The 108,956-nt window shown below is 45.0% G+C and overlaps 14 protein-coding genes, 1 long non-coding RNA gene and 2 pseudogenes across 23 annotated transcripts; 6 read left to right on the forward strand and 11 right to left on the reverse strand.

Moving 5' to 3' along the window:
* Positions 1-434: 434 nt before the first annotated feature.
* On the forward strand, positions 435-4,245 carry LOC112877963 (protein INVOLVED IN DE NOVO 2-like). The gene is made up of 5 exons (XM_025942336.1): positions 435-617; positions 1,434-2,338; positions 2,643-2,828; positions 2,953-3,640; positions 4,104-4,245. The coding sequence occupies exons 1-2, from the start codon at positions 449-451 to the stop codon at positions 2,204-2,206; spliced, it is 942 nt and encodes a 313-aa protein (XP_025798121.1). The 5' UTR covers positions 435-448; the 3' UTR covers positions 2,207-2,338; positions 2,643-2,828; positions 2,953-3,640; positions 4,104-4,245.
* Positions 4,246-5,669: 1,424 nt separating this feature from the next.
* On the forward strand, positions 5,670-23,734 carry LOC112875480 (acyl carrier protein 3, mitochondrial). 2 transcript variants are annotated; one of them, XM_025939349.1, is made up of 3 exons: positions 5,670-6,048; positions 8,205-8,403; positions 23,600-23,734. In XM_025939349.1, exons 1-2 carry the CDS (start codon positions 5,818-5,820, stop codon positions 8,400-8,402), a joined length of 429 nt encoding a protein of 142 aa, XP_025795134.1. In that variant the 5' UTR covers positions 5,670-5,817; the 3' UTR covers position 8,403; positions 23,600-23,734. The 2 variants fall into 2 exon arrangements, with proteins under 2 accessions (XP_025795134.1, XP_025795133.1); XM_025939348.1 differs by lacking the exon at positions 23,600-23,734 and having other exon boundaries at positions 8,205-8,520.
* LOC112875481 lies at positions 23,706-24,677 on the forward strand. Its single transcript, XM_025939350.1, has 3 exons — positions 23,706-23,947; positions 24,026-24,092; positions 24,198-24,677. The coding sequence occupies exons 1-3, from the start codon at positions 23,812-23,814 to the stop codon at positions 24,340-24,342; spliced, it is 348 nt and encodes a 115-aa protein (XP_025795135.1). The 5' UTR covers positions 23,706-23,811; the 3' UTR covers positions 24,343-24,677.
* Positions 24,678-24,879: 202 nt separating this feature from the next.
* On the reverse strand, positions 24,880-27,148 carry LOC112875479. The gene is made up of 3 exons (XM_025939347.1): positions 26,926-27,148; positions 25,859-25,953; positions 24,880-25,334 (listed from the first exon to the last, which is right to left on the reverse strand). The coding sequence occupies exons 1-3, from the start codon at positions 27,002-27,004 to the stop codon at positions 25,056-25,058; spliced, it is 453 nt and encodes a 150-aa protein (XP_025795132.1). The 5' UTR covers positions 27,005-27,148; the 3' UTR covers positions 24,880-25,055.
* Positions 27,149-31,639: 4,491 nt separating this feature from the next.
* Positions 31,640-34,046, reverse strand: LOC112877245 (ent-isokaurene C2/C3-hydroxylase-like). The gene is made up of 2 exons (XM_025941483.1): positions 32,956-34,046; positions 31,640-32,453 (listed from the first exon to the last, which is right to left on the reverse strand). The coding sequence occupies exons 1-2, from the start codon at positions 33,922-33,924 to the stop codon at positions 31,833-31,835; spliced, it is 1,590 nt and encodes a 529-aa protein (XP_025797268.1). The 5' UTR covers positions 33,925-34,046; the 3' UTR covers positions 31,640-31,832.
* Positions 34,047-45,252: 11,206 nt separating this feature from the next.
* LOC112876176 (alpha-terpineol synthase, chloroplastic-like) lies at positions 45,253-48,803 on the reverse strand. 2 transcript variants are annotated; one of them, XM_025940226.1, is made up of 7 exons: positions 48,481-48,803; positions 48,145-48,403; positions 47,056-47,422; positions 46,706-46,924; positions 46,245-46,383; positions 45,900-46,148; positions 45,253-45,799 (listed from the first exon to the last, which is right to left on the reverse strand). In XM_025940226.1, the coding sequence occupies exons 1-7, from the start codon at positions 48,697-48,699 to the stop codon at positions 45,503-45,505; spliced, it is 1,749 nt and encodes a 582-aa protein (XP_025796011.1). In that variant the 5' UTR covers positions 48,700-48,803; the 3' UTR covers positions 45,253-45,502. The 2 variants fall into 2 exon arrangements, with proteins under 2 accessions (XP_025796011.1, XP_025796012.1); XM_025940227.1 differs by lacking the exon at positions 46,706-46,924.
* Positions 48,804-49,333: 530 nt separating this feature from the next.
* LOC112872754 (uncharacterized oxidoreductase At4g09670-like) lies at positions 49,334-50,356 on the forward strand. The gene is made up of 3 exons (XM_025935815.1): positions 49,334-49,373; positions 49,489-49,550; positions 50,012-50,356. The coding sequence occupies exons 1-3, from the start codon at positions 49,334-49,336 to the stop codon at positions 50,354-50,356; spliced, it is 447 nt and encodes a 148-aa protein (XP_025791600.1).
* A 6,633-nt stretch (positions 50,357-56,989) lies between these two features.
* On the reverse strand, positions 56,990-58,624 carry LOC112872755 (annotated as a pseudogene).
* A 4,677-nt stretch (positions 58,625-63,301) lies between these two features.
* On the reverse strand, positions 63,302-65,366 carry LOC112872851 (ent-cassadiene hydroxylase-like). The gene is made up of 2 exons (XM_025935888.1): positions 64,315-65,366; positions 63,302-64,154 (listed from the first exon to the last, which is right to left on the reverse strand). The coding sequence occupies exons 1-2, from the start codon at positions 65,215-65,217 to the stop codon at positions 63,531-63,533; spliced, it is 1,527 nt and encodes a 508-aa protein (XP_025791673.1). The 5' UTR covers positions 65,218-65,366; the 3' UTR covers positions 63,302-63,530.
* Positions 65,367-66,141: 775 nt separating this feature from the next.
* LOC112876866 lies at positions 66,142-69,196 on the reverse strand. 4 transcript variants are annotated; one of them, XR_003225382.1, is made up of 3 exons: positions 68,481-69,196; positions 68,221-68,314; positions 66,142-67,530 (listed from the first exon to the last, which is right to left on the reverse strand). It is a non-coding gene; the product is annotated as an uncharacterized LOC112876866 (long non-coding RNA). The 4 variants fall into 4 exon arrangements; XR_003225384.1 differs by having other exon boundaries at positions 66,142-68,082; XR_003225381.1 differs by having other exon boundaries at positions 68,221-69,196.
* A 2,949-nt stretch (positions 69,197-72,145) lies between these two features.
* On the reverse strand, positions 72,146-74,282 carry LOC112872756 (annotated as a pseudogene).
* Positions 74,283-75,084: 802 nt separating this feature from the next.
* LOC112876864 (DUF21 domain-containing protein At1g55930, chloroplastic-like) lies at positions 75,085-85,374 on the forward strand. 3 transcript variants are annotated; one of them, XM_025941047.1, is made up of 15 exons: positions 75,085-75,683; positions 76,805-76,902; positions 77,006-77,099; positions 77,246-77,328; positions 77,414-77,512; positions 77,697-77,778; positions 79,175-79,314; positions 79,390-79,468; positions 79,577-79,640; positions 79,841-79,932; positions 81,525-81,590; positions 82,755-82,871; positions 83,235-83,414; positions 84,277-84,576; positions 84,726-85,374. In XM_025941047.1, exons 1-14 carry the CDS (start codon positions 75,147-75,149, stop codon positions 84,544-84,546), a joined length of 2,001 nt encoding a protein of 666 aa, XP_025796832.1. In that variant the 5' UTR covers positions 75,085-75,146; the 3' UTR covers positions 84,547-84,576; positions 84,726-85,374. The 3 variants fall into 3 exon arrangements, with proteins under 3 accessions (XP_025796832.1, XP_025796831.1, XP_025796830.1); XM_025941046.1 differs by having other exon boundaries at positions 84,732-85,374; XM_025941045.1 differs by having other exon boundaries at positions 84,277-85,371.
* Positions 84,544-85,164, reverse strand: LOC112876865. The gene has a single exon (XM_025941048.1). It carries the CDS (start codon positions 85,123-85,125, stop codon positions 84,748-84,750), a length of 378 nt encoding a protein of 125 aa, XP_025796833.1. The 5' UTR covers positions 85,126-85,164; the 3' UTR covers positions 84,544-84,747.
* Positions 85,375-91,276: 5,902 nt separating the features above from the next.
* Positions 91,277-92,503, reverse strand: LOC112875317 (chlorophyll a-b binding protein 5, chloroplastic). Its single transcript, XM_025939122.1, has 2 exons — positions 92,285-92,503; positions 91,277-92,161 (listed from the first exon to the last, which is right to left on the reverse strand). Exons 1-2 carry the CDS (start codon positions 92,416-92,418, stop codon positions 91,510-91,512), a joined length of 786 nt encoding a protein of 261 aa, XP_025794907.1. The 5' UTR covers positions 92,419-92,503; the 3' UTR covers positions 91,277-91,509.
* Positions 92,504-93,464: 961 nt separating this feature from the next.
* LOC112877884 (guanine nucleotide-binding protein-like NSN1) lies at positions 93,465-98,423 on the forward strand. Of its 2 annotated transcripts, none has more exons than XM_025942258.1 (8): positions 93,465-93,822; positions 94,603-94,741; positions 94,822-94,995; positions 95,085-95,299; positions 95,797-96,061; positions 96,243-96,422; positions 96,503-96,714; positions 97,904-98,423. In XM_025942258.1, exons 1-8 carry the CDS (start codon positions 93,556-93,558, stop codon positions 98,246-98,248), a joined length of 1,797 nt encoding a protein of 598 aa, XP_025798043.1. In that variant the 5' UTR covers positions 93,465-93,555; the 3' UTR covers positions 98,249-98,423. The 2 variants fall into 2 exon arrangements, with proteins under 2 accessions (XP_025798043.1, XP_025798044.1); XM_025942259.1 differs by having other exon boundaries at positions 94,675-94,741.
* A 1,024-nt stretch (positions 98,424-99,447) lies between these two features.
* Positions 99,448-103,182, reverse strand: LOC112874202. The gene is made up of 3 exons (XM_025937401.1): positions 101,647-103,182; positions 100,578-100,753; positions 99,448-100,067 (listed from the first exon to the last, which is right to left on the reverse strand). The coding sequence occupies exons 1-3, from the start codon at positions 103,013-103,015 to the stop codon at positions 99,507-99,509; spliced, it is 2,106 nt and encodes a 701-aa protein (XP_025793186.1). The 5' UTR covers positions 103,016-103,182; the 3' UTR covers positions 99,448-99,506.
* Positions 103,183-103,289: 107 nt separating this feature from the next.
* Positions 103,290-107,410, reverse strand: LOC112874203 (FRIGIDA-like protein 3). The gene is made up of 3 exons (XM_025937402.1): positions 106,103-107,410; positions 104,564-104,700; positions 103,290-104,147 (listed from the first exon to the last, which is right to left on the reverse strand). The coding sequence occupies exons 1-3, from the start codon at positions 107,235-107,237 to the stop codon at positions 103,611-103,613; spliced, it is 1,809 nt and encodes a 602-aa protein (XP_025793187.1). The 5' UTR covers positions 107,238-107,410; the 3' UTR covers positions 103,290-103,610.
* Positions 107,411-108,956: the final 1,546 nt, after the last annotated feature.

The raw sequence follows: 108,956 nt of genomic DNA on the forward strand, positions 1-108,956 counted from the left end.
GAATGAGAGTTTATATATATGAGATTAAAATTGTCTTATTTGTTTTACAGGAGGGGAGCTCATTTTTGATGGGGTAATTAGGAAGAAATTCTGCTTTAAATGAAAACAAATGATCTTAAATATTCATCATAACTTATGATATGATTTCCTAAGTCAAAATCTACGTACCAAATAGAGAATATAAATTTTCTCTTCAACTCTATCTCTTAATTTCCTTCATAAAACTAAAAATCAAACTTCCAAATAAATTCCCTCCATCAAGCTGATTCCTGTACCTCATCCTCTTGTTCAGTTGGCAAACGCACCCTCAATCTTCGTACACGAAGCATACGCCGATACGCGGCGGCAGCGCAAAGCCATCAACGCGGAGGCGCGGCACTCGCTGGGCCTTTTTCTCTCCCTCCCGCAACGGGCTAGGCGATTGGTTTTTCCGCCGCTGCGAGTCCCAATGGAAGACGGAGCGACCGCCGCTGTGCCTGGTAACTCGCGTCGCATTTCCTCCTCCCAGCAGCTTCTCATCACGGTAGAAAATAGAAATACAAAGACTCTCCTCCCACCTCCCGCTCCGTTCCCAGTCCCCGGAACAGAGCACAGGGAGACGGTCGCTGCTGCCAAAGGTGAGAGGATCTCTCTCTCTCTCTCTCTCTCTCTCTCTCTCTCTCTCTCTCTCTCTCTCTCTCTCTCGCACGCACGCACGATCAGTGTCAGATGGAAGGGGAATAGGGGATAGTACAACCAAAAACTCCAGGCTCCTTTTCCCTTGTTATATACTCCTATATTTTTTTTCTTTTCAACCCCCAGGCTGATCAGGGTCTAGGAGCGTTGTCTTCCTGGCTGTTCTCCGAGTTCTTGCGATTTACATCACCAGTCCTCGTGGTAAATTATTCTGATCGCTTTACGACGGCTTTTCTTCTTGATGAATCCCCCCTTTCTTTCTTGCGCGCTTGTGGGTTGGATATGTTGGTTCGTACACAATGGTCTGAGAAGTGAGAACTTCGTGTCGTGGGGATTTCTTTTTCTTTCGTGATGGTATTTCGCGGAATTTGACAATATTCAAAGTAGAGGACTAGCAAATTTTATGAACCAGATGGATATGTTGCAGCATTTCACTAGATTCAGTGTGGAAACGTATAGTAGTCTTCTTCCTCCTGTTCCATATATACAGTTTACTTGTTCCATTCTTGCCCAAATGGTTGTTATCTGTGTTCGGAAGTCTATTTGTAGGCTGCATACATATTTCTATAGGGACAGACTCAAAAGGTAAAAGGAAACATAAAGTTTTCAGAAACTGCTCAGTATTATTAGATCGAAATGCAAAGTTTCAAGCTTAGCTTTTCCATTCAATTTGTAACAGGAAGTGTTTGCTTTACCGATATTACCATTAAGTCAGTTTATAACACTAACATCTTGTTTTTTTATTTGTTCACCCACAGGGTATTTTTCTCACTATCTTCAAATTCCAATGGAGAATTGCTCTGCTGAGGAATCTGATGTTAGCGATTCAGATATACCTGAGTACAAGGAGAAGATCCATGCCCAACTGCAGGCTGGAAAAATGAAAGTTAAGTATGGCGAGAAAGCTTTTCGATGCCCCTTTTGCCCGGGGAAAAAGAAGCAGGATTACAAACTGAAGGAGCTGCTGCAGCATGCATCGGATGTAGGATCTGCTCTTAAGTGCAAGGCCAAGGAGAGGGCATCACATCTTGCACTTGCTATGTATTTGGAGAGGAATTTAGCCAGCTCATCAGGGAACTCATTGCAACTTGCTGTCGTGCCAAAGAATTTAAAGAATGAACAAGATAAGTGCGTATGGCCGTGGATGGGAATTCTGGTTAATTTACCTCCTGGACCGACAGACGGGGATAGGCTAAGCAAACAGCTCTCGCAGTTCAGACCTCTTGAAGTTGCAATTCTTGGGAATCCCAAAGACCGAATACTCTGCGCTATCGTCAAGTTTGCCACGGATTGGAGTGGATTCGATGATGCATTGCACTTTGAAACCCATTTCATACAGAAAAAATATGGTAAGGCAGATTGGAACAAAAGAAACTGTAGAAGGGGCTATCCTTATGGTTATGGATGGTTTGCAAGATTTCATGATTATCACTCACCTGGGCCAATCAGGGAGCATTTAAGAAAAAATGGAGGTCTAAGAAGGTCGGTGACCGGGAACGTGAACGACAACAAGAAATCAAGAGCTGTATAGCCAATTATGTTTGCCAGATAGAGGAGAAGAACAAACATATCTGGAAACTGGAGCAGAAGAAAGATCAAAAGGCCATGGAACTTCGTAGGGTGATGGAGGAGAAAGATCGATTAGTTCAAGAACACAATCATAGTTAGTACAAATACTTCAATTTTTTTTTTACTTTAGAGCATACTGCATACGAAAATGATCATTTACTCTCCACATGTAAATCTTCACGAAATGATCATCATTCTTTCTTGAATATGTAAGAGAACTTTTTCGATAAGGACTTAAGAGAACTGTATATCATTGCAGTAGAGAGAAGAAAGTGAACATGTACGATGCACACCATATACCCAGACACCACACAGCATACCTTATTAAGTTTTATCACAGCATGGTTCATCTTTTCTCACTGAATTTAGTGACACTGCATCCTTTGATTGATGAATAGGGATAACGCACATCCAACAAGTTGCTTATGAAAAAATGAGCAAAATGATCGAGGACAGTCGTAGATTGGATAAAGAACTGATGATCTGGCAACAAAAAAAATGATATTAGACGTCAGGAACTTGAAGACTTAGAATCCGAAAGCAACATTGTGGACAAAACAAAGCTCAAAGAAGACATAGAAAAGGTAGATTTATTTCTGTTTTCCCATCCTATTCTATTTTACGGAGCTTAATACGAATAATAACAACCTTTCCTCTGTCACTAAAGAACTGGATCTGAACTAACATATGCTGTTTAAACTTTTGTAGAATGCAAAAGAGAAGGAGAGTCTTAATTCAGCAATCCAGAAGCAGGTGGAGGCACATAAGGAACTTTTCCGTCTCCTTAAGGAACAAGAATTGCAGGAAGACACAAATGATGCTTTAAGGGTGTTAACCTATCTGGAAAAGCAATTGGATTGTAAACATGAACTTGAACTGGAAAGAGAACAGTTGAATGGGGAGTTAGAGGTTAGGAAGCATATGGGAGCTGAGGAAGATACAAAATTGCAGGAGCAGCTCGATGAGATGCGTAAAAAACTGGTAGAGATAGACGAGGACATAGAGGATGCTAAGGATACTAACCAGACCTGTTTTGATAATGAAAGAATGGCTAGTGAGGATCTGGAAGAGGCCAAGAAAGAGATGATAAGGGTTTGCATGACTATTGACTTGGTTTTCTATTTGTGTTAACTTGTATGTTGAGTCTTTGTTTGTTGAGAACAAATTACTCATATTGCAGGCCTTGGAACAAAGGTCAGGAAAGTTAGGAGCTCGATTGAATATGCTTTTTGGTGTCAAAAGGATGGGCGAGCTTGATCGAAAAGCTTTTCATGATGCATGCAAAGAAATAATAGCAAAAGATGACTTTGATGTGGAGTTCGCACTTATATATTCAAAATGGGAGCATGAGATTTGACAGCCAGAATGGTATACTGATGCTGAAGGAAAGAAGAAGGTAAACCTTTGTTTAGTTGTAATGCTTGATATTATCTGCTGCTCCAGAGCCTTCTCTAGTTCTCGGGTCAAATTCACCAGATATGGTTGGATCTTGGGGCCTTTTTTTTTGCACCAGATTGATACTGGCTTTAACCTAGTTCCTTGCACAGTTACACCTACTTGTTACTTATTTTGATGACTGTTTCTCGTTTAGTAAATCATGATTTATTGCATGTCTGTGCTTTGTCCCTCCTAATGTTTTAAGAAACAGTTCCCAGATTGGGTGCTGTTTGAACCTTAACCGAATGGATTGCACTGCTACCTTGATATTCCCTTATCGAGACAATATTGGACTAGTTGAGAAGTACCTCAACTCATTTTCTTTTGGGTAGGCATTGGTGAACTTCTGTCTACGGTGATAGCGATGTGGTGAAAGATGCTTGTGGTCTAATATTCATTTGACCCTACAGGAAAAAATTCAGGAAGATGATGAGAAGCTGCAAGCTTTAAAATCTGAATTTGGTGAGGAGGCACACGGTTTAGTTGTCAAGGCCCTCCTTGAAATGCATGAGTACAGTCCCTTCGAGAGGGATCCCGTACCCGAGCTGTGGAACCAGAAGGATGGCCGGAAAGTGACGATTCCTGAGGCAGTGGCATACCTGGTGATGCAGTGGAGGACAAACAAGAACAAGAACACCTATCGCTGAGCTAGATCTGCCGAGCCCCTCTTGTGCTGCCAGCTGAAAGCCTGAAAAACGCTGTAGAACCTATTTACTTCTTCTGAGGAGGTTGGCGTTGCTGTGATGGTACCAGTACCGTGTTCTTTGTCTTGACTACTTGTGGTTTGTGAAATGCAAGTGTATGGATGATTTAGTTCTTGTTCTGCTATTGAAGTACATTTTTGTTATGGTACTCCCTTTTTTTTTCGAGAATACGGAGGAGAGCTGCTTATCATTATATTAGGAAAAAGGTACGTGCTCCCTCCATAAAAGATACATGAATGTTTTCTGAATATTTAAGAGATACTAGTAAATATACCCGTGCGTTGCTACCGGAAGCCATATAAATATAACATAGTACGTGTCGTGAGAACTTCAGTCTTTTTCTATTTTACTCATCAAACGCTAAATCTAAACGGTTTTAGACTTTGACTCAACTCAACATACGGTGGTCACCAGATTCCGATTAGAACTTTTATTAGCGGACCAAGGAATTATTGCTTATTTTTTAATAGTAGAGATATAATGCGTCAAACGTAGATGGCTCCCACAAGAAAGAAACTGAAGACGTCGCAGCAGCAATTTTACCTGTTTCCGAAACCAACCTTTCCTAGGGAAGAGGGATTTCGGCAAAATGAAGAAGCAGCTGAAGCTTCAAGTGAGAAGTTGTCCTCATCAATTTTAGACGGATAATAACACAACCCTCATGAACCCTACAGGATGTCTGACGGTCTGAGGGCATCCTGTGGTCTCTACATTTCCCGGGTTTGCACCGCAAAACAATGTGGTCCAGCTAATTTTTGGTGGTGAAAACCCTGCAGCAGCATCCCATGGAATGGCCGAATGGGTTCGATGCTCTGCCAACCTTCCGTAAGCGAAGCATTGAAGACCGTGCACACATCATACACCATGGAGCATCTAAAAAATGCTACCGAACAATTTAAAGTAACAAGAAAAAAACGTGGCTAAAATATCCATAAAACCTTAAACTTTGTTTTAACACTAGTAAATTTTACACAAAATAGACTACACTAAAGAAAAAGCAAAAGGAAAAAAAAGAACTGAGATTCGGCAAAGAAAACAAGCCAACTCCCAACTAGGCCAAGTATACCACCTACCTGGGCCCATAACACAGCTGGAGCGACCACACATACAACCCTGGGCTGAAAGTTGAGCCCCCGTCGCGTGGGTCCGTCGGTCAAAACGAACGAGGACCAACCGCCCGCCGAGACGAAGAAGCATCGGGCCTTGGGCTTCATGATCAGGCCCAAAATCACATTCACATTTTGCCGTTCGGACTCCTTGTCGTCGTCACCTCTCCAGTGTCCACCACGACGCGAGCCGCACGTGAGAGAAGCCGCCGCCGCCTTCCCTTTTGCTGTCGCGGCTTCCAAATTCTTCTTCTTCCTTGCCTCCACCATTCCATCGTCATCTATCGATCTATCCCATCAAATCCCGTGAAGGAATCTAGCGCGAGATGCAAGCTGTGCGAGCCCTTGCGCTGCAGCACCTGCGGCTCCGCGCGCCGCCCTCCGTCGCTGCCCGTGTAGGCGGCTCGGGGCCGGCGGCGGTGGCGCAGTGCTGGTTCGCTCGGGGGATGAGCGCGCCGGCGGACGGCGGCGGAGACGGTGGCTCCGGCTCCGATAGCGCCGTCAGGGCGCGCGTCGTCGAGCTAGTCAGGAAGTTCGACAAGATCGACGCCGACAAGGTGGGCTCTTGCCTTTGCTCTGCTAGTATCTTCATCCTTTTCTCTGTCTCTGTCTCTGTCTTCATGAGCATCTTTGCTCCTACCTCCTGCGGTCCAATTTGTGCAATGTGTGAATGGGATGCAGACATGATGGATGTCAGTGCTTACTTCAATAGTCCAATTTAAGCTCCTAGTTTCGCTAGGATTGTAGTTCAAGTCATCAATGCCAGCAAACATTAAGATTACAGTCAAAGGATTGTTTCTATCCCATGCCCTTGCCATATAGAATGATGCTAGCTCATCTTATCGCTTGTGGCCTTGTGGGTGTTTCTAATTTATGCTTAGTTAGGTTGGCGTGGGTGTGTAGGTATTTGCATATTCTGGTCTTACAGCAGTGAATGGCAGTCAAGAATGAAATGTCCTGGTTGCGGCATGAAGCATTGGAGCTGAGGCTTAATAAGAGAGAAAGTGTGCAGAAATGGACTCATAAATAACTATATAATACAGAACGAGAAGCTAGAACGGATAATGCGTAATGATCTTCTAACACCCTTTTCAGTTCAAGAAAGATGTCTCTAACAATCTACTTTCTGTGAAGTAATGTTACCATGGATTGGATAGTATTGGATACATGTGCCTTTTGCATTTCTAACCGGATCCATGGCATGAGGATAGTCAGAGTATGATTGAGGAAATCATGCCCTTGGTGAACTTGCTATGTGAACTTTTTTTTCTATTGGATATTATACATTTTTTCAGGACTAAAAAATCTTATATAATAATTTTAAATTGATCAGAATTAGAATAGGAAACTTTCACTTCTGCCTGCCAGAAACTGATTGATGCCTCCATTTCCCTTGAATTTGAACTGTCAGAAATCAGCGCACCTCTTCTTAATTGAAAGGCAGAGCTCCTGCCATTTCCTTTTTAAAAAAATGATACAATAAGTGAACAATTTCAAAAAATAAATCAGCATAGCTGCCGAAACAATAAATACTGTCAATATAAAATTTTGGGTATCCTAATTGAGACTGATACATTTGTCTTGTAGCCAGTACCGTGAAATTACTTTCCTTTACCTTGATAAAATGATAAACATGATCAAAAGGGTAGTTACATATAAGAGTTGAATGCCAAGCTTTCATCATAATCGAGTACCTGACAGACAACACCTGATTGCTCACTTGAAACTGTTATGTCCCTCCATAAGATAAAAAAAAGAATCACCTTCTTGAGAAGGATATCCTATTCCAGGACTTGCTTATAACATTCACGATTAGCTCCTTTTTAGTCATATTTTCTTGGTAAGCCAATGCTCTTATGTGCTGTGACGTTCTCTGTGAATCTGCAGCAAAATTTGAAGTTATGATGTTCCATTCCATCTGTTGTCTGAATTCGCTGAATATCCAAGTCACTGAGAGTAACAGAACACATTCTAGTGGAGATGGAAGTGTAAGGAGCATACAAATAGATCGTCACCCTCTGTCACAGATTACTTCCATAGTGTCATGCATGGATATTGGATACTATCTGTCACTGACCATTGCAAGTAGAAATAAAGTCCTGAAAGCTTGTAATATAGTGTATGCAGGATTATCTTTCAGATCGGGTATCTTCAAAACTTTTAACTTGAAAAAGAAATCAAAGATGATTTGGTCCTTCGGCAAGGCCATAAGTTGTTGGCTAACCTGTTTAAATCCAAGACCTAGATTGAGAAGAGCCGCATTCCAACTCTAAGCCAATAGTGCTGGATCTCTCCACATAATTAGGTTGATGAGAGGGCATGTAGGAATACTGGAATAGGAAGAGCGCATTAAGGAAGCAATGATGATTGATAACAGCATAAGTATGTAACAATGGTTGACAATGCTAAGAGTGTTTATCATAGGAGTTTCTTAATTGCTGTTTTGTTTGTTAAATTCTTTCAAAAGTAAAAGCACTAATCAGTTTTAGAGAACATATTTAGGATCATATTGTTTTGCGAGTAGTACGGACAATGGGACATAATTCCTCTTTAAGTGGGTGCAAAGTTGCAAACTACCCTTAATACAGATGATAGGCCATGGAAAATTAGCATTTGCTTATTAAGCAGCACTACAAATTGTACATCAACTGCAGTATCATTGTGTTGTTGGCGTCTAAGCTCTGGCTTACATTTGCCGTGTAAATGCTTGCAGGTGACTGAGATGGCAGATTTCCAAAAGGACCTGAGCTTGGACAGCTTAGACCGGGTGGAGCTTGTTATGGCTTTTGAGCAAGAGTTCTCCATCGAGATCCCTGATGACAAGGCTGACAAGCTTACCTGCTGTGCCGATGTTGCAAAATATATCATATCAGAATCTCAATCCAGTAATAAAAATGCTGGTAGCTCCTGAGGTGCAAACGAAAGCGGTTGCAAAGTTCTTTTTTCTTCTTGTTAAATGGACGAATTTATGATGTGTCTCATTTTAATTGTTTTGCCAGTATGAAAACAAATGCTCTTCCAATTTCTCATATGGTTTTGTTCCTGAAAGTTATCTAGGCCCCTAAGTGGGTTTTGGTGATAAATGATAAAGCACATGTGTATTTAATCGTGTTATTAAGCATGTGTGCAGGTGCTAAAGGTGACTGAGCAAAGCATATAGCAAAGCGTGAACCCTTAAAAAAGATATGAAAAGCGGCGTTCTCGAGTGTACTAAAAGACTAGATTTTATTTTTGAAATTAAGTATAGGAACGCCGTACTATCAAGAGAAACTTTGATCCACTAATATAGATATGGTAGTTGTGCTCAAGAGAACCCACAAAAATATAAGAAGCCATCCCACCACTTAAAAAGGGACTTAAATGTGAAATTCAGTGTCTAACCCGGAGTGTCCGGGTCGCAATCCGGAATGTCTGGATAGAGTGTCCGGAGTATCCGGACGTATACCCGGAGTCTCCGGGTTACTGTTACCGGTCTGCAAAACCCAACTGGTCCGGAGTCTTCGGACTCCCTTGTCCGGAGTATCCGGACATATACCCGGAGTTTCCGGGTACAGCTCTCCCAACGGCTAGTTTCTGGGAGAGGGGGTATAAATACCCCCATACCCCCTCTCATTCTCCCTCTCTTGCTCATTTTCGATCAGAACTGCTGAAAAGCCAAAGAGAGCCCTCTCACTCCCCATTTGCTCCTCTCTTGAGTGATTTTCTTTGGGGTTTGAAGTGAGATTGTTGCAAGAGCTAAGATTGTGCAAGTAAGTCTTGATTTCATCTCTTGAGCATATCATCCAAGTCTAGCCCGTGGATTCTAGTTTATTACTCTTGGAGCTCCAAACTCCTAGACGGTTAGGCGTCGCTTGTGATTGCGTGATTGATTTGTGAGCATCACAGCTGGTTTGTAATCTTCATTCCTCTCCGAGGAATTCATAGTAAGTGACCCTAGGGTTTGAGCGTTGGTCTTACCCTTGGGAGAGGAGCATAGGAGTTCTTGAGCACCGTCTCTTGAATTCTTCCTTAACGGAGACGTAGCTCCTTTGGGAGTGAACTTCGAGAAACAAATTCTGCTTATATTTATGATTATTTGCTTGTGAGACTAACTTTTTAGGGTTTGAGGGCGATCTACTATTATACAAGTCTCAGGAGTAAGACAACTGGTGAGAAACACTTCAGAGGTACCACTAGTCCCTCTAAATTTACTGGATTCAATTTACAGCATTTCTATCTTTGATTTGTAGCAGTTTGTTTCATATCCGGATAGTCCGGACATTATCTCCGGAAACTCCGGACACTATATCCGGAATATCCGGACATATATCCGGAGTATCCGGACACCTGTGTTGCTAACCGTGTTCAAAGTGTTTTTAAGTTGCAGATTAGCCTATTCACCCCCCCTCTAGGTATCTTGAGGTCCTTTCAATTGGTATCAGAGCGAGGTTCTCCATATTTAAAGCTTAACCACTTGAAGAGTTAAGATGTCAAGTGACACTTCATCCAAGGGTCCGGTCGATCCAATGGTTGAAGTCCAGAGGGAGAGGTCATTTGAAAAATCTGAAGACAAGAAAAAGAACAGGCGACAAGAAGAGGAAGAAGAATTGGAAACAACCGACGATGAGATATCATTTCAAGAATGGAAGGCTTGGAAGAAGAAGAAGAAATTGCAAAGAAAGAAAGAAAGATCAGGCACCAAGATTATAATCGAGTCAAGTGATGAGTCGGATAATGGCTACAAGAGAAGATCCTCAAGTTCTTCAAAGGTGAAGAAAAGAGCCGACTATCACCAAGTGGCTCATGACTACACATTTCAAATTTCTAGTGATCACAATGCTTCAATTCACATGGGAAAGCCCCCTTATTTTGATGGAACAGGGTACAATCAATGGAAGACCAAAATGTTTGGTTATTTGAGTGCAAGTCATAAGGATCTTTGAAAAATTATTGAAGTAGGGTGTGAGATCCCGAAAGATGGAGAAGCCACAACGCCCGTGCAAGCATATGTCTTGCAAAGAAATTATCAAGCATTGAACATTCTTCACTCTTCCGTGAGTCTGGAAGAGTTTGACAAAATTGAAGATTCTTCTACCGCCAAGGATGCTTGGGACACACTCCAAGTAAATCATCAAGGGTCAAGAAAAGTCCGAGAATCAAGGATCAAGACTTTGGAAGATGAACTAAGTCTATTCTCCATGAAGAAAGATGAAACCGTTAAGGAGATGTATAACCGCATGAAAAAGATCACCAATCAAATCAAGTCTCTTGGTGGAGACAAATGGGGTGATCGTGAGATAGTGGATAAGCTTTTAACCGTCTACATGGCTAGAGATGTCACATTACCTAGTTTGATAAGAGTGGAGAGGGGTTTCAAGCATTTCACCGCCGAGAATGTTTTTGGAAGAATTGAAGCTCATCATGATCAATTGAAGAGAGTCAAAATAAATCAAGATTTGGCCGATCTACAAGAGCAAGCTGCAAAAAATAATGGGTTGGCTCTTCAAGCTAAGTTGAAAGGCAAGGAAAAGGCAACCCAACCCTCAAAGAATGATGACTCTAGTGATGGTGAAGATGATGAGCTTGATGATGAGCAAATGACATTTTTCATCAAGAACTTTAGAAAAATTCTAAGGAAGAGCAACTTCCGAAATTTTGGCAAGAATAAGAATGAATCAAGAAGAAGATCAAGCAAGCCATGCTTTAGGTGCAAGAAAATCGGACGTTTCATTGCGGATTGTCCGGAGGAAAAGAAGAAGAATAAGAATGCCAAGGAGAGTTCATCCAAGAGGGATAAGCCAAGATATAAAAAGCATGTTGGTGAAGCTCATCTTGGTCAAGAATGGGATTCAAATGAAGAGAGCAACTCCGACAATGAAGATATTGCAACGATGGCATTCAAGACCTTATCTTCACATCAGCAAGCTTATTTGAAGATCTCACCGATGATGAAGATCAAGATCCAATCATGTGCTTCATGGCAAAGAACTCAAAGGTAATATTCTCAAACTCATCGGATGATAAAATAGATAAGAAAGATGAAATTGCTAGTCTCATTAAACAATATGGCAAGAGTGCGACAACTAGAATAATGAAGTTAATAATGAAACTAGATGATCTAGATGAGACTCTTGAATCACAAGAGGAATTGTTTAGGCTTGAGAGAGAAAAATCCGAAACTTTTGAAAAGCACCTTGCTAATGAAAGGAAGGAAAACAAGAGGATTGGAGAATCTCTAAAAGTCAAGGATAACATGCTTCTTGAGGTAGAAGAGTCATTTACTAGTAAAAAGAGGAAAGTGGATGACTTAACTAAAGAACTTCTTTTAGTTGAAGACACTCATGCTAACTTAAAGAGAGACAATGATAAACTTCAAGAAAGCTTAGCAAGCTTGCAAGCCATTAACACGGCACTTGAAGTTAAAGTTAACACTCTCTTAGAAAGTTTCTCTAACACTTGTAAGGCATCTAAGTCATCTAGTCCTTCAACTAGTAATGGTTGTGCACGATGCTTTAATATTGATATTCAAACTTGTGCTACTAACCATGCCGAAATGCAAACCATGAGGAAAGAGATTAGTAGGCTCACTCAATTAGTGCAAGAAGAGGCACCATCTCACAAGGAAGTACTCAAGACAAACCCCTCACCTAGGATAGGTGAGTTTGAGAAGCATACCAAGGGATTTGGATCAAGTTACTTAAGCAAGTATGGATTTTAGAAAGGTAAGGGACTAGGAAAGAATAAAGATGGGACATCTCAAACCATCCCTTATGTCAAGAATAACAAGAAGGCCGCCTTAGGGGCAAGAGGAGGCCTAGTGAACATGACAACTCCCATCCATAAGAGAAGTAGTGAGAAACAAAGGTTAAGTCAAATCAAGTTTATCAAGAGAGGCACAACATGTGATGAAGGTGCCAAAATTGTTGCATCCTCATTGAAGCAAGACAAATTCCAAGCACCCAAGACACTAAAAATATTATCTCAAATGTCATTTTATGCGGATTATGTTTTAACTGGAACCACCATGGTAAAGTGGTTGCTAGATTTGTGGGTCACTGGTCATGGAACACTAAGGTGGAAAGGCATGTGTGGGTACCCAAGGTGCTTCTGACTAACGCTCAAGGACCCAAGTATTGTTGGGTACCTAAAAGAAAGGAATAATCTTGTTTTGTAGGAATACTTCTCCAGTGGATCAACATGGGTGATTGATAGCGGATGCATAAATCATATGACCGGAGAAGGAAGCATGTTTGAAAGTTTGAAGGAATCAAATGATGATCATTACATTACTTTTGCCGGAAATCAAAAGGGAAAAGTACTTGGTACCGGTAACATTGATCTAAACTCAAAATTTTCTCTTTCTAAGATTCTCTTAGTTGAATCTCTTGGGTATAACTTGTTGTCCATATCACAACTTTGTGCATCAGGTTTCAATTGTTTATTTACTAACGAAGGTGTGACCGTTATTAGGAGAAGCGATGGCTCCGTTGCCTTCAAGGGTGTACTCAAGGGAAAGCTTTATCTAGTGAATTTTTCACAAAAAAAGGCTCAACTTGATACATGCTTGGTGGCAAAATTTAGCTTGGGTTGGTTATGGCATCGCCGACTAGCTCATGTTGGGATGAGAAATCTCAACAAGCTCCTAAAGGGGGATCACATTCTAGGATTAACCAATGTTTCTTTTGAGAAAGATCGTATTTGGAGTGCTTGTCAAGCCGGAAAACAAGTTGGTGCTCCTCATCCGTCAAAGAGCATCATCACCACCGTCAAGCCATTTGAACTACTGCATATGGATCTCTTTGGCCCGGTGGCTTACATAAGCATTGGTGGTAACAAATATGGACTTGTCATTGTTGATGATTATTCTCGTTTCACTTGGGTATTATTTTTGCATGACAAAAGTGTAGTGCAAGAGACATTCAAAAAATTTGCAAAATGGCACCGAATTCGAGATCAAGATCAAGAAAGTAAGAAGTGACAATGACACCGAATTTCAAGAACAGCAACGTTGAAGAATTCTTAGAAGAAGAAGGCATTGGGCATGAGTTATCCATTCCATATACTCCACAACAAAATGGAATTGTTGAAAGGAAAAATAGAACTCTCATTGAAGCCGCAAGAACAATGCTTGATGAATATAAGGTCTCGGACCAATTTTGGGCAGAAGCAATCAACACGGCGTGCCACGCTATCAACCGTCTTTATCTACACAAGATCTTGAACAAGACGGCCTACGAGCTTCTACTTGATAAAAAGTCTAATGTGTCATATTTTAGAGTTTTTGGAAATAAGTGCTTCATTCTTAACAAGAAGCCCAAGAACTCTAAATTTGCATCTAAAGTTGATGAAGATTTTCTTCTTGGTTATGCCTCAAATGCTCATGGATATCGTGTCTGCAACAAAACCTCCGGTTGTGTTGAAGTCGCGTGTGACGTGACATTTGATGAATCTAATGGCTCTCAAGAAGAGCAAGTTGATGATGTTGTAGGCATGGAAGAATCACCAAGCAAGGCGATCAAGAAGCTAGCCACTGGTGAAATAAAACCACAAGAACAAGAGGATCAAGATGATGATGATGTGTTGATGTTCAAGGGATCATCTACATCCACTTCCGCAGCGCAACCCGGAAACTCCGGTGATATGTCCGGAGTATCCGGACACAGGGCCGGAGTATCTGGGTTACTGAAGATGAACCGTCATCTCCACATCAAGATCAGTCTCAGGCTGAACAAGAAGTCGAGCCTATCCAACATGAAGCTCAAGTTTCTCATCCAAGAATTCATCAAATTATTCAAAAGGATCATCCCGTAGATAACATCCTTGGAAGCATAAACAAAGGGGTAACTACTCGTTCTCGTTTGGCAACCTTTTGTGAACATTTCTCGTTTGTTTCTTCCTTGGAACCGCTTAAGGTTGAAGAAGCTCTTGATGATCCGGATTGGGTGATGGCCATGCAAGAAGAATTAAACAACTTCACACGGAATGAAGTCTGATCCTTGATAGAAAGACCCAAGCAAAATGTCATTGGAACAAAGTGGGTTTTTCGGAACAAACAAGACGAACATGGCGTGGTGACAAGAAACAAAGCAAGGTTGGTTGCTCAAGGTTTCACACAAATCGAAGGTTTGGATTTTGGTGAGACTTATGCACCCGTAGCTAGGCTTGAGTCAATTCGTATCTTGCTTGCCTTTGCAACTCACCATAATTTCAAGCTATACCAAATGGATGTGAAGAGTGCTTTTCTCAATGGACCAATCTCCGAATTGGTTTATGTTGAGCAACCACTGGGTTTTGAAGATCCTAAACTTCCAAATCACGTCTACAAGCTCCATAAGACGCTCTATGGGCTTAAGCAAACTCGTAGAGCATGGTATGAATGCCTCAAGGATTTTCTCTTAAGGAAAGGCTTTGAGATAGGCAAAGCCGATCCTACTCTTTTCACTCGCAAAGTTGACAAAGAAATTTTTGTGTGCCAAATATATGTCGATGACATTATATTTGGTTCTACTAATCAATCTTGGTGCGAGGATTTTAGTAGGATCATGACGAAGAGATTTGAGATATCCATGATGGGAGAGTTGACAATTTTTCTTGGCTTTCAAATCAAGCAACTCAAGGAAGAAACTTTTATTTGTCAAACCAAGTATACCAAAGATATGTTGAGAAAGTTTGACATGGAGAATGCTAAGCCTATCAAGACACCCATGCCGACTAATGGACATCTCGATCTAAATGAAGATAGTAAGGCCGTAGATCAAAAGGTATATCGCTCCATGATTGGATCCCTTCTTTACCTTTGTGCATCTAGGCCCGGTATCATGCTTAGTGTATGCATAAGTGCAAGGTTTCAAGCTAATCCTAAGGAATGTCATTTTATGGCTGTTAAGAGCATTCTAAGATATTTAGTTTACACTCCGCACCTTGGCTTGTGGTATCCCAAGGGCTCTATTTTCAATCTACTTGGCTACTTCGATTCGGATTATGCCGGTTGCAAAGTAGATAGGAAGAGTACATCGGGGACTTGTCAATTCCTTGGCCGGTCCCTTGTGTCTTGGTGAAGCATCCCCCCCATCAGGGAAGACTTAAAAGTGTTACTTTATCAGTCCCAGGAGGCTGATAACACTTTTATTACATCAGATGGTACATCACCGTACAACTCTTCGCGGTAATGGGCAGTGAAATGCCACTATCGCGAGGATAACCACTAAAACCCACACTACTACACTAGCTACGAAAAGGGGGTCATCAGAGTCTTGCGCCATGCGGAGTTCCAATGGTGACCTCACCCACAGGCAAGACTGGGTGCAGGACGGAACCCTACTCGACGTCTTCAGGGACGTAATCTGGATCTTCCACTGTAAAAGTAAGAAATGGGGTGAGTACGAACGTACTCAGCAAGTTCAATCACACCCACGGAGGAGATATAACAGAAATAAATGCACAGGTTAATCCAAGGATAAGGTTATGGTTTTATTTGTGGAAAAAACTCGGTTTTATGCAAAGATTCGTTTAAAATATTTTCAAAACAAGTTTTCAAATACCAAAGAGCACGCGCTGTTGATCCACACAAGATCCGAACTTTAAGCTGCTACCGGACTCCCCGTTCATCGTAGCCCACGGCACAACTGCCGGACATTTTCCAAATAACACACACGCCAATCCCAGAGAAACACTAGTTATGTGGCCACACCGTAACTTGCCCAATACCGTGGGCACGGCTATTCGAATAGATTTTAACTCTGTAGAGGTGTGCAACTTTACCCACAGGTGGGGTACCACAGCACGAACACCTTAGTGCTAGTGCAGATCCCATCAAAGCCCTTACCCACCTTAGCTAGACCTGACTAGCCACCACGGGATCTATCAAGGGGTCATTTGACCTATCACCGAGGTTTAACCGGGGCATAAGTCACACAGAGCTTATCCCGTCTCCTTGATCACCCGTTGCTCCCAGCTCTCCTGATGGCTAACAGACTAGCTAGTGGGGTTAGGCTAAGCCGCTGCCCATACAACGGTCAAGTGGTTTGCACGACGGGAAGCTAGGTGAGACGACACATCAACTCGGTCCTTAGGGGTGACAAGATGGATATCTCCCTTCCTCGCTCAACCACACAGGTACGAGCACACCAACGGCAAATCACACAGAAATGCCATCCATCCCGTCTAACTCGTCTTTCAAAACACATTTTATCCCTTCCCACACACACACACTTTCTTTATAAAACCAGGTGGTCAAGGTATGGATATCACAAACAAGGGTGGCTATCCTACCATGTTTTCAGTAAGCAAATCCATGCCATTTTATAAAGCAGGCCACTGGGTTGTGTTTATAAAAACTAGGACAGAAACATGCATCAAAGGGTGGAGTTGAACTTGCCATCGTCAAGTCCTTGCGGGAGGTCCTGATCGAAGCACTGTCCCTCGGGTTCGGGGTCGCAGAACTGGTCCTCGTTCGCTTGATCACACTCGGGAACTTCCTCGTTCACTCCGTGTCCTACGATGCAAACAAACAGGCATACAATCAAGCGAAAGAACTAAAAGCTTTTATCGTTGAGCTTGAATCGGAAATAATTTAGTTACGGAGGTAGGGGTAATATTTTTAGATGGTTTCTTAATGGCATGGCTAGAACTATACTAGAAAGGGCGTGGTAAAGTTTTGGGTCGATCGGATATCGTTTCGCACATAAAATGACGAGGTAAAGAGGGGTTCAGGGGTTAAACAGGGGCCCAGGGGCTTATTTGTAAATTTTCTGGAAAGGGGGTTTGTTTGTGAATTCTAGAAACATTGGGGGTACGACAAAAAGTATGAGGGGTCTCTTTGAAAATAAATCTACATAGTGGAAGGGTCTTGTTTGGAAAAATATAAAAGAGGGGGGGCTCTTCCCGCAAAAGTGTACAAAGGGTGGGGGCTCTCAATCGGATAGGGGAAATGGGAGGGGCTTAAGGGCAAAATTGCCCCTTTCTTCCTCCCCTTGCCAGCAGGAAACAGAGGAGGGGAGGGGGAGCTCGGCGCCGGCCCAATCCGGCGGCCTAGGGCCTAATAGCGGCTAGGGATTGGGGGGAAAGAGAGAGGGGGAGGAGGGGGGCCCATTCCTAGCCTCACCTCGGGCGGGGGTGGCGCGAGGCGGCCGGCCGATGGGGCGGGCGGCGGCGGGCGGTGCGGCACAGGCGGGGCGGCGAGCGCGGCCTAGGGAGAGGGCAGGGGCGGCGGTGGAAGTTGTGGGGGAGGTGGCGGCTGCACGGGGGCCTATTTATAGGCGGCCGAGCGGGCGGGCGGATGGTGGCCGGCGGAGCGGCTCCGGGGCGGCCATTAATGGCGCCCGGGGTCGCGACGCGGCGTGCGGCGGGGCGCAGGCGCCGAGGGCGGCGTCGAGCACGTGGGGAGGAGGGGCTGGCGCTGTGCGGTACAGGGGCGGCACGGGCGGCGAGGCCAGGGCGGCAGTGGCGGGCGGCGCGGGGGCCGTGCGGTTGCGTGCCGTGGCCGTGCGCGTGGATCGCGTGCGCGCGCGGTCCGGCGGTGCGCGCGCGTACGGCGGCGTGCGCGCGAGGGCGGGGCGGCGTGGCCGGGGCTAGAGGCCGGGCGGCGCGGCTCGGGAGCTCGGGAGCAGGGGAAGGAGGGAGGAGCAGGAAGGAAGAAAGGAGAAAAGAAAAGGGAGGGAAGGAAGAAAAAGGAAAAAGGAAAAAAAGAAAAGGGAAGGGAAGGAAAAGAGAGGGAAAAAAAAGAAAAGGAAAAAGGGAAAAGAAAAGAGGAAAGAAATGGTGTGAAAAAGAAAAAAGAAAATTTAACGCGCGCCGGCGGTATTCGCGGCGGCGACCGCACGGCGAAATTCGCGGCGGCGACCGCGGCTCGCGCGCGCGTCGTTCGCGCGCTGCGCGAAGAGTTAAAGGTGACGTGACCGCGATTGGATTCGGGTGTCGGCTTCGGCTCCCGGGGAGTTAGGGTTTCGACAAAACGGTTCTTGAAAATGAAAATTTTAGCGTGTAATTTATGGGTAAGTTTTCGGGATGTCACACTTGGAGTTCCAAGAAATAAAATTCCATTGCCTTATCCGCTGCCGAAGCCGAATATGTTGCTGCAGGTGCTTGTTGTGCACAATACTTTGAATGAAATCCACCTTAAGCGACTTTGGTTGTAAGTTTAGTAAGATTCCACTCTTGTGTGACAATGAGAGTGCAATCAAGCTAGCTAACAACCCCATTAACCACTCAAGAACCAAACACATTGATATAATGCACCATTTCTTGAGAGACCATGAGGCCAAAGAAGATATCGTTTTAAGTCATGTGAGCACCGATAAACAACTAGCCGATATCTTCACTAAACCACTTGATGAGCAAAGGTTTTATACCTTGAGGAGTGAGCTAAATATTTTGGATTCTCGTAATTTAGTTTGAGATCATGTACATGTTTGAGTGCTATAGAGAAATCGCTTTTGAAAAATCTACTAGAATTGCTAGGAGTGTGATTTTCAAAATAATTTGAATCTTTTCTTGCTTACTTGAGACTATTGTTCCCATTATTGATTGTTAGCTAGTCTCAAGTTAAGTGAGCCTCTCACATTACTAGATCTCTCACATCAAAATTCAATCCTATCCTCATTGAAATCCATCTCAGGCTTAAGGGGAGCCGGATATTCCGGACATACGTCCGGATACTCCGGACATCCGGATACTCCAGACATATGTCCGGATACTCCGGATGGTAAAACCATCCTATATATACCGCGGGGGGTCGGTCAAAAACGGTTCTATCTCTTATTTTTTCACCTCCACCGCGCCTCACCTCCTCTCCACTGCCTCCCTCTCGCCCAAGGGGCAATTTCCACCATCTCAACCCATAAGGATTGCAAATCGTTGAAGGAAGTGCTCTCTGTCGTCCGAAATCTCCGGAGAACGCTTTGGATTTGGAGTTTCCCGCGTTTTTCTCTTCATCAAGATATTCAAACTTCAAATCGTCGGATCTCTCAATGTAGTGGTCAAAACTAGATATCCTTCGGGGCATTATCTTCCCTCATGTGTAGCAGCTTGTGCCCCAAATTTCATTCAAATCCCATGGGCAAATCTCTAGATTTCATGAAAATAGGATTCATATGTCGATGCCCGGAGACTCTGGATAGACTGTCCGGATACTCCGGATAGTGTGGCCGGAGTATCCGGACATATATCCGGACTCTCCGGATTATCAGAAATCCAGCCAGCACATCTCTTTTCTATTGCCTCTAGATTGCTCCTAATCGATATATCCTATGTCCAGGCTATGGGACGTGAGCGTGCACCTGCTTCTTCCGGTCAGAGGCGGAAAAAAATGCCGTCATGATCCTCAAATCCAAGAGGAGGAAGTTTCACCTCCTAGTCCTCCTTCAAGAGAACTTCGTCCTCGTCACTGTCCTGGCAAAGAGCCTGCTGGAAGCAGCTCACAAGCACGTCCACCTCGTCAAGCTCCATATATGATGCCAAGCATGGCTGTGCCTCCTCCTTCTCGGGCCAATCCATCAAGACGGGGAATTGCTTGGGAAATCTGCCCTCGCACTCCTCCACGTCTTCAAGTCTAATATCCACAAGATCAACGCCAATATCCTAGGTGCCCAAAGCTTGCCCGTTCTCAAATTCTCACTGAGTTTACTGCTTCCATGGGAAGGAACTACTTCAAGCAAACTGTGGCTCTCACCGATGCACGTAAGGAGGATGTGTACAAGTATGAGAAGGCCAAGAACTTGAAAAGAAGATTTTGGTGTCAGTTGCATCAAGATTTCTACTCCTCAGTTGTCATGCGCAAGGGCAAAGCTCCTATTGTCCCTTGCAAGTATGTTGACTGGACTTATTTTGAGAAGATGAATGATCCATTTTTCAATCAAGCTATTGCAAAGTGCAAGGAATTTGGACTCTATGACATCATGGGATTTCGGTATGATTGGAATGAGGAGATTCTTGCTCAATTTCACTCCTCTCTATTTTATGATGCAAGGCAAGTTGCCTTCTTTTGGACCACCGAGGGAGTGAAATATGGAGTTGACTACATGACATTCTCTAGACTCCTTGGACTTAGCTCAGAGGATGAGAAGAGGGATCCTATTCATGTAGAACATCAGTTAAAGCCAAGTCAATTACCGGCTCTTTTCTACAACCCTATTCTAGCAGAAGCCGGCAATGCAAGCACTCTTCAACCCTTCTACTACACCATGAACCAATTCTTTCGTACCACCATTGATGCTAAGGATGGTGATGCCACTGCTCTTAGATACTTTGCTTGCAATCTTCTTGCCCGTGTTATGCTCGGTGGGCGACCCTTCTCCATTATGGACTTTATTTGGAATGAGTTAAGGAGGACGATGAATGATCCACATAAATTTCTACCAACTGCTCCTTACATCATGTATATGATTGAGAGGGTTACCAAGGTCACATTTCCTAAGAATTGCAAGCATGCCGCTCTACATCTTCGTCCTCGGTCCGGTGATGCACCGCACGCCCCTCCTCTTCATGCCGGTGCTACAAGAAACCCGAGGTTTGACCCAGCTCCATCTTATTCGGGTCCATCTTCTTCTCGCCGTGGTCACCATGATTCCTTTATCAAGAGGGCCCTTAAGAGCATCTTCTGCATGTGCAAGACTGCAACGCAAGAGATAAATGAAAACCGTCGTGACATTATTGAGATTAAGAGTCACTTGGGGCTTCCGGCGGATCCATACCATGAGTTGCTTGAGTTTGATGACCCATTTGCCGAATGGGATGCTGCGGATGAGGCCGCCATTGCTGCTGCTCATGCTCCTCTTCCTCGCCCACGTCAGCGCACCCGTGCCCCTACACGATCCCGTCGCTCTCCTTCTCGTGGCCAAGAGATATTTGATGAAGAGGAAGAGACCGAGGAAGAAGCACCTCCAAACTACCGCGAAATCCCCGACTCGGATGAGGATGAGGATACCTCCGATGAGGATGCCCAAGATGATGATGAGTAGAGACTTTCTTGCCACTTTTCATTTCCTTTTTGGCACTTGATGACAAAGGGGGAGTGAAAATATCATTTATGTACTCATTTGAGTTTTGTGTATCAAACTTTAACTATGTGGTGTGAGAAATTTTGTAATGTGTGCTACCCTGTTGTTTACTAGTTTGATGTTTGTTCTTAAGGATGGGTTGATAGTGTGATCTTATCTTGATTGTGATGAACTGTTATTTTTATGTGTTCTGTGCTGATGGTCCGGATACTCCGGAAATACTTCCGGATACTCCGGACACATGGTCCGGAGTCTCCGGATTTATACCCGGAGTCTCCGAGTTCTGTTGTTCAAACACTAGTTTTTCTTGATTGTATGACATGACATTTGCATCACACGCTATTTCAGCACACATCTGCTCACCCCACTGTAGAATGTATAAAGAGTTCCATATCTTCTTCTAATATGCCAACCTTGACTTTAGAGAAGTCAATTTAAAATTCAAATTCATGGCATACATTAAGGGGGAGCTCTTTACGTGCTTAAGATTGCATTTTTATGGTTATCAAATGAGATACATGTGGGTTGTCATCAATCACCAAAAAGGGGGAGATTGAAAGTTATCTAGGCCCCTAAGTGGGTTTTGGTGATAAATGACAAAGCACATGTATATTTAATCGTGTTATTAAGCATGTGCGCAAGTGCTAAAGGTGACTGAGCAAAGCATATAACAAAGCGTGAACCCTCAAGAAGGATATGAAAAGCGGCGTTCTCGAGTGTACTAAAAGACTAGATTTTATTTTTGAAATTAAATATAGGAACGCCGTACTATCAACAGGAACTTTGATCCACTAGTGTAGATATGGTAGTTGTGCTCAAGAGAACCCACAAAAACATAAGAAACCATCCCACCACTTAAAAAGGGACTTAAATGTGAAATTCAGTGTCTAACCCGGAGTGTCCGGGTCGCAATCCGGAATGTCCGGATAGAGTGTCCGGAGTATCCGGACGTATACCCGGAGTCTCCGGGTTACTGTTACCGGTCTGCAAAACCCAACTGGTCCGGAGTCTTCGGACTCCCTTGTCCGGAGTATCCGGACATATACCCAGAGTTTCCGGGTACCGCTCTCCCAACGGCTAGTTTCTGGGAGAGGGGTATAAATACCCCCATACCCCCTCTCATTCTCCCTCTCTTGCTCATTTTCGACCAGAACTGCTGAAAAGCCAAAGAAAGCCCTCTCACTCCCCATTTGCTCCTCTCTTGAGTGATTTTCTTTGGGGTTTGAAGTGAGATTGTTGCAAGAGCTAAGATTGTGCAAGTAAGTCTTGATTTCATCTCTTGAGCACATCATCCAAGTCTAGCCCGTGGATTCTAATTTATTACTCTTGGAGCTCCAAGCTCCTAGACGGTTAGGCGTCGCTTGTGATTGCGTGATTGATTTGTGAGCATCACAGCTGGTTTGTAATCTTCATTCCTCTCCGAGGAATTCATAGTAAGTGACCCTAGGGTTTGAGCGTTGGTCTTACCCTTGGGAGAGGAGCATAGGAGTTCTTGAGCACCGTCTCTTGAATTCTTCCTCAACGGAGACGTAGCTCCTTTGGGAGTGAACTTCGGGAAACAAATTCTGCTTATATTTATGATTATTTGCTTGTGAGACTAACTTTTTAGGGTTTGAGGGAGATCTACTATTATACAAGTCTCAGGAGTAAGACAACTGGTGAGAAACACTTCAGAGGTACCACTAGTCCCTCTAAATTTACTGGATTCAATTTACATTATTTCTATTTTTGATTTGTAGCAGTTTGTTTCATACCCGGATAGTCCGGACATTATCTCCGAAAACTCCGGACATTATATCCGGCGGAGTATTCGGACACCTGTGTTGCTAACCGTGTTCAAAATGTTTTTAAGTTGCAGATTAGCCTATTCACCCCCCTCTAGACATCTTGAGGTCCTTTCAGTTCCGTGAGAATCTTTTAGCCAGGTCGTGTTTGTTACCAAGGAAGGTTTTTGTGCTGATCATGGTTGCAGCATTTTGCTAATCAGAATACTGAATTCAATCAATTTAAGTTAATATTTTCTGTTCTGTTTAGAATGGAAAAAGAAATGAAGCATTCTTACTGCAGTCTGCAGTGAACTTTTTGGTTTCTTCCGTCTGATATTCAGAATATTTCCGATTTGTGATATTGTCAGCCACCAACTGGATGGCATGAGAGGTGGTGCCATATGGCTGGACCACGTCACTGCAACCTGTGAACCGTGGCCTGTGCTATGGAAGAGAATGAGCCAGGATAGCACCCGCCTTATCCTTTCCTCTTGCTCCTGGACGCCAGTCACATGCACGCCTACATCATGTGATGCGCATGAGGTAGGAGAGTTCTTTTCAATTCCACGAAAACCCAGCCATGGCCAAGGTAGCTCCCTCCCTCCTCGCCGTCAGCAGCGGCGCTGCCTTCACCGCCCAGCCATCGCCCAGGAAAGGTGCCAGTTTGTTCCGCGATCGCGTCGTCAGCAGGCGTGCCAGGATATCAGCTAAGCTCGGTATGGTTCCTCAATCCTCCCTAGCTCTTTTATTTTTGCTCTGTGAAACAAGGCTGATTGGGAGAGTGAAGCACGCAGGTGGAGATGGGGAGCTGAAGCCTCCAGGCAAGAAGAAGTTCATCACCAGGGACGAGGAGCCGGAACAGTAAGCAGTGAAGCTCACCTCTCCATAAAGCTTATGCAACCCTGCGTTCTCCTCAGAGCAGCCTGTGACTGATTCACTCACTCCATGCGGGATGATGGAATGCAGGTACTGGCAGACTGCGGGGGAGAGGGAGGGTGAGAACCCCATGAAGACGCCCCTGCCCTACATCATCATCTTCGGCATGTCCACCCCCTTCGTCATCCTCGCCATCGCCTTTGCCAATGGCTGGATCAAGGTCCCTGTACGATGAAACCATGTCATCGCGCGATCAGATTTTTGGAAGCTTCCAGCCAAACACCTTGTCACTTCCTGCCCTCTCCAGCGAGAGCCCTGCGAGTTTTTACCTTCATAGAGATAAAGAGTCAATGCTTTGTAAAGCACAATATCAATCTTCCGTTCTTCACACAAGACAAGGTTTGTACCATCAGCAGCTGTCAGGAACAATCACATGTCCAACTATGTCTTGGTTTCCGGTAGACCTCAACTGATTCTGCTATACAAATGGCATATACTGTATCTAAAATAAGCTAATGTTCAGTCCATCCCGTGTTCAAGGTCAATGAATTGCCCAGAAAAGGTGTAAAAGGATGACTATTGATCAAGATGCAGCTGGGGTAGCATCAGCTACAGAAAAATAACCAAGATAAACACACGAGAACGGAAAAGACATCCCAGTGTGATTTTGTGTACAAAGATTTCAAGTGTAATCAGACTTACATGTCACACACCTACTTATGCAACAGCCAGTTTCTCCATTGCATAATTGGAAATTCATTAGAAATCAGACTTGGAAATTGAACCCACAGAATTTCAACACCACGGAGAACAGCAGAGCTCAGATGAATTACACCCCAGGAAACATTTTTCTTTCATCTATTAGTCGATCATGAGTATCTATTATTGGGGAATAGCTCCCATATTACAGTTTATCAACCTTCAGGTAAACGTGGCATCATTTGCCAGTCACCTAGTTGGTTTTCTATCAAATTCAGATTCATGGCAATGTGGATCAAGCCAATCACGAGGAGAGCTCCTTGGTATGCTGGTACCACTTGCCCTGGCGCCCATCAACTCCCTGAGGCTCTCCACCTTGTTCTCCTGAGCGTTGCCTGTGAATTTCCTATCTGCTTCCTTCAGCTTGTTCCTGAACCGCTGCTTACGGCCAACGGTGTTCAGCTCTTGCTGCTTTACTTGGGATGGTGGAGCTCCATGAGGTCCCAAGTATATCTTCTCATCTTTTGCCTGCTCAAGTATGAATTTACATCTCCATGAAACAACAAACATCAATGGACCAGTGGTTCACAAAGGTCAGACATTGTTGTAAAAGGGGCGTAGAACAGACTAAAATCTTACGACAAATAGTTTCAGACATGTAAGGGCCTGTTTGGATCCGGGTGACTAAATTTTAGTTCCGTCACATCGGATGTTTGGACACTAATTAGGAGTATTAAATATAGGCTAATTATAAAAACTAATTGCATAAATGGAGACAAATTCACGAGACGAATCTATTAAGCCTAAGTAATCCATCATTAGCACATGTTTACTGTAGCACAACATTGCCAAATTATGGACTAATTAGGCTTAATGGATTCGTCTCGCGAATTAGTATCCATTTATGCAATTGGTTTTGTAATTAGCCTATATTTAATACTCCTAATTAGTGTCCAAATATCTGATGTGACAGGGACTAAAGTTTAGTCCAGGGTATCCAAACAACCCCTAAATCTTATGAAAAGAGTTCAGAAAAGCATTCCAGAACATACCTGTAGAGGTTCAGGATCTTTTGCTTTGGGGATACTAGGTTCAATCACATCATTATCTTGAGTGAGCAAATTAGGAATAACATATCCATCCGCATCTGTGGTTGCACAATTAAAATTAGATAAGGATGTGTAAAATAGCAGCAGTGCAGATTGCATGAAGCTCAGCAAAGAATGCAATTCATGGATTACAACTACCTTACATATCACAATCTGAGATTCCAACAACTAAATTGTAATTACATATCACAATCAACAACCCCAAGTCATATGTTGGTAAGATTTATACCATTCGGTTTTCACTCAACGAAGTTCATAGTTTGCCTGAGTTGGTTCATAACCTTATGTCCTTTTATATATCCTAGTTTAACCATGCAATGCAAAAAGTTTCTAAGTAAAGAACGGGTTAATATCCAAGTTCCTCGAGTAAGTAAAGTAGTTGGTCCAATAGAATCAGGTTGAGTAGTTCAATCCAACAGGGAAACAGATGAAAGCAAAGAGAAGCAATTGATAGGAAATTGACTCTTGAGTTGAATAACTAATAATGCAAAGAATCAGCAAAGGAAGGTATATACTCTGCTGAAATTTGTCATGCATAGTCTTGGCTGATTTGATCAAGCAGGAAAAGTAAGGTGAAATTCACAGTTTATTTCCTTAAAAATGGCAAATGTCCTTGCAGTTTATAACCCTGGGTCATTAGGTCCCTGCCATGTGGCTTTTACCACCTGAAAAATCCTCTAATTGATTCTGCATGCGCACTTCAAATGGCCCCAAGTTTGGATTCTACCCCCAGTGACCCATAGCTTACTGAATTACAATCATCAGACTTCTCCCCCACATAGAACGAGCATGCTTGCGCAATGTCTCAGGCAATCCCTCAACACCAACAAAATCCGACCACAAGGATGGGCGCGCCTTACCAGCAAGAGGTCATCCCACCACTTATACTATACCATCCGTTCCTAAAAAGTTGTCTACTCATGACATGGTAAAACCACCCACACCTGAAGCTAGCTACCGGTAAGCAAGCACGGCAAAGAGACGAGGGTGCTCACCCCACGGTTACTCACCCCACTCGTCTTCCTCGGCGGCGGTCGCGGCGTCAAGCTGTGGGGCGGCCTCCGCCGGCGACGGGGAAGGGGTGGCCATGGTGGTCCGCGAGGTGGGGAGCCGGAGCCTCCTCGACGGGGAGATGGATCCCTCTTCCGTTGGATGGCCGCTGCGCTCCCCCGTCGGCTCTCCGCTTCACTTCGAATCTTCTCCCCCGTCGGGAATCGATTCCGTCGTCTGATCCCCCACCAAGGAGGAGGCCGGCGCAGCAGAGAGGGGCAAGGCAGGCTTTACCGTGGGCTACTGGGCCCACTCAAAAAGATGTTCTTGCTGCTTTTGTTGTCAAGGCCCATGTAAGCATGCCATTTTGGGCCATCTACACTGAAGCTAACAAGCTACGACCGGCCCCGATGGAGTGGGAAGTCGCCGCTTCAGGCGGCCTGCAAGGCCCAACGAAGACCACCACGGTGAGAACAATTTTATTTTGCTTATTTAATGCATTTTTGGATTCTGTAGTTTCTTTAGCGACACTCTTAATTATTTTTGTATACAGGGGCGGCCTTTTTTTAGAAGGTCAGCTAGGGAGAGGATTGTCCAGGCATTTTACTGGCACGGGGGGCTTGGGTTCGTAGAGAAATATTAGTTATTTTTTCATGTATATGATTACACCATTGCAAATAGGGGGGGGGGGTCATAAAAGGATGTGTGCCTTGCATCATGGGAGAGGCAAATTAAGTAGCAAATTTCTGCCTTAAACAACATATTTGCATAGTGCTCACAACTTACCACACCACAATTTATACGCATACAACAGCACGTACATCCACCCCTTAGTCCCGCCCGGAGTTAGATCCGGAACTAATGGAAGCATTAGTACCAGATCCAACGGCTAGGGAAGGGGGAACTAGGGAGGGACCTTTTGTTCCGGTTGGAACCACTAACCGGGGCCGGCTCCAACCAGGACTAATAGCGCGCGACACAGTTAATCCCGGTAGTAGCCTTCAACCGGGACTAAAGACAACCCTCTAGTTCCGGTTGGTGATTACTACATGCTCGCGTCTAGCCGTGGCGACATCATGCTGGGTGTACAAATTAAAGATGAAAATTACTTTCATAGCGAGGATTTGATATGGTTGAATTTATAAGAATTATACAACTATACCATCAAAACACCCTCGACATCTCTTTCGTCAGCACCTGGCTTCTGTAAGTGGTGTTTTTTAATTTTTATTTACATAATTAGCGAATCTTATTACGTGCCCTAGATCTATTCCTTGTTTCTTTTGTATCTCGTAGAATGGAGATTCAAACTTGCACGAAGAATGACTATTTTCACTTGGGGTTCGTCAACCCAGTGGTTATGAATTGCGTTACTCTAAAGGACAACCCTCAAGAAATATTTGATAACTTATACAAATTCTTATCCATTAAGCATTACAAGCAGAATATATTATTTTCTTGTAACTTTCGGTAAGTGTTTTCTGCCGTGGAACCCTTTTACTTTTGTATAATTGAATTTTTTAATCCTAACAAAAAGTTGCTCTTGCAGAAATCACTGGATACTAATTGTGATAAACCCTAACATGCGCTTAGCAATTGTTATGGACTCATTAAAGAAAATCCAGAAGATTATAAAAGCATGACCGACTTGTTGAAAAGGTAATACTAATGTGATAATTCGGACATGCGCTTATCACTAAATATATTTATTCATTCTCGGTCATGCGCAGGGTTTGAAAAAAGTTAAGTGAAAACGAACCAAGTATTTCATAGGCGAGCTTAGATTCAAGACAAACTTTTCGGTACATACTGGATACAGCTTTGCACGTTTCATTTATTTTATTATATATTCATATGGATATCTGATGACTTCTTTTGTCTTAAAATGTTTGAGGCAGGCACAGGGCAATAATTTATGCGCATACTATGTTTGCGAGAACATTCACAATTTTGTAGGTACTTATAAGACATATACTTCTCGGAAGCAGAAAGTAATAAACAACATCTCGCAATGTTTCAACTAATTTAAAAATTATTATAATTAGTATTTTTCAATTTTTTATAGATCATTAGGATGCGGGATCAGCTCCTTCCATGGGAAATTTTTTTGTTGATTCAAGAAATCCTGGCAGGATTTATTTATGAGCGAATCGTCAAACAAGATGTTGAATTCCACTATGATGGACACAATCTTGATAAAAGTAGTAAATATAGCATAGATATTATGTAAAACTTTGTTGCATTTTGTATGTATATGTATATATGTGTGTGTGTATATATATATATTAGTGTATTTCATACTCGGCTCGAATAATCGTGTAGGTAACAGTAGTATTGAAGACTACGTAATTTTGAATATCAAAATATAACTGAAAGAAAAAAATGAATGGAAAGAAACATAGGAAAAGAAACCTTTAGTCCCGGTTGCCTAACCCGGGACTAAAGAGCGATGCCTTTAATTCCCGGGATTTTTCAATCGAAATTAATGAGCATTCCTGTACCCGTCATAACAATTTGTTTTAAGTCAATCGTTTGGTTTCTCATCATGCCACGTTTTCAGCTGTAGCCTGTAGGACATGCGAAGTTCGGCAAAGTTTGGCGGTGCAATAAAGTGTTGAATCAATGTGTGAGTGCCGTGTCCATACCCAGCGCTCGCTAGCTCTAGATAGGTCCGTGGGTCGAAAAGAAAAACCAAAGAAGATCCTTCCTGCCGCCATCGTCGTCGTCTTCCAGCTAGCAGCCTAGCAGCGAGGTTCGCATTTTTCTTCTTCTCGATCGGCTGAAAGAACGGATCGTGATGTAGGGGAGTGCCAATCACAACTCTGCCTGATGCTGGCGGTTGTTGCAGGGATCGCGCGGCGGTGAGCTTATCCACCAGAGCAAGTACAGTCGCACAGTACCTGAAAGGGAACAAGGCCTTGGATTCATCAGGATCCATGACCAATTTGGACTTGAACAATCATATCCCCGGGTTCTCCCAGCTTTCCAGTCAAAGTGGCAGAGCGTGTGTAGTGTGCGTACGTATGTACGTGCTTGCATCTGTACTATATTATTAATTTATTATAATAAAACATGCAGGAGTTCTCCAAGCAAGAAGTTCCAATTTTTCTACTCCTCTCGTCTATGAACTAACGTGCATGGGCTTGGTCGATCTTCATCCACAACTTAAAAAAGGTTTTAGATGCGGATAAAAACGCATTTTTAATGGCGGAGTGATACCCGAACCCACTTCTCACCGTTAAAAATACGATTTTTAAAGGTGGATAACGCGTCCGTTTTTAAAAATGATTTTTTCTAGGGACGGGTCGCGCCGCCACCCGACCCTACAAATCGATTTGTAAGACGGTTCACGGCATGATCCGCCCCTACAAATTAATTTAAAATAAAAAATCGAAATAATAAAATAAAAAAATATTGCAGCCAACCAGCTACTATTACAAGTTGCTGTACTATGGAGTTACAATTTTTTTTATGAAATATCAACACTTGAATCACCCAGGGTTCGAACTGCATGACTAAGCTTCACGCGTATCTTCCTCTCCACCACACTACACAATCACCTGTGACTCTATGGGGTATGCTATTATTTTATATGAACTCTAAAATTAATTTCTAGGGATGGGTAACGCCATTACCCGCCCCTAGAAATCGTTTATAGGGGCGGGTAACGCCACCACCCGCCCCTAAAAATATTTTTTTATTTTATTCCAAAAATTCATTTAAATCTTTACATGTAGCAAAACAAGTAAAAAAATGAAACTTCTACACTATATTTATTGTGAACTATAGATAAAAAAATATGCCAAGTATATTCAGTGTATATAAAGGTTAAGATTGTTGAAACCTTAAAGTATGAATTTGAGTTGTATGAGATACCGTATAGTCATAACCATATGTAGATTTATAATAGTTTTTGGACCACTAAATGACCTTAAATGAAAATTATCAACTACAAAGTTTTAGATCTCATCATTCTCTACAATTTTAATATAAAGTTTGTCTTCATCTGAGATCATATGAAAAAGTTATAATTTTTTTAGGTGGAACCATTTTTAGTGCGGGTGAATGTATTTTTAGGGGCGGGTGACGCCATCACCCGTCCCTAAAAATGATGCCCATTTGCAGGGGCGGGTGATAGCGTAATCCGTCTCTAAAAATATTTTTTTAGGAGCAGGTCAAATGTTACGGTACCTCCACTCTTTGTGTAGAAGCGGTTGATCTGCTCCTAAAAAAACGGAACGTTGCTGCAAATCAATTTTTACAGTGATGGTTTCCACGGAGCTATATTCATGTCCACTTCAAAGTCTTCAACGGTTCAAACTTGTGCGTGTACTTATCAGCAAGCAAATTAAAAGTAGAAAAAGGCGTCATGAAGCGACTGACTAAATCCTACCACCCCAAACGAGTGTGCTTTCCCTAGCTACATGCATTTATGAATCCCCCGGTAAACTAATAATTCATCAACGAGGACGAGTCGGCGGCGACTATAACGCATCTGCTTTCACACACCTCCTTACTTATTTCTCACCCAACGTACATGTAAAACACGTACGGTTGCTCCTAGATTGATTGGCGCATGACAGATTGCTCTCTCGCTCTCGGTTGGCACCAACAGCTTACACCAACGAAATGGCTCCACGACGCAGCAGCAAACGGGGCCAGCGTGTGTGGCGTAATGTTAATGGAGCCGCGTCCTGATACTGCGGTTGCTGCCTCGCCAGGACAATGGACACGTAAGCATCAAGTACTACATCAGCCGCACAAGCCAAGCGTATCATCCAGGAGATCCATGATTTGGACTGACGTGCATGCTACGCTACATTAAAACGGTTTCTTTTTACAAGCCACACCCTTGCGGATTAATTATTCTAGCCAGCAAGAGCAGCCAAATTAAGTGATACGCGGGCAGCGACGACCGAGAGGAATGTCAGTACGCGCATGGGATCCGCGGCGTAGCGCGGAGCGCCAGCTTGGACTTCCTCTTCACGGTGATACCAAGGACCTCCCCCACGTCGAGCTCCTCTCCCGCCCCTCCCTCCGGAAGCTCCCAGTCGAAGTGGTAGAGCAGGCCCGCGAGCGCAACCTCCATGTTGGCCAGCCCGAGCGCGGCGCCGGCGCACATCCGCCGGCCGGCGCCGAAAGGGATGAACTCGAAGTCGGCGCCCTTGAAGTCCACGCCGGACCCCTCGAACCTCTCCGGCCTGAACTCCTCCGGGTCCTCCCAGTACCTCGGGTCCCTCGCGATCGCCCACGCGTTCACGAGCACCTTCGTCCCCTCGGGTACGTCGTAGCCCATCACGCGGCACGCCTCCCGGCACTCCCGCGGGAGCAGGAACGGGACGGGGATGTGCAGGCGCAGCGTCTCCTTGACCACCAAGGGCAGGTAGCGGAGCTTCTCCATGTCGGCCTCGGTTAGCTTGTGCTGGCCCTTGAAGGCCTCTCGCAACTCCGCTTGAGCCTTCAGCATCACTCGCGGGTTTCTTATCAGCTCCGACAATGCCCATTCTAATATTGTTGATGAGGTCTCGCTCCCCGCCGCAAAAATTTCCTAGAGTCACAGTATTTTTTATTAGTAAAAACTTCTAATTACCTAAGTATGTTTAAAGTCCAGACCCCTAATTATTTATTTTGTTCACTTTACTCTACAAAACTAAGACATTTAGCATATTTTGATAGCTAGCACAAGTGAAGTTTTAAGTTGAATTTTTGTGAGTATAGCGGAAATTATAACTTATTTAAAAACTACATTATGATATTTTCTTCATTGTTTTAATAGGCTAGAACATCGAGATGGTATATTCATAATATTTTTAAACATAACTTCTGATATGAAATTTAAATTAAAGCAGACAAAAATACAAATCTCATTATGGGTTAAAATTGATCTTGTTATCAGAGTAAATAGTCGAAAATAGTGTATTGGGTTATTCAGATTTTTGGCGATACTAAGGGGGTAATTTAGACTTTTTCCCTTTTATTATCAGGTGATATTTGTTATAGATGTCAACTGATCGCAATAATAGAGGAATTAGAATCGTGTGATACTATACCAAGACGACGGTGGTGATGATGTGTGTGGTAAGCGGGCACTGCGCGTCGCCGTCTCTCTCCAGCCTCAGCAGCACGGCCAGCAGGTGGTTGTTGTTGTCGTCGTCGTCGTCGTCCTGCTCCTCGCGTCCCCCGTCGACGGATAACTGCTCTCGGATGATCTCGCCCATGATGTCGCGCAGGGCCCGGTTGCACCGCTTGGCCTCCCGCAGCCCGCGGCTGAGCCACCGCACCAGCGGCGACGACGGGTACAGGTCGGTCAGGTTGAAGCCGGAGCTGAGCATCACGGCCGTGTCGAGTTCGCTCAGGAACTCGTCGCGCCGCGGGCACCTGCCACCAACCGCCGACCGCACCACGATGTCGTTCATCGCGCGGCAGATCCTCTCGCCGATGTCGACCACCGCGGCGCCGCCCTGGGTGGCGGCGCAGGAGCCGGCGACAGAGCGGAGCAGGCCCGCGGCCTCCTCCTCCCGGATGCGGCGTAAGGACCGGACGCGGCGCGGGGAGAGGAGCTCGAGCACGCAGATCCGCCGGAGCTGGCGCCACAGGTCGCCGTAGGGGGAGAAGAGGATGTCGCGGCCGCCGTCGCCGAACACGCCCAGCGTCGGCGTCAGGTTCCGGCTCGCGAACGCGGCGTCGTGGGTCTTCATCACCTCCCTGGCCGCCTCGGCCGAGGACACCACCAGCGTGGGCACGGCGCCGAGGCGGAGCATCATGAGCGGGCCGTGCCGGGCGGACAGGTCCCGCAGGGCCCGGTGCGCGAGGTCGCCGTGCGGCGACAGGAGGAGGTGGTGGAGGCTGCCGATGAGCGGCAGCTGCCACGGCCCCGGAGGCAGGCGCGGCGGCGGCTTCCCGGGCTGCGACGACGACGACGCCGGGGCGTTGCTCCTGGGGACGAGATTGAGCTTGATGAGGAGGAGGGGTAGCAGGAGCAGCAGGCCAAGCAGCGGCAGCGTCGTCGTCGCCTCCATTATTGGCCGGCGAGTGTGCTCGTGCGTCTCGTGCTGTTTAGTCTAGCCAGTAGTGGTTGCGTGGCGTTCAACTCGACCTTTCTACATCGAAGAACCTTGCATCGTTTGGAGACGTACTACTGCTATTGCGAAGCGTCTGGCCTGTGTCAGTTTCATCTTATTTTTGGATATGGATTTCATTTCATCTTGAATGCGCGGTTGGAAGGATCGCTATGGACAACAGCGCTACTGTGGCCTATGGGTGCAGGGTTTGGATGTCAATTAAAAATATTAAATAGATAATTAATTATAAAACTAATTGAATAAATAAAGATTAATTTACGAGATGAAGTAGTAAAGACTCTTTCCTTTGATCTAGTTATACTCTTTGAGTATATTGACAATTCCAAAAAAACTGCTCATACTATCATTATCATTATAATATAATGACGAGTGGTTGTATATGGCGCTCTCTCTCTTTCAACGAGGCAGCGGGGATTCGACTTCCCCTAGAGGTAGGGAGTATTATAAAAAGAGATTAATCATAGATTATCAAAAAGCTTAGAAAAAATTCTTCCAGGGTCGATGTCCGAGCGGTTAATGGGGACGGATTGTAAATTCGTTGACGATATGTCTACACTGGTTCAAATCTAGCTCGGCCCAAAAATCTCGGGCTTCGTGAACATGAACTAAATCCATTATTTTGTATTGAAGAAAAAAAATGTCTGATCCATAGAAATAAAGGATAAAGATAAATGGGGAGAGATATTTCTAATTCATATCTCTATGATTTTTTATAGAGTTTTTCTTATGGAAAGGCAGATTATCGTTTATTTTTAGGGATAAAAAATCGTGACATACTAGTCATGCCACTCTCACTGTACCCACATATCCTATGTGGATATGTAGTATATGATTCGTCTATTTCTTAAAGCACGATAGAGGAATCGAATCTTCTTATGGTTCTATTTAAGAATAAGTACACCGTACACCCCACGGGGATTGTAGTTTAATTCGTCAGAGCACCACCCTGTCAAGGCGGAAGCTGCGGGTTCGAGCCCCGTCAGTCCCGAACTAGGGTTCAATCAATGGACAAATTCATCTTTCCTTTTTTTTCATGGAATTTTTTTTTGGGGGGGCGGGGGCAGGAGGCAACATCAAATATCTATAGGGTACCCTTACTTCACTTTTTTTTATTTCACATTTTATTAAACCTTACTACTTCATTATTTGATAATGTTATACTATAGTAAACATGTGCTAATGATGGATTAATTAGGTTTAATATATTCATCTCGTGCATTCAATTAGTTTTATAATTAGCTCATATTTAGCTCCCTAATTAGTATCTAAACATTCGATGTGACCTGAGACTAAAAATTGGTCTCTGGATCCAAACATCCCCTTATATAAATCATTTTAATATTTCTAGTACATAATTTTTATAAGGTAAAATAGGCGTTTTAGTCCCTCAACTTTGATCTAAGGATCAAGTTCATTCCTCAACTTTCAGATCGATCAATATAGTCCCTCAACTTTTATTTTTTTGTCAAACTTATTCTTATATTGTATTGTACTCTATAATAATATTAGTTATGTAAAAAGTTCACTTTACCCTTGTCTTCTTCCTCTCTAAATTCCTTAACAGTTTATTATTACTAAAAAATATTTAGCCCATGCAAGCAAATCATTGTAGTGGCATGAGCATCTATGCATTTAGAAACTGGACATCATAAGTGTTTAATTTTGAATATAGAATTTTATTTATCCATGCATCATATTGTATTGTGGGCACAAAGGGACTAAAATTAAAGCTACTTGCTACGAAGTTGAGCGAACACTGACACAGTGAGACGCTCGGAGAATTTTAAAATGTTGAGGAAAATTGATTGAACAATGACATAAACAGTGAAAATTAAGGAGAGGAAAAAGTAGCCAAAGGTAAAAAGGACTTTTTGCGTTTATTTCATGTTATTATGTAGTATAATATCAGCATAAGGATGAGTATGATCCTAAAATAAAAGTTGAAGGACTATATTGGTCAATTTAAAAGTTGAGAGACGAACTTAATCCTTAGAATAAAATTGAGGGACCGAAATAGCTATTTTGCCTTTTTACGATGTATTAGGTCATAACATATATCTAGATACATAATAAAATTTATAAATATAGAAAAATAAAAATAATTTATAATTTAGAACTGATGGAGTATTTAAGAGCATCTCCAGTTTTCAATATACACTTTATCTAATAGAGAAAAGTCCAATTAACAGCCTTTAACTATCAAAAAACCGATTTTCAACCTTCAATTATAAAAATTTGGATAATGAAGGCCATCCAATTATTGAAACCAGATAATTTTGGCCCTTTAGGTGGTTTCAAAATTGGTTTTTCATTTTTTGAAATTAAAAATATTTAAAATTAAATTAAAAATCCATAAAGAGTTCATTTTAAATCAAAAAAATAGAAACGGGTTCTAGTATTGTTTTAAAAAATATAATTTATCTATTGGCACTCTACTTGTAAGTTATTCAGATTTATTTTTTTCATATTTCTAGTATTTGTTTGCTTGTAGTTATACCTATTATTTTTTTATAAATAAGATTCAAATAGATCAACAACACATAAGTTATGTTTTTCTTAAAAAATGGTACCAATTTCTTATTATTCTAATTTAAAATGAATTAGTTTTGATTTTTTAGATCTAACTAGAATTTTTTATTTTTTAAAAAAGGAAATACAAAACCGTCTTTGAAACCGTCCAAATGGCTAAACTTGTTCGGTTTTGCCAGTTGGATAGCTCTCGTTATCTGAAGCGTCCCCCCATCAGGGAAGACTTAAAAGTGTTGATTTATCAGTCTCAGGAGGCTGATAACACTTTTATTACATCAGATGGTACATCACCGTACAACTCTACGCGGTAATGGGCAGTGAAGCGCCACTATCGCGAGGATCACAACTAAAACCCACACTATTATACTAGCTACGAAAAGAGGATCATCAGAGTCTTGCGCCATGCGGAATCCAATGGTGGCCTCAATCACAGGCAAGACTGGGTGCAGGACGAAACCCTACTCGTTGTCTTCGGGGACGTAGTCTGGGTCTTCCACTGTAAAAGTAAGAAAGGGGGTGAGTACGAACGTACTCAGCAAGTCCAATCACACCCAGGGGGGGTATAATAGAATTTAATGCACAGGATAATCCAAGGATAAGGTTACGGTTCATTTGCGGAAACACAATTATATGCAGGGGTTCGTTTTAAAAGCACTTTTCAAAACAAGTTTTCCAGTACCATGGGGCACACGATGTTGATCCACACGGATCCAAGTTTTAAACCGCTACCGGACTCCCCGTCCGCCGTAGCACACGGCACAACTGCCGGATACTTTCCAAACAACTCACACCAGCTCAACCATTCCCAGAGAGAAACACTAGTTATGTGACCACACCATAACTTGCCCAATACCGTGGGCACGGCTATTCGAATAGATTTTAACTCTGCAGAGGTGTGCAACTTTACCCACAGGTGGGGTACCACAGCACGAACACCTTAGTGCCGGTGCAGATCCCATCAAAGCCCTTACCCACCTTAGCTAGAGCTGACTAGCCACCACGGGACCTATCAAGGGGTCATTCGACCTGTCACCGAGGTTTAACCGGGGCATAAGTCACACAGAGCTTATCCCGTCTCCTTGATCACCCGTTGCTCCCAGCTCTCCTGATGGCTATCAGACTAACTAGTGGGGTTAGGCCAAGCCGTTGCCCATACAACGGTCAAGTGGTTTGCACGACAGGAAGCTAGGTGAGACGACACATCAACTCGGTCCTTAGGGGTGACAAGATGGATATCTCCCTTCCACGCTCAACCACATAGGTACGAGCACACCAACAGCAATTCACACAGAAATGCCATCCATCCCGTCCGACTCGTCTTTCAAATCCACATTTTACCCTTTCCCACACACACGCATTTTGTTTATAAAATCAGGTGTTCCAGGTATGGTTGTCACAGCAAGGGTGGCTATCCTACCATGGTTACGGCACGCAAAACCATGCAATTTTATAAAACAGGCCATCGGGTTGTGTTTATAAAAACTAGGACAAAAACATGCATCAAAGGGCGGAATTGAACTTGCCATCGTCAAACCCTTGCGGGAGGTCCTGATCGAAGCACTGTCCCTCGGGTTCGGGGTCGTAGAACTGGTCCTCGGTTGCTTGGTCGCAGTAGGAAACTTCTTCGTTCACTCCGTGTCCTACGACGCAAACAAACAGACATACAATCAAGCGAAAGAACTAAAAGCTTTTATCGTTGGGCTTGAATCGGAAATAATTTAGTCACGGAGTTATGGGTGATATTTTTGGGTGGTTTCTTAATGGCATAGCTAAAACTATACTAGAAACGGAGTGGTAAAGTTTCAGGTCGATCGGAGGTTGTTTGGCGCATAAAATGACGGGGTAAAGGGGTTTCAGGGGCTAAACAGGGGTCCCGGGGCTCGCTTGCAATTACCCGGAGGGGGTAAGGACCTTTTCGCGAACCCTAAAAATACTCGGACATGCTAAAAGGTGCCATGCGTATCTAGGTTCGTGTATTGGAGGGCTCAATTTGAAATATTAAAAAGGGCGAGGTTTCTTTTGCAAAGAATGGGTGGATAGGGGTGCTCCTAGAGAGGGGGGGGGGTTTTCTTTGGGGAAATACAGGGGAGCCCAGGGGGTTTTGCGAAAAAGGGGCCACCTTCTTCCTCCTCCCCTCACAGGAAACAGAGGAGAGGGGAGGGGAGCTCGGCGCCAGCCTAATCCGGTGGCCTAGGGCCTGATAGCGGCTAGGAATCGGGGGAAAAGGGAGAGGGGGAGAAGGGGGTCCCATTCCGGGCCGTACTTCGGGCGGGGGTGGTGCGAGGTGGCCGGCCGACGGGGCGGGCGGCGGCGGGCAGTGCGGGCCGGCGGGGCGGCGAGAGGGCTTGGGGAGGGAGCTGGAGAGGGGGCGGTGGAGGTTGTAGGGGAGGTGGCGGCGGCACGGGGCCTATTTATAGGCGGCCGAGCGGGCGGGCGGACGGTGGCCGGCGGAGCGGCTCCGGGGCGGCCATTAATGGCGCTCGGGTCGCGACACGGCGTGCGGCAAGGCGCAAGCGCCGAGGGCGGCGTCGGGCACGTGGGGAGGAGGGGCCGGGGGGCTGCGCGGCACAGGCGACGGCGCGAGCGGCGAGGCGGGGCGCCAGCGGCGGCGGGGCGGCGAGCTGTGCAGCGCGTGCGCGTGGGCCGGACGCGTGCGCGTGCGCGGCTCAGCGGCGCGTGCGCGTACGGCGGCGTGCTCGGCCGGGGAACGGGGCGACGTGGCTAGGGGCCGGAGGCCGGGTGGCGTGGCGAGCGACGGACGGCGCGGCGAGCGGCGCGGTCACGCGATGCACGCGCTAGGCGTGCGTGCGTGGGCCGTGCGTTGCGCGGCGCGGCCGGCCGAGGCAGGCGTGCGCGTGTGTGAGGGGAGAGGGGAGGGGTGTGGTGGCGTGACCCGGGAGTCAAGGCCGGCGGTGCTCGGGAGCAGGGGAAGGGGAGAAGAGGAGGGAGGAGAAGAAAGGAGGGAAAAGGAGGAAGGAAGAAAGAAAAGAAAGAGAGGGGAAAAAGGGAAAAAGGAAAGAAATAGGAGGGAGAGAGAAAAGGAGAAAAGAGAAAGGGGAGAGAGAGAGGGAGGGGCGCGTCGGCGCCGATCGCGGCGCCGATCGCGGTCGGTCGGCCACGCGCGTACGTCGTCCGCGCGCTGCGCGAGGAGAACAGCATTGCGCCGGCGTTGATTGCGGAAAACGGTCGCGCGTGAGCGGTGCGGGATGGGACGGCGGTCAGGCTCGCGTCGGCCGTTAGTGTGACGGTGAAACGGAGAGAGTCAGGGTTTTACGACGAATAAATTTTCGGTCAGGACACTTTAACGCGTAGTTTAAATTTGAAAATTTCGGGGCGTCACATTATCCGATTTTACAGTTGAAGATTGAAAATCATAACTTTTATGATAGTTCGAAGGTGAAAATCAATTATGCGTGATGCCCAAAACCATCCTCCATCTCCATTTGCTCCCGGAATACATGCATAATATTTTGGTCAACTCAAAACCAGTACCGTACAACATCCTCATACTTTAATATATATACAGATACGTAATTCTTTTGCGTATTAAAAAAATCAGTACCATACCCAATATAGTCAGATATAAACATGGTCTATTACCAGGGTTAGCCAACCTCGCCGAAATTTATAAATTCTCTAGTAAATCACTTTTAAGACCTAAGTATGTAGTTAACTTGACCCCTGTAACCCTGATGATGACCCCGGCTGGACCCGTCCCTCGTCCACGCATGTCCAATCCTACAAATAATTGGAGAAAAAGGAAAAAGTAGAGAAAGTTTAGAGAATTTTGATCCTATAGGAAATTTTACTATGAAGCCTTTTGAAACAAATGATTGAACTCCTACAAATCCTATAAAATTTCTATGCAATGACTTGTTCCAAAAGCAATTTTACCAAGAGGTTAGATCTCATGGAAAGTTTCTTTTGTGTTACTCTCTTCATCCAATTCCTTTGCACCATCTAAATGGTCATTCTGCCGTTTTCCTATGTTTCTTATTCTATGGGATTGAATTATGTTCTTTCTATTTCTGTGTTTTGAGAATCTTGCATTGTAGAGAAGGTCTAAACCATTCGGGCACTGGTGGAATCAGGGTGTGTTCGTTTCGCATCAGAGGGGTCTAAAATATACATCTATAAATTAGAGGTATATTAGAGGGGTGTTCGTTACGGCCTCTAAAACCACGGCACGGTCGGAGCGCCTAACGCACGCACGCGGGGGGAGGAGCACGCGGGCGGGAGCAGGGGCGGCGGCGCGGCTTGCGGGGAGGGGCAGGGGGCGGGGCGGCGGCGCGCGGGGGAGGAGCAGGGGCGGCGGCGGCGGCGCGCGGGGGAGGAGCAGGAGGCGGGGCGGCAGCGCGCGGCGGCGGGGTGAGCACGGGCGGCGGCGGCGGGGAGAGCAGGGGCGGCGAGAGGAGCACGGGGGGCGGCGGCGGGGAGAGCAGGGGCGGCGGGAGGAGCACGGGGGGCGGCGGCGGGGAGAGCAGGGGCGGCGGCGGCGGCGCGCGGGGGGAGGAGCAGGGGGCGGGGCGGCGGCGGGGGGAGCACGGGGGGCGGCGGGAGGAGCACGGGGGGCGGCGGCGGGGGGAGGAGCATGCGGGCGGGGGGGCGTGGGGAGACGAGCCGAGCGGATTAGAGGCGTTAGAGCCCTCGCAGCCTCTAAAATTTCTGAGGGTCTAAAAGTTACTGTGCAACGGGAATAGTGGGCCGTTCGTTTCCGGGCCTCTAAAGTTTAGAGGTTTCGCCCCGTTAGATAGGGAAACGAACGGACCCTCAGCAAGAGTTGTCCACCGTGCGTGCCTTCTCACGTACGCGTGAAATAAAACAACATGTGAGAAGATAAAAAATATTGCCATGCAGTCCGCATGCCAAGGTTTTTTTAGTCTGCCTTAGCTAGTTGATCCTGACGTCGCTGCAATAAAAAGATAATGCTCAGTACACTAGCTCACCATGCCCATCAATGCCTTTTTTTAAGGGAAGATCAGTGGCAGTGTAGCCTCCACAATCCTCGCCGGCGGTGAGCGGCGATGCTGATTTGCCGCGTACAACCTTGCAGCTAAATGCGGTCGCAACAATTTGGACCTTTCATTGAATTTGAAGGTGTCGGTGATGTGCTAATAAAGTGTTTCTGTTAATTTCCTCTCAACATGGTGCCATATTTTGCTGAGTTTATTTTAAAAATAAGCGCGCGCATATATATGTATATGCGCGCGCGCGTGTATATATATATATATATATATATACAAAGTGTATATATATATATAAAAAGTGACATGTTCATCGATGACTAGACCTACGTGTTGTATTCATCAATCTTAGATAGTGGGACGTCTGTTGTTTTATAAAAAAAGGAAAACAATAAACTGGTGGCTTGTCTATTCGTTTTTAACAGATTACTATGCGTCGGTCCGGATCAGCTGTGTCTCTTTAATACCACATGGTCCCTGTAGTCTCCATCCACCATTACTCCAATAATCAAGGTAAGATAAATTTTCATTTGAAAAGCAATAGGACTAGTCCAAGTATATTATGTTTCCTGTATGAAAGTTGCATGAGTAGATTTATTTTTAAATTAAATTCGACGTAATCTGAATTTATAGTTGATAGTATATTGTGAAAGAGAAACTAAAGGTTAAATATGGACTTTCTAAGAATGTCTCTGAAAGATACACCTTACCAAAATAAATGGAGGGTGTATATTACCTCCCATCTTTTAGGGTTCAATTGTCAAAATCAACTCAAGCTAGCAATAGCCTCTAATTCCTAAGCTGAGAAAATCCCAATAAGGCACCAGAGCACATGGTGGACCAAGTAGAGCTTGACCACAGCACATGGAGCACAGAGCAGGTGCGGCTTCAGCGAAATGGTTTGGAGAGAAGCAGGGTCAAGCGCGGTGCGGATTGTCTGACTTGCTGAAGAAAAGTCACCCGTGACTTCCTCACTCCTTGATGCCATCAATCGCCTATCCTACGGCTGCTAAAGGAATCAGCTTTTGTAATGCCCAACCAATTAACTTTGCTATAGTTATTAGCTCAAATAAGAGCCGGTTCAAGAGTCAGACAGGAAGATACATGTAAAATAGACATTTTACTTCATAATTGACGAATTGTATCTTAAAAAATAACTGGAAAATTAAACAAGCATTTTAGTTAAGTATTTTCAAATAATAACACTTGCATGCTTTAATTTAACATTGGTCAAAATTAAAATATACAATGTTTACTGCTACATTAATTCTACATCACCGTTGGGCAGAAATAGAACTACTGCATGAAAAACTCATGAATAAAATATTATAATATTGCTATTATCAACTTTGGTTAGAAAAAATAATAAATATCATAATAAACTTGAATATGTAACTACTCTTCATATTAAATTGTCCAAACTACTTTTTCAGAAGCATTTCTATGTACTCATCAACTCCTTAATAAATTTATCATGTTGGTGCAAAAGTATTAGGGATAAAATACTAGAAATGTATCTGAAATGAATAAAATTCTCAATTTTCTTTTGAACATGTGGCCCAGCCACGAAATTTTGGCTCGCTCGGCTTACTTGTGGGGCCACTTGGCCTGCTCGCCTACGTGGCCCACAGCCTGCTCGCGCACTGTGCGGTCCGCGTCCCAGGCCGCAACCTGGGCCTGGGCTGGGAAAGCGCCGCCCCGCCTGGACCCGCCTGGGTCGGAAACAGCCCAGTAGCTCCTGGCCGTCGATTTCGATCGGACGGCTGTCCGGCTTCCTCGCCGGATCAAAACCCGGCGGCAGCCGGCTCCCCATCAATCCTAGGTCAGTCTCTCCCTTTCTCCCCTTTCTCTGCTCCGAGCAGCTGCTGCCCGTGATGGCCGAGACGGGAGCTGGGTGGCGCCGCCGCCGTAGGCCCCCTCGTCGGTGCGTGCGTTCGCCTTGAGGGTGAGCGCGCCGCCGTCGAGCGGCCTTGCGTCGGTGCCTTGCGCACCAGCGTGGAGCGGCGGCACGCTGGCGAGCCCTGCGACTCGGGTTCTTCCCGTGCGATGGCGGTGGTCCGCCGGCAAAACCGGCGGCTCGGGCGTGATTGCCCGTGCGGCATCTGTCGGCGGTGGTGGTGGCGGCGGGAGCCAAGTAGGTCCCGCGGCCTTTTTTCTAGCTAGGGTTAGGATTTCGTATTTTACTTCTTCGATTCGAGATCGAATTTCTTTCTTCTTTCTTCTTCTTTTTCTTTTACCCCGACTAGATCTACATGCTAGTGTAGGCGTTTGATACCATTGTTAAGTTCAGCAGGACCTCTAGATCATAGATCAGCGTGTATTTACTTGAGTTCATAAGTTACTACAAAGGGTACAACATCGAGATCTAAGAGTGAGAGGGAAAAGAGAGAGAGAAGAAGCTAGATCGACCTTCGGGCTTGGTAGAGGAGCTCGACATGACGGTAGTGGTGAAGTGGTCAACGGTGGGTTGGTGTAGACGTAGAAGAGGTGACAGTGTCGACGGCGTGGATGTCGGCGACGCGGTGCAGAGGTAGCAGCGCTTCCCGCCACTTCAGCGCTCCCATGGATCAGATCGGGACTTAGGGTTTTCGGTGGGGTGTTGATGGCGCATGGTGAACCTCGTACCATGCGCGCCGGTCTCCACCTCTATTTATAGCGCTGCGCGATGGGGCCCCAGCAACCATATTTGGGTTGAGTGCCTTCGATCAGGGCACGAGACTGAGTCCGACTCGATCGTTGGACCGATCCGGGTGGGGATCAACCTAACAGCACTCACACACATCCTACCTCTAGCATCTCAAATAGACTAGGCCGGGGAATATGGGCAGTGACGAAAATATGTAACCAAAAGCATAATAAGGAGAATTATGTCGCCAACAATAATAATAAAAATATGAGTACTTGTGATAAGTTGAAAACTCAAGCCCAAGTGACCAGGATCTACCTCAATTTTCCATTGATTTATCTCTTCATCTACCACCATTTGAGAAAAAGCTAGAGTTACTTTGAGAAAACATCTTGTTACGCATAATTGAGCCACGATTTTTTTAAAAAATAATTGAGCCACACGCACACAAGCAACCAAACGCCAAAAGGTGTGCGAGCAGATCCTGCAGCACCAAGCAGACAACCGGCATCCAAGCGCAAAACACGCACGTATGGATGTACTCGCTCCATCCTATAAATATTGCAATTCTAATTTTTATCAGATAGATTAGTGGTAGTTCGAAAAGACTTTCATACCTTATTTATTTGCCATATATGTTTGTTTTAATATGTAAACTAAATATGACCACTTAATTAGGCAGATAGTTAAGATCTAATTTTTATAATTGTATTTTTTATATTTTTTTAAACGTAGGATTGTATTTTCTATGGAACGGAGGGAATACACAGGACCACCACGCCAGCGTCCTCGCCGCATGCGAGCAATCAAGGGTTTGGAAAAACGGACGGGTAATAGCAGTAAAAGTCACATGCATGTATGCCTGAACCGTACGTTTTGGGCAATCACGTGTCTACTGAATACAATTGCTCGCGTCAGTTCTGCACATATGGATAACCTGGCTTCGGAATACGGCCCTGCAACGGTCCATGGGCAGAAACAGAGCTGGACGGACAGCGGTGGGCTATGGCCCAGGCAAGAGGTTGCTGAGAACTAGATGTTGTTTTCCAAAAATGAATGTGCATGTATACAATGTAACTTAGAAAATATATATTCTCGGTAGAAAGTCTGACAAACATAAAAAATACTTCTAATGTCCCATACAAATAAGAGGTAGGTGTACTTGGTCAATAATTTTTTAAAATACAGTACAGACGCAGACGCTCGTAAACACGTACGCATACTTGTTTCTATAAATACACGCAACCGAAAGACTGAGCACCCGTTGCTCTTATGAATACACATGCCAGTTGATTCTCGAGATTGACGAAGTTAACTTAGGTGGACAGATCCAAAAAAAAAAAACCTTAAACCGGTTAAGCTACGCTCACTTCGCGTACCCCGCTAGTAGTTCCTCTCAACATACAGCAGGCTCCAAGAACAAGTCGTTAATTTGTTTCCTTTTTACATCATTGGGTTCACCGAAACCGTCTCCCTTGTGGTAAACGCATTGTGAGATGCGAGCCAAGTTCACGCAAGCTTTGGCGAAGGGCCTACTGAACTTGCAGCTGCTGCCGAATGCCTCCTGATTAATTGCTTTCCACGCCTCCATAATCAGGTCTTCCATGGCCTTGCGAGAATCTTGCTCAGTACCACCGCTCTCAGACATATGGATGGCTATGGATGATGGAGCATCTCCTCTCTGCAGCTCTGCCTGTTATCTCGTTCACACGCGACGAGCAGTGGACACAAATGATAAGAGTAGTCAAGGTAATAAATGTGCAAGAAATTAAAAGGATTACGACCTTAATTACCGTGTGAGTTGCGGAGTCATTGCAGAGACGCAGAACTAATGAAGCAGACTGCACCAATCTTGGGTAGCTCTGAATCAGAGAAAAGGTCTTTGCGTTGACCTCTGAACTGAGCATAGGAAAAGCATGGAGCAACAGCAATGGTGCAGAACACGACACCCGCCCATTGTCCAGGTACTCTCGGAGGGTGGGTCTGCAGCTTCCATGGTGCCATTTTGCCTCCACCAAGAATGATACAGAGATGTCGTGCCACTGTTTCATCAAAAGCATATGGTTAACATATATAATAGCACATACATTCGTTGTTTACTTGTACATGGTGATGTCTCATGTTGATAACACACTTACCGCTTTCCCCAGAACAGAATGCATGCTGCAACCATGTGCCTTCAAAACGTTGTCAGCAACTTCATTTGATGTATTGTACATAACGGAATAGAGTGCTTTCATGTATGCAGGAAGCCTTTCACATGGACTTTCATCCCATCTGAAACATAAGCACGCGTGAAGAGGAGAAAGAAGTACGGAAGAGTATGGTGGTGCGTGCACAAATTATATTGCGGCAAACATAAGGTATACGGAGTATTAATTTGTGAACTCCATATATATATATATACAGGGGAACCAGTGTTTCCCATATTAATTAGGAGCAGACCCATGGTTGAATTGAAACGCTAGCTATTGCAAGGCTACCTTGGGTAAATTAAAGAAGGAATTATTTAGCAAATATCTATATATGGTTCTTTGCATGAGGTGGTCTTTATTTTTTTTCAATGCACTCTTGATTATATTATGTCTCATATGCTCACCGTCCAATGGCATCGGTGAAAAGTATGAGTTCATCTAGCGTTCCATATACATCGTAAACGTCGTCCAAGTGAATGATTAGATTAGCAACTCTAGCGAGCATCTCACGGCATGCTCCATGTTTGGGTTCCCAAACAATCCCGTTTGCGTAGTGGAAGCACTCCATCAAACGATCCCTGGAAAACGTCAATCTATCACAAAGCCCAATGTCCCTCCACCACCTATGCAATTTTACAAGTATCAGTATCATTTTTTTTTTCGAAACACAGTAGTACAGACGCGGACGCTCGTATAGGCATATAATCGATACATTAATAAAATATTAAAGCATGCAAGTTTTTTCCAAGCTTACCCTGCTAATCGAGCAAGCTCTTCCTGATGCACACGTTGAACATTGTTGAAATCTACCTTTGCAAATTGGAGAAGCAATGGGTGCAAGCCGCCTGCACAGTGATCAATAAACCATCTTGTTTCTAGCCTTGGAGCCCTCCAGTGCAATGGAAGGTCTAACGCATGGGCCACGCGTTTCCTTGTGTGGGGAGGCATGGATGGCATAAGATCTCTAAGAGCTTTAGTGGACAATTTTCTTGCTACGTCTAGCGTTTCTTCACCTCTGAAAGCAAGATATGAAGCTTCATATAGCGACAGAAATCTATTGACATCCCTCTGTAGTGTCGCTTTGCTGCAGTTCTTTGCATATATATTGTGCTTCAACAGTCCTAGAATGTCACAGGATCGGAGGAAACTTTACAGATTAGTTCCTTAATTATAATTAATTTGTTGGTCTGCAACTTCTAATTAAGACGTTCAGCCATTTGATTCGGTTGACTAGCTAGCTACCATATGAAATGTACTCACTATCTTACTTTACAGGCTGGTTACCATTATATGGAATATTCTTACACTTTTAACTCTAATAAAGCCTGTTTAATTTGTCTGTGGCACTGCGCGCTGGTGGAAAATATGAAATGATATGCATTATTGCACTCTCTTAATTACATACATTCTAGTATATTGTATTAAAAAAAATTTGTGGTGAGATCGAATCCAACAAAGCAATATCAAGATGCCATGCGCATATGCAACACGTGCCTGGTACTCCTATCATTTTGTCTGCATTCCAGTTTAGAATTTCTATGTGAACTATTTATTCAAAGGGAAAAAAATACCTACGTAATTTCAAATGCGTGTGTAATTCTGTAAATATCAACGGTGATCACGAATGTAAATATCTATGGAACTTAAAGAGGAGTTATAGATTATGAAAGCATTATCGTGAGGAATCTAGTAGAACCAATCATGAGTTATCAATCTACATATGTGAAATTTTAGATATTAATGGTCAAAGAGGGGAAAAAATGATTGACTAGATATGCTCTTAGCCTCTCACGTGCACATATATGTAAATTGATTGGTCTGATACAATAACGATTTTCAGTACCTGGGTCAGCCGAAAATCCATTCTCTCTTAGCAGCCTAAATTTTAAGGCCATGGATGCAACACCATCCACGTGCCGGTCATTGGCTGTCTCCGTAGAGATGGAGCTGAGGATGCTACGGATCTCTTCCTCGAAGTGGTAGGAGATGCCTAGTCGCTGTATTGTACCGATGAGATTTACTTTACAAGATGATTCTTCTGATTTACCGAGCAACATATTCTTTACGCTCCTCTTGAATTGATCATGGCTGCATTGGCACACCTTCACCAAAGTAGAAATTTAAAGTCTTGAAGATTTTATTAAAAAAATGCAGGTACAGAACTACAAGCTCATCGTACCCGATCACGACCGCCACTGCCGCCCTTGAGTGAGAGAAGGGTGTCGTAATCCCAGGAGCTGGGCCGGTAGTTCGCCGACCGGCGCCGCGGCTGCAGACGATCCGGTGACTCTGCCGCCGACGAGCACCACAGCTTGTGGCGCCGTGACGGCCGCCGCGTGGCTGCCGCTGCCGGCCAACCGGCAGTGGCGAACGGCGCTGCCGTTGCTTTTGGTGGCATCTCAGTGGACTAGGCACGCTCGAGACCTCCTACGCTTCTTCTAAACCAGTAGAAATTAGAACAGTGCCTTCGTTGCTAGATCAAGGTGCGTGTAGCTTGGTTCAATAACAGTAGGTGCTACACTCCTATTTATAAACAAGAAAGCACGGTGATATTCCTCACTAGAGCCGGAAATACTCATGAAAATAGTTAAAATCGATATGAAAAATGATCTGTGATGTCTAACTCTCACGAAAGTCCCCTCACAAATTGGACACCATGAAAATAATATTTTTTTAAATGTCAACCACCAGGATCTCTTTTGGTGGCGAGAATTCGTGGCAGTAACCTCCACAAAAATAATTATGCCACCATGTCTCCATCATCGTTTCCACGAGAGCGAACCGTCACAAAAATCCACCACAAATCTTTTTTGTGTAGACCTATAACCCTCATAAAAATTTATTTTCCTCTCCAAGCGGAAACCATCTAGCGGTAGGTACTAAAGATTGTGTCTCAATAGCGTTCAGAAAAAAAAACATTGTATCTTAATGACGTATTGACACTAAGTTTATGAAGAAAGTGCACTTATTGCAGTTTTTGATGCAATAATACAAGAGACATGCAAGCCGAGTAGGGGTACATGTATACTCGCATGCATATCTTTGATTTCATCAAGAAAAGAGAATATATCGGTATACGTGTACTAGAGCATACTTTAACTCTTTAAGCACGGTATAGGGGCGCGGAAGCACATTAATTATTTTTTGCTGTATTATTTTTCATTTTTTTTTGCTGTATTACTGCAAGCAAATGAGTCACGCTTTCCCGTCACTGATACTGGATTACTAGAAGTATTTTCTGGATATGGAGTAAACGACGCATCGGCATCTACCTCTAGCTAGCGATCCGCCAGAGGCATCTTTGGATGAATGCAAATCTGCACTAGTAAAATTAAAAAGGGTTACATAAAAAAAAGGGTGATTCCAAAACTTCCAATTGATATTAGTTTCGTTGTGACGGTGGCGACGATTATGTTGTTGCAGTGTCGTCACCCTCTCGATCTGCAGTATCGATTTTTTTGGCACGTCCGCACCTACTCTAACTCTAGTACAAGAACAGAGAAATATACAATGGAAGAGAGTGGGAAAGCGTTTTGAGAAGAAGTTGAGCAGATAGAAGGGCAGCTGGCGACGATATAGTTCACCTACTGATTATATCCAGTTCTTTATTGACCAAGCATATAGCAATCTCGTTATATTTATAATTCTCCCACTGTTTTATTTACAAGGCATATTTTATTTCATTATGAGGACAAGGCTTCTTCCACCAGTGGGCCGTCAGCTACGAGCTGCCCAGGAGCGTCGTCGCGCTCCCCGAAGCAGTCAGGAACCAGGCCGGCGTGCTCCTCGCCTGCGGCGCGTTCACCTGCTCGTTCCTCACCAGCCTCACCATGGACGTCACCGTGGTCGGCACAGACGGGACCCTCCGCGCGTCACCGACTTCGATCGTCTTCCCATTCGATGAGAAGTCCGCGGGGTTCAGCGTGCTGGCGCGCCAGGCGGTGGCGGAGCTCGCTGTCGGGTGGGGGCCGACCGAGCGCGTCGTCGTCGCGACGGACCTGCCGCAGGAAGCCCTCATGGTGCAGGAGTTCGCGAGGCTGGTGAAGAACATATAGGAGTACGGGATGCCGCCGGTGGCCGGCCCGAGAGTAAGGTTTTTTTTTCGAATAACTTCGGGGGAGATCTCCACCTACTTTCTTTTTTTTCTAAAAAAATTGCAGGAGAGAATACAAGTAAGTTCAAAATCTTACAAATTTGAGATTACATAAATAATGAAGCACTCAAACTCTTAAAAAAGCAAACTTAGATATTAAATATTGAAATTAACTAAGGCCACCCCAGGCCAGCTTTTCCTTGCTTTGATTTCCCAGACGATATGTCCATAAGTTCCCATCGCTTCTTTCTTCGTACTCATGTAACAAAAGAAGAATCCATCTGTAAGGAAGCTAGTTAACTCCGATTGCAACATTTTGCGTGAAGCAAGTACGAAAGCACAAAAGAGTTAATTAGCAGGTGTGGTTCATTCAACGTGTAGTGTGGGCTTCAGCCATTTTCCTATACCAGGTCGTTACACAACCAATGAAGGCCTCAGCTCTAGTTTAATCCAAAAGACTAGCCTGATGGGTGAGTGCTGCTCCACCTTATATGTTGTGTTTCCTACCATCAATTTTTTAATATGAGACTAAATCTAACAATTTTCTCAGTCATACATCGGGCCCAACTCTTCCATCACAAAAGCATCCCATGTGATCTCCCGGAAGATATTATTCCAAGCTTCGATCAAGTGCAACTCTCCACCCACGCAACCCGTGCGACCTTCCGGAGACGTTCGCGGGCTCCTCTATCACCATGTGTCCCTGAAGGTATTTTAGATTTTCTGACCTTTAGCTCTGATACCACTTATTAAAATACGTACTGGAATTCGGCCCGGCCCACGATACGCTATACCAGACCTAGATCCACCAGAGCCTACAATAACCAAGGAAAGACGTTCAATGAAAGTAGGTGGGGATCAGATTATGGACTTGGTGATGGGAGAAAATGAGATCGGGGCAGCATGGACTGCTCAACAGCGCGAACATGCACCGTTAGTAATGAAATATGACCTTGATAAGGTAAAATGGGATCAATCAAACCGCAAGTGCTTGATGATGATTAAAAGCTCTATTGTGGAGGCAATAAGGGGAGCAATCCTAAAAAGTACCACTGCCATTGAGTATCTCAGGAAGGTGGAGAGTCAGTTTATTGGTTCTTCAAAGGCTTATGTAAGAACTTTTATTAAGAGATTAGTCACTGAGAAATACAATAGTGGAGGGATAAGAGAGCACATACTTAGGATGAGCAACATGGCATCCAAGCTTAAGCCTATGAACATAGAGCTCCCAATTGAGTTCTTAGTCCACTTGGTTTTTGCTTCCTTGCCTAGAGAATATGATTCCTTTGAAGTTAATTACAACTTATACATAGAGAAATGGGATATTGAGAAGCTCATTGCCATGTGTGTGCAAGAAGAAGAACAACTTAAGGGCTCGCATGGTCATTCCGTCAACTATGTGAATCAAGATAAGAACAGAAGCTACCGTAACAAGAATGCTAAACCACCAGAGAAACCTTAGTGGGAAAGAGGCTCTTCTTCTAAGTCATATGGAAAGACTCCACAAAATGTTCACCATCCGAGATAGGGCTATGAAGAAGTAGTGGGCAGGGACCAATGCAGATGGTGCAGGAAGATTGGACACTACCAGAAGGATTGTACGGAGTTCCTGAAGCATCTGAATAGAAAGGGTGAGTACATTATTACATTTGTAGATGAGTCCCTGTATTTAAGTTATGCAAAATCTACTTGGTGGATTGATTCAGGTGCAACTATTTATATTGCCAATTCCTTACATGCACTTCGTACGAGGAGGACCGTGCAAAGAGGAGAAAGAAGGCTTAGAGTTGCCAACGGCGTCGAGGCCGAAGTTGAAGCGATAGGAGAATTCCCGTTAGAATTGAATAATAGCTTCATTCTTCATTTGCACAATATGCTGTATGTACCCTCTTTGAGTAGAAACTTGATTTCAGTGATGGATTTGATTGCCATTTTGGCAAAGAACAATATTTGATTAAAGTTAATGATAAGTGTGTTGGTCTTGCCTTCCGACAAGACAAGCTTTATATGTTATTTGTGCATGATAATGTGAATGTTGTATGCAATGAAGAAAAGAATGAGTCTTCCTCGACTACGAATATACGAACCAAGCACAAACGATGCGATAACGAAACATCAGCCAAATTATGATATTGTTTAGGTCATATTCGAGGGGGAGAATTGAACGATTAATCAAAGGGGATATTCTGCATCCTCTAGATTTTTTAATATAAATATTGCATCGGTTGCATTAATAGAAAGTATGATAAACAAATTAAGAAAGGAGCCAAACGAACTGCAGGGGTTTTGAAAATAATACATATAGACATTTGTGGTCCATTTTCCGTAAAGATTGTGGACGGTTATGATTCGTTCATAATGTTTACAGATAATTATTCGCGTTATGGCTATATTTATCCAATAAAAGAACGACGGAAGCGTTGGATAAGTTTACGATATTAAAAGCTGAAGTAGAAAATCAGCACAGTTTAAAGATTAAGATAGTAAGATCCGATCGGGGAGTAGTATTACGGTCGACATAGCCCATACGGTCAAGTTCCTGGACCCTTAGCAGGTTCTTACAGGAAAATAGAATAGTCGCCTAGTACTCTACACCGGGCGAGCCTCAACGGAATGGAGTTGCTGAAAGACGAAACCGTACTTTAATGGATATGGTGAGAAGTATGATAAGCTATTTCACTTTACCGATTAGTTGTGGATGGAGGCACTAAAAACCGCCGCTCATATTCTTAATCGAGTACCATCGGTTTCAAAAATACCGTATGAGTTATGGACAGTAAGAAAACCCACATAAATTATTTACATATGTGGGGCTGTTCGGCTGAGGCAAAAGTGTTTAACCCAAACATTGGAAAGCTAGATCCGAAGACAGTCAGTTGTCATTTTATTGGCTATCCAGATAAGTCAAAAGGTTATTGCTTCTATTATCTTGATAGACATACAAATTCGTAGAAACGAGACACACTGCCTTCTTGGAGGACATGATGGTCAAACGGAGCATGGTAGCATGAAAAATTAGTCTTGAGGAGAAGCGGGTGCATGCACCCACTCCGATGATCCGGGAACCATTCTTCTCGATACGTGTTGTGGCACCGACAGTACATGACACTGTGGCGTCAACGCCTATTTTTAGTTCTCTTATGGCAACAATGAATGAAAATAAGGAACCTGTCATTCAGGATCCTATTGTCGGTGTTTAACCGGCTGCCCACCGAGGGATATACCCAAGGTGGTAAGTTTTGGGTGAGGAGACGCCGAGATCAGGAACTCGAAGGTGCAAGGAACACAAGACTTAGACAGATTCGGGCCGCACGGAGCATAACACCCTACGTCCTATATGGTGGTTTGTATTTCCTTTGGTGTAGAATGACCTAGAGATCTTCTCGTGTCTTGAGAGGGGTCCCTGACCTCCCTTATATATCCGAGAGGTCAGAGTTACAAAGATGTTAACCAACCTCCGCTAAGAGATCATACCAGAACATATCTCGAGTAGATCCCCTCCGTGTTGGTTAGCTCTATCTCCTATTTAAACGGGATAAATAAGAGATAAACAAAATGAATAAGAGATAAGACGGACTTAATCTCTTAGATCTCTTTAAACTACGTTATGTGCCCAGCCCGGTAGCCCCGGGTCTGACAAGCCCCCGAGCTCTTCGTAGCTGAGTACTGCAGGCTTATCGAGTACTTTCGAAGCAGTCTTCGACTTCTTCTGGAGCTTCGTCTTGAAGTCCTTCTTCGAGTACTTGCTTGGCTGCATCGAAGCTATGAGGTGCTCATGCCCCGAATTTTTGTTATGGTGTGCGATTTAAAAATCGCACTCCATATGGAGTAGCCCCCGAGGCTTAGGTTGAATCGAAGAATCAGGCTGAGGGTCCTATTTGTCTGTAATCTTTCTTATTCATCAAAGAAATTTGAAAAATAAGTAGTCGATGCCACGTACCCCACAGCCCCCGAGCCTTAAATCCAAATTCCACAAATATGGAGTTAAGGATCTAAAACCGTGGCATGCAGGTTAAAAATGATAACTTGAAGAACCGGTTGTCGCACATGGGAAGAGCTACAACAACCCCAGGTAGAAGAGGTGCCAATTAATGAAAGTCCCAGAAGGTCTCAAAGAACTAGAAAACCAGCTATCTCTAAAGACTACGAAGTCTATGTTAGAGAAGAAATTTAAATGGAAGGTGATCCCATCACATTTGAAAAAGTTATGAGAAGCGCTCACTCGTCGAAGTGGCTTAAAGCCATGCAAGATGAGATAAAATCAATGAGAGTTTGGGACTTAGAAGAAATTTTTAAAGAAGCCAAGATAGTAGGCTACACATGAGTCTATAAAAGAAAATATGACTCCAGAGAGAACGTAGAAAGATATAAAGCATGACTCGTGGCGAAAACTTTCACGTAAAGAGAAGGAATAGATTATAATGAGATATTTTCTCCAGTCTCATGCAAGGATTCTTTTAGAATCATAATGGTATTAGTGGCACACTATGAGTTAGAGTTTCATCAGATAGATGTAAAAATGATATTTCTTAATGGTGACTTGTATGAAAATGTTTACATGGCACAACCCAAAGGTTTTGTCGTGGGAGGAAAAGAGCCTATGAGGTGCCGCCTGAAGAAATCCATTTATAGATTGAAACAAGGCTCTAGACGGTGGTATTTGAAATTTGATGAAACAATAAGAAAGTTTGGGTTTAAGGAGAATAAGGAGGACAATTGCGTTTATGCAAAGTTTAAGAATGGGAAATTCATTTTGATACGAAAGATCTCGGTAAAGCTTCATTCGTATTGGGAATAGAAATTCTACGAGATAGAAGAAAGGGGTATTAGGATTATCGCAGAAGACATACTTAGAAAAGATTCTAACGAAATATAGTATGCATGCGAGTAATCCAACACCTGCTCCTATAGTTAAGGGCGATAGTTTTAAAAAATTCCAATATCCCGAACCAGATCGATCAAATGAAAGCGGTTCCATATGCTTCAGCATTCAGAAGGTTACATTGTACTCAACTATGCATATACCCTGACTTAGCATTTATTACCGGGATACTTAGCAGATATCAGAATAATCCAGGAATAAACACTGGAGAATGATAAAGAAAGCTCTACGCTATGTGAAACATACGAAAGTCATAATGCTCCAATCATCCGTAGCCATCCATATGTCTGAGAGCTGTAGTACTGAGCAAGATTCTCGCAAGGCCATGGAAGACCTGATTATGGAGGCGTGGAAAGCAATTAATCAGGAGGCATTCGGCAGCAGCTGCAAGTTCAGTAGGTCCTTCGCCAAAGCTTGCGTGAACTTGGCTCGCATCTCACAATGCGTTTACCACGAGGGAGACGGTTTCGGCGAACCCGGTGATGTGAAAAAGAAGCAAATTAACGACTTGTTCTTGGAGCCTGCTGTTGAGAGGAACTACTAGCGGGGTACATACACCTCTTGTTTGCATACATATGCATATTGGAAAACAACATCTAGTTGTTAGCAACCTCTTGCCTGGGCCATGGCCCACTCCTCTCCGTCCAGCTCTGTTTCGGCCCATAGATCGTTGCAAGACCGTATTGCTGTACCTAGGTAACTGCATCGGACGAGTTTCATAGGAATAAAACTGCTCTCTTATCCCTAAAACTCAATTCTTCTTTTTTCTCGTCATATCAGCAAAATTAATAATATAGTATTAAATTTAATACTACGAAATTCTCCATAAAACTCCCATTGAGACTGACGAGACCTGTGGACGGGATATGGATAGGTGCCTAAGTCAGGTTATCCATTTCTCAAGAAAAAAGTTCAGGTTATCCATACGTGCAGATCTGACGCGAGCAATTGTGTGTGTAAGTAGACACGTGAATGCCCAAAACACACGGTGCTTGGTGCATGCATGCGACTTACTGCATGCATGCATTGTTGCATTGTCTGCTTGCTTCTGCAGGATCTGCTCGCATGTACAGCTTTTGGCGTTTGGTTGCTTGTGTGCGTGGCTCAGTTATTTTTTTAAAAAAAAATCGTGGCTCAACTATGAGTAACAAAATGTTTCATCAAAGTGACTCTAGTTTTTTTCCTCAAATGCTCGTTTTTCATTAATTGTTGTTGGCGACATTCTCCTGATTATTCTTTCGGTTACTTATTTTCGTCACTCCCCATATCCGCCGGCCTAGTCTATTTGAGGTGCTAGAGGTAGGATGTGCATGGTGGGTGCATTCGGGAGTGATAATTCATATGTGTGTACATATCAGCAGATGCGTTTATCGTTGGGAGCATTTCCTTTTGAAATAACCATGCATAAAAATAAACTAAAACATCAAATATCTTAGCAATTCACTTGGTCTATCATAAATGGTGGACCATGCTTGCAAGCTTCTTCACAATAAAATCCAGTGACACGTTAACTTAAGTACAAATTACTTATTTACTTTTCCCCCACCATTTAAAAATTTTCTCTAAACCAGGCACTGCATGCAACTCTGAATATATTTATTGTCTGTTAGTACAAAGTGCTAGCATAATTGTAATTATAACCCATTGACTAGATGCTCAGATGGAAAACATAGCTAGTCACATTTTTTTCATAGCATAGATGAACCTAGCTAGTTATTTTGATACAAAACTAATGCACGGTTTGGCCTTCAGCATGAGCTTGGACTTCCTTCTCAATGTTATACCAAAGACCTCTGTCATGTCATGTCAAGGTCTCCAGCCAGCTCCCAGTCGAAGTGGTAAAGAAGGCTAGCGAGCACCAGCACCAGCTCCATGTTGGCCAGTCCGTGCGTGATGCCAAGGCAGATCCTCCTGCAGTCCTGCCTGCCCCAAACGGAGTGAACTCGAAGTCATTGCCCCTGAAATCAACGCTGCTACCATCGAACCCCTCTGGCCTAAACACCTCGCCATCACCCCAGAACTTGTTGTCCCTTGCTGTTGCCCAAACGTTCACAAGCACCTTGGTTCCCTTTGGCACATCTTAACCCATGACCTGGCATGTCTGCCGACACTCTCGAGGGAGCAAGAATGGCACCGGAGCGTGCAGGCGCAAAGCCTCCTTGATCACCAAATGGAGGTAGCTTAGCTTGACCATGTCATCTTCAGTTAACTTTTCCTGCCCTTTGAAAGTCTCCCCTCACCTCTGCCTGCGCCTTATGCAACACTCGTGGGTTCTTTACAAGCTCTGACATGGCCCATACTAGCACTGAGGACGATGTTTCACTCCCGGCAGCAAAAATATCCTACAATAATTACCATGTGAGAAAATTTTGTTTGACGCAAAGAATACTAAAATTAAATTTAAATATCAAATTAAAAGTTTAGTACTAAAAATAAATTTTGAATATAATCAAGTGAACAAGCTGATCGATCCTACGAAAATGACGGTGCTGACTATCTCGTTGGTGAGATGGAACTGCAGGCCACCTTCCCTCTGCAGCCTCAGGAGGACACCGAGAAGGTCTTCCTCTAGCTCTGGCATCCGCGTGACTGTGCGCTCATGGATGATGCTCTCGATGATCCGGTAGACGTTCTTCTGGCATCTTCCCGTGTCCCTCGCGGCGGCGCTGAACCCGCCGGTGAGCCGCACGGCTTCGTCGAGCTCGTGCAAGAACTCGTCACGGTACCTGCACCGGCCGCCGATGGCCGTGCGCACGACGATGTCGTTTATCATGCGGCAGATGCCCTCGCCGAGGTTGACGGGGTGGCCGCCGCCGCCGCACTCGCCGGAGATGGAGCGGAGGAGGCGCGCCACCTCCTCCTCCCGGACGGGCCGGAAGGAGAGCACGCGGCGCTGGTTGAAGAGCTCGAGCACGCACACCTTGCGGAGCTCGCGCCAGCAGTCGTTTTAGTGGGAGAAGATGATGTCCTTGCCGCCGCAGCTGATGATGTCGAGGGTGGCGCTCAGGTGGCGGCTGCAGAAGGCGACGTCGTGCGTCCCTGTCCGCATCACCTCCCGGGCGGCCTCCGAGGAGGAGAGTAGGAGACCACCAGCGTCGGAACAGAGCCGAAGCGGAGCAGCATTAGTGGCCCGTACGTCACGGACATCTCGCGCAGCGCCTGGTGAGGCAGCAGGCCGCTGAAGCGCGAAAGGAGGACGTGGTGGAGGCTGCCGACGAGCGGCGGCTGCCATGGCCCCGCGGGGAGGCGATGCGCCGACGACGGCTTTGCGCGTTGGGGTGTAACGCTCCTGATGAGTTTGAGGATGAGGGGGAAGATGAAGATTGGACACAGTGTCCTGATGTCCATTTTGCCAACCAGCGCCGTTGGAGCTCAGATTGGCTAATGCCGAGGCCTTCATTACAGTTATATATATATAGCATATAAGCGGATTATCTAAGAAAATAAAATCTAAGATCGATGTATTAGCAGTGAGAACCTTAATGAATCTCTCTCATGAAAAATTGTCTAAGATCGTTTTGTTTGCTATTCCAGGTAGGCCATCCGAGATGGTGCCCACGAGACGATGTTCAGCAGGGCGTGCCTCCAAGAAATCATCTGATCTTGTTTGTTGTCTTCGCTGCTAGGCGGGGGCCGGGCACACACCGCTGTTCCTACCTAGCTGGCACATTATTTACTTGTTTCACTCACTGGTACACAATCTTCTGTTAGTCCCAGTTCCCAACCCTCTTTAATCCCGATTATGGAACCGGAACTACCAATTCGGGACTAAGATCCAGATTACTAGTCCTAATTCCCACACGTGAGACTAAAGGTTCGTGGAAAGATAAAAAATTTACTCCGTGCCTAGGACTCGAATCCGAGACCCTTGCCTCACGCACAGCTTCTTTACCACCCACCTACGTAGCATATGTAACTTTGAATGGAATGACTTTCTTTTAAACTAACCCGTAAAGGACCCTTTAGTCCGGGTTGGAACCACCAACCGGAACTAAAGATCCTTTTAGTCCGGGTTGGAGCTACCAACTGGGACTAAAGGGTCATCCTTGATCCCGATTGGTGCTCCAACCGGGACTAAATCTCTCCGCCGCCCCTAGCCGTTGGATCTGGCATTAAAACCTTCATTAGTCTCAGGCTCAAAAATATCCGGAATAAATGAGGAGGATAAAAGATCCTTTCTATAGTAGTAATGTCAGACAGACAGTTAAAAAACCATGAAACCGTCTAAAATTTATTTGAAACACATTACCTATAAGCGAAATGTTGTCTTCGACCTATCCAAAAAAACAGACAAGTGAAGATAAAAAAAAAAGCTGTTTACAATGTGTAGCTAAGAGAACTAGTCATCAAAATCTTCGTTCAAATTGTCTAAGTGGGGCTCTTGCCAGTGGAGGTTATTGGTGTGACCCACCTCATTATTGTTCTTACGGGCAGCGAGCATGAAGACGATAGCATTGTAGAACTAGCTAGGCCATAGGCAGATCCATGTCTCTACTCTCTAGTAGTGATAACTTCACATCTTCGACAATGGTGGCCTAGCCTTTGTGATGACCGCCTTCTACATGTAGAAGGACGATGGCAACAACGTACCACTATCTATGAGACATAAAACACAACAGGCTCTACATTAAGCATGATTTCACATTTGAATAAAGAGTTGGGAAAGGAGAAAATATGATACTCTAGTGGAGTCCAAAGTACTAAGAAAGAAAAGATTGATTTTATCATTCGAATGAAAAGCGCATAACACAAAGAGAGAGGGAGTGCCTGATGCCGGCCACTGTCAACACCCAGATATGTGACCTCTTTGTCTTTGTTATGGTATCCCATTTCGTCATGTCCATACTCTATAATTTCCATATTCTTCTCTGGACACGCATGTCCTCTTCAATCTTCAAGTTCGGGGTAAAGCGCTTAAGATTTGGTGGAGAATAGTGGTCAGAAGGGTGAGAGGTGTGAAATAGAATGGCCTGAGGGAAAAAAAAAGAGAGGAGGGCTCCTTTTTATGGATAGAGGGAACTAGAGCTTGGTTCATGGGCCCGGCAAGAAAAAAAATATAGGTAAAATACATCGCCATTATTATTCCATAAAATCCAGTTTAAAATCATAAAATTAGAAGGCACCCTGACCTCGATGCACAGTAACGGATAGCATAGATATCTTGTGCACGTGTGCTTGTGAATCCCAAATATATCCTCATCAATCCAGTAATGACATATATAAAATCCGACTCTTTCTATTAGATCATCAATATCCGAAGGACATTGACATCTGAACAATCAACCGTTGGAACCAAGAATATGTATACAGTTTTTTTTTAAGCGGTCGGCATTACTACCCGGCATGGTATTGAAAGAGAAGAGAATATGTATACAGTTGTCCAATAAAATATTCTTGTGTTTTATGTTTGGATCTATCTGCAAAAAACGAACGCAAGCATGCCCAGCGGCACGTTAAGGGCCTGTTTGTTTATCATGGCTAAATTTTAGTCCCATATGTTTAAAACCAATTACAAGTATTAAAAATAGTCTAATTTCAAAACCAATTGCATAAATGGAGGCTAATTCGCGAGACGAATCTATTAAGTCTAATTACACTACTACGAAAAAGTTTTTAAGGACAGCTAAAAACGTATTTTAGGGGCGGTGCACTACCCGTCCCTACTTATCGCAGATAAAAATACAATTTTTAGGGGCGGGTGACGCGTCCGCCCATAAATATGATTTCCAGAGGCGGGTCACAGCGTGATTTCTAGGGACCTGCCCCTACAAATCAATTTCTAGAAAATAAAAAATAGCAAAATAAAAAAATATTGCAGCTAACCAGCCACCACTATAAGCCTCTGTACTATCGAGTTACAATTTTTATAACAAAATATACACACTTGCATCACCCAGGGTTCAAACCACATAACTCAAGCTTCGCGCGTACCTTCCTATCCACCATACTACACAGTCACCTGTGACTCTATAGGATATATTATTCTTTGATATTAATTCTAAAATTGATTTGTAAGGCAGGTGATGGCCTATAAATCTTTTTTAGGGCGGGTGACGCTACCACCCATCCATAAAAATATTTTTCAATTATATTCTAAAAATTCATTTAAATCTCTACATATAGCAAAACAAATAAAAAAATTAAAACTTCTACACTATGATTATTGTGGACTATAGATAAAAAATATATCAAGTATTTTCAGTGTATATAAAGATTAAGATTGTTGAAAAACTCAAAGTATAACTTGAGTTGTACGAGATACTATATAGTCATAGCTATATGTAGATTTATAATATTTTTGATAATTAAATAAACTTAAATTAAAAAGTTATCAACTACAAAGTTTTAGATATATTTATTATCTACAATTTGAATAAAGTTTGACTTCATCCGAAATCATATGAAAAAGTTATAATTTTTTTACATGGAACCATTTTTAGAGGTGGGTCATGCCATCACCCACCTTAGAAATGCCACCAAGGCGGGTGATGGCATCACCCGCCACTAGAAATGCCAATTTTCAGGGATGGGTGATGGTGTAACCCGTTTCTAAAAATACTTTTCTAGGGGCGGATCGGATGCTACTGTACTCCTACTCTGTTTGCAGGGGTGGGTTACCTTTTGACCCGCTCCTAGAAGAAAGGGGCATTGCTACAAATTGTTTTTTATAGTGTTAGTCCATGATTTGGTCGTGTTGTGCTACAGTAAACATGTGCAAATGATGTATTAATTAGGATTAGTAGATTCATATTGTGAATTAATTAGCACCAACTTATATAATTAGTTTTATAGTTAGTCCATATTTAATTTCTCGCGTCCAAACATCTGATGTGACCCGGATAAAAAATTAACACCTTCTAAATATTTGACAATGTATAACCGTAATTATCATCGCCCACTACTAGATTCGATGATAATAATGGTACGATAAAAATACATGCTTCCATTCACGTCATATCATTATAGTGTGCACTTCACTAAGCCCTTGTCTCTACCGACCCTAATATATTTAGTAAATGTTGTTTGGATCATGCACTAACTTTTAGTTCAGATCACATCGTTTGGATGCCGATTAAAGAAACTAAATATGAGCTAACTATAAAACTAATTGTATAAATGGAAACTGATTCACGAGATAAATCTATTAAACCTAATTAATCTATTATTAGCACATGTTTACTTAGTACAATATTGTCAAATTATGGACTAATTAGATTTAATGAATTCGTCTTACGAATTAGTCTTCATTTATGCAATTGGTTTTGTAATTAACCAATATTTAATACTTCTAATAAGTATCCAAATATTCTACATGACAAGGACCCTAGGATCCAAACAGCCCCTGAATTTAAAGTGAATTTTCTCATTGAATTTAAAACCAAAACTAACAACAGTTGTAAGCCTAGCCGCCTTTCTCGCTGTCGAAAATATAGACATAGTTTCAGTGAGTTTCTTAATCTCTTATACATTACACACGCACAAAAATGATTGGGTAGTGTGGCGTGATCAACTTCCTTCGTCCTTCCCTCACAAAAAGAAACTTCATTTGTCTTGTTCAGGATTGCAATCCTCCATAAAATACTTAATGAGCATATTTCTGCGTATGATTGGCAATAGTTGAATAACTGCCCTGTCCTCTATCTGTGATCTTGAACTGTTGGTCACCACCATATAGTCATTCCAATGTTTTCCTCTCCGTCAGCTCCCACGGTAATAACACTGGTTTATCCTTTGGCACGTCATAGCCCCTCTTAATAACCTGTCTCAGGGCACTCGCACGGGACCAGCTCCTCTGCAGTAATATCTCTTAACATTGGGTCACACCGTCACAGTCACCCACTGGCACAGTACTTGATGGATCGTATTTATTATAGTAGTACTATGCATTCATTTATTGTTTTATGGTACAAACTGATATAAAATTATATTGCACTCTTTGTCGGTACATATATTAATTAATTAAGTACTCCCTCCATTCTATCCTAAAATAAGTTCACTTCTAGGTTTGAGATGAAAAGATCAATGTTGTTGGGAAATTACATATATACCTCTATAAAATTATAATCATTGCACTTTAGGAAGAGAGAAAATAGAAAAAGACAACCAGAGTTAGATTGTCTCAACGTATAAAGATGCACTTATTTTGAGATAAATTTTGAACCGTAGAAGTGCACTTATTATGGCATGGAAGGAATAGCAATGATTCGCTGACAGACGCAATCTGAAAACAGAGTTCACAGCACAGATCAACCGGTCAACTTGATACAACATTAATGTGAGGCTTAGCCTTCAGCCAGAGCCTGGACTTCTTTCTCAACGTTATACCAAAGGCCTCCGTCATGTCAAGATCTTCCGACCTGACACCGTCCGGCAGCTCCCAATCGAAATGGTAAAGGAGACTCGCAAGCAGGAGCTCCGCGTTGGCCAGCCCGAGCAAGATGCCGGGGCACATTCTCCTGCCTGCCCCAAACGGAGTGTACTCAAAGTCGGTGCCCTTGAAATCAATGTCGCTGCCGTCAAATCTCTCTGGCCTGAACTCTTCGCCATCGTGCCAGAACTCGTTGTCCCTCGCTATCGCCCAAACGTTCACAAACACCTTGGTCCCTCTTGGGACATCGTAGCCCATGACCTGGCATGCCTCGCGACACTCTCGGGGGAGCAGGAGCGGCACCGGAGCGTGCAGCCTCAAAGTCTCCTTGATCACCAGATGCAGATACCTTAGCTTGACCATGTCACCTTCAGCTAACTTGTCTTGCCCTTTGAAGGTCTCCCTCACCTCTGCCTGGGCCTTGCGCATGACTTGTGGGTTCTTAACAAGCTCCGCCATTGCCCACACCAGTACGGTGGATGACGTCTCACTCCCGGCAGAAAATATATCCTGCAACACATTGTTTAATTTTGAAAATTCGTTCGTTGCTTCGCACTAAATTTGAAACTTTCAAAAAAGAATAGGAAAGTATTGTGTGTGTTTTTGAAAAGCTTAGGAAAGTATTGTGTGGATTGGAGGAAAGCCGTATAAAAAGGTAAGCTGATCTTACGAAAATGACGGTGCTGACTATCTCGTTGGTGAGAGCGAACTGCAGGCCACCTTCCCTCTGCAGCCTCAGGAGCACATCGAGAAGGTCCTCGTCTCGCTCTGGCGTCCGCATGACGGCGCGCTCCTGGATGATGCTCTCGATGATCCGGTACATGTTCTTCTGGCACCTTGCCATGTCCCTCGCGGCGGCGCTGAACCGGCGCACCAGCGGCGAGGACGGGTACAGGTCGGCCAGGTTGAACCCGCCGGTAAGCCGCACGGCCTCGTCGAGCTCGCGCAGGTACTCGTCCTGGTACCTGCACCGGTCGCCGATGGCCGTGCGCACGGCGACGTCGTTTATCGCGTGGCAGATCCCCTCGCTGACGTTGACGGGCCGGCCGCCGCCGCACTCGCCGGAGATGGAGCGGAGCAGGTTCGCCACCTCTTCCTCCCGGATGGGCCGGAAGGAGAGCACGCGGCGCTGGCTGAAGAGCTCGAGCACGCACACCTTGCGGAGCTGGCGCCAGCGCTCGTTGTAGTGGGAGAAGATGATGTCCCTGCCGCCGCAGCTGAGGATGTCGATGGTGGCGCTCAGGTGGCGGCTGCAGAAGGCGAGGTCGTGGGTCCTCATCACCTCCCTGGCGGCCTCGGCGGAGGAGACCACCAGCGTGGGGACCGAGCCCAGGCGGAGCAGCATGAGCGGCCCGTGTGTTCCGGCCATCTCGAGCAGCGCCCGGTGGGGCAGGTCGCGGAAGCGCGAGAGGAGGAGGTGGTGCAGGCTGCCGATGAGCGGCAGCTGCCATGGCCCCGGCGGGAGGCGAAGCGCTGGCGATGGCTTTGCGCGTGAGGGCGTGATGCAGCTCCTGATGAGCTTGAGGAGGAGGGCGAGGAGGAAGAAGGCAAGAAACGGGATCCTGATGTCCATCTCGCCAGGGATGGGAGAAGTTTATTGCTGGCAGCTATTGTTGGGGAGTCTCGAGGAGCCAACATATATAGAGTACTATTAGCTGATTCTGCAAAAAAAAAAGGGAATCATGAAGTACTATAGTGTCTATTGATATCTTTGTAATTTCCGGCCCCCCGGGAAAACAATGCGGATAAGTTTAATTTGTGCGTGGCCGGCGTGCATTTAAGAAATCACTTCTGATCTTGTTTGTATACGTAGATAAGACAGCGATGGGCAATGGGGTTAGGCAAGCAGAGACGTCAGACGTCTGGGTTTGGGAGCGTACGCTAGCTGCTCGCCTGCTCCTACCTTGTTGGCACATTTATTTGCTTGGGCCCCGTTTAGATTGCAAAACTTTATAACATTTGGAACTGTAGCATTTTCGTTTGTATTTGACAAATTTTATCTAATTATGGACTAACTAGGCTTAAAAGATTCGTCTCGTGATGTACAATTAAACTGTGCAATTAGTTATTTTTTTACATGCATTTACTACTCCATGCATATGTCCCAAAATTGATGTGATGGAGAGAGAGTGTAAAAATTATAACATTTTGAGTGCATCTAAAAAGGCCTTGGTTATGAGGTGGTTGTCCCTATGTCGTTCTCCCGTTTGGTTCATTTTCATAATTTCTCATCAAGGGCTTTTCTTCCAAAGTCCAGGGTTGAAGCCTTGCAAACACCCTAAAGGCCTTGATACATTAGTGATACTAGAACATTCAGCGGGCGTTGCGCGCCCTATCACCATCGCAATCATTTGAAATTTGTGAAGTATGCAAAACAACAAAGAAAGGAATAACTATTCTATATTAAGTGATCCAGAGTTGATGGATGATCATCTTGGAAAGGATTCACTTAACTTTCACACGTAATTCGAATTTGAACAGCCAATACAGCATGGCAAAAAGGTTAATACACCATAGCAAATTTTAAATTGGATCGAAGTATTCCTGTTGGCCACACCCACAGTTCACAGATACAGCATTGTTCTGGTTGGTTATATAACATAGATAAATTAAAAAGCAGCTGCACAACCTAAAGCACACTGATCTGTCAATTTTGGTAGACAGTGGACACTGAAAACACAATCAGAGAAAACGCTGAGCAGCTTCTCTCTTGCTCAGTTGCATAGACACAAAACTTCCACAATAGTATGAAAGATGGTTGCAATTTGCAAATGCCTCGGCCACAGCCACCTAAACACCTCTGTTTGGCTTCCCCATGGTGCTCTTGATGTCCATGCACCCTTACCTGCAAAAACAAACATCAAAGCACAGAGGGGGGAGTATGCTCTTCTGCTCATTCAGCTCATATTACACTCCAGAAGATACAACCAAAGAAATTTGGGAGAGTATATGTGAAACAGTGGTCACATTCTGCCAGTTCTTTAGCAAAAAAGGCAACAAAGAAACATTTTAGAAGTAGAAGTGTGCCTGATTGCTCAACCTTGCATTCTATGTTTATATTTCAGTAAGCTAGACTTCAGAAACCAGAGCTTATAGTTTCAATAAGTCCGCATAAATTAATGTTCAAACATTTGGTGGCTGTTACAAGCTCCTAGCTTAAAAACTATCACCATCAACTATTTACTCCTCTTCGGCACAGATCAAGTCAACTAGCAGATGCATGCAAGATCAAGCATGAGGGTTTACGCGGTGAGTGTAGTGCAATAAGTACCCATACCTACTGAAAATTTATAAGCAAATATTTTGACAGTTTAGAAAACATCATGTCCTTCAATACCTTTCCTAAGATTGTTGAAACACTTTGCTGGAACAGACAAACATGGGGGCATAAACCATACAGGTTTTCCATGTCATTTGAGGCTGTGCGGCCTATCCATTTTATGTGTTGCTGACCTAACAACTAATTCAAGAAAATTCTCAACTCTGAATACACTTTGCACAGATGGCCTAAACACCATGCTAGTACTATCCACAAGTTTGGAAAATAAGGAAGCATAGGGTTATGTCCTATCCTAGTCAACTTTGAGCGATGGCCCCACAGAGAAAATTCAGAGAGGATATGTCTATTAGTTAATTTCGTTCAAGCAAAGACAACTGAATTGAAAGGAGGATGAGAATATAAACCCCACTGATGCAAAGGAAATCACATATAGATAGTGCCCATTTCATTTCAGATTATGAATCATGAAGCACGGGTTGTCAATCAAATGGGCATTCCACTTGCCCTTGTAGTCATGCAAGCACATCTCTGCATGGTACCTGGGCTTCCAGGTACATCTCTCATCCTCACAAAAATGTTGATCTACAATGGCTTCTTCCATAAAACCTGTCAACCAGTAAAGGTAACTCCCTTTGGATAACACCGTAACAGAAGTAACATAGAGAAAAAGGAATGGAAGAATTAAACAAATGATTGTGATTGGTTTGATTTAGGAAATAAAAATATGGTGAATAAAAGTGCAAGAAGATAAATAATGACACAGATTTACAAAGAGCATGTAAGCAAGCACAAACAAACAAAACTCAATCTACCTTGTCTATCAAATAATGAAAATTACACTCTACTGAAGTAAAACAAAAGAAAACCTCTGCAAGCAGTAGATGGCCTGTTTGGAAAACAAACTTACGCAATGACCAATGTACATAATTAATACAAATTAAGATGATATACCTTTTTAGGATAAACAATGGAGATGGGTTTTTCCTTTTCCTAATCCCGTGGCAAGGAATGTTTAAATTCAACATAATATTCAAGCTAGCAGCTAGATCCTAAATTGAGAGCATTCTAGTGAAGCTAAACAAACAAATATTGAACATCTTGGAGGAACATTTTAACTTGTTTTTAGCTTTCCTTTTCTCCCATGCTGTTTCGAGTCTTCTGCAATATAAATTGAACCAATGGAGATAAAAAAAATTGAGATATATCATATATAATGCATCTAGATACACCCAGTAGCAAAGAAGAAGAATAGCCGGCACAAGCAGAGGCGGGTAGAGCATAGAGGAGGATGCGTACCTAGCTGGGGCCAGATGTGACGGCCGTTGCCGCTGGCAACACCGGTAGCGCCTTTCACTGTCTTCGTAACCGACGAGGCGGCCTCCATTCCTCGCTAATGGGGTTCATGCACAGCAGGCTCAGCAAATCAAATTACGTAAGACACTCGATCCATCGAGCCCAACCATTGGCAGGAGAGATCGGGGGTGGGGTTGTGGGGATGAGGGTGGAGTTTTCCCTTCATTTGGGACAGGAATGGAGCGGAGAAGGGAGCGGCTTACCTGGGGAGACTGGACGGTGTGTGCTGGCGGCGGCGGCGGCGAGATCCACCGCTACCCTGGGTCGCCAAGGCATCTCCATCGCTTGGGCAGTTGGGCTCACGCTTCCAATCGCGGGTGCGGAGCACTGGCTATGGATGTCGATCGTCTGCGGACGCCGTGGCGAACCCACCTCTGCCGATTTCGTGGAAGTCATCCATGACGACGCGCCGGCGAGGGATAGTGGTGAAGGGGACGGCCACGTAGAGGCGTGAGGCAGACGAAGAGGATGCGGCACGACCAGACGAGGAGGAGCGGAGAGCAGGAGGGGCAGCGGAGAGCAAGAGGAGCGGCGGCGGGGAGGGGCGACTAAGGCAGGCGGAGAGGGAGAAGGGGAGGAGGAGAAAGAGGGCGGCGGCGGGGAGCAGGAGAGGGAGGGGGACGGCGGCGGGGCGCGCGGAGCCTGACGCCGTTGCGCCTGGCCTCCCGCGGCACGTCGATGAGCTCAGCCGTCACGCTCTCCCACGCCCGCGCCGCCGCCTCACCGTCGACCTCGGCGAGTCGCGCCTCCTCCTTTGCGTCCAAGGTGCAGCTGGGCAAGGTCCTGGGCACACGACGGTCGTCGCTCTGCTCCATGCGCTGGAGCCGCCGCGCCATGGCCGGCCGGCCAGCGCCCCCTCCCTCCGAGCCACACCCGTGCCAGATCCGGATCCCGCGGGAGCGGGCGGCTGCGGCGGAGATCAACTTGGTAAACCTGTATCCGCCGGCTAAAATCCGTGCCCGCAACCCGCCAGGGGTAGGAAATGACGTCCGTACCCGCTATCCGCGGATAACCGTACGCTCGCGGGCACACCCGTGAATCTGCAAGTTTTAGAAAATCCAGCACACAACACAAGGGGCGTAGGCGTCGGGCATCGACCGTGGGGCGCAGGCGTCGGGCCTAGGTGCGTCGCGCGGCCTCGACGGCGGCGTAGGGCCTGGGCGGCGCGTCGTCCGGCGGTGCTGGCGCTGGGCCTCCCCGCCTCGGCGCGCGGCCTCGGCGAGCGGGCGGCTGATGCAGGAAGGAGCCGAGGTCCAAGGAGGAGGCGCGCGGCCTCGACGGCGGGCCGTGGCCTCGGTGGGCGGGCGGCTGGTGCAGGGAGGAGCAGAGGAGGGGGCGACTGGGAGACGGCGGAAGAGCCGAGGATTGGGGGGAGTGGCGACCGAGACCAGCGGGGGTGGGTGGGTGGCGGCACATAGGGCGTCGGCTCTAGAGGCCCGAGGAGGAGGTGCCGAGGGGGGCGCTAGGTGGTTGTGGTGGGGTGACGACCGGGAGTCGGACTGGGAGGTTGGGTGGGTAGAGAAGAGAAACCCTAGAAATATTTTATATATATAAGTATTTGGACCCACATATCAGCGGGTTTGATGAGTTTGCGGGTTCGGATATCAATTTTTCAAACCCGTTATTAGATATCCATTGGGTTTAGAGTCGTACCCGTACCTGTACCACGGGCACAAACCTAGACCGTATCCGTGCACGTCGGGTTTGGTATTTGCGGGTACGCGGATATTGTGTACCCGTTACCATCTTTATTTGGGATCTTATTTATCATCCTGAGCTTGAGTTGCGAGTGAGTTTTGCCTTGTATAATGGAGTTGCTCCTAGCCCGAGTGCGCCCTCCTAATGGGGCCGGCGGTTCCTCTAGCATCTGGTGCTAGAAGAACGCTTGCGAGCTGCAGGGGATAGCAGGCGGGTGCCGCCAGGTAGCATGCGAGCGTCGTCGTGCGCCTGGGCCTTTCCCATGCTCGGTCCCCTGAGCGTCATGCTCGGACGATCGAGGGGAGCGGGTGCGCAGGCGGATCACTGTCCCTGGCTGTCGATCGATGTTGCTTCCCTAGTCGTCCTAGACGATGGGGGGGCGCAGTGTCATCCGCTAGCGGTGGATGTGTCAGTGCTTCCACCGGCTAGATCCAGGTACGGGGAGGAACTCCTCTTTGCTGCCCGTAGCCGTGCGCGTCCGCGGAGGATGTCTAATCCTCGAGCGGCCTCGGCTTCACCACGTTCCCCAATTCCAGCCTACATTGTCGGAAGGCTCGTCCTTCCTAGGCAGCTGAAGCTAGGAAAGAGCTCCTCACTGTCGCCTGGGGTGGTGAGGGAGTTCGGTCGGCGGCGACAGCAGATGTACCGCTCGTCGTCTTCCCTTGCCACGTCAGCCTTAGGGAAGGAGGTGCAAGAAGAAGGCTTGCGAGGAAGATGCCCCTCCCAGTCTTCCCGCACTTGAAACAGCCCTCCCCAGGGTTACAGTGTTACCACCCTTGTGGTAGTAATGGTTTTTGTACTTTCTAACGGCCGTGGGCCGACTATACTTTGTAATATTTAATCGCCAGTAATAAAGCGTGTTTATCCCGGAGTGTGATCGTTGTGTTCTGCCGCACCCCGACCGCGAGCCCGGTCGGGGGCGAAAACTTCTTATCTTCTTCGAGTGGAGGAAACGGTCCCCGACTTGCCGTATCCTTGTTACAAAGGAAAGCGGTCGTGTCGAGGGCTTTTAAATGTGTGCACGCGTAAGGGTGACCTCGTCTGTGGCCTCCACAACCAGAAGGGTTGAGCAGGCAACACTTGCCTCGATGGCCCGAATGATGGGCTTGGTGAGCTCCTAGCGGGTGGGCCCAAGCATAATTCTGGGCATCCGAGTGGAATCCGGGTCTGTCATTCGTGATGGGGTTGGCATAGCCCATAGGTGGCATTCCACTGCTCCGTGACCCGCCTCCCGGCAGATGTCCGAGTCGTCCGACTAATGCAGGTGGCCCGATGGCCTCTCCTTGATGGATATTCTGTGGGCATGGCTCGAGGTCCGGATTGAACGAGAAGGTCGAGATGACTCGAGTCGCTGCTAGAGTAGGTCGGGCGAGGGCCGTTGGGGCTCATCTACGTTTCCTCCTCTAGCTCCGTTTGACACGAGGTGGCCTCGAGTCCTCTATGGATCGGTCTTCAAAACTCGATCAGTTAGGTTCCCGAGTCGGGACCCATCGGCGTGCGCCCTTTCGGGTCTTAAGATATTACGAAAATCGAATAATTGAAATGCAATTATTAAATGAGGACGTGCCTACGGAAGCTTACCGGGGAAGTCGGAACGCCAGTGCAGCTTTTTTGAGGATGCGCGCCGGAATGACCCTGCCACGTCTTAAATGATGATGAAGTGCCCGGTCCGTCACGATTTATAAGGTCGGTGGAGAGTAACCGTGCCTGCCGTCTTCCCCTGTTGTGATTAAATTCGAATAGGAGGAGAGACGGTTCGTACCATGGGGAGATCAAGGGTCGTGCGCTGCATGGCACCTGGAATCCCATTATAAGGCTCCACCGTCGCGACCAAATGCTCCCACCAGCGTAAATTAGCTTCTTCATCTAGAGGAGAAGAAAAGATTCTAATACTTTCCTGCCCCTTTTGCGATATCACTTCACATATTGTGGTTAATGATGCCAAATCTATAGGATGATCTAAAAATTTAAAAATTAGAGCGATGCATGAACATGTATCGGTGCCAATCTTATAAACAATGATAAAATATTATAGCAGTGAGCAAGAACGTGCATCAGTCCTAGTGATTTTCTAATTCACGTGGATGCAAGCTCGTGGATGAATCGTTGCTCAGTGTTGCTCACGCTACAGATTTAGATAGCGTTGCCTCTTTTCCCGCTTTGGGTCCCACTATTTTGTGGGCATCGTTATCACATTGTGGCCGGCCTTATCCTCCGCTGTTTCATTTCAAAAAATGAAACATGAAGGCTGAAGACATTGAAGAAATAATAATTGACTACGATGAGTTATATGCGGTGGAAGTGGTATATGATGGAACTTTTTTTTATTGCATTGCAAAGGTTTACCGTGTCCTCATGCGAATCCAGTAAAACACATATAGTAGTTAGTTATAGTAAATACATTAAATATTTAACTCATTCTAAGATTGCAAGGCTTGGCATGTAGCCAGAGCTTGGCTTTCTTCCTACCAATCTATCATTCCATGCTCCCGCACGGACTAATTAGAAGTAATATAAAAATAAGATTTATAATTTATAATTATAATTATGTATCCATATTCTATTTCATCTATTAAATATTTTAACATACAGTACTCTAAAGATACGTACTTTATCATATCTAGTTCTAATATATTCAATCAGTAACAATATTTTTCACTTTATATCGCACCTCCATATGTATTTAGTATGTATTTAATTGAACCATCTATTTAAGCTATATAAATAACATAAAATTTGGTATTATTATATCTTCCCCATACATAACACGCACCATGGGTAGTATTTTTATATAAGCAATAACATAAATAATATATTAATAATGTAGACATAGTAATTTATAATTTTATATTGGTGCACTTTAAAAAATTTTATAATTATATAACTTGTATCTAGATTAAGGAGTTATTTTAACTTTCATAATGATATATTATATACAAACTTAGGGGGTTGTTTGACACTATTTTTATAATAGCATATGTAGGTAATTTGCTTGAAGATTAGGGGTCACTTTAGATTATTTTTTATAATGGCAGAGGTGGGTAATTTAGATACATATTTAGGGGGTTACTTTAGCCTATTATCATAATAGTAAAGGTGGGTAATTTATTAGAAAAAATAACAGATCCAATGGCTATTATAATTTGAGTAGTTAGATTGATGGCCGGGTGTTTCTCTTTTTTACAAAAATTTCTAGAATTTCTCTATTTAGAGTGGCCACATAGGATCCTAGGTGGCTTCACGTGGAGGTTTCAAAATGAGCCTCCAATTAATAATAGTAAAAGCAATTTCAAGAGACTCTCTATATCTTTTCTCATTGTTAGGAATAGAGGTTTTGATGGAAAAATACCCTCCAACAGCTTCTCTAAGTGGTCCACCCTCCATTCCGTATTTTTCACTTGTCAAAATAGATAACGAAAATAACTTTCTATAGTGTACACAAGATATAGAGAAGCTGTTGCAGAGTGAAAATATATAGAAAATGATTTTTATGCAAAAGACTTTTTAAATAATAATTTAGAGAATAAAATTTAGAAAGACTCTCGGAGATGATACCATATCTCTCTGCCATGTCCGAATCTTCAGGCTCGACGCCACCAGGCAGCTCCCAGTCAAAGTGGAACAGAAAGCTAGCGAGCACGAGCTCCATGTTCGCCAGACCAAGCATGATACCAGGGCCCCAAACGGAATGTACTCAAAGTTCGCGCCTCACAATCGACACCGCTGCTTTCGAACCTCTCCGGCTTGAACGCATGGGGATCCTCCCAGTACTTGCCATCCCTTCCGATCGGCCAGACGTTCACGAGCACCCTCGTCCTCTTTGCTATGTCGAAGCCCATGACCCGGCACGCCTCGCGGCACTCTCGGGGGATCAAGAGCGGGACGGGAGGGTGCAGCCTGAGCGTCTCCTTGATCACCAGTAGTGTGTAGTTCAGTTTGGCCATGTCCTCCTCGTTCAGCTTGCTTTTGCCCCTGAAGGTCTCCCTGACTTCTTGTTGGGCCTTGTGTAAACACTCGTGGGTTCCTCATCAGCTCTGCCATCGCCCAATCTAGCGTCGTCGAGGAGGACGTGTCGCTTCCAGCAGCAAAAATGTCCTGCAATCAATCACCATAATATTCGAAATTCATTATTAGGGGAAAACTAAACAACGAATTGTTAGCCCATATGTACGGACTGCAAGGCTTGGCATGATCAAGGGCTTAGAATTCCTTCTCACGGTGGTACGAGAGGGCTCTGATCTTCAGGCTTTGAATGCAAAATAGTGCACGCCTAATCATTGTTTGGGCCATACCCGTCTCGAGGCCATGGGGTTATTCCCCAGCCGACGCAGCCCAATCGAACAGCCGGCCCAGCCCCCACCTGGAACACCCGCTTTTCCATTTTTTTCCCATCAGAAGTTGGAATTGGACTCCCTGGCGATACGTAACGTAATCCCTGACGAACACTCGAGTGATTATTGTTCGGCTCGATCGATGATTCTTTAACGCAGCGTCTGTGTGGATTTTGTTTCTGATGGAATTTTTCCAGCCCGGCCCATTAGCGTGCATTGGTTGATACTGACGCCATTGTTTCTCTACGTTGTTTCCAATTGATTATTTTGTTGTTTTCCGAACCATCGGTTGTTTCAGTTTCATTCTATTGTATGTACCGCCATTTTTTCTGGTTGATTTGCATTTGTTTTCTCAGTCGATTTTTCCTGTTGCGTGTTGTGGTTTTGAAATTGGTTGATTTTGTCTTCCTATTCACTAAAGTTTTTATCACTGAAAGCTGATAAGCGGCACGTTCTTATTGTTTAAAAATCGAGTGAGACAAAAAAACGAAAATCACACGGATGTTGCGTAGTCACTCCCCTGGCGATATCTGGCCAGAGAGGGCGCGTTGTTGATTCATCAAGTGGTGGCAGCTGGTGGGTGGGGCCCACCCGCGCACTTGGCCTGACGCTGCTGCTCGTGCACGCAGCCACGCACCGGCCGCGCCCCACGCCCCCCTCCCCCCCACCCCCCCACCTCCAATTCTCCATGGTGGTAGTGGTGGCATCATCCCCCCCTCCTCCTCCCCTCGCGCACCCACCACCCACCGCCCCTCCCGTCGCCTAGTCGGCTAGTCCCCCCCCCCCCCCCCCCCCCAAAAAAAAACTCCCGCGCCGCCACAGCCGCCGTGGGGGAGTGCCATGCCCGCCGCGCCTCCCGCGACCTCGCTGCTGCTGGGCGGCGGCAGGCTCCCGCGGTTCCAGTTCCAGTCCCTCCGCGCGCCCACCAAGCCCCCCTTCTTCCGCGGCCCCGCCTCCTCCCCGCCCGTCCCGCTCCGCCGATGCTGCGCCCGCCCGCTGGCCCCCGTCTCCGCCTCCGCGCTGCCCGTGCCGGTGACGGCCGCTGCTCCCCCGCCGGGAGCGGAGGTTGGGTGGGGGAGGGCGGCGGCTGCCGCCGTGAGGAGGGTAGCGGTGGCGGTGGCGTTCGGGGCGCTCGCGGCGGCGTGGAGCCGCCGGGCGATGGCCGTGGGGGCCGCGGCGGGAGCGGGGGCCGCGGCGCCGGGGGCGGTGGAGGCGGCCGCGGGGTTTGGAGGGTTGGCGCTGCGCCAGGGGTGGCCCAGGGTGCTGCAGGTTCTGCAGCTGATCAGGGAGCAGGGCCTGGTCTTGGCCGCGCTGCTCGGCCTCTCTGCCTTCTTCTCCATGGCGGAGACCTCTATCACGACGCTATGGCCTTGGAAGGTGAGTGCAACAAGTCTGCCGAGACCCATTTTCTGACATTCCTTTTGCAATCTATTTAGTTTCCTGGGTACGGAGGTAGGGTATTGACAGATTTTGAAGACTTAGGTGGGCTGTTTGGTGCCAGTGTGGTGCGGAGAGGGAGGGAGGGAGGGAGAGTAGTGATGGGGTTCCCGATAGGTGTCTAGGATAGTGTCTCATCGGCACCTTGTAATTGTATGAGCTATTATACTCATTACACTTAGATGATTATGCAATCAATTTACATGACCAGTCAGTTGATTGGAGGTGGTACAATGATGCCTGATGGGCATTTGTATAAGCAAACTGATACTAATTTTAGGTTGTTGAGTTGGGTGGGGTGCGTTGGTTGAGGGTGGGATGGCAGACATCACCAAACAAAACAGAGGTATATGACTAGTGATTTTGGGTGTTAAAACTGCCATGCTCATCCTGCCTCAGCATGGATGTAATAATTTTGTCTCAGTTGGTGGTGGAGGTAATCTATGGCATGAGTTTGTATTTGAGAAGTGATGTCATTGCTGGAAGTTGTGCTGGCAGTTATGGAGAAAACATTTTGTTTTCATTTCATTTTATTTTTTGGAGGGGTTTGCAACAGGTATTGGTGAGCGATAAGCGGACAGTAGCGAGGGCCTTCAGATAATATGATCATTGTGTGCAGGGGCTTTAGCGACATCCTGTGCTAGTGATCTGCAGGCAAATTTGACTGGGGATTTGCAAGGAAAGGGATCACTATTTTTGAGATTAGGAGTTACTGGCACTGGTATTGGATTACCAGTCACAAGAACTTTTTTTTTTGAAAAGTTAATCACATCCTAATCTCGTCAACTAGTTGGGTATGTTTCTGGCTCAGAAATAAATCAAATACAAATTTCCATCCCTTAATATAGTATTAGTATGTATGCCTTGTACATGATTACCATCCTGCCTTGCACCAAATTGCGAGTTAGCCTCAATTCAGGAATTAAGGTGCCACCCTGCTAGGCTGATACTCACGTAGGGAATTTTTAGAACACTGTTCTCAAACCTTTCTTTCTTGCTGATGGGACACTTTCCATAAACTAAGTGATTGTATGCTGAGACTTTGCTTTTTCTTCCATCAGGTTCGTGAACTAGCTGAAAAGGAACCTGAGAATGGTGTTTTCAAAATGCTCCGAAGTGATGTTACTCGCTTCCTGACAACCATTCTCATTGGCACAACGTAATCCTTGCATTTCTAAGTTCTGCATCACTAATTTTAGTTTTATTTTACTAACCTTGATTTGTATTTTTTATTCTGATCGGGCATATTTTGTATTAGATAGTGTGGTCAACATTGGCGCAACTGCAATTGTTACTGAGGCAGCAACGGCAATGTTTGGTGAAGCAGGTGTTAGTGCAGCAACAGGCGTCATGACTGTATGCCCCTTGTCTCATGCTGGTCTTCTACAGTTCTACAGTTCTGCTCTTGTATAAAGTGCAGAAACTAAGTTATACTTGATTTCTCTCACCTTGTCTCATGCTGGTCTTCTACAGTTCTATCTAACTATGGATCCCCCTTTCAGGTTGCCATCTTACTTCTTACAGAAATTACCCCCAAAAGTGTTGCAGTCCATAATGCCACAGAGGTTGCTAGGTTTGTGGTAAGGTGAGAGAAATCAAGTATAACTTAGTTTCCAACCTTTTTTTATTAACAGTGTATTGAGTATTGTGTATTTGTTGGGATATGTCAGACCAGTCGCATGGCTTTCACTGATCCTGTATCCAGTTGGGCGGATTGTTACTTTCCTGTCCATGGGAATGCTTAAGATTCTAGGCCTGAAAGGGAGAAGGTACACATATTTTTCTCGTTCTTGATCAGCTTGTCAATTAAAACATATTTCTCCTTTATAGATAAAGGATGCATTTTTTTCATATTTAAATTCTTGACGAAATTTCAAGCTGTTACTGTGGTGGATATATGCTTCTCAAAAACCAGTTCTGAATCTTGTCCATCATATGCACTTATTTCCACAGTGAACCATATGTTACTGAAGATGAACTGAAATTGATGTTACGAGGAGCGGAGTTGAGTGGTGCAATTGCAGAAGATGAACAGGTTAGATTGTAATATAATATGTAAAGCTGCTCATATATCGTGTTGCATGTTTTCTATTTTGTCCTTTTATGTATTGGTGTGTATGTCACTGCAATACTTAGTTGTCCTGTGCATTCTGCACAACCCTTCATGTACGTTTTTTTGTCATTCTTTTCAGACCTGAATACCTCCTTAAATAGAGTGAGGTCTAGACATTTCAGGAGATTACCGAGTAACTAGCATCTTTTGCGTGATTCCAACGGCTAAATTAATGTCTGTGCACCATTTGGTCACATAAATCCAGAAATTGAAAGTGAATGTCATTCCACTTTTATGAAGTTTTAGATCATACTGTTACGCACTCGGACTTTGCATCTTGATATTTGTTACCACACTTTAGCGACTGTTATTCAGGACAGCTATTTTTGAGTCCTGGAGAACCTTTCAGTGGCAATGTTGTTGAAGCCCCTGCAGGCAACATTCCAGTTCATTTATACTCTGATTGGAGGCAGCCATTCTGCATGCCTATCTATCTTAACCATTCCTAGGGATAACTGTGACTGTAGCATGGCAACACAGTACAGTTTTATGTGAGTGTATCACAAAACTAGAATTGAGAACTTGCAATATAGAGCTGCAGGTTTAGTTTGCGATGCATAGCAAAACTGAAGATTTTGTGTGTCAATTTCAAGGTTCTTAAGGCAGTAAAGGATCCTGTAAAGATTTGGGTATGCCGTATCACCTGGGGGGGTGCCTAGGAGACAAGGTGTATCTAGGTTGCCACAAGTGCCTAGTTACACCTTGTTGCCTAGGCGACACCATAAGATCAACTTATCACCAGCTAAAATTTTTAGCTGATGGAAAAATCTGTAGTTTTGTGATACATAAATATACTAAATTTGTAGTTTTGGGATACATAAATATACTAAATTTGTACTTTTGTGATACAGAATGTTAAATCTAATGTTTCGTGAAGAAGTGCTCACTAAATCTGTAGTTCTGTGATAAATTAAGCAAAAAAGGAAGTTTTATGATAGTTTTTTAGCGAAAACAGTGAGGGTAGCGCCTGCTGTGGTATATATGTTAATATGAAAACGAAAAGAAATACAGGGTAAAGCTGTACAAAAGTGCAATAAGGCCAAAGTTTATGACGAAAAGGAAACGAAGACAAAACAGCTACTATTTTGTGATAGTTTTGCCAATCTATGTCTAGTTTTATGTGATTTAGTCTGGTTTCTATTATCCACCCCAGCGCAAATATACACACAAAAAAGAAAAGCACAATGTAAATTATTTATGTGCCTAGAACCTATTACTGTGTTACACTATTATGAATTCCTGATTAATACCTGCTTGTGCAGGACGCTTTTCTAGCTATTCTTGATCAGCTAAAATCAACACCTGAGTCTTTTAACAGGATATGATCGAGAATGTCCTGGAAATTAAAGATACACATGTGAGGGAAGTAATGACGCCTTTGGTGGATGTAGTTGCAATTGATGTTATGGCAACACTTATTGATTTCAAAAATCTGTGGGAAACTCATCAGTACTCTAGGTATTGCTAGCTATGACTTGACACATGTATTTTCATGTCTTGTGATTGACATCTACTGCTATTTATTATTTCCAGAGTCCCTGTTTTTGAGGAGCGCATAGATAATATCGTTGGAATCGCATATGCAATGGACATGCTTGAATACGTTGAAGAGGTCTGCCTCTTGTTTTCCATTTCATCTAGAAACTTAATCAGAGTGACTCTTATTTGCTTTGATGATGTATTTCTAAAGGAAAATAAAAGATGCATTTTGCTATTGAAGGTTGAAAAGTTGAAGGAAATCACTGTTAAGGAAATCGCACATATGCCTACATACTTTGTTCCAGGTAATTATTAGAAATGTTTTTGAAAGTAGGTCTCATGATAAACTCAAAAACAGGGCATCTGTCGGCATTTTACAGAATTGAATGTTTTTCCAATGAACTTATAGCTATCACAGCAATTAATTTAATTGTTCATGCTTCCTTATATTTTCTCCCATCTACACATTTCATAATTGTAAAATATAACTTGTTTCATTTGGCAGATTCAATGTCAGTTTGGAACCTATTAAGAGAGTTTCGGATCAGGCAGGTTCATATGGCAGTCGTCCTCAATGAATATGGTGGAACTATTGGTGTATGTCCCTATGGAACCGATCGTTTACATTTTATGCTTTTTACAAACTGAACAAAAGTCAGTACTTGTTGATGATTCTACTTATCAATTTCGTCCAACATGGCTAGTTGCTCGATGAGATTTTAAATTAATCGTTTGCACTGATGACATACAATGAGGTTCAACACTGTTAAATCAAATCAGTTTTGGGGGTAGTTTTAAATTGTAGCTTTGTCATTTGATAGTCTGGCTAATCATTACTGGATGCTATTCAGTACCTGGTGATATTTTGATTCCAATAGTAGCCATTTGTGTAACGCAAGCATGTGATCTGATGCTTAGGGTGATCTTGCTGTGTACTGTAGGAGTCAAGTTAAGCCAACCCCTTGAAAAGGGATAGCATGGCTTCTTCTTTAAAGAACTAAGAAGGAACTTGTTACGAACCGTAGTTCATTAGGGTAAACACCGCTGGGAATATAGCCGGACGGAGTCGGCTTGAGGGGGACTAGACTATTGGAGGATTTCGGATTAATTCTTCTTGATTGATTGCTTCCTCCCAAATGACTGCCATACCTCTGTATATATAGAGCTGGCACCTAACAACTTGATAATTATCCTAACAAACCAATTAACTAATTTAATCTCTCTCGTGAACCTTATCTCTCTACGTGAAGGATAGATGGGCTGGTCCTCCAGCCACCCATAACTGAACTAGCCTGATAGTCTTGAGCTCTCTTATGCCATTCTGTAGTCTGCTTACCACCTCAAGTATCCTAAGCCTCTTCAAGTCATTCTTCTGTCCTTCCTCTGCGGTAGTTATGTGTACTAACATCTATAGCATATGTTATAATAAACATACTACCTCCATCCCAAAAGGAATGCAACTATCGCTTCCCAATAAGTCAAACAGTTTCAAGTTTGACCAAATTTATACAAAAAATTACTAACAGTTATGTCTATAAATTGATTTAGTACGAAAATATATTACATAATTAATCTAATGATACTTATTTTGTAATATAAATGTTAGTACTATTTTGTATAAATTTGGTCGAACTTGAAATTATTTGACTCCTCGAGAAACGAGAGCTGCATTCTTTTTTGGACGGAGGGAGTATACCCTTCCTTCTGTGCTCCAATATGCTCCACTAGAAAATTGCAAAAACTGAATAATAAATGTTCTTTCTGTTTATATTATGTGCTCCACAGTTACAGAGCATTCATAGGGGACTCATGATTTGTTCGACAGGTTATATTTTTTTTTGGCAGTAGTTGATGGGTAATGATCATCTTTTTTATTGCATTTGCAACTGTAAAGATAATTCTTTAAGCTACTTTTCTCACATGACTCATGCTCAGTAGTAAAGGATTGGAAATGAAAGAACAATCCCATATTTCAGCTACTACTCATGAACTTCCTTTGTCTTACATATGCTGTCTGTTAGATACAATTTTGGAGCAATTACCCTTTCATGCAGGGATATCTATGCAATCACTTGCAGCAACTAAGTCCTATCGTGCTCTGAAAATGTTGATCAAGAACAGCTTGTAATTTCATATGTTTCCCATTACATTGGAACTGCTTTCTGACCTTTGGTAAAAAAAAAATGCAGATTGTAACACTAGAAGATGTGGTGGAAGAAATAGTTGGCGAAATCTTTGATGAGAATGATTCAAAGGTGATTATTTCAGGAATTTTTCTGCTCAAATTTTGCATGCAGATGTTCAGTGCCATTCATCTACATGCTTTAATTTTGCATTTACTTTTATAAGGATATCCATTTCTTTTCTACTTATTGTTCCCTTTACTCTTTGCGACTAATGTTCTTATAAAAAATCGTCTCTCATAATAACTTAGGAAATTGAGCAGACCAAATACACTTGAGCCATGCCAAACAAAAAACTAAGGCAAATCGCATGGGTCAAATTTTGCTGCTGGACATCTATTAGGTGTGGTCTTTACCATTTTTCAGAAGTTTCCAGAAGCAAGTCCCAGCTCCCATTGAGTTGGGGTAGCTAGAGACATAACCCAACATGAGTCACCATGAAGGGAAAAAACTTCTATAATTCCAGTGTTACTGTGGCAAAGACCACACCATTTTATTTTACGCCCTAGCAGTTTTCCCTTGGTTCATATGAGTGGTTGGGTTTCCATGTTAGCTTGCCAAGCCTATTGCAACCCTCCCCCTTCTGTCTTTGTGACCCCTCCTTTACCCAGGCTTGGGACCAGCAATGTTGAAACGCAAATGTAGAGTATGAATCCTTCTAGGGATGTGTTCTCAAATTATATTGGTAGTTCTGTAACAAATATCAATGCTGAAAACCTTGTCTCAAGATGTCTCAAATCGAATGAGAACAAAACCTGAAAAGAGACATGCAGTGAGGACTGTTGTATTTTCAGCTTCCAAACAGGACCGTTGCCAACTTTTGTGCTCTTGGTATCCATATCCTTGAATTTTCTTAGAAGTTTGAGTCATTGTTTCATAAGCCAGAACCGGTTTGGTTACTGGCCAGCACTGGTTTGTAGGAAATCAACTGGGAATTATCCAGTATCCTGAATCTATATTGAGAGATATGGTATGCTGGAAATTAATTGTACTTTTGAAGATTCATTCTGAGTTGGCCATAACCCGGCTAACTAGCATTAGTTTGATATTGAAACTATCAGAGATTTAATGTTGTACCTCCAAGTTTAATCTGGAAGCAGCTGCTTACCACCTGTTTTCTGTATCATAGTCAAAACGCAAAAGTCGGAACAATGATTTGTCCATGTAACCTACTGGTTTCTATTTGCTTTGGCAGCCTCTCAATTCCTTCTGCTATGCTATCTTTTACCCTTTCAGGAGGAAATCCAGAAGAAAACAGGTTATATAGTAAGGCAGGAAGATGGAACATTTCATGTTGATGCAAATACATCAATAGATCAACTATCTGAAGAGCTTGGAATTAAAATACCAGAGGTATTGTTACTCATTAGACCTCTGCTTTCTCTACAGTTACTCTGTGTGCCTTGCTTTCTCTACAGTTGCTATGTTTGCCCTTCGTCATAAAAATGTTTATTTTGGACGCTGGACATGGAAGGTCAATAGGTCATTGATATGCAACTTTCGTGTTCGAATGCATTTTATTTGTAGAATGTAATACAGATATAGCATTATGGATGTATTTTTCGATGAAAATATAGACGTCATATTTAGGTCAATATAGATATTCTCAAATGTTCTTATTTAGTATAATTGCTCAGTCATCATATGGTGGCTGTGTGGTTTTCTCATGGCTCTTTCTTTTAGATTGATTGATATCCTGAGATACTTGGAATGCAGGGCCATCAGTATGAGACGGTGTCTGGTTTTGTCTGTGAATCTTTTGGCTATATTCCAGAAGAGGGTGCAAAAATGCTTGTGATTCTTGAAAAGGATTATAGAGAAGAAAATGGTGAATATCAGGAGGAAGGTTCTGATCGCCAAGATGATAGAGAAAAAACTCAAGCTTATGAACTTGAGGTAATTGTCACAATCCGGTACTCTGTTTGCTCAGAGTTCTGGCACCAGGTTTTTAGTACTGCAGTTTAGCAAGTATTATGAGATTATCTTGTTACCACTAGAATTGTGCCACTAGAAACTTGCTAATGTAGCTGATATTTGGAGACCATAACTACAAAAGTTCTAGTTAAAGCTTCACTTAGTCTTTGTTAGATGCAGTGCCTTAAACATGTTTGTTAAAATTTAAAACAACTCTCTCACTAGAAGCATTTTCCATGTACTTAAGGAAGTGTTTCCAAGGAGTTTTTGTCTCTAATAAATTTTCTGAAGGACCTTGATTGGCCCCATTGATTTAGGATTTTTATCATACCGAGAAGTAAGAACCTACTGCCAGATTCTATTATATTATTCAACATTGCTCTGCATGTTTGATTGTGCATATTAAATTACAAAATATTCAGAAGGTTACTGAGACACGTGCACTCTCCACTTAGGTGATGTACTGCTCTTGTATCTTTGCTATTTGTAGTGGCTTATTCTTATTTGAAACTAGAAAAAAAATGAAGCACAAAAACTAGCTGATGAAAAAAAAATTACTGCTAAATTGAGAACACATACAGCGGGTTGTTTGTTTCCGTAATTTTGGCCTTGCACAATACCTTAACTAGTCGATGCAACTCCCATTTCCAAAAGACTGTTACAGTGTACATGAAATATTGCAGCGCTAGGAACCCATAGCATTGGACCATGGTCTTTTCTATCTTTATTGTAGAGTGATAGATCAACTATTTTTATTTCTGTAGCCATGTTTACTGCCTTTCAACTATTTCCATTTCTGTAGCCATGTTTACCGCCTTTCTTACTTATCTAGCCTCTCTTGCAGATACTGGAAGGTAATGCAAGGAAGGTGGGTAAAGTCCTGTTCAAGCCAATAAGCAGTGAATGCGTAGATGTCGACGACAAGGGGGCGAACCGTCTGATTTCCAAGAAGATCATCAAACGGAAGAAGAAAGATTCTGGTGATTCCTCCAACAGCGATGAAGATGAGTGTCCAGACATTGCAGGGAATGGCTGCCCTGCAGAGGTACTCTCATGCTCGGATGATAACAGTGCCGAATTGGAAGATGCAAGCAGTTCTAGTGCGAGAAGGTGACAAGAAAACAACTCGACCATCGTACTACGGGTAATAATTACAGCTCACCATCACCCTCCTAATACCCCTTGTTACAACAGAAGAGAAAAACATAGTAGTAGGCTACCACAAAAACAGCGAGAGCAACACCGATGAGACTGGCAAAGTTAACAGCAGCTTAGGGCATTGCAAAACATTTTTTTCAGTAGCAGCAGCAGCAGTCTAGAGGTGCAGCGAGGTGTCGACGTCGACTTCACCAGAGACATGCTTGTAGTTGTAGATCTTACTAGGCCACAGCTCCACCGCGATGGGGTCGCTGCGGAGCTGGAAGGTTTTGCATTCACTGGCAGTGGTCGGCACGGCCGGGAATAAGGCGGCGGCAGCGGTGTCGCGCAGCGGCCTGCACGGGTAGAGCAGCTCCGGGTGGAAGAACCACTTGACCGGCGCCTCCCTCTGGGCGGTGGCGGGGCGGGGAGCGAGCACGTGGAGAAGCCTCTCCTCCCGCTTCTCCCTGATCCTCTCCAGCTCCCTGAACCGCTGCTGCAGCAGCGCGATGGAGGAGGAGAACATCACCTGGCCGTCGCTGCTCTGCACCCCCATGATGGCTGAGAAGAGCTGATCTCTCAGGAACAGCAGCAGCTCCTCTGAGTTTCCGTTTGTGTATCTGTGTGTCTGTCTACTTCACTGGGTGCGTGTGGGGTTTGTTGTTTGAGGGGCTGGTCGTGGGCATGTGCGTATTTATAAGCCGCAAAGTTTTGTCACGGCGCAGGTCGTCGCCTTGTGGTCGTCTTGCAGGCTGGGCTTTCTTCTTTCTTCCATTATGTGATGCCGTGGTGCTATCTGCTACTATGTTATGGGCCGAGTGAAAAAACGCCACCGCAATGTATGAGAGAGAATCTGGGAGGGGAAGGGAATGTCACGTCGCCCGAGAAAGGAAGCGGGAGGCGTGCAGGTGAGAGAGAGGAGAATAAGGGCGTGGGAGAGTCCAAGGGCCGCGGACGCTTGCGCTTGTTGCGTTCCCGCGGGTGGGAATCGCCCTGTGTGGGTGGTGGGGTGGTGGCCATGATTGCGCCCCTGTTTGTCTGTCACCTTTTTTTCCTGCGCCCATCTCCCACAGTCCCACTATTTCCCTTGTGCGCTGCTGCAGCGCAGAGTCTAGCCTGCGGCAGGGCAGCGGAGACGGCTGCATGCCATGCCCTGCTGCGCTGTCTGCCGCTCGCTGTTCCTCTCCCTCTCTGATCGAACGCCGGTGCTGCTCCTAGTAGTAGCGTCTAAACGGGCAGATGGACGCTGCGTGCTTTTCTATAATGGCGTCGCTGGGACCTGTATGTGCTAGGCATAGCGTCAGCTCTGCGGTAGTGTGGTGTGGCGTAGGGTTAGCAGCTGTGGCGTACCTGCCACGCACAGAGGTGCTAGAAAGAAATCTAGCGGCACTTTCAGGTGTGGCACTGTGCGGCTCCACGAGCCCGTGTCTTCGTTTGGCTGTGTGAAGTGTTTGGGGGTCTGGGAGCAGAAAGTCCGCGTAGGACTTTGCTTCTTTGGGTCTTGACTGGAGCGTCGAACGATCCGGGTCCGAGTGCAGCGCTGCTCGCACGTGGTGTAAATTTGAGCAGCATCTCGGTGGAGAAAAAAGGAGTGACATTGAAGTGCCGTGCTGCTTTAAACGTTCAGAAAAATTGATTGATCGGTGCACGTAAGCAGCCAATGGACCGATAACAGCTCTTTCATGGGATGACTCAACAGTTACTGTGATATTATGTTACAAATATCCTTGGAAAAAGATATTGCTAAAATAATTGCTTTTTTAGCCCATCCACACCTCAGCATGTCATGTGGCTAAAACAACTGTGCAAAACCAGAAGTTGGGGGTCAAGTAAATGGTTTTACGAAACTAAGGGGTTAAATATCCGATTTTATAGTTTGGGGGTCTGAGTAGTCCGACCGCAATAGATGAGGGGGTTATGTAGACTTCTTCCCTCTTTCATAGGATGCTTGAACAGTTACTGAGATATTATATTACAAATATCCTTGGAAAAAGATGTTGCTACAAATAATTGCTGTTTTTCTTTTTGAAAAAGGAAAAAGATAGTAGTGAAATGGCCGGAGAGGGGTAAAGCAACAAAGCAACGATAGCAACCACAACAACTTTTTGCTATCACAATGACAACAAAACTATCTACTGCGGCCGATTACCCAAGCTACCACACGCGTCACACGACCTGCTAGCACCAACCCACCGCCGGTCTTCGCACCACTGGCCTCCAATCCGCCGCCACACTGCGGCATCGTTGCAAACATTGAACGGTCTGCCCCACCCCCCCCCCGCGCAGCTGCACCATGTCACCCTGCCTGCCTAGCTCCGCTGCTCGCTCCGCCGCCGTCCGTCGTTGCCAGCCTAAACGCTGACAATATGCAGGCGATAAACCGGTGAGGTAATGTGACAATATGCAGGCGTCGAAACATTGTGTCTTGTGCAATTAATTCACTCGTTATTTTCCTTTTATAATAAGAAAAATGATTGTCCCATGCGTGTGGCGGTAAGTTGAGCTTCGTACTAGGCGTCGTTAACCTACAGAAGCAGAGAAGCTCGGTGAGTGAGCCTTATCTAGCTCTAAATTAACCAATCATCCAAGCTTACTTGGAGTCTTGTGTCCATCTCCTTGTTTATGGTTGAATACAATGAACTTCTTTATCCTGGGTAGCCAATAGCAGCCCGCAGTATCCAAACATGCCCTGCTAATTCCCTGCTACGATCCTGACCGTACGTACCCAACCTTTCCATGCATGCTCCAGTATTTTAATGTACTGCGGCTACCGCTTCTATTCCTGGCTTCAGCAATAATTTAAGCATATTCACCTTAACATTCTAGAGAGAGAGAGAGAGAGAGAGAGGATATGTTGGTGGTAATTTTTTAAGGGCAGGTTGATGGGAGCGAGTAATTTTTTAAGGCAGATTGATGGGAGCGAGTAATTTTAAAGGCGAGAGCTCGAGGAAGGAGGTTGGTGATAGGGCAGCGGCGTGGGTAGAAGCCGCTAGTTAAAGGGGAGGCTCCATATCGGCGGCGACATTCCCTTGTCGCGGCGCCGGTGGACGCGAGCGGCATGCGTGCACCGGCAGAGCGCTTGCGTTGCGATCGCAGCCCTCGTGTCCCCATCCATGGGTCGCTCGCTCGCGCTCTGTGCTGGCTGGCGTCGGGGTTCGGTTGCCCCCTAAAGCGCCGCCCTTCCCGTGCATGCCTTGCCTAGCGACCGCCCTCTCCTTTCTCTCTCATGGCCTTTTCCTGCCGCTCCCCTCGCTCCCATCTTTTCGACTTGCTTTCGCGGCCCGGGCACGCATGCCGATGAGAAGCCGTCGTCGTTGCCGGCGCAAGGGAACGCCAACTAGAGGATGAGAAGCCGAAAGAGAAAGGGGGGAACGGGAGTTGATGCCGATGCATGGCTGATGGCTCGCTCCATCATCGACAGGCATCTTTATTTCTTTCTGTCTGTCTGTCATTTTTGACTGCTATGCTATGGTACGCGCTGGTGCGTGCGCACTGCTGGAATTTGCAGAGATCATAATCTGCTAATTATCTGTGTGAATTAGTGATTCTTAGGAGATCCTGCTTCGAGTTTCTTCACACCTTCACTCCATCAGATTTGATCGTTGGAGGCACGCATCATTGCTCACTGGAGTTTTCCATGAATTTTTCCGCACCAGGAACTACCGTTTGCTCATTCATTCAGCAATCTTTGCAGGAACAGATAAAACTTGTTGCTATTACTACGGTGTTCCAAAGATGACCTACTAGCTAGTAGTAGGGGATGATTTTGATGCCTCATCAATCTGTCTGGTCTTGATCAGTGGCAAAAGCCGTGATGCATGCAAGCGCACATCTTGCATGCGTTGCATGCAAAAATGTCGATCGTACACAAGGAAATGACACATATATATGGTAAAGTGTGAACCCTAAAAGCCCGTTGCTTTATAGGAAAGTGAAAGCCAAAGGTGATGGATGGATAGTTTTGTTCGTGGCTCGAGGAGGATGTGCCCTAGTTGGTGGGGGAGTGCCTTGGAAAATTTACATGGCTGATGAGTCGATAGATAAAGATTAGATGCGGCAAAGTACCTCCATTGGGATGCTTCTGCCTACGTGTGGCACCGTGCGCGAGGGATGCATGCAGCTCTCGGTAAGGACACTCCGCGAGCTGCCCAACTCTCTATCTGAAACCGTACCTCATGGCGCATCTCAGCTTAGAGAGAGAGTAGCACATTCCGACCTGTAGCTCATGGCGCATTAGGTTTGGAAGAGAGGGAGAGAGATTTAGAGGGGGGTTGTTCTTGTTCCTACGATGTGTCGTCCCGCGTCCGTACATGCGCTTCATGTTGACAGGTGCCCGGCTCTTCCTTTGACCACGCATGCAGGGAACGTCTACTTGCTTGTCCTGTTTGCTTGCTGTACCATGAACTACTTACTACTCTTGTACGGTGTCTGTGAACTTGCAAGTGCTAAGGACAAGGAAACACATGCACGAAATGGAGTGCGTGTACACACTATTCATGCGTACCATGGACCACCAATTACTAACTAGTGGTTACATTTAAAAGTTTTGTTAGACCAAACCATGCATTTTATAGGAAAAAATCCAGTTTACACTCTCGAACTATGGTAAAAATCTGATTTCAACATTCAACTATAAAAACAGATAACAAGGTATATCCAGCTGTCGAAACCGGATAAGTTTGACCATTTAGGTAATTTCAAAGATGGTTTTATATTTTTTTTAAAATAAAAAATTCTACTTAGATCTAAAAAATCAAAACTAAAAACTAATTCATTTTAAGTGAGAAAAATATGAAACTAGTACCAAAATTTTTCTAAAAATATAACCTATCTACTGTTGTTGCTCTATTTGTTTCTTCTTCATAAAAAATAATAGGTCTAACTACGAGCAAACAAATATTAGGAACATGAAAAAAATGGATATGAATAATTGACGAGTGCCAATAGTTAGGTTACATTTTTAGAAAAATACTAGCACCAGTTTCATATTTTTTTATTTAAAATAAATTACTTATGAATTTTTTTAGTTTAAACTTGAATATTTTAAATTTTTCAAAAATAAAAAATCACCTTTAAAACCATCGAAAGGGCTAAATTTGTCCGGTTTTGATAGTTGGATGGCCTCAGTTATCCAGTTTTGTATTTAAAGGTTGAAAATTAAATTTTTATGGTAGTTCGAGAGTGTAAATTGGACTTTTTCCTTTTCTATATGTCACATATCCCCTTACCCTGCAAGTATGAGCATCTTCTAGTTCGTGGATGAGGAGATCCATTCCAACTCGCCAATTGGTTGCGGAAATATGGTTACTTAAAGAGTTAAATTTAGTGTTGTACTAATTTCTCTCTATTTTTTTTCAAACCGGTCTTACCCAAATTTCCATTTCGCACATGGAAACATCCATTCTTAGTCATTCACAGAAAAGGGGTAATTAAACGATAAGAGAGGTATGATAGAACCAGGTAAAACAGAAGAAATCATAGGCAGAATGATAAGAGAGGTATGATACAACCAGGTAAAGCATATGAATATCGTAGCTACGACATACATAGGCCCGGAAGGAAAGCTTTATTGTCTAGTCTTGAACCTAATAAACCTCCGTCAGGCAACTAGCAAGCATAGCTGACAGCCTGACAAAACAGAGCTCCTAATCAAGTGATCATACAGTATGATGCAACCAGGTGAAAACAGAAGAAATCACAGGCAGAATGACTTGGTTTCTGCCCGGCTCAAGGCTGTTCAACCGATCATTCTTTCCCTGCATGCTCTGTTTCTTTCCATCAAAGCATGCTCTGTTTCTGATTTTGCACTGACAAAACAGTTTCTTTCCATCAAAGCATGCTCTGTTTCTGATTTTCCAAATTTCCAAGCATATAGATCACTGCAACCCCCAAAGTGTGAATCGCTTTGTGGTTTGCAACAAAGATTCAATACATGGGCTATTAGTCATGCAGTTCCGGAGTTGCGATTTAGATAAAAAAAATTGAGATCGAAGTTGTACTCATATTCGTTTTCGCAGAAGGATAGGTGGTATGTGGTAACAATAGCCAAACCAGCCAGCATGTAACTGACACAACCATAGTTAATTAGGTAAAGAACACTAAAGTAGAAACTATGAGCCTGTTTGGATTGCTCAAGCCGTTTAGATATGTACTAGCATTTTTGCTTTTTTTAGTCTTCATTAAGAAAAAAGCTACACTATTAATAATTACTAATTAGGGAGTGTTTAGATAGTATATATGATTGGGATTTTGGTTTAGGGCCTATTTGGGCAAGGCTCTAGATCCGGGATCTTCTGGGTGAAGCCCACCCAAACAAAACGGCTCTATGTTTTCTATATTGGTTGAATCCATGGATCGAGCACGCTTCATAATCCAACCCGGGATGAGAGATCAGGACTCCCAAAATGTGCTATGGCTGATCCTTGAAGTTCCTTTGCTGGTTGGCCCCTTAGAAACCACAATCCCCCAAACACAAGAGATCAGGACTCCTAAAATGTGAAGTAAGATATATGCTTGCCGCGTTTTATGCATGATACTTAACTGCGTGCACGAGTGCTCAGTGAAGTGACTAACTGAAAGGTTCTTGCTCTCTTAGTCCCGTTTATCAGTTAGACCCAAGCATGCAGGTTGCCCATTACCTTTTTGTTTTCAGGACAAGCTCACAGACCCTACTACAGAGTCTGAATTTGTGAAGGTTGAGGAGTCCATGATCTGAAGTGCACAAGGACATCGTTGGACCCAAGTATGAATGGTACACGGACACCATTGATCTGACACATGCCGCATCTCTGTGCGTAGTTTACAATTTTACATCACGTGCAGGCAGAGGCAGCTGCTGATCTGATCTGATCTGAATCTGACGAGCACACAGAGCATACGCCGGCGCGTGCAACTACTACACGCCTACTGCACTCGACAAGCAGAGCGGAGCGGAGCGCATTCAGTTGCCGGGGACGAAGTTGGTGGCGTAGGCCCAGGCGTTGTTGGCGACGGGGTCGGCGACGTGGTCGAAGAGGTTCTCGATGGGGCCCTTGCCGGTGACGATGGCCTGCACGAAGAACCCGAACATGGAGAACATGGCGAGGCGGCCGTTCTTGAGCTCCTTCACCTTGAGCTCCGCGGCGGTGTCCGGGTCGTCGGCGAGGCCCAGCGGGTCGAAGGCGCCGCCGGGGTACACCTTGTCGAGCCCCTCGCCGAGCGGCCCGCCGCCGACGCGGTAGCCCTCCACGAAGCCCATGAGCACCACCTGGCACGCCCAGATGGCCAGGATGCTCTGCGCGTGCACCAGGTTAGGGTTCCCCAGGTAGTCCAGCCCGCCCTCCGAGAAGATCTGCGCGCCGGCCTTGAACCACACGGCCTCGCCGAACTTGACGCCGTTCTTGGCCAGGATCTCCGGGAACACGCACCCCAGCGCGCCCAGCATCGCCCACCGGGAGTGGATCACCTCCAGCTCGCGGTTGCGCGCGAACGTCTCCGGGTCGGCGGAGAGCCCCGCGGTGTCCCACCCGTAGTCGCCGGGGAACTCGCCGGTCAGGTACGACGGCGTCTGCTCGGAGAACGGGCCGAGGTACTTGGGGCGGTCAGGGCCGTACCTGCGCGCGGAGCACGACGTACGCCATTCATTCATGTCAGCGATCGATCGATGATCGGCAAAACACGTAGGCAGATGATGCTGATGCGCCGTCCATGGAGGAGCAAATTAAAGGAGCACGTACCAGATGCTCTGGGGAGCGCTCTTGACGGTGCGGCGCATGGTGATGCGGCCGCCGGCATCGGCGCCGCCGGCGGGGCGGGAGACCAGGGCCTGCCCGAGGAAGCTGGTGGTCTGGTGGAGCGCCGACGCGGCCATCTTCAACTCTGCGTGTCCGGCGAGCACGACGCGCGCGCTGGTCACAGTGAGAATGTTCGGCTGAGTGGTGGTGGATGGGAATGGCCGGCGCCGGAGGAGATCTTTATACGGCCGCCGACTGGTGGACGCGCGGCGGGACTGGTGGACGCGCGGCGCGCCACGTCCGCGGCGAGCCCATTGGCTGCCGCCGCGCCCCCTGGATATCGCGCGCCCCGGGCGCCCAATGGCCGGCTGCCAGGTGGAGGCAAAGATCGCCTCGCCCAAATCCAAAGCTATCTGGACCAAACAAGCAGCTCAGGCATCACTGTCGTCGCAGAGGAGACTGTGGTGCGTGCGTACAAGCCGTTGTATTTTGTTACTCCTACCGTCCTACTCGCCGCTTCTTGTGAAAACGTTGTGAGGTTGAAGTTTCGAAAATATCGTGGTCCTTTTGGCTCACACAGTTATGTTTTATCTGTGAGCTGTCCCTATCCTTTTGGTTCAGATAATTATCTCTAGGGGACTGTAAGCCAAAGGATGAAAATTTGCAAAATATGCCCAAGATTTCATAGTAAATTCACGTTAGATATTATCTTTGTTTTCATGTTGTTGGCTTAAGAATGAATGAATGGTCTCAACAGGAAAAAATACATTCAAAATTTTCAAACTCAAACAACATATCTCACACACCCTTCCCCTGCCAATTGTACGTGAGAAAATGACCGGTCCATACCTCAGAGTAGCATTGTTAGTGTTACCCTCCTTGTTCAAATTTCAGTCATCTAATTCCAGTGCACACTGCACACTAATCTCGGTGGCAAAAAGCACCGGCACTACATATAGGAGAGGTTCAATGTCTTTCGTATTCTATTGGTAAAAATGTGGAATCTATTTTAAAATAGTTTTAATAGTGCATTCAGAAAGAAAATTGCTAAATGTTACTTTTGGGATCTGGGCCGGGTCTCCACATGGACCAAATATTTGGGCCTGTTTGGAAGGCCTACATTGTCAATGGGCCGCCCATTCACCAGCTGACGCTGCCAAGCCCACCACCACGCCCGTCGCCTCGCCTCCGCTCCCGACTGCCCAGGTCGGCTAGTCCCTGGCTCCCTGCCCTTCCTCTCCCCCTCACGAAGCGGAGGCAGCGGCGGCGGCAAGATGGTGAAGAAAAGCAAGAAGAGCAAGAGCAAGCGCGTCACGCTGCGCCAGAAGCACAAGGTGCTGCGCAAGGTGAAGGAGCACCACCGTAAGAAGCGCAAGGAGGCCAAGAAGGAGGGCAAGGCGGGCCAGCGGAAGAAGGTCGAGAAGGACCCCGGGATTCCCAACGAGTGGCCCTTCAAGGAGCAGGAGCTCAAGGCGCTCGAGGCGCGCCGCGCGCAGGCGCTGCAGGAGCTCGAGCTCAAGAAGGAGGCTCGCAAGGAGAGGGTATGTCACCGGCCTCTCCATACCTCCATCAGTCAATCTGTTTTTATCATTGGTGATATGCCCGTTTCAAAAAAGAAGAAGAAATCATTGGTGATATGCATGCTGTTAGTTCGTGTCAGGAGCCAATACTATATATTCAGTCTCACAGCCAAATTCACCCTCTTGTTGCTTTAATTTCATCCTGCAAATATCTCTTTCTTAGATGCTTTGGTAGTTAGTGTGCATTGTGAATATCACAATTGCTATCTTCAGTTTCGATTCAACCATGTCATCAGATTCATTGCTGTGCATTTCTGGATAGCAACAACTCAGGTGTGGTCGTGTGGACGCAATGCACTAATGTAGATAAACATACCATTCGGTAGATGGCCTGCTATATAATTGGTGTCTGCCTTGATACTTTTGGCTCTAATTCTTGTTGTCTATTACAAAAAGAAAAAGAATTTAAAAAACATCTTTCTCTCTGTATTCTATATTTCGTTTGTGAAATTTCGACCATTGTTTTAGTGGTTGGGTCTGATTGGTAGTGAGTATCGTAGGATGGCGCTAAATACATTTTCTGTAAAACTTTTGCATTCACTTTGTTACAATCATGAACTTTCGTTATACTTGACTGAGCAATGATTAAATATTGCCACCCTTTGCTAGGCTAGGCAGGTGAACTACGTGTAATTTCTTCCTATAAGATTCATTTATGTTCTTTGTTTAGTGTTATAGATATCTATTTTATTTTCCCTTGTGGGGGTTGAACAATGGTACACTTTGTGGCCTCCTTCTTAGGCTCGGAAGAGGAAGCTTGGGTTGCATGAGGATGAGGACATTGCTAATTTGGTCTCTGTAGCTTCTGCGCAGGGCAGTGAGTTTGCACAAAAAGATGCAGAAAAAGAGAATGCTCCTTTAGCAGTGGCAAAGAACCATGGTAAAGTTTTTGTCTCTCATTGGTGATTTAATTGGCCCACTTGATGCAGTTACATTAATTTACTAAAGATGTGCCCCCAGATCATTCAGAGAGGTCTTTCTATAAGGAGCTTGTTAAAGTAATTGAAGCTTCTGATGTGATTCTTGAGGTTCTTGATGCAAGGGACCCATTGGGAACCCGTTGCATCGACATGGAAAATATGGTTAGGAAGGCTGACCCAAGCAAACGGATTGTTCTACTTCTGAACAAGATAGGTATTATGCAGCGCTTTATTAAGTTTAGAGTTTACTCTTATGATGATCTATGTCTTCCTACATCTCAATTGCTGATTCTTGAATTCTAGATCTTGTTCCCAAGGAGGCGGTGGAGAAATGGCTTACGTATCTAAGAGAAGAAATGCCAACTGTTGCATTTAAGTGCAATACCCAAGAGCAGAGGACCAAGCTGGGATGGAAATCTTCAAAACTTGATAAAGCAAGCAACATCCCACAAAGCAGCGATTGTCTTGGTGCTGAGAATCTAATCAGATTACTCAAGAATTATTCCAGAAGCCATGAGGTAAACGATCATACTGTTCTGAGATAATGTTATGCATATCTAGCTTCACTCATCTCTCATCTGGTTCACAAGTTGATTATCTTTAAGACTTCTTTGTTGATTTTTATTCTGCAGTATCCTGTGTGCTTCACCACTTGACTTCATTATAATTGGACCATCGCTTCCTCTTTCTTTCTTATGTGCCCTACTTTGCGTGAACCATATTACCATGTCGAAAAAAATTAACATAATCCTTTTGATTTTCATGGGCAAGCTTCCTAATTTTGTATCTGGGTCTAGTTACTTAATGTATGTGGTTGTTTTACTTTTGTATGCAGTATCTTATCATGGTGGTTTGATTAATCATGTTTCCCTGCTTCAGTTTCTAGCTTGTTGGGCTTCAGTAATCCAAACTTTTATTGCTCCTGTAGCCATTTAAATGTGTATATAGTGCTCTATTTTTTAGTGCTTTTTTTTTTTGCCCTTTTAGTTAAGTTTTGTTATTGGTGTGCTTGCAGCTCAAACTGGCAATTACAGTGGGCATTGTTGGGCTTCCTAATGTTGGCAAGAGCAGTCTGATCAACAGCTTGAAGAGGTCCAGAGTGGTTAATGTTGGTTCCACTCCAGGGGTTACTAGATCAATGCAAGAAGTTCAGTTAGACAAGAAGGTGAAGTTGTTGGATTGTCCTGGTGTTGTTATGCTCAAATCTTCTAACAATGGTGTGTCTGTAGCCCTTCGCAACTGCAAAAGAGTTGAGAAAATGGAAGATCCAGTCAGCCCTGGTAAGGCTATTTTACATGTTTCTCTGTCATTTCTGTTAGCTTTGCTGAAGTTTTTCATTGTTTCTAGTTAGTCCTGTTATTGCTCTATTTCGTTGATAATTAGATTGTACACAATGTGACTAAAAGTGCAATACTTGACATGTTTCATTTTTTATTCTCTATCTATTTTTAATGCTTCTAGTTAAGGAGATCCTAAGTCTTTGCCCACATGAGAAGCTACTGTCTCTGTACAAGGTGCCAAGCTTTAGTTCAGTTGATGATTTCCTTCAGAAAGTAGCAACACTCCGGGGGAAATTGAAAAAAGGTGGTGTAGTGGATGTTGAAGCTGCTGCAAGAATCGTGCTTCATGACTGGAATGAAGGTATGGGTGTATGGTTGATATTTTTTAAACTAACGTTTTAATTATTTATGTCTATAATGATCTGACCATCTTGTTTTTAGGTAAAATACCATATTATACACTGCCACCTAAAAGAGATGCTGGGGAGGACTCAGATGCAGTGATTATTTCAGAAGCTGGGAAAGAATTTAATATTGATGAAATTTACAAAGCTGAGTCTTCATATATTGGTGGTCTAAAATCTATCGAGGATTTCCATCATATTGAGATTCCACCAAATGCCCCACCGGGGATCGATGAAGAGATGCTGGAGGTAATATGTTTTACCGTAGTGGTTTTCCCTAAATTCAGCTGATTATTTACTATGGTAATAAGTATATTTGATACGCAGTTTTGTTCCTTGTGATTGTTAGTTCCTTGTAAATTTGAAGTCATTGTATGTTTGAGGTTGTGTTTGGTTAGGCTGTGGCTTTTGGAAAAACTGTTGTGAGCTGTGGGCTGTGGAAAAGCTGCTGTGAAAAATCTGCTGTGGGTTAGAGCAGCTATGAGCTGCGGGAAAATGTGTGCTGTGTGCGATGTCGGGGCGGCCGGGGTGGTGCGGCCTTGGGCGGGCGGCGTTGGGGTGGGGCGGCCGGGGTACTCTGGATCCGCGGCGTCGGGGCAGCGCGACGTCGGGGTGGCCGGGGTACTGTGGATCCGCGGCGTCGGGGCAGCGCGACGTCGGGGCGGCCGGGGCGGCGTGGCGGCGGGCCCGGGGGGCGGGCAGCGCAGGGCGGGCCGGGGCACGGCGGCGCAGCCTTGGAGTGGGGCGGCGCGGCGGCGGGTCCGGGGGGCGGGTGGTGCGGCGGCGCGGCGGGGCGGGGCGGGGTGGGCGGGGCGGCGGGCCGGGGCAGGGAGGCGCAGCGGCAGGCGGCGCCGGGCGGGGGGCCGGAGGAGGGGGGCTGGTTGCGGGATGGGAACGGAGGCGGGATAGAGCGGATAGGGACGGAAGGTGGGATAGAATGAACCTTTTTTTTTCATAATCAGTGGCAGGTGGGTAATTTTTTGCCCCAAAAGCCACCGAAAGCAGGGGGTAGGTGCTTTTGCATTTGTACTACGGCGAAAGCTGCTTTTGGGCAAAAGCACTTAGGGCGTTTAAGTCCTTTGGTTGGCTTTTGGCTTTTGCAAAAGCAAAAGCAGCAACCAAAGGCACCCTGAGTTCATGTCTGTGTGGTTCCTGGCGTGGTCTCAGCTCTGTATACTCAGGTAGGAGATTTCAGTGATTCTGTTTGATCCACAAAATTTTTAATCATCTGTGGATAATGCTTGTAAGCAGCATACTCATGAACTATCATGATTTTGAAAGTTAGTGCATGCTGTTCTGGGGAGGACACTCTTGGGGAATTCTCTGAAATTTTTTGTCCATTCGGCGATGTAAATCATGTGGGTGTATTTCATGCCAATGTGCTTTGTTGCAAAAAAAAAATATTTATTGGTGTAAAATTCTTGTCTCCACTAAACAGGATGGCAAGAAGCCGAGCGAACCTGTCCAGGAAAGCCGTGAGGAGTTGATGTCTGATGCAAACGACCGTGAAGGAAGCAAGGCAAGCAGTACTAGCAGACAGCACGACAAGCTTTACACTGCCGAGGGCATGCTTGACCCTCGAAAGAGAAAAGCAGAGAAGAAAAGGCGCAAGGCAAACAAGTTCAGCGTGCTGAACGACATGGATGAGGACTATGATTTTAAGGTGGATTATCAAATGAAGGATGATGCAGCTGATGGCGAGTACGATGAGAGCGATGAGGCAGCAGCCGATGGTAAAGATGACGTAGATGAAGATAAGGAGAATGACCTGATGACCGCATGAAATAATGTAGCCCCTTCAATGTGTTTTGAGTGCCAAAAATGAGCATGTGGTGGGTTGCAAAATTAACCCACGAAAGTTTTATGCTCAGTTTGTTTGAAATGAGAAGATGATAGATGTTAACTGTTATTAAACCTCTATTTGAAATGAGAAGATGAGTAGGCTTGTCTATGTTTCACTGGGTGTGCATTTTCTGTTTGGTAACATGGTAACACCTAAAAAGGTGGTAACTGTTCTTCCGAAAAGAATTTTTGTTGGAAAATTCTTCAACTCCTGAATTCGATGACATCTCGATTATCAAATTAGTAGCGTACTCAAAAACTGAAGCAACGTGGCACAAAATAATGTAGTTCAGGCACACATAATCACTTGCACCAGATACATGCGTTTTTAACACACTCCTTAGGTCGGCCCTGTTTTGCCCCATTCAAACAGGCATGGTATTCATTCAAATTTCAAACCAACCAATCTAAACCGGTTCCCTCCCTGTTTTGAACTGTCAGGATGGCGAAAAAGACTGTGTTCTGACCGAATAATGAAGTTCTTGAGTCTTGGAGCGTGCTGAGAAAGTGAGAAGACTAGGCCGAAGCCGCTTTATTACAATATGTTACCCAGTTCGCTGGAGATGGAGCATGTCCATGGCGAGATTACTCGTCTTAAGGAGTTAAGGTAGAAGGCCCAGAATTTGAATTACACTGATTTGATTGAAGCTTATTGGTGCAAAACTGTTGCCTCGTTGCTTTCTACTTGCTTGGTATACTCTGAGTCGTACAAAACTCTAGCACGTGAGTCATTTACATGAATGTATTGTTTGCAACTTTTTTTTTCTATAGACATGTAAAAAAAAGCTAGTCTGTGTGCTCTGTATCTAACATTCAGAGGTATCAAATTCAGTCTCAAGTTTTGTTAATCTTCTATATGAACCCAATTAAGAAATTCCACGTTAGAATAGGTGCCATAGAGCATCCAGAAAGATCAGTTATGATTCCTCAGGTTTCTGACAAACTAACATTTCACAGTTCAGAGAATCATATTTCAGTAACAACTTGATAACATATGAAGTATTCAGGCGTCAGTAATGTCAACTTGTCAAGATAACTGCACATAGCATAGCATATACACTAGTCATAATCCGTAAACCACGGCAAGTTTTAATCAGTGCAGGTCCAGTATGAAAAGCTAAGCAAAACCAGGCAGCACTGAACAACTTGATCTTCTGTTTTTGACGATCAGTTTAGGCAAACAATCACTTTGCCAACTACTACTCTGTACGTCGAGGCTGAAAACGATCATACGGACCAAAATATGGAGGAGATCTGGTACGGGCCGTGAATGGCGCTCTTCGAATTCCTGAAAATGGTTGGGCGCGCTGATTGTGAATTCCTGGCCTGACATATGAAGATAGCCTCGGGCGTTTACTCAGTTCCTGCTGTTTCTGCCTGCGCTGCTTTCTCTTCCGATTCTTATTACCTTGCTTTCTCCCTTTCCGGTTTTGACACACCCATCCTTGTTCTTGTTGATTTTGAGGGTGCTGTTGCTCCTCTTCTTCTGGCATTTGCTGCAGCTCTTGTGGCCTTTGCTGCTGCTGCTCCTCCAGTGGCATTTGTAGCTCGTGATACTGCTCTTGAAAATTGTGCTCCTGATGTGTACTTGAAATGAAGGCTGAAACACCTGCTAGACTTTGCTGCTTGTTTGCATACTTGTGTAACAAGTGGGTAATTTCTGCCTTGATGCTGTTACGATGGGCAGGATCGATATTGCAGCCATCAATTGCACTCCAAGAAAATATTAGAGCATGGACCTTTTTTGCCATCACTTGATTCTGCCCAAGGATGTTGCAACAGCGTTAAAACAGTTAAAAGTATTACATATCTATATCATTATGTGGAAGCAACAATTTATCCAGGAAGAGTTTATTTTCTTCTCTCTTTTTGAGAGAAAGGAAGATGTTCTGTAATTTTTTCTCATAAAGTGAGCAACACAGCTTGTTGAAAGAAAACAAAAATACATGTGAGGAACAACCTATCCTTTCATTGAGAAGAATGGCATCCAATACCTGACACAAACAGGATCCAAACCTCTTCTGGTGGCAGTGCTCGCCAAACCTAGTTTAATACCTCAACTGCACTGCTTTAAGATTTGTGAAAATTTAGCTTCTGAAAAGCATGAAATTGTGCTGTCTTTTTTTTATTAAAAAAATCCAGAACTTCTCAAAGTAAAAAAAAAAAGAGAAAACACTACTACACTAGTACAAGTGCTAAAATACATAAATGTTAAATTTCATATGTCTGATTAGCATAACTAGACATCCTTTCCAAGAAATAAAACTAACCAGAGACTCCAGTGTATAGCTTTCTTTGCTTAGTATGTCTTCAGCAGTCTTCTTGGCATTCTCAACGTAATCACTCATGATGGTAAGTGGAGGATATCTGTGTGTCAAATTGAACGTACGTGCCAATCTGATAGCATCAAGTGGCTGCCCATTTTCGATTAAATGATTGATTGAATCTGCAGAAGGATGAATTAAACATTAGCAGCAAAACTTGGCAAACCAATAGGAGAGTGGTATCCTTCCAGTTCCACAAGCTTTGTAATTAGCAAATTTAATATTGAGGTCTGTAAAAGTACAAAAACTTCAAAAGAGGCTCTACAACAAGAAATGACTGCAAATACGACACTGGAAGAAAAGGCAGCAACAGATCACATTTTTGTCAGATATGAAAAGCCGTATGCTTCCTAGATTAATAGAAGCTATTGTAGCTTGACATAAATCATATATAATCCAGGTGATCTGTGGCTGAAATGTGACAGTATTAGTACTAAACAAGCACAAATACTTGAGTGACTGAAATGTCAATTTGACCACAGCACCCATAAATGTGAATTTATCACTGAAAAAGAAGGAAAGTACATATCACTACACCGGAAGGGAATGAATTGAAATACTCCGCGGTTTGTTTCTCAATGCCACTGCATTCCAGTTATAACTTCGAGCAGCTAAAAATTGGCACCACACTAGCGCTTAAGCTATCATATATCCTAGTTTATCAGCCTAGAAATTTAGGGCATGCATATAGAGGGGGATGATACCTACAGATGGTCTCCTAACTTCATGGGCATCGTAGAGGGGCAGAAAAGGATGGATGCTACGGTTCATGCTTGAACTTTTCAGCGGTTAAAATGTGGTTAGCTGGGAGACAATTACGGAGAGCGTTGGTTGGTTGGCATCTACCTGAAGAGCAAGCTTATGCAATTCTGAGCAGTGTGATTTCTGAATCACAGTTCACAAGTTAACTAGAACATGCAGGTGAACATTCATCTGCACGCATTTGTGTCGTTGCATAGGTTAACTACAACATTTGAGGTAGTTAAATTGAGCAGTGAGATTCGCGGAACCATACCGGTCATCTTTTCGATCAGACCAAGGCGCTTGCAGAGCTCGACGCAGTTGTCCTTCATCTGGGGCGCGAGATTGCCAAAGAGACGGGTGATCTCATCAGCATCGAACTCCAGGACAATGTTGTAGGAAGCAAGGAAGGTGAGAAGGCCCCATCCGGCCATCCGGCTCATGTCCCTGCCACTCCAAGGCTTCCCGACCACCATTTCCTTCCAGTCTCTCGCCACCCGCTCGGCCTGCTCCAGCGCGTCCGCCGACGGCGCGGCGAGGCCGGGCACGCATTCTATCAGCGCGACGCAGTTTCCCCAGAACCTGTTCGTCTTGCGCACCGCCGAGGCCAGGAATCCCCCGACGGCGCGGACGAGGATGGCGTGCGGGTCCGCGGCGCCGAGCAGCGCCGGGAGGAACTCGCGCCGCGCGCGGAGGGAGCTCTTGCCGCTGAGGCACAGCAAGCCCACCAGCGTGGAGGGGTCCGCCGCGATGGCTCTCGTCAGAGCCGTCTCTTCGCCGCGGCCGACGGCTGTGGCGCGCGGACGCGGCAACTCCCCATCCTCCGGCTCGTCCTCGCCGTCGTCTCGGTTTGCGCTCGCGTTCGCTGCCTCCCCTTCCTCCATCATCTCGATATCGTCGTCGCCTAGCAGGGGAGACCCCATGGTCGCCCCCATGGCATCCTCCTCTTCGCCGTCGTCTCGCTCTCGGGACGGCACGATTGCCACCGGGAACTCCAGCCGCTCGCTCGCCGCCTCGTCACCTTCTCGTCCAGGAAGCGCAATGAATGCCTCCCGGACCTCCCCCTCCTCCTCCACGCGTTCCTGGTCCAAGGGCGCGCTCCAGCCCTCCTCCCCTTCCTCCGCATTGCTACCTTGTCCCTCCTCCCACGCGCCGCGCTCGCCGCGGCGTTCCCGGTCCTGCTCCTCCTCCGCCTCCCCTTCTTCCTCATCCTCCAGGTGCTCGACGACGTTATGAGTGCCTGGGCCCGCGTCGGCTGCGGCTGCGGCGTCGGCGGCGTGTGGGGTGCCGACCTCGAAGTGGCCGAAGCGGGCGGCCACGGACGCGAGGTGCGCGTCGAGGTCCTCCCAGCGTAAGGGGACGGGGACCGGGGAGCAGGCGGCGAGGCGGTCGAAGGCCTCCCGGAGGCGCCGCCTCTTGCCCTGCAGCGCGGCCTCGAGCTCCGCCTGCGTCGCCATCGCCGCCGCGGGCCGGGTGGGAGCGGGAACCGGCGGCAGCGACGTGGGCGTTGGTTGGAACTGCATTTCGCTTCGCGTGACCACCACCTCCACTTGGCTTTTCGGTTTTTGGGTTCGGCAACGCAACGACAAATACAATTTGCACCGTCTGATTCGCAAGCCTCTCTGCCGATGCCACTGGATCATGAGCTGTTCACTCCGTGAGTGATTTTTCTTTTTCAATTACGTACGTGCCACACCTTCCTCCTCTAAACGGAAAGGAAAACGATGCCACTCCTATGCTTGACAATGTGCGTGCATTGCATACACCAGTCTACGAAGTTCTTCAGCAAGACCAACGCGAGCGATTGGCAACTGCTCCAAATTTGTAGGCACATGTTAGTATGTTACGAAAAGAATCGCCAACTCAACATGGGGGTTCACTATAGCAAACGAACAAAAAACCACTGATGAGATGACAGAACAAACCAACATCAGGCTGTTTCATTTTGTTTCTTTCTTCCAGGGAAGGACCAAGCCCGAATTTCGTTGCTTTTGGGTAACGAAATTACAAGGTTTCTCGACACAGTTTCCAGCAAAAAGAAGTTAAACCAACTACGGAAACCTCTATACAGGGCTCAACTCCGCGGGGCAAACCTTCATAGATGCACTCTACGACCAAGACAGACTAGAACCGAACAACGACAGGTTTATTTACAAGCTGGATCCCCGAATAGCAGATCACAGCCAAAAGACAGCTGTTTCATTGTGTTACTAAGCAATCCAGTGCAGAACTTGTATGCTATCTGGGACAGAACGCAGGGTGAGGGGGGAAGGACAAAATGGCGGAACCATGTACTGAGGTGGTTGATGGCCTTCCTTGAGCTCCAGGCCAACCTGGCTGGGCAGGGTAACTGTGAATTCCAGGCATAGCGGCATACGGTGGACACCCAAAGTTTTGGATCTGAGCTACATTTGGAACCAGAGGAACGGTGGGTGTTGGTAGATTAAGAGTAGCCTGCCTTGGTCGTTTGGCATCCTGTTGCTGCTGTGTCACTTGCGCTATATTTTCTTGTTGAAGCAGTGGATGTTGCTTCCCTTGAATTAACTTGTTTTGATTCAGTTCCTGCAGCTGCTGACCATGTTGTCCCTCGTGGCTCTCCTGCTCCTCTTTCTTGCGCTTCTTGTTGATCTGCTTACGCTTCTTTGCATATTCACCTAGCAGATATTTAATTTGTGCCACGATAGCACCGCGTTGGCTAGAATCAACGAGTTCCTTCTCAGCTAGATGACGTGCAACCCACAGAGTCTTTTTAACTTCCTTCGGTGTAGCCAAGTTCTGCACATAGGTAGATGCAAAACCATCAAACTAACAGAAAACAATGTAGAAGACCCACCTATTGGTGGAGTGGAGTAGTTTTGAGAGTTCAAGTGCACCCAGTGCAATTCAAATCCAGAGTCCACCCACTGCAATTCAAATCCAGACGCCACATCTATACACAAGCATGAATAACTCATGTGGTGATGCAAGTGCGGTATGTGTACATGCGCAAGTCTTCCCTACTTCCTTGTAAATGTAAATAAAGGGAGGAAAAAAAGTAAAAGCAAATTTGTTGGATCAATACACATTTACATCTACAACAGAACTTGTTCCAAATTCTGTGGTGCTATGTAAAAATTAGAAAATTACTACCCCCAACTAAGGTGATCACGAAATACTTTTGTTTTTAGAGTCATATAAGGGATAGTGCATACCAAAGAACTATGCTTGACCTTTTCAATTAATCCCTTCAGAAGAGAAAATAGAGGATATGTGTCCTCCAAATTAAAAGCTTGTACCATACGAAAAGCTTCGATATGTTGCCCATTTCCAATCAGATAGTCAATTAAATCTGCAGAAAAGATGAAGGCAGGAAGAAAATATTAATAAGCAGGCCAACCCTTGCACTGCAAATGAGGGAGAGACATGGAGATAAATGTCTACAGCCCTGTTAAAATAAAAAGGAAATGCATACAACATAGATGCTAGTACATTTAATATTGTCTAGCAGTACATAAAAACAGTAGCGAAAGTCCAAATGATGGCTCAGCAGTAAGCATACAAACATGCATTAGCAGCAACAGACTATCAACTGATGTCCGTACTGATATTGTTCCTAAGCAAGATATAGTTTCAAACCAAAATTCACCAAGCATATCCATATAAATTATACCATTTGGGCTGATATCATGTGAGATTCAATCGATTAAATGAAATAGTTTTTTTTTCACAGAATTCAGGCTTTTTCATGCACTGTATTTACAAATGACAGGCTGGCAGCAAAGGGAAGCATGTAAGTACTCTTCCAGGGAACAGCATCATTAAGGCTCAACACCAAAGAACCACACGGTGAACATAGTTGTTGCAAATGCTTTCATCAATCACTCTTTGTTCACAAGTCTAGCATGCCCCAGATTAGTGACGAGTATATTTTCATATATCACTAAAATAATCGTTGGATGCATATTGTATATATTCTGGACAGATCTTTGATACTTATATTGACTATTAAACTGGTGAATCCATTGGGAATCATCAAAAGCCCCTTAGCAGCCAGGCACATCTTCATATATGTCCAACAAGAAGCACAATGAGTCTCAATTAGAATTTAAGAATTCAAAAGAAGATAGGTAACTTTCTTAAGTGTTTAATGTGAAATTCAGGGTACAAGGATCAGAAAGGTTGAGACCTACCACCTGGTGATGTCTGAGATGCTGCTATCAATGGTGAAATAAAGGTGCTGTGTCTAGAAAGTAGAAACAAAAAAAGGTTTTTGCAGCCTTTCCAATTGGTTTTTGGCCCACAACATTTCATATATCTATTATGAACGAATAACCTGCTTGCAAGAAGTATTTCCCAAGCTTTTTCAAGATTGTGGTCATTAGTAGTTAAGCTGCTATGGTTCTGTAAGCTTGACAAACATTATTGAAAAGTCCATAAAAATGACAATTCTGTAAACTATAAAATGTAGCACATCAAACATGGAACAGTAATGGCATTATTCATTTCCATGTCTTTTCAGTTGTTCAGTGATAGCCAGAAAAGAGGCGTTAAAACTTATGCATATATATCAAACATCCAAGGCACAATATACACAGTAGCTATTCCCCATCAAACAGTGGAGATGAGAATTGATAATATCATATATCAATAGAATGTGAATATGTGCTTGCATAACATAGACTGGGCAGAATTGCAGAAAGACAAAACACTAAACATACTATAACTAAGAATGGAGAAAGATACATCCATACCTGTGATCCTATCTGTGAGCCCAAGATCCTTGCAAAAGTTGACAGTGTTTTTCTTATTATTTTTATGATGGACCATAGCAAAGATACGGATGATCTCATGAATATGGAATTCAGATACAATATCATAAGATATGAGGAAGTGGAGAAAGCCCCAAGCAGCCAGCAGATCAAGTTCCCCACGAGAACCCTTCCTGTCGATCATTTTCTTCCAATCTTTTGCCACCAGCATGGCCTCCTTTATTGTGTCTGTAGAAGGTTTGGCAGATGCCATAGACAACCAACGAATCAGCCTGGCACATTTCAACCAGACCTTGGCAAACTTGAACTTCTTGCTGGATAGGAATATCTTGACCACTTGGAGAACAAGTGCCGCTGGATCTGGGGCATGGTGCAATGCATCCAGAAACTTTTTCTTGAGGATGCCACTGACACAGATCACGAACTGGGCCAGCATCCCTGCGTCCATTCTCTCACATGCCGCTATAAGATCCTTCCTCCCACATGGAGGAAGCCGTCCAAGCTGTTCTACAACCATCTCCTCTTCGGTATCCTGCTCCTCTTCTTTGTCATCCTGCACATCCTCGTCGACCTCCTGCATCTCCCCTTCAGCCTCATTGTCCTGCCCTGCAGATAGCTGGGTAGCCACTGCCTCCTCATCGGCATCCTGCTCCTCACCCATGCCGCCCTCATTGTCGTCCTTGGCCTGATTGCCGATGTTGGCATCCTGCACCACTTCCTTGGCCTCCTCCTTCACCTCTTCCTCCACCTCCTCCTCTTCTTCCTCTTCCTCTTCCTCCACCTCCTCCTCCTCTTCTTCCTCCACTTCTTCCACCACCACCTCCTCCACTTCTTCCTCCTCCTCCTCCACTTCTTCCTCCTCTTTAGCCCCTTCCTGGTTCTTACCAGCGTGGGCAGGGCGGGCGGCCTCGAGGACCCTCAGCTGTCGGAACCGGCGCGAGATGGAGGAGTGGATGGAGGAGACGTGGGCTTCGAGTTCCTCCCATGAGAAGGGGAGCGGGTAGGGCGAGCAGGCGGCGAGGCGGTCGAAGGCCTCGCGCAGGGCTTCCTTCTTCGCGGGGAGCTCGGCGATGGCCGCCTCCAGGCCCTCCGTCGGCATCATCGCCGGCGCCGCCATCCCCAGGGCTGGGTCGGGAGCGAAATCTACAGCATCAAAGACTTCCCCGGAGGGGGCGTCTATTCCGCATCAGCAGCGCACGCCGCTCGCCTTGCCACGCTAGCACAGCAGCGGTGGATGTTTTGCACGGCAGCGCTTGGGCGGCTGGGCCGGCCCCTCCGCCGCCGGAGCTGATCTTAGACTTTTTTTTCAAAAAAGAGATTAAAAAAAACTAAAATTCGAAAAAGGGGTGCCAGTTGGGAAAATTTAGAGAAATGGGTGCCTCCCACCCGCTGAACGGGCGGGACGCGTGGGGCCGGGGACATCCCGCCCACCCAGCGGGCGGGATGTCCCCCGAGAGCCTCTTTGCAAACAATTTCTTCGCGAAGAGGTCCCTAGGAGCGCATCCCGCCCAACCAAAGGGCAGGATGTTGTGCTCAGGGGCATCCCGCCCTTTGGTAGGGCGGGAGGTCCCCCCACAGGCTATATAAGCCGCAACCAGCCCCAAAAATGCCATTTTATCCAGCAAAAATCAGAAAAAAGAGAAAGAGAGAAGAGGAAGAGAGAAGAGGAAGCGGCGAATCCCTGTAGTCGATTTTGAGGTATATTCTCATTCTAGCCATATAAATACTTGAAAATAACTATAATTTAGGAAATATTTCTTAGAGTAGTTATGTTTTGAATAGTTTTTAGTATTTTCATTTGTTTTTAGTATAATTTATAATCTGAATAGTTTAGAATCTGTAAAATATAATCTGAGAGTCGCTAAAATTTAGGATCGTCGTTCGTTGTGTATTAATATGTAGTATAACAAGTTTATTAATGATTGACAGATATGTCTTCCGAGAAGGGTATTTTCAGTATATATTACGGAGAAGGAAATGTGATTTATGGGCCGAATGGGGTAGATTTAAGTGAATTCAACTGTGCGGTCAGAGGAATTACCAGACCGCACGAGAGGACATTTGAATCCCTATGCAACTGGTTAACGAGGGGATTAAGGATTAATCAGGAGACACACACTGTGAGTGTTCAATGCGTCATAAATCATACCACTCACGCTTTGATCTGGGAGCTTATGCCACTTGCAAGCAACGAGGACTGGTTAACTTATCTGCAAAATGCAAGTCATTGGCAGTGGGCACTGATACTCCTTGTCAGTGTGCACCAAAACCCTTTGATAAACATTGAAGCTGCTCCGGGGGATGAAAATATTGATGAAGAAGCTGAGGAAGCAAACATTGAGGCAGGTGGCACCACAGCACCTCAATGCGTGGCTGATGAGGGGGAGAACATACCCTTTATTGTTGAACAGCTGCAATACGAAGAACGTGAATTGGATGAAGCAATTAATGTCGATTCGTCTGATGATGACGATGATGTGCCTCAAGATTGGGTAAGCAGCGACTTCAGTCATCTTGTCGTAGATGACGGATGTAGCTGGCCTTCGGATTGCAGGGAGAATGAAATTATCCAGGGTGCAAGATACCACTCAATTGAAGAGGTGAAGGAAGCTGTTAAGTGCTGGTCTCTCTCTCTTATGCGAGAGTTTAAGACAGTCGAGTGCAAATCTCGTAAGTACGATGTGGTATGTGTGAAGGATGGCTGTCCATGGCGGGTGCATGCCTATAAGGGTAAATGGAAAGATTATTGGAAATGCTCCATTGTCACTCAGCACACTTGTCATTTGCCTGGGGTGCAGAAGAGCCATCGCAACCTCACGTCGCAATACATCGCAAA

This window comes from Panicum hallii, chromosome 9 (assembly GCF_002211085.1).
Source record: "Panicum hallii strain FIL2 chromosome 9, PHallii_v3.1, whole genome shotgun sequence".
Lineage (NCBI taxonomy): Eukaryota > Viridiplantae > Streptophyta > Magnoliopsida > Poales > Poaceae > Panicum > Panicum hallii.

What these genes read in the sequence shown, in the direction of transcription:
- LOC112876865 (XM_025941048.1), bottom strand. Translation starts at nt 85,125, where the DNA reads ATGGGGGTGCAGAGCAGCGACGGCCAGGTGATGTTCTCCTCCTCCATC.
- LOC112875480 (XM_025939349.1), top strand. Translation starts at nt 5,818, where the DNA reads ATGCAAGCTGTGCGAGCCCTTGCGCTGCAGCACCTGCGGCTCCGCGCG. An exon ending in ACAAGATCGACGCCGACAAG is followed by an intron (nt 6,049 to 8,204) that starts GTGGGCTCTTGC and finishes AAATGCTTGCAG; the next exon opens with GTGACTGAGATGGCAGATTT.
- LOC112876176 (XM_025940226.1), bottom strand. Translation starts at nt 48,699, where the DNA reads ATGCCACCAAAAGCAACGGCAGCGCCGTTCGCCACTGCCGGTTGGCCG. An exon ending in TTCACCGATGCCATTGGACG is followed by an intron (nt 46,384 to 46,705) that starts GTGAGCATATGA and finishes CTTATGTTTCAG; the next exon opens with ATGGGATGAAAGTCCATGTG. An exon ending in ATGACTCCGCAACTCACACG is followed by an intron (nt 45,800 to 45,899) that starts GTAATTAAGGTC and finishes ACGAGATAACAG; the next exon opens with GCAGAGCTGCAGAGAGGAGA.
- LOC112875481 (XM_025939350.1), top strand. Translation starts at nt 23,812, where the DNA reads ATGGCCAAGGTAGCTCCCTCCCTCCTCGCCGTCAGCAGCGGCGCTGCC. An exon ending in CAGGATATCAGCTAAGCTCG is followed by an intron (nt 23,948 to 24,025) that starts GTATGGTTCCTC and finishes TGAAGCACGCAG; the next exon opens with GTGGAGATGGGGAGCTGAAG. An exon ending in AGGGACGAGGAGCCGGAACA is followed by an intron (nt 24,093 to 24,197) that starts GTAAGCAGTGAA and finishes GATGGAATGCAG; the next exon opens with GTACTGGCAGACTGCGGGGG.
- LOC112872851 (XM_025935888.1), bottom strand. Translation starts at nt 65,217, where the DNA reads ATGGACATCAGGATCCCGTTTCTTGCCTTCTTCCTCCTCGCCCTCCTC. An exon ending in TAGTCAGCACCGTCATTTTC is followed by an intron (nt 64,155 to 64,314) that starts GTAAGATCAGCT and finishes AATGTGTTGCAG; the next exon opens with GATATATTTTCTGCCGGGAG.
- LOC112874202 (XM_025937401.1), bottom strand. Translation starts at nt 103,015, where the DNA reads ATGATCCAGTGGCATCGGCAGAGAGGCTTGCGAATCAGACGGTGCAAA. An exon ending in TCTGATCGAAAAGATGACCG is followed by an intron (nt 100,754 to 101,646) that starts GTATGGTTCCGC and finishes ATCCTTCTGCAG; the next exon opens with ATTCAATCAATCATTTAATC. An exon ending in GCTATACACTGGAGTCTCTG is followed by an intron (nt 100,068 to 100,577) that starts GTTAGTTTTATT and finishes ATCCTTGGGCAG; the next exon opens with AATCAAGTGATGGCAAAAAA.
- LOC112877963 (XM_025942336.1), top strand. Translation starts at nt 449, where the DNA reads ATGGAAGACGGAGCGACCGCCGCTGTGCCTGGTAACTCGCGTCGCATT. An exon ending in GACGGTCGCTGCTGCCAAAG is followed by an intron (nt 618 to 1,433) that starts GTGAGAGGATCT and finishes GTTCACCCACAG; the next exon opens with GGTATTTTTCTCACTATCTT.
- LOC112877245 (XM_025941483.1), bottom strand. Translation starts at nt 33,924, where the DNA reads ATGGAGGCGACGACGACGCTGCCGCTGCTTGGCCTGCTGCTCCTGCTA. An exon ending in TCATCACCACCGTCGTCTTG is followed by an intron (nt 32,454 to 32,955) that starts GTATAGTATCAC and finishes CTGTGACTCTAG; the next exon opens with GAAATTTTTGCGGCGGGGAG.
- LOC112877884 (XM_025942258.1), top strand. Translation starts at nt 93,556, where the DNA reads ATGGTGAAGAAAAGCAAGAAGAGCAAGAGCAAGCGCGTCACGCTGCGC. An exon ending in AGCAGTGGCAAAGAACCATG is followed by an intron (nt 94,742 to 94,821) that starts GTAAAGTTTTTG and finishes ATGTGCCCCCAG; the next exon opens with ATCATTCAGAGAGGTCTTTC. An exon ending in TCTACTTCTGAACAAGATAG is followed by an intron (nt 94,996 to 95,084) that starts GTATTATGCAGC and finishes CTTGAATTCTAG; the next exon opens with ATCTTGTTCCCAAGGAGGCG.
- LOC112872754 (XM_025935815.1), top strand. Translation starts at nt 49,334, where the DNA reads ATGCATATCTTTGATTTCATCAAGAAAAGAGAATATATCG. An exon ending in CAAGAAAAGAGAATATATCG is followed by an intron (nt 49,374 to 49,488) that starts GTATACGTGTAC and finishes TATTACTGCAAG; the next exon opens with CAAATGAGTCACGCTTTCCC. An exon ending in AAGTATTTTCTGGATATGGA is followed by an intron (nt 49,551 to 50,011) that starts GTAAACGACGCA and finishes TTCTTCCACCAG; the next exon opens with TGGGCCGTCAGCTACGAGCT.
- LOC112874203 (XM_025937402.1), bottom strand. Translation starts at nt 107,237, where the DNA reads ATGGCGGCGCCGGCGATGATGCCGACGGAGGGCCTGGAGGCGGCCATC. An exon ending in GCTCACAGATAGGATCACAG is followed by an intron (nt 104,701 to 106,102) that starts GTATGGATGTAT and finishes TCTTTTCTGCAG; the next exon opens with ATTTAATTGACTATCTGATT. An exon ending in AGGTCAAGCATAGTTCTTTG is followed by an intron (nt 104,148 to 104,563) that starts GTATGCACTATC and finishes ACCTATGTGCAG; the next exon opens with AACTTGGCTACACCGAAGGA.
- LOC112875479 (XM_025939347.1), bottom strand. Translation starts at nt 27,004, where the DNA reads ATGGCCACCCCTTCCCCGTCGCCGGCGGAGGCCGCCCCACAGCTTGAC. An exon ending in CGCCGAGGAAGACGAGTGGG is followed by an intron (nt 25,954 to 26,925) that starts GTGAGTAACCGT and finishes GTGCAACCACAG; the next exon opens with ATGCGGATGGATATGTTATT. An exon ending in AAGATCCTGAACCTCTACAG is followed by an intron (nt 25,335 to 25,858) that starts GTATGTTCTGGA and finishes ATACTTGAGCAG; the next exon opens with GCAAAAGATGAGAAGATATA.
- LOC112876864 (XM_025941047.1), top strand. Translation starts at nt 75,147, where the DNA reads ATGCCCGCCGCGCCTCCCGCGACCTCGCTGCTGCTGGGCGGCGGCAGG. An exon ending in CAATTGCAGAAGATGAACAG is followed by an intron (nt 77,779 to 79,174) that starts GTTAGATTGTAA and finishes GTCTTTTAACAG; the next exon opens with GATATGATCGAGAATGTCCT. An exon ending in TTGGAATTAAAATACCAGAG is followed by an intron (nt 82,872 to 83,234) that starts GTATTGTTACTC and finishes CTTGGAATGCAG; the next exon opens with GGCCATCAGTATGAGACGGT.
- LOC112875317 (XM_025939122.1), bottom strand. Translation starts at nt 92,418, where the DNA reads ATGGCCGCGTCGGCGCTCCACCAGACCACCAGCTTCCTCGGGCAGGCC. An exon ending in AGCGCTCCCCAGAGCATCTG is followed by an intron (nt 92,162 to 92,284) that starts GTACGTGCTCCT and finishes CTCCGCGCGCAG; the next exon opens with GTACGGCCCTGACCGCCCCA.